Source organism: Ambystoma mexicanum, chromosome 4p (assembly GCF_040938575.1).
Source record: "Ambystoma mexicanum isolate Mex_15411 chromosome 4p, UKY_AmexF1_1, whole genome shotgun sequence".
Taxonomy (NCBI): Eukaryota; Metazoa; Chordata; class Amphibia; order Caudata; family Ambystomatidae; genus Ambystoma; species Ambystoma mexicanum.
The window spans coordinates 94,081,767-94,225,945 of record NC_090927.1 but is presented as its reverse complement, the minus strand read 5'-3'; the positions used below and the strand labels follow the sequence as shown (position 1 = coordinate 94,225,945).

Sequence of the window (144,179 nt, the reverse complement as noted above, 5' to 3'; positions counted from 1 at the left end):
AACCCAGAACAGGTTGGCTCCATTAGATATATGGGATATTACCTCACGCACAGGAGCCCTCTCTCTGATTGGGAAGCTTCACTGAAAACAAAAACGCTGCCTTTGATAACCCTGCTAAACAAAATCAAACATCAGCTGTGTCGATCTTCACTCCTCCCTTTACTTCTCTATTATTTAGGTGAAGTGGAACCAACAATTTTATATGGTCTTGAAATGACAACTATGGACTACCTCAACACCCTCCAGGGAGTGATATCAAAAGAAACCCTTGGTCTGTCAAAATCTATTCTTAATGCCATTATACTAGAGATCCTCAGAGACACATAATAAACAATTACCACAGGTAGTTCAAAAAGTAGCACGCACCGGGCAAAAACTAATGCTGTTTATTACAGCTGGGTGAGCACAAATCAAACAGAAAAGTGGACCAGAACTTATTGATGAGAGCTGACAAACTGACACACAGCGAATGTCATTTGTATACACGTAATACAATGTTTATAATGTTAGAAACGTTTGCACTTCAAGCTTCGTGTTTGTGCAGTTCTCACAAACACTACTGGTTAAGATACGTCATTCCCTTATTGCCAAACTTGCGTCGGTCAATTATGATTGGAGCAAAGAGATCTGACTTCACTTAGTTCATTACCTCCCCTTGTGGCGCCACACTGCTTTTCCACTCCTACCGCAAACAGTTTGCAATTAGAAAAAACATTTGTGCTGACCTCCGGTTCTTAATTAGCCTGCCATTGGTCAGCACCACAGCGAATGGAAGACGACACACCCTGAACTAGTGGGAAGGGAGACATTCACAAGGCACCTGAAAGATAGCGACCTTCATAAACAATGAAACGTATTCTGCAAGGTCTAGTTACTTCCCAGAGGCATCGGAACTTACGGTCGGATTGATTTTCAGAGGCTTGCAGCTCCAGTCCACATCCTTGTTCCCATGCCCGATAGCTAATGAACAATTAAGACAGTCATGGTGTTGTGTGTGTGAATTGGGCCAACTTCCCCAGCTCCTGTTAGCAACCATGACACTGGTTCGCCAACCTAGATCACGTCACCCAGTGCTGTCTCAGCGACTGGTCCGTTGTAGACAAGCAGCTTGGGTCCAGCTTCCCGTCTCCTTTGGCTGCAGTGCACAGGACATGTGTATGATGCAGGTCTTCAGGACAATACCCAATGTGGAGTTCTCCGTGGTGTGTGTTTACCTGTGGTTTCCCATCCCTCATGTGGGTACCTACGAGTGCCCTCATTGCATTGTTATAAACAATGGATCCCTCTCCAAGAGAGAGTGAGAGAGAGAGAGACAACTATGAGGTGCGTCTTCCTGCCCCATTTATTCCCTCAGTTGGTAGGTGTGCCCCCCCTGTCTGGCGCTGAATCAGCACCTTCATTACACCATCACCAGACATGAACTAGGGTGTATTTCCCTGCAATTCAGGAACTACAGGAGACAATTAGCTAATTTTGCAAAGATTCTATCCCTCCCCCCCCAACAAACTCATTGTGTACTGATTTAGGGGAAATGCTAATCTCACAATCGCTGGACTCATTTTATGCCTTTAAGACAAACATGATCAATTTATTAAATGACATCCAATCAACTGAGGAGGAGCTTTTTCAGAGACCAGCTAGAACAAAGCATGAACTGTTTACTAAGGACTGGTCTGACACAATTCATCATTTAGCTTTGTGCCAGACTTATAAGGAATATGCTACATTTCCGAGGAAGAGAGAAAACCCAGCGAAATAAATCCATCTCTTTCCTTATAATTGGGCTCGGAATGTATACCTGCGTTTTCGATAAAAAACACCTGGCAACCCTAGCAGGTATTGGTGCAAGGTCTTCACAAGTAGAGCGCCCCCTGTACTGCAGATTGTGTGGGTGCAGGTTTTTTCCCAGAATCAACACCTAATCCTCTGATGTTCTAAACTTAATTAGGCTAGAATTCAATACTTCAATGTACTAGCTTCAGAAGTAATTACAGGTTTGGGTCAATCTTTTTGGGGTCAACAGAGGCAGGGATACAGTGGGCCTCATTACGAGGTCGGCGGAAACCTGCTGGTTCTACCAGCGGGTTGCTGCCAACCCTGTAGCACCCTTACCGCCGCCTGATATCCCGGTGCCACCCGGATATCACAAGCGGCGGCTGTAAGGGTAAGTCACCATTTCCATGGCGTCTAAGAGGACTCCATGGAATTGGGTTCACTGGAGCACCGGTACCGTTGCTAACGCTGCTGGTTCTTCAGTGAGAGACATGCCAGTAGAGGCCTGAAAATGAGGCAGGTCAGGCCTGCCGGAGGATCTGTGGCCCCTACCAGCATTCTCTTAGTGTGTCGGTCCAGAAACGGTACCGGTACGTTGCTACCGGGACCTTCATTTCCAGAACGCCACATTTGGCCCTAAACAGATGAATGACTCAGGGATTTATGGTTATGATTGTTTTTTTTTCTCCTTTTACAAATGTAATTTTATATTTTTTTTAATGTCATGTTTGTGAAAGGTTTAATTTTATAAATCAAAAAGAATAAAAAGCATTGCCAGTTTCCCTGACAACCACATTGTCTATTTATAAACACCCTTCCCTTCTCTACTACCTGTAGTAATGGTTTGGGTCTCATGGTGGTGTAGGGGTTTCTACTATATACAGCTCAGGGCGAAAATGGCCATCACCCCCTTGTTCGGGGCCTACAGGGCCAGTAATAGCTGAGTCTGTAGGTGGGTGTGTTAGCTATAATGTAACAGGTAAACCTGCAAGTCATCTTGTGGCCGGATAACAGATGCTCATTGTTAATCACCTCAATTTGGCTACTTGGGAAAGATGGCGGACTGTCAGCCCTGCCAGGATGTGAAACTATGACCATGAGATGAAAGGCAGATCCTTGTAGTGGATGCATTATTCCACTGATCCACAGATCTCTGGGAACGAGGCCTAAAATACATTATTCATCCATTTCTATCTGGGCCTGGCAGGTTTCCATAGGGTGTAGGACCACCCACGGTTCCTTTGACATATACATCAGCAGGATATGTATCTTTTTCTGGAATAGACTCTTAGAGAAGATTGGCAAGCAACTGACATGACATTGAGGGCAGGTTGCAAACCATAGCAGAGAATCAGGAGCGCGGGAACTGGAGGAGGACACAAGGAATGTTCAGTAGCACAATTGATTGAGTTTAGACACTATGGGCCTCATTACGACCCAGGCGGTAAGTTACCGCCTGGGCCGTGACTTTACCACCATGGCGTAAACTATGTTTACGCCATGGTGGTTGGCGGACTTACCGCCCCATTCCGAGTTTGGCGGGGCGGTAAGTCCCCAATCCCCATTTACCCTTCCCCATTCCCATTTTTGCCCCATAGGGCATAATGGGAGTGGGGAAGGCGTTAATTACGCCACCGTAAATTACGGTGGCGTAATTAACTCCATGGTCCCTTAGCGCCATGGATTTTAACACCTGCTAAAAGCAGGTGTTAAATCCGCCATGGCGCTAAGGGACCTCGTACTCAGGCGGTAAGGGTCGGCGCTGTTTACGGCGCCGTAAACCCCTTACCGCCTGAGTTGTAATGAGGCCCAATGTATGGGTTGGGTCTATGGGCCTCATTACGAGGTGGGCGCAAAGGGATACCGGGCACCGTTAAGGACATCGGTGCCGGTAATCCTTTTGCGCCCTATTCCGAGGTCCCTTAGCGGGTCCCTTCCTTAACGCCTGGTTTTACCAGGCGTTATGGAGGGGGTCCGTTAAGGGACTTTAGAGCTAATAAAGGTACGGCAATTTGCGGTACCGTTATTAGCGCCTTCCCCCTTCCCATTGAGCCGTATGGGGGCTGAAATGGGAATGGGGAATGGCTTTTCTTCAATGGGGATTTACTGGTCCCTCAAAGGTCGGAATAGACCAGTAAGTCCCCACGGAACGAGGGCGGACTCAGTACCGGTATTGGAGGTAGTCATGGCGCTAGTAGCGCCATGACTACCTCCAACCTCGGAATGAGGCCCTATGTCTTCCTCCTGGCTGGTTGAATTCCTGGCCCGCCAACCTCGCTGTCGAATCCTTTCTGCAGAACTTCCTCCTGGCCTTGGTGCTCACCGATTCAGTCAGACCAGATCGGCCGTTCCCAACACTTTTTATGCCCCCACTCCTCTGTCGTTCCACCCTCCTGCCTGATCCTCCACACCATTTTCACCTACTCCCCATGACCTGCATGTCTCTCCAAACTACTGCTCTGATCCATCCTCTTTCGCCTTTCTTCCCTGGAACCAGCCCTGTGACAAGCAAAGAAAGGGGACTGATGCATGCTACCATACTCCAAACGTCTCTGGTGTCAGAGGCTCCAGATCGACTTGTGCGGATGCTATGAGTCGATATTTCAATAAGGTAAGAAAACCCGTATTGGATGTATGTATAGGGTTTATAGCGTGCACACCTAGCTGAGGTGCAATGCGGTGGAACAAATCAAGAGCAAGACTCAAAAATGCAAACCCAACCCAGAAGCACTGTGGGGGGATAATGCCATGTGATGGAACAAAACTGCGAGAATCAAAATGCAAACACAACCTAGAGGCACTGTGGGAAGATAATGCAACAAGTTGAACAAAACACCAGCCCTTAAGGTGCTAGGTCCCTCACAGCAATTAAACCTTCTTGAAGGCGCCTTCACTGATGAAATGCATGCAAGGCAGATAGTGGTTATGGTAGGAGATGTATGGGTACTTATGGAAGCTTGGGTGCGAGTTGTTGCATTAATCTATTCTTGCAGCACTCTGGCTCTAGTCACGCCCACCTTATGGTGCATGGTAAGGAACGGCAGCATGTGCCTTAACACCTGCAGGAGAAAGTAACAGGTTCTTGAAATCTCTATGATCTGCTCAGGGTGTTCTTATTCTCGGCTTCAGTAGCAGGCATTATGCAAGAGCACATTGGGGCCAGCCAGTCAAAGGGGTGAGAACTGGGAATGCCTGGGTCCCAGAAGATCAGTCAGAGGTGATTATCAACCATACATCCTTGCAACATGACCAGACAAGAGGAAATGCAATGAGGTGACTCAGCTAGGTTACCCTGTTTATTCTTCAAAATGTATTTTATTAGTATTTGGCTTACAAAATAAACCTTTTGCCATTAGCGTTCTTTAGATGTATCAAGCAGAAAACATCGCCATAGCAAAACAGCAATTAGCAAAACCATTTGCATAGCAAAGCAATCAACAGAACAATTATGTGAATTGCCCAGGTACCTGCTCATTCTGTCACCCTCCCGCACTGCCTCCGGGCCACCCCTTGCAATGTGGTCTGTATCTGTACCCATACAGACCCCCCTTTTTCTTCCTGCACTTATCGGACCTACCCTGTCTGCTGCCTTAAACCTAGCACTTGCAAATTGCTGGCTGCACTACCACTGTTTGTTGCCTTTATTATTTATCTGTTTCTCCTCTGCTTCGCACTTTCCACCTCTCCCCCCCTTCCATGCACTTTTCCCCTCCCCCCTCTCCCATGCACTTGCGCGTTCTCAATGTCACTGGGCCTAGTAAGATCGCTGTTTTGTTCTCCCCTGTTCCCCTCCCTTGCCTTGTCGCGCTCTGAAACACTTGTGTACGAGCGCGATAGAAATAAAATATCAATCAATCAATCAATCAATATTCAGCATCTCAGTCTCTTGATTGTTTACTTAATTTACAATCTTACCTAACGCACATTCGAAAATGCAGTTTTATATTTCATCTTAAACTAATCTCCATTAGTATAAAAACCTCCTTTAAAAACTTAATAAGTACTAAAATTACAGACACTCGTTCCCCATGCATGAGCATAATCCACCATTGATCAGGAGATACAGAGGTTTGGTCATTAAAGAATTTTCGTCCTAAGCTCAGTCAACGCAGAACAGAACAGTACCAGGTGCTGCAGAGATATGATATGATATGATATGGCATTTATAACACGCCTTTACACAAGTGTGTCAAGGCGTGAAGAGGCAACGGATGGGGGAACAAAGGGAGGACAGACAACGATCCTACTGGGCCAGGTGTCATTCAAGTCGTGCAAGTGCAAGGGAGGGGGAGGGAGGAGGGGGGAGAAGTGCAGGGGGGACAGTGCAGTACATGGGAATAGAATAACAATATGTATAGGTAACGGCCAGCAGGTGGGAAGTGCAAAGGTGAGTGCAGACATCAGGCGGCAAGTGCTAATGGTGGGACTGTAAGAATACAGAAACAGTCCCCAAGTGCGGGGGTTGCCTAGCCAGGCAGTGCAGATGTGTGTGACCTGCGGGGGAGGGACCTGGGCCCGGGATTCGTGGGTGGCCAGGCAACCGGTGCAGGATCAGAAGCAGCCCGGAGGTCAGCAGAGGAGAGGAGGACAAAAGGCAGAAGCAAAGAGAAAGGTTTTGAGGTGCTTCCGGAACCGGAGATGGTTCTCCTCAAGTTTCAGGGGGCCCGGGGGGCTGTTCCAGAGGGAGGCCCCGGTCGAGGAAAGAGATCTACCACCCACTTGTTGCTTGGAAAAACGACTGACTCTGATAGAGTTGGAGGCGGATGAGCGAAGAGCTTGAGAAGGAAGCTATTTAGGAAGCGAGAGTTGAAGGTAATGAGGCCCCAGAAGGCCTTGTGGACAATGCAGAGGGTTTTGAACTTGATCCTCGTAGCCACTGGGAGCCAGTGAAGAGATTTCAGTCCTGGAGAGATACGATCCCTGGGCTTGAGGCCAAGGACAAGTCTTGCAGTCCTGTTCTGGATGAGTTGCAGAAGGCGGAGAGTAGAGGCAGGCAGATTTAGAAAGAGGCTGTTGCAGTAGTCCAACCTAGAGAGAACCAGAGCTCTGGAGACAGTGAGCTTCGGGGGGAAGGAGAGGAAAGGAAGAATACCTCTGAGGAGGTGCAGCTGGTAGCATGACTTCTTAGCGATGTCAGATTCTACTGATTCTCCACATGTTATGTCTGTCTTCGCCTTTCTTGTTTTTAACCCCAATATCTCCCCTGTGGGGTAGAGGTTTAGGCGAAACCACATAAACAGCGACAGATAGTATCTATTTGGAAATCTCACCAAGTACTTAGGTAAAGTATTGTATCTTTGAGCTTCCGGAAATGCCTGTGCTTATAGTCAATATGACAGTCTCTGTTGTGGTTTCTCTATCCAGTTTATGGCCCATAATTTATTTATAACCAGCAAAGGATTTGTCACTAGAGTGTCATCTGATATTTCTAAATGTGCTAGAATAGCATGGCAAATTATCTTCCATTCCCTCAACATCTGTTTATTATCTCTCTCGCTCCTTGTAGTATTTTAAAACCTCTTGTAGGATTTGGCAATATGCATTTGCGATATAACGAAAAGCTATTCCATACTACCATCGCGTACATTGAGATCAAACCAAGTTCCATCCTTATCACTTGGATCGGTACGCCTTTTGATAAATCTAGTACCCTTTTCCGTAATAAACCTTCAAGGGTTGGCCAAACTAGTGAAGGCAATGTGAAGAAAGCCCCAGCTCCATGAGTTAAGATAGGCATCGCCTTCATCCTGTAGAATGAAATAACTGGTAAGATAGAAAAACCACAATACCTCCTTAATATTATTCTTCCTTGAGCTGCCAAGTTCCTGGTGGCTTTCCTTCGATGGATCACTTCTATTGGAGCATCTCTCAGGCTTGTGTTCAGGCACACACCTAGGTACATGAAGGAATCTACCTTAATTCATTTCTCTGTATTCAAAAACCAAGAATATTTACATCGTTGCTTCTTTCTTTTAGATTCCATTACCAAATCTCTACATTTGTTTGCGTTGATTTTCAGCCCATTTTCCAAGACATACGTCTGTAATGCATTTAGCTGTCTTTGTAGCCAAATCAGTGTTTGGTCTATTAATACCAAATCATGCGCATATCGTAGTCTATCAAGAGACACTCCATCTATACTAGGTGAGAAGCTCCTCGCTGTCTGAAGTGACTCATGTAAATCCAAATTAAACAAGTTAAAGAGAGCTGACGCTAGTGGGCAGTCTTTTTCTGTTATTATCTGGTCCAAAGTGTACCCCTCATGTCCATTCTCACTCTCAACGATGTCCCCTGAGTACAGATCTTTAATTGGTTCTGCAATATCCCTTGGGCAACCCTAAGATTTCGCTTTGCCCAAAGCCTATTGCGATCCACAATATCAAAGGCCTGAGCCAGGACTATGAATGCTAAATAGATCTTATTGTGTTTCTTTCCCATCGTACGTGCATTTAGGTTTTTAATAAAAAATACATTCAAAGCTGTGCCCCCTCCTTTTACAAAACTCGATGGCATGAGGTTGAGCTTTCCCGTTGTCAAGCTCCAATTTGAAATGGCCGTTAGTACCAATGATGCAAAGATCGTTCCTGTAACATCTATGAGGGTCATTGATCTATAGTTTTTAGGGTCTGACCTATCGGCCTTCTTGAAAATTGGAACCACCGCAAAGGTTATCCACAACAAGGGTACTCATCTGGTTTTCTTCACATATTCAAATAATTACCATAGAAAACGCCGCCCATAGTGCTGGGTCTTTTTTCAGCATTGCGCTTGTCATCCCGTCAGGCCCCGGGGACCGTGGGTTGCTTAATTTCTTGATCAATTCCGTAGTATCTTCTTTATCCACAGGGAGTATCCATCGCTCAAATTGCGGATCCACTTCGTCCCTCTCAGCTGATCAAGCTGTTGCAAATAACGAGGTAAAGTGTCCGACCTAAGCTACTGCCGGTACGACATTGATGATCAACGTCTCCTGTTGTGCATTTAATGAGTTAATCAGCTGCCAGATTTCGGCCAAATTTTTGCCAGCAATATTTTTCGGCATATGTTCTGCATCTCGCAGCACCATTATCTGTTTTCTTAACCTCTTCCAGTTATGGTGATGTTGCTTTCATTTTTTAATCGAGAGTACTGCATCTTCCGTCATGCTGTGTCTAAGGTTTCTCAATTTTGACTTCAAGTTCCTCTTTGCATTTGCCAGTTCTTCTTCATATGTATGCAAATGCCCACATTTATTTTTAAGCCCACATTTCTTGAACTCCACAAAATCCATCACGATTCTCAGATGATACAACGACCTGCACACCTTGCTCTCCAGTCGCCAATTCAGACTGTGCCCCAAATCTCTTTATTAACTGCACAATTCCTGTTGGATATATAATCAGCCTATTTCTCCCAGGTGTCACACCCACCATCAATGGGTATTTCTGCAATATACCAGGACTCATGGATTTACAAATAATTAAGTTTAAGATGTTGTGATCACTACGCTTTGTCTGTACAATTTCAAGGGTCTTAGTTTGCAGTAACGTATTGCGTGACACAAAAATAAAATCCAAAGTCTTTCTTTCCTCTCCCCTTTCCCATGTTGCTTTTACTAGAATATCACCCTTAACTTGTCCATTTAGCAGGTAGATGTTCCTTGAATTCAGATCTTTTCGCCATCCGTACCCTCTTTCTTCTGCTAAAGCTGAGGAAGAATGGATATTTTCTATTAAAGCATTAACGTGAGCACCACACACCGTGGGTTATAATAAGGAGCGCTCCGATCGCCGAGGGTTCGTAGTGCTATAAAAATACTAACACACAAATAAATGTGGGCAAATTCATGTCCCCACACATTATTGTCAAAGGATCTATCCATTTTTCAAGAGAGCTGTCTAAGAGATCCATGATGGTAGATGGGAAATGTAGAGCTTCAGTCAAAGACATACTTTTGGTTCTTTGAGTTTGTCTCCCTCAATTTGCATTGTTAGAACTTGGATGTAAGTATTAGGATTCAGGATTGTCATTGCCTTCATTATAATGTTGTGTTTTACAGCTATTAATAGACCGGACAGAGGCCTACCCTTCAGATGCCTCTCTTAGCTAGGTCTCTTAATTGCAACTAATATAAAAAAAAATCATAATCCAAATCTCCCCTTCCAAACAAATGCATAAACCCTCTTGTGTCACAGCTTGCCAGCGTAAAGTCTTTTGGTACATCATTCTGGCTCAGTTAGGTTTCACTTTTCTTCATAGTCAGCGCCTCTGCCAACCAGTTCCAACTGTCTTCCTCGTTGTTGTTCTCTATTTCCTGTTTTATTAATGATCTTTCGTTAGTCGCAAAGTTTGCTTCCACTATAATAGTCATTGGGGCTTCTCGTTTCTTTAATTCCCAGTTCCCCACAGCCCCCTTTGGATATTACTTTGACATCTGCCTAGATGTTGCACCAATCTCCTCCTCTTCCCTCCAGTCCTCAAACTTTCTGGTTGTCACTTTTTGCAATGTCTTGGGGTCATCTCTTCCAATAATGAGTGTTTTGAGGTCCGCCAAATCATATCCCAATGGTAGCAATTGTATTGCCTCATCTAGCAAAAGCTGTTTCACTAGTTTAGAGGTTAGGTGAATGACAACCTTGTGAAACCTCTCTTCCTCTGGAAATTCAATTATTGGAATTGAATTGAGTCCTTAGATGCTACTCGACGTAATTTTGGGCCATGGTGTAATAGCCTTAGAACATTTGCTCAGTTCAATATCAGCATGTCATCAATATGTAGGAGCCGTTCTAATAGGCAGATTTCATCCACTGGACATTCCCTGGGGTTATTTTGTTTAGTTGGTTCCACTCTGCCACATTCTCGATGTTTATATTCAGTTTCAGCTCTATTTTTGAACTGCCATCTTGATAATAAATCCTGACGTTATTGTTCTAAGGTCTTAGTCTGACTAGTTTACTAAATGTATTAGAAGTGGAAACGGAGGTCACCATACCTCTTCTCTTTCCTTCTATTTTTTCATCCACCAGATAGAGGTTGTCAAGCCCACTATGCAGCTCTTTATTTGCCTCCAAAGGTCTCAGAAACCTTTTTCTATCCTGGGCGCCATCTCAGTATTGAGTGTAGGGTTCCACGGGTGTCTTCCCAATTTTTCATGTCCAATTTTATTGCTTTTATTCAATGCTTGCTGAGGTCAAATCAGTAAACTTCACTTGAAAATTACTTGATTTCTTTTGAGAGTTTAGGGGACAAACCTGGCGCAGCAATCGCTTTGGTCTGTCGACCAACTACTCCTTGTCATCATTAGTTATCTCAACCATTCTTCCCTCCAGTAACTTGTTTTTCTTAGTTCCCACGTCTCCCCTTCTCCCCTTTATCAAAGCATCCTCAACAGATATTCTGGATCTATCATCTTTCCATTGGACCTTAGTTTCTCACCTCAACTTATAATGTTTCTGTTGCAGTCCCTATCGCTTTTCTTACAATGTTCAAAATGGCGATACTGGAGGGATGTGATGAACTTGTGCACTAGGACCCCAACCGGCCCATAAAGCTGCGGGTTGCCCAATAGCACTTTAAGATGAGGAAGCAGCACCCGTGAGATGGATGGGGATGCAGGTTAATACTCTAGCATCAAATCAATAATCACAACTCAACGGTTTGGCAAAGGGAGTCTGTTTAATCATAAGTACAAAAAACGGGGAGTTCATGAATATCAGCAATCGCTCTATTTTCCTTCTCGCTTCAACAACTCCAACGAACTTCATAAAAAACACATCATTTATACTAAAAACTCGTCATCACTGATGTGTAACGCTTAAAATGTTGCATGCAATTCTATTGGTTCTAGGAAGGTAACTTTAATATAGGTACTATATCTTTATATGGTAACGCAGTGAGGGGATTGGACAAACACTGTCAGGTGGGGCATCTAAGCCCTACCTTCAAAATGGCTACTGTAGACGTCACCAAAAGTACGACGTCTCATTGATTTTACTAACTATAGGACCCTAGATTACTTGGTCCACTAAGATTGGGTTGGCAACAACCTCACTCATACTTTTACACTCATACTTTTCCACTTGCCTGGCGCGTGCAGAATAGCCAGCCAGGTGCTGGGAGCTCATCTGCACCCCCAGCTTCTCTCCATTTATTGCTACAATCAATCATCACTTTAGTGGTCATGTGTCAATTATTTCTTTGTGGTTGGCCTCGAGACTGCTTCTTGGTCTGGACAAGTTACGCTATCTGTGCATGGCACAAGGCCACCTATCATCCCTTCTCGCTTGGCTGGTCACGTGATTCAGACACTGTGAAATCGTCTTATTCTTCATGCAATTTGTGTATTTGATTTAATTTTGCTAGCCACCTGCCTTCTATGGCTTATCTTGACCTTTCTGAAACAGGATACTCGGTTCTTCGTTCATAAATTGTATCCACTATTGGGCTATCTCAGCCGGTGCGACCTTGGATTCCTGGCACGATTTCCCTATTTCTGGGTTTCTCTCTGTCTTTAATTCACGTTTTGCTTGTTTGCAAAGCTCTCCTCTTGAGACTTTATTAACCTTTGGTAGATTCTGCTTTTGTGCATAGTGGAAGTATACTTGTATAAAGTGCTTCTATTGAGGTAGATATTTATAGTTGGTGCTTGCCGCAATCTATTTTACTACTAAGCATAAGCAAGCCTCATGATATCTGTGCTTCTTGTGGTTCCAAGCCTATGTGCATGTGTAAACTAACTGAATATCTTCATTGTGCTCATGGCACAAGATTCTGACATTTGACATCGTTATTTCCCTTTAGGTTCATGATGTCCCTTATCCATGGTGTTTCGTCTCTTTTCATCAGTCGCAGGTCGTCATATGTTCTATATGTGAGTCAGTCCGGGTTCTTGTGACGTCACCATTCGTCTTTCTTCAGTATCTTTTTAGCTTCTTCAGGGACTGCGTTCTGACAATTTTCATTCTGTTTCATTTGTCGATATGGCTTTCTCAATGGGTACCTTACTGTCCAGGTTTTCTTAGCTGTCGGTACTTCAATAGGTGCTGTTCTTCTGATACGTACTGGACAGAGCCCCACTGCGGCTCTCTGTTGGTTTATTTGCTCATCATACATCACATATTTCGGCATGAACGTTCCTGGTACTTCAAAATGGACGGCTGGAGGGTGGGTCGTGCTTGGGACCTCCTCTACACTCCCACCTCTGGGTGATTCATCAACCACTTTAACTTCTTCCTTAGTATCCACTTTTACTTCATCCTCTGGATCCACTTTTACATCCTCCTCTGGATCCACATATAGAGGTTTGAAGAAATACATCTTTGGGGTCCATATCTTTACGACTCCCTTCAGGCTTCCTGCTGTTCTCACATGTTCATCTTTGTTCCATGTCATTAATTGACAATGTCCACTTGGACTACAATAGATCACTTTTCCCACATAATTTCTATGTTTCCTGGGATATCGAAACTTTGTTCCTTCTGTTGCATAAATGCTGGCTTTTACAATGTCCCTTATTTCTTCATCAGTCTGGTCCTTGGGTTTCTATCCTGGTTCGACATTAATCTGATCTTCATCCCTATGGCCTTTTCGCAGTTTTCTGGCACTGAGAGATTATTATCCTGATTACACAGACTCAAAGCAATATCTTCACTAGCAGGGTTCCTAGGAATTTCAATGCATCTTCCATCCATTGTGGAACCCATGAAAATAGTGATCCAAACCAGCTGTCGTTGTCCACTGCGTCAGTTTCATCAATCATCAGATTTTGTAGTTTCGTCAGCATACCTATGGTCTCTATTAAAGTTCAATTTTCTTCATCATGAGATGGTATAAATGTGCAACATGATTCTCTGATTTTTGCACAAACACCTCCATCCATAGCTGTAATCATGTCAAGGACATATCTGTTCTGGAGAGTCATTAGTCGGATTGCCCTTAACTCTTCCTTGATTGCATTGAATTATTTTATGGTCATGTTAATGGCCCGCAGCAACTCCCATCTGGTTATCTGCAACCATTTAGCATTTGCTCCAACCTGAACTCTTGGCATAAAAATTGTCATGAACACTGATGAGGTTAGGCTGAACAGTCTGTGTTCATACAGGATTGCATGAAAAGCTTCTTCTGATTTAGCAGAAAAGTAATTCTCTCTCTTCATTCGATTCACCAGTTCTACAGATCTCTTCTTCCTCAGGTGAGCAACTGCTTTCAGGAAACTGTCAATATTCAGATCACTTTTTGGAATTGCCAACGCTGGAACATGGACATTCACTATTGTGCATATACCTCACCAGTTTCTCGGCAGCCTGATATATGCTTTGGCTCCACATGCCCAATAATGATCCATGATCACTGCAGTACCATGTACCATTCCTGGGGTGTCAAAAACTCATCCACAGTTTTGATTCTCCCCCATTTTCCTTGTGCCATTATTCCTGAAGCAGAATTTTGGGCTCTCCAATGGCACTATCTGTAAGGGTCCTCCTCTGTCCTCGACCCATGTCAATAGTCTAGGAAGCTTTGACCATAGTGGCTTGCATCCATTTTGTACTATGTCAGTGGTGCCCTGGTATCGACCGATGACCATCCATTCTCTGCAAATCACTACTCCTTTTTCCCATCCGTCTGGTGAAAGCACTGTTCCTCAGATTTGCATTTGGGCTCTGTTCTTCAACTCTGAGCTTCTTCTGGAGTTTTTCCTTGAATGTTCAGTTTTTTTATTAGCTTCTCTTCTGATCTCTGCTTCTTTCACTCCAGGTTTCTCGTATCTGATCACAATATGCTTTGTTTTTCCGTGGTTTCTGGTCTTTTTGTCCTTGCCATAATCGCCTTCATTTGGATCAGTTGCCCATTTCAGTGAGACATCACTTCCCATGAACTGGCCTCTGGTCTTGCACATTGCTACGTGTGATAGACAGTGTGCCGTCTGCACATCTATTTCAACAGCTACAAAGATCTTTGATTTCCCCAAGATGTAAGGTAGGAGTGCACAAACAAAGCATTCCTCCTCTGAATTTCGTCGTCCAACTTCTTTCATATGTTGGTACCAGATGTTATTTCCCAAGTGCGCTGTGCTGTCCAGGTAGTCATTTAGCTCATTATCATCTCCTTGTATACTTCTCTTGATTCTCAAAGTTTTCATGTCGTTTGCAATCATCACATCTTTAATAGCATCCACGTAACTTCTTCTCACTGGAGGATTCTCAGGTACTTCCATCCATGGTTCAGGTCTCTTCACCTGTACCATTTGGGTAGAAGACAGTCTGGCAATTCTTCCCTGGTCCTCTTGTCTTTTCCTCTCTCTGGCTATTAACAGCCATAGTGATTATGCTATCATCTCTGCACGTGAGATTTTTGCTGGGCGTGCACTTGCTCCTTTCAGTGTTGGGTCAGGGGTGCTTATCCATGCTGTCTTTGTTGGTTTCTTCTCCAACCCCTTTTGTTTCTTTGGGAGTTCATCTGTTTCCATTTGTCTCGTCATTTCACTTGTAGTAGAGCTTCTCATCGTTGGTTGTCCAACCTTATTCCATTCTTTGGATTGTGGTTCTGCAGTTATTGACACTAGACCTGGTGTATGTGCACTCATCGTTTGCATGTGGTTGTCAGCAACCTTTTTTCATTCGTATTCTGCCAACCCTGTCTCCGGCTTTTCAACTTGCTTGTTAGTACATGTGTGTCATTGCGAATCACATCCATTTCAAGTTCACTCACTCCTTTGTCAGACCTTCTAGGGACTGTAATCACTATAAAGGATCTGGGTGCCTTCCTGGGTGTCATGCGTACATCATTAGGTGGGTGCACTGAAATCGGAACACTTTGTGTGCCAATTAAAAATGCAGTTCTAATCTTTAGTGACAGTAAAACAGCGATGAATACAATGCATAGATTCATTATTCCTCTATAGGTTAGTCTGCAACACTTAGTTCTGGAGAAATAAGATTGTCTCTCCTCCTGAGGGATGACAATGCTGCTGCTTTGGCTGCCAATCTTGATCAATTAAGGAAAGATAACTAACTTTTAATACATTTTAGGCAACAACATCTCTGGAATTCGGCTGCCTCTGCTTGTTGGTTGCAGGTACTGTAACAATTGTCCTCCTTTGCCTGGACAATGGATTGTCTACTGTCTCTGGATACAGTTCTCTTTTCTATATACAAAACATGTCAACTAAACCAATAAGTTCAGCAAGTCTTTTTTACTATACGTGTTCAAAATACACAAGCTTCCAATCGATTCCTCTTATCTGTTTCACTCCAGAAGACATGTCGTGTCCTTCTCAGTATAAACAAGAGTGAAGCCTCTTGGCAACACTTTCTCGATCTGTCCCTCGGCGGAAAGTTTACAGTCTTCTTCGGAAGTTCTGATGATGATTAGGAAGTTCAACTTGCATCACAATGCCGTGCAGGAGCATGCTCATCTGTGTAGAATTAGCTGGGTCTCTGCTGAAAGTAAGGACGTCAACACCGGCGGGCCTCCCCACAAGTTCTGGAAAGTCCTCAATCAGGTGAAAGAAGACATTGCTCGCCAATCTGCTATCTTCTGGTGACATTTATACACGTTAATCTTCTGGTGACAGGGACATTTGTCCTGTCCTTGCTGATTTCTGGAACTGCTCGGTACTCACTATGAGTAGCTTCTGTGATTTCGATGAGCGTGGAGAGCAACCTGAATTATGATTCAGTTCAGTATTATACTCAAACGTTCTGTGTTTGCTGGATCTCGCAATAATGTCAAGACGTCAGTGTGTCTCCCGACAAGATCTGGGCAGTCTTCAATTAAATAAAAGAACAGCACGCTGACAAACCTATTAGCTTCTTCTTCTGCTTGGGACATTTGTTTTTTCCTCTTTGTACTCAGGAAGCAGGAGGAACTGCTCCGCGATCACAGTGAGCAGCCTCCTTATTGTCTTTTCGTTTTCAGGGTCTTGAAGAAATTCAGTGATGTTAGTGAGCCTTCCCATTAATGATGGGTATGATCTCAATACTAGTTCAAAGTAAATTAAGACGTCTTTAGTGATGTCACTGCTGTGGGACACCATAAGTGAGCCCAAACAATGCTCCTGTTTGAAACGAGTCTGGATACTGTATTTTCTTCCAATGTGTGTGTCCTCGATCAAAATTTGGCATATGCTTTTCTTATCAAGACTTCAGTGTGCCTCAGTCCAAAGTTCAAAGTCAACAGACTATGTTGTGGCTTACGCGTGCAATTTTTCTTCTTCACCCTGCAAATAGGATGCACAGAGTGTCTGTTTTTATGTCCTTATCCCCTTTTTTGCTCAGAGGAAATGTCCAAAATTAAGCCACAACCTTGCACAAAAGTTCTTTATCTTTGCTTTGCTGGTCATGCATCCTTCTTCCTCGTCTTGGATCTCGTCTGCACGTGCTGCGGTTCTTCCCCGTCGTCTGTGGTCTCTACGCATTGGGGTGCGGGCAGGGGGCCTTCTCCGTTGTATGGCTTGATGTCACCCAGGAGGATCCAAGCTCTTCTTCCTTGTACCTTGACTGCAGAGGGAGTGATGTCTTCCACTCTTAAGCGTCCATTGAACCTGGGCTCGTCCCACTTTTTTTTCGTGTGGTTCCTCACCAGGACCGTGTCTCCAGGGAAAACTGGTGGTACACGTAAACTTTGAATCAGGTCTGTTGTAGTATCTCCTTCTGTGTTCTGTGCTGTGCTGCACCCTTTTTGTCGTCGCTGCAGCTGTCCTGAAATTACAGTAAGACAAGATGTCATGCAGTTCAAGTAATTTTGCATCTCTGATCCTAAAATTTCTCCTATTGGTTGAGCATCACATCCAGTTCTATCCCGGAGTGTCAATGGAGTTTGCATCTTTCTGCCTGATGCTATTTTCTGCGGTGTAAAATGATGGTCAGAACCAGGCTCTATTCTGAGTGTGTACAGTGCCAGTGGAAGGCAGTGTAGCCATCCCTTCTTTAGAGTAAGCTTCATCTTGGCTATCCTTTCCTTTAACAAGCCGTTGAGCTTCTCACATATCCCATTACCTTTCAGATGAAACGCCGACGAGAACTTGTGCTTTATACCAAGCAGCAAGCTAATCTGTTCAAAGACTGCATTAACAAAGTGAGAACCATTATCTGACCTCATGACCTCATATACTCCCCACCTGGGAAATACCTCTCTCGCCAGAAATGTGGCCACACAGGTAGAGTCTGGGTGTGTACATGGACCTGCTTCTATCCATCTAGAGAATGGACATACCATAACAATTAGATACCTGTACCCGTTACATACTTGAATCATATCGACATAATCGACATGCAAGTGCTGAAAAGGTCCATTGGGCCTTGGGATGGCTCCTCTAATTACTCTTAGTTTATGCCCAGCCGTGAACTGTTGGCAGATTATACAGTTCACCATAAAAAATGCAACGTGCTCTGTTAAGTTCGGTATAAACCAGTCTTCATTCTCTTTTGTCATGTGTGCTGGATAATGTAATTGTTCCAATGCTATTTTCAATAGGGCTATAGGCATCACCGGTTTACCAGTGCTGTATTTTTGCCACAAGCTTTCAGAGGGGTTTAAAGAACACCCTCGCTGCTTCCAGAGAGTCTTTCCCTCCTGTGGTGCCTCCCCTTGGAGTTCCATTAACTGGGTTTGCCCCATGTTACTATAACCCTCAGGTTCACGTCGTACATCAGTTATTTCCACATTCATTATTGCTTCGTCCTTGGATGCTATATACTTGGCTTCCATGTCTGCTGCTTGATTTCCGTGTGAGATAAAATCTGTCCCTTTCGTGTGGTGGCGCATTTCACGACTGCAATGCCCAATGGGATCTGTAGTGCCTTAATGGGCCTGTCCAAAATGTCTGTGTGCTGCACTGGCGTGCCGTCTGCTCGGAGGTAGCCCCTCCTTTTCCAGCACACTTGGCCTGCGTGCACTGTCGGCATCACATAGGCGGAGTCGCTGTACACTGTTACTTCCTGGTCTGCGTGATTCTCAATAGCAAGTATCAGCGCCAATAATTCTGCAGCTTGCGCGGAATAATGAGATGGTAATCGTGCACTAATGAGTACTCGAAACTCTGTATTTGCTGTGTGCTTCACCACAGCGGTGCCTGTATATCTTTGCCCATCATTTTGATCGATTATCAAGGAACTGTCGACGAAGACAATTTCTCCTTCTGCCAATGCATTCTCTTTCACTCTGGGAATCTCATCATAGAATTCTTCATAGTTGGCGCAATTATGGATTGGCTCTCCTTCAGTGACTGGCTCTGCTTAAACATAGGTGGGTTCACTATCTTACATCAAATTATCTTAATCGATGTGTTTGATATGATCACGTCACAGGCAGAAGCTCTCTGAGATGTCAATGTGCCTTTCGGTTTCTCTAGAATGGCAAATAATGCATGCTCTACGACAACATCATTGGGCACCCCATCACAATGGTTGTAGCTTTCTCTATGGCGAACGCTGCGGCAGCTAAACTTTGTCTGTACGGAAGTGACCCCCCCATCACTGGGTCTAGATTCCCACTGTAGGATGCCAGGGGCTTGTACCCCAACGATTTTCTCTGTGTGAGTACTGTTGTCATAACGCTGCCATTCGTGTGTAAAAAAAGGTAGAATTCCTCTGCATAATTGGGAATCCCTAAAACTGGTGCTGTGCAAATGGCTTTCTTGAGTTCACCAAAGCCTTCTTCCATGGTCTTAGTCCATTAAATTTTTATTTCGTCACCTGTGCTTTCTTTAGGGCCTGTAACAAGGGCTTGGTATATGAGCTGTAGGCGAAGACCCGTGCCCTGACATAATTGCATAGGCTAGAAAACTCTGCATCTGTTTTATCGTGTGTGGTTTGGCTGTGTTTAATATGGCTTCAGCCCTTTCAGGGGAGACCCTTTTTCCCTCATGTGAGATCAGCTGGCCTATGTACAGCACTTCTTGCTGACAATAATGTAACTTCTCTTTGACAACTTTCCTTTCTCAGCCAATAAAGTCAATATCTGCAAAGAATCGTAACTGCACCTTTCCTCTGTCGTACTGCAAATTAAGATGTCATCCACATATTGCAAAACAACACTCTCTACTGCAATATTGCTCAAGTCCATCTGCAGGATTCTCTTGAAACTCACAGGAGATTCACAGTACCCCAGGGGTAACCTTGTGCTTTTCAGACGCATCTGTTTGAACGTAAATGACGTAAAATCTTGTGAGTCTTTGTGCAATGGGATTGAGAAAAATGCATTTTTCAAGTCAATCACTGTGAAATATTTTGCCTCAACAGGTATATTACATAGGATCATGGACGGGTTAGGGACTAGAGGGAACTCGGCCTCTATAATATCATTTATCGGGCGTAAATCTTGAATTAGTCTCCACGACCCGCCCTTTGATTTTTTGATAGGGTACACTGCGGTGTTGCATGACGACTCTGACGTCACCAAAATGCCCTGCTTCATCATGGCAAAGATTGTCTTGAAAATCCCCTCATCTGCTTCCCTGGACATGGGATATTGTTGTGCCTTTGGTAAAACTGCTCCTGGTTTCAATCTAATCCTTACTTCTCTGACTCCTTTCAGTAAGCCTACGTCATAGGGGCCTGTGATCCACACCGAGACAGGCACCTGGGCCATGTCGTCATCAAAATATTCAGGACAGTTTTGTGCTAGCATCATTCTCTGGGGCACCTCTCTTTTGATCATTCTCACCCAGAAAATGAGATTCACCTCAACTGTTGTTTCCTCAACACCTGTTTGTTCATCAAACATGTCGTCATCAGTGAAGTCAGTTAATCTGTACCCTTCCTGAATGGCGATTACTGTGCACCATTGTCTGCCTTCATCATCACAACTATCTATCAAGGCTGCTTTTCCTTGTACTATAGCTGTGTGTATTGCCAAGGGAAATACTTGTCCCTTTTCCTCATGCATAGATATTCTTGGCCTGAATAGAAACTCATCGGGGGTCCTCATGGTTTTGTCTACAAGGCCTGGTAGCCCTGCCATTAATATTCATAATCCATACGCAAATATTTCTGGTTCCAATGGAACAGCCCTCATAGCTGCTTGTCCTGAGTATGCTCTGATCAGTTCGCATACGTTCAAATAATGCATTCCTGGAGTTGAACATACTATGCCCTTCTCCGTGAACGAGATTGTCATGTTTAACTTCGTCATTAGGTCACGCCCCAATATATTCAATGGGATTTGCCTTGAATATAGCAGTGGCACATTCATGTCACATTCTCCTATAGAGACTGGAAGTTCATTTGTAAAAGGAACACGACTTGTTACTCCTGTGAAGCCCTGAGTATTTATGGCATCGCCGGACAAGGAAAACTTGCCTTCGCGTATACACGAGCATGTTGCACCTGTGTCAACTAAGAAGGAATACTCTTTATCCCCTATAACGACATCTACCTTTGGTTCCTCATAAGGGTTTGGTGTCACTGATAGGATAGAACACATCAGGTTTCCCAGTGAGCTGTCCTAATCCATATATAACTTTGTCCCCTGCTGAGTGAATGGATTTCCTCCATCACCAGTCTTATTTCTCTTTCCAGAATTCAGTACCTTTCCTGCACTTGTTGTCTGTGACAGATGCATAGGCGACTGTTGAGACTGTCCTTGTGGAAAATGTGTCATACTCTGAGGTTGCAAGTTTTGCTGTGCTCCCGGCGCTTGCTGCTGCACTGTGTGATTTTGTGCAACTCCATTTCCACCCTGCTTTACAAACGCAGATGGATTCACCATTCCTACTCTTGTTCCTTGCTCATTTTGCATCATGCCTTGACTTCTGCATGTGCGCGCTAGATGCCCTGTCATCCCACACGTCCAACATATTGGCGACGGTCTGATTATTTGCCCATTTGACATATACTGATTGCCATTTTGCATGTTTTGAAAACCTCCCTGATTACTATGGAAACTTCCCTGATTACTCTGCCATTCTCTTCCTCGAAAGCTTCTCCCCCTTGGGTAGAATCCATTATTTCCCTGATTAACCTGTTGTTGGTTATTGACCTACTGTGTTTTGGATCCGTTCTGCACTAATTTTGCCTCTTCAGCTTTTCGTGCAGCCTCTTTTTGGCAATTTTGTCTCTTGCAGCAATCTGCAATAGTAAGCTATGGTCAACTGTATTTCAGAACACGGTTTGGCCCAGATTCCTACCAATTTCTTGAGCTGCTTCTGCACCTGATCTGGCAGCCCTTGGCGTAATGTATGGTAAAACACGGGTATAGATTTCCCCCAAGATTCCTGGGTTTCCAATACCCATGCATCTTGGAAATTCTGAATGTAAAGCAAAGGATCCTCTGACTCTTTCATTTTACGTGTCATTATAGCTCCCATTTCAGATGTATCCGGGTATAGCAATCGTAATGCTTTCCATACCGCAGCTCTGCAATTGTTAAATGGTGCTCCGTCATGCGCAGTGTTAACTGTAGTCACGCCAGGGTAACCTGCCCGTGTGCACACATCATCAGCTCTATCGCCAAGTATGGCGATTAAAAGACCCTTAATATCCCTGATAGTTAATGTGTTTCCTCCCGTCATTTTTTCTAACCCATGTACCTATTTTCCGGCTCCCAATGTTAACATTGCAAGCTTATTTTCAGATTTTCTCGATCCCTGTGTGGCCAAGGTATATACTGTGGCCTTGTTCCTCCTTTTTCGAGCAACGGGAATTGTAACACATTGCACTCCTTCTCTTCTCTTGTCATTTTCCCATCCACTGCAGGGGTAATATTCCTGCATCGCCGTCTACCTGGCAATGTCCGCAGTCGGCTCACATAGGGTGGTGGAGACACCCCCCTCTGGCCGTAAGATACTCCTTCACTTCAATCTGATTGTGTGGCTGACTCTGATACCCTACGTGCAGACTCGCTAGAATCTGACCATCTTATTCCTTTTCCTCCAGAGAAGCGTTTTTCGCGTCTTCTCTCATCTCCTCTTTCCTCACATTCCTGTCTTTCTGCATCTGATATTGTCTGTGCCCAACTCATGCAACTCCTCTCATCTTCCTCGTTCCTATTCAGCGTCTACCTATCTAGGGACAGCTCTCTATTTCTGCTACTTCAGGAGGCCTCCTCAGTGTCACACAGCTGAGTGCTCTCCAGACGCTCGTCATCTCTTTTCACTTGGGTTACTTGTTCTAACCCCATTTCATCGTATATTCTATCAATCGTCTCTCCGATGCTTCTGGTGTCAAAGTCATCTTCCATATTTGCCCTAGACGTGCCTGGTACTGCGTCGTACTCAGGAGAAAATTCTTCTATGTTTTCCCAGTCTACTACTGGATCGGGTTTTTTAACCTCTCTCTCCAGATATTCAAGATTGTGTACTCTCTGTCTTCACTTACGTTCTATGTCGTCATCAAATTCTCTGCGCTTCCTTGCTTCCTCTCTGACCCTATCTTCTTCCTGTTTCTTCGCATCTCTACATTCATTTGCCCTTCATATTTCCTCATCCCTTCATCTCTTTATTCTCTTTTCCCGTATTTTCTGTTCTTCTTCTCTTCTTCGTTGTACCTGCCTGTCCTGATCATTAGCTGCTCTCTGCTTATGATCGCGTTTCCTTTCTTGCTCCTCATGATACAACTGCTCTCGTCTCTGTCTATCTTTTTTCCTGATTCTTTCGTCTCTCAATCCTTTTTCTTTTTCCTTCTCTTTTCTTTTTGAATCATCTAGTTCTCACTTTTGTCTCACATCCTCAATGCCTTTTCCATTGAGTTTCAATTGAATCTGACCTCTCATCCATTCGTTCTGTGTAATGCTATCTCATCAGTTCTGTCCTCATCTCCTTTCCATCTCTTTCCCTCTCTTCCCGTATCTAGAGATGTACTTGCTTGTGTTTGGTCTCCTTTTTCCTTTTCACGTTTCTCCTTGTCCCTTGGGACGTTGGAGGTGATATCTCTGTCCTTGTCTGGGTTTTCGTCACTACTTTGCATATGACTCATATGCCAGGTTGCTATATCCTGTGGCTGCTTTAGGCTCCCTCAACGGGTATAATCCTTCGTCTTTACTGGCTTCACTTTTTGTTTCAGACGGGGCGGGTGGCGTGGAAGGCTTCTCACCCCCTTCTGTGCATACGTTAAGTATCCAATCTAACGGCGGCTCTTCCACCTTCTTCTCTTGGTACATCTTCCAAAGTTCTAAACTCGCTAGGCATTTGTCCAACTTTTTGCCAGTGTATGTGGCATGCAAATATCTCGTCATGTGGTGCAGGACCGTTTTAGAGAGCGATCCGCCCTAGGGCCATGGCATAAATATTTTGTTTGCGGTTCCTTTAACCCATTCTGCACTGTACTTCTTCAGCTTAAGTGCATGATTTGGCAACTGTTTGCACAAGTGTATTAACAGTGTAACGTCTTCCATGCTTAAATTTGTTTACCATCCCCTCATACAACACTTTGTTATGCTTTTATGTTTCTTAAACAAAACCAACAATATGAGCGAGCACCAATCGTCGCAAGCTCCATTCCAGTTTTATCACCAAAAAATATTTTTACTTTTCCACACAACAACCATCAATTCATATCATACAACATCTTAGCTATACAATTGCGCAATTTTCATGTTCATTCCTCCAAAAAAGTCTTACTTTTATGATGTCAGAGGAGAGAAAAAAAACACAAGACAGACGACTAGACAGACTCCGGCCGGTTACATGATTCTCCTGTCCTCTATAGTTATTCCGACATGGAATGTAAGCCCATCCCTTTCAGATCGCCTCTTTCATCGATTCTGGTTTCCTACTGCACCCTATCTTTTCAGGACTTTGAATGCAAGCTTCTTCTAGTGCTATATTGAAGCGCAGGTATCTGGACGTATCCTCTCTCTTAGCTCAGGTATCCTCCTGGTATCTCTCTACTCGGGTGTCCTTTCCCGGTATCCTCTGTTGCTCCGGTACCCTTCCCAGTATTCTCTCTTTAGCTCTGCCCCCTTTGAATAAATCTTTCTTTCCCCTTACATATATATATATATTCTACTCTACCTCTGACATTATTTTTGTCCCACCTCCCTCCGTTACCTTCGCTAAGGCATGCTTTTTTTGTCAAAGCATTTAGTCTTTTTCACTCACCATTCTCATTTTTTCCTCTCTGGATGCTCGGGATCCCCGCCTTCGTTACCGCCTCTCCTGCTTTTTGCTCGATCGGCTGCTCGTAGAAGTGGGAAGGGGTTTGTGGTAGAAAGCACAGGTTCCTTCAGATCTCAACCTGCAGGTTTTACACTTTAGTCTAACCACTATCTATGGGGAGCTTCTCGGTCTACTTACCTGGATGGCAAAAGACTTGTGATAGTCCTGAGGACTCAGAATTACTTATGTAGACGGCCAATGGGTGTATTAACTAATCGATAGTCGATAAACCATCCTCTGCAACCAAGCATGCACTAGGACCCCAACCGGCCCATAAAGCTGCGGGTTGCCCAATAGCACTTTAAGATGAGGAAGCAGCACCCGTGAGATGGATGGGGATGCAGATTAATACTCTAGCATCAAATCAATAATCACAACTCAACGGTTTGGCAAAGGGAGTCTGTTTAATCATAAGTACAACAAACGGGGAGTTCATGAATATCAGCAATCGCTCGATTTTCCTTCTCGCTTCAACAACTCCAACGAACTTCATAAAAAACACATAATTTATACTAAAAACTCGTCATCACTGATGTGTAACGCTTAAAATGTTGCATGCAATTCTATTGGTTCTTGGAAGGTAACTTTAATATAGGTACTATATCTGTATATGGGAACGGAGTGAGGGGTTTTAGACAAACACTGTCAGGTGGGGCATCTAAGCCCTACCTTCAAAATGGCTACTGTAGGCGTCACTAAAAGTACAACGTCTCATTGGTTTTACTAACTATAGGACCCTAGATTACTTGGTCCACTATGATTGGGTTGGCAACAACCCCACTCATACTTTTCCGCTTGCCTAGCAGCGTGCAGAATAGCCGGCCAGGTGCAGGGAGCTTGTCTGCACCCCCAGCTTCTCTCCAATTATTGCTACAATCAATCATCACTTTAGTGGTCATGTGTCAATAATTTCTTTGTGGTTGGCCTCGAGACTGCTTCTTGGTGTGGAAAAGTCACGATATATGTGCATGGCACAAGGCCACACGTAGGTGTGAACGTTTCATCCCTTCTCGCTTGGCTGGTCACGTGATTCAGACACCGTAAAATCGTCTTATTCTTCATGCAATTTGTGTATTTGATTTAATTCTGCAGCCACCTGCCTTCTATGGCTTATCTTGACTTTTCTCAACAGGATACTTGGTTCTTCTTTCATAAATTGTATCCACTGTTGGGCTATCTCAGTCGATACGACCTTGGATTCCTTGCACGATTTGCGTACGTCTGGGTTTCTCTCTGTCTTTAATTCACGTTTTGCTTGTTTGCAAAGCTCTCCTCTTGAGACTTTATTAACCTTTGGTAGATTCTGCTTTTGTGCATAGTGGAAGTATATCTATATAAAGTGCTTTTATTGAGGTAGATATGTATAGTTGGCGCTTGCCGCAATCTATTTTACTACCAAGCATAAGCAAGCCTCACGATTTCTGTGCTTCTTGCGGTTCCATGCATCTGTACACGTGTAAACTAACTGAATATCTTCATCGTGCTCATGGCATAAGATTCTGACATTTGACATCGTCATTTCCCTTTAGGCCCGTGAAGTCACTTATCCATGGTGTTTCATCTCTTTTCATCATTCGCAGGTCGTCATATCATCTATATGTGAGTCAGTCCGGGTTCTTGTGACGTCACCATTCGTCTTCTTTCAGTATCTTTTTAGCTTCTTCAGGGACTTCAGGGACTGCGTTCTGACAATTTTCATTCTGTTTCATTTGTCGATATGGCTTTCTCAATGGGTACTTTACTCTCAGGTGTCGGTACTTCAACAGGTGCTGTTCTTCTGATAGGTACTGGACAGAGCCCCACTGCGGCTCTCTGTTGGTTTATTTGCTCATCATATGTTACATATTTCAGAGTGAATGTACTTGGTACTTCAAAATGGACGGCTGGAGTGCAGGTCATGCTTGGGACCTCCTCTACAAACTCTATTCTTATTAATACACAAGACAGGCAACTGGACCTGCAACTGCACACACCTCAACTCCCTTTTAGTTCATCTTTGTTGCCTTTATTAGCGTCCTCTTCAATCTCTACCAGTACTTCATTTGTATCCCTCAACATATCTTCCTCATTCTCAACACTAGTTCGCGAAGACGTCCGCTGACCCTGCTGTTGTTGATCGTCATCCCAGGTTTTAGACCCATTTACATCATTTGATTTTTACATTTATTTAGCATTTTATGTATATTTTGTGTTGTTTGCATCTTGGTTGGTTGTTTAGATTGTATTGCTTACTCGGGTGCTGGCATTTGTGTTGTTTTCCTTTCCGCGTATATTGTGTATTCTTTCACCAATTGCAAATCACCAACCTTCAATGTTTCCAGCCCAATTTCATTAGTCAAGTGTTTCTCTTTTTCTTTGATGCTGTCCAGTGCCTCCTCTCCGCTAGTCACAATGCTATAATAACCTAGTCGGCACTCTCAGCTAGGTGTATGACAGGTTCTTTATCACCTCTATTTTCCCGTGGAGGTTGTGTAGGTTTTTGTGTGGCCCGTAGGATGATTTGGAGATTTTGTCTCCATGATTGTCTGATTATGTAGGCTCTCAGCCCCTCCATTTCTGTAAAGGCTGATCTCTTGCGTAGTCACATACTTGGGGGCACTGAATTAACAGTATACAGGAAAATGCCCTAACTGGTAACGGTTTTATCACAAAAAGAGGGTATAACACAACCGTGTGTAATTTTTCTGCAGCACAGGAGTTATTTCACAGACAGCAAGTGGCTTATTGAGGGCAGGGTTGTTAAAGAAGACAGAAGGATAGATCGATTTTCTTACTGCACCTGCTTAGTCCTGATCTAATGCTGGGATGCGCTAATGGGCCCCTTATCTAATAGGGACAGGAAAAGAAGGTAAAGAGAATATGTATTTGTTAATAAGTATTCACAATCTTGAAGATTGTTTCAGCCCTGTCTGTCCTTAGCCACACACATCCATGTATGTGGATCCATGATAAGAAGTGTTAGAAAAGGAACACCTATGGCATAGCTTCAGCAGTCTGGTCTGGGTACATAACAATTTAATATCCCGTAGACTAACTGAGTTGTATTAGGGTAACTTAGGTTAAAAGCAAAAGAACCCAGACATGAAAAGTGTGCCAAAGAGAGCGGCAATGCCTGTTCGGAGTGACAAGAAATGAAGACAAAACACAAATCCACTTTCTTTCCTTAGGAACTTGATATAAGACAGAGCATGGGAAGGGTAAAAAGGTTGCTCAAAGTGTAGGTAGGTTTAGTTTAGCCTCCACAGTGAACAACCACTGTCTACCGGTTTCAGTGGTACAGGTATTGATTTGACCACTTTCTTCAGGACAGTCTTCGACGGTTTCTGGTACAGTCAATCATTCAGTGACCAGAATTGGTGTGCTGGGATGGCGTGAACAACCTCAACTCGCTCCCTGTTTCAAAGAGAATAACCCAAACTCTTACTTATGAACCTACAAGACCGCTAAGATGATCACTCAGGTACAAAAGACTTCATAGTGGAAGGAGATGCTTTGTAGCATTTGGCCTCCCCATAGCCCTAAACACAATACCTAAAGAGGGTGAATATATGGCTCAATTAGCAGAGCTTCTAAATCATATGTGCTCTACACATTAACCAAATAATCGTCCCTGCATGACCAGCTTAACTTGGCGTGTTCCTGTTGCAAAGCCCATGAGCACATTCATATTATGAGAGAAGGGGTGCACAATCACATACAAAATGCCATTATGGGGGACCTCATCGGAAGCACGCAGAGTTAACCTGGTCGTGACTTCCCACATCTTCTGAATTTCAAGGGTTTTGTTGCGTTAAATCTGCATAACTTAACTGCACCTTAACTAAGGGTTTGTCAGTGAATATATAGATATATATGCATTCTCTTTTCTATTGCAGTTTGATTTGTAATGCTTTTATTAGTTATCTGTGTTTAATTAAAGGGTATAATGGTATTTATTTTATGTAACCTTGCCTGGACTTTCCTCTATGGCATACTGCTGGTGTTTGGAGGCTTCTGCTGCTGGCTCAAAATCACAGAAGAGCATAGACTGCCCTGGGCCCCTTGGTAGCAATGTAGACTCGTAGGAGCAATACATGTCACTTTCCATCTGTTTTACCTTTATCCTGGAAACACCACTGTGGCCTAGTTGTTGCACAAGTTCTGGCAGGTCACAGAGAATCTTCCACTTCTTCTGGCCACTATCGGATCTTAGCACAACAGCTTTCGTATTGGGCCCCTGAAGGCAGTAAGGGTTATAAACATTTAAATCTGTGGCCAAACCCCACATCCGGTTTTACTTGGGAGCATTAGTTTGCATTGCAGGCGATTACGTAGCATTATTGCGTGGGCGTGGCTTGGCGCTGACAGAAATGGCTGCCTAGATGTTGGGGCAGAGGATGTGTCCCAGCGTGCTGTTCTTTTGGAAGAATCAGTAAAGGTCCTTATAATGAAAAACTGGAAAATAACGGTTGTAGAAACAACCTTTGTATAATTGGTATGCCAGAGAATTGTGAAGGTGATGACCCTGTTCTGTTTTTGAAAAAAACATTACCAAATATCCTTGAGCCCCAATCATCAACAGTGTTTAATATCCAAAGAGCGCATCGAATCGGTGTCAATGAGTCCTCAAATCATAGCAGGTTCATCCGTCGTATGCTAATTTTCCTTTTGCTTGAATACACACAACTGCCAATTATCAATAAAAAGTCAGAATAACTGGGCCAACTCTCGTGGAATGGGCACAGAATCTTTATCTCACAAGATGTCTCAAATAAGAGAAATAATTTTTAACATACCGTCCAGCACTGAAGCAACTTAATTCAACATACAGTCTCGTCCATCCGTGCACCTTCAAGGTGACTATATAAGGTATTACCTCAGTCTTTGATGATCCAGCTGGCCTCAAATCCTTCATACGATCACTAAAAATGGTGATATGGATACTTAGCTTCCTGGTTCTTCTCAACAACATATTACATCCAAAGTGGCTGCATGAAAGTTACATTAGTCAATACTAATTTCGTTTAATGGTAGGGGTGATCTAATTATTATAAAAAATGGGTGAGCAGGGCGCCTACTTCTGTTTTTTGGTGTTCTTTCTTCTAGGTGCCTCTACACCCTATGATCTTTGCTGCACTCCTGGCAATTCTGTGTATGTATGAGATCCATATGATGGCTCTTTTTCTCCTCACAATCTATATGATTCTTCATATGCCCTCCTTTAACATGATGTTTCAATTCAACTTGTTTTCAGTTGTCAAGTGTTGCAGTACTGTTTGTTCATTTCCCGTCCTTATGTTTTACTCATAGTATCTGTCTCCTCGTATGAGTATTGGCTTTTTATTCGCAGCAGTTTTAAGTCATATCTTATCAGATCATTTTATGTTTCCTTATATGCACTGGCTACATCCCGTTAAGTCTTCAGAAAACGGTAAGTGTACGTTTCCTCTGATTTTTGCTAATGGTTTTTAAATGCATTTCCTGGAATGTGAAGGGGACTAACAATCCAATTAAATGGCAAAAGGTACTTACGTATCTCAAGAAATGTAATCCTTCAGTGGCATGTATTCAAGAAACACTCTTTTCGGCACAAGAATCGATTAAATAAAAAAAAACTGGATGAAGTTATTCCAAGTCAAGCCGAAGGTAAACGAAATGGTTTTGCAATCATTATTATTATTTTTTTATTTTTTTTAGTTGGTTTTAACAAACTCAACAACATCATATACAAATCCGTAATCGTTACATTCTAGATGTCCCCATCCCTACCCCAACATTTCCACCCATTCCCTCCCACCCCACAAACTTGCCTGCATCCCACTTATACTAAAAAGCACTCCCTCCAAACAGTTAGGAGCCCTTTGTGCACCCTTGTCCAGGTCAATCCGCCTCTGCTTCCTCTGTGGTAACCTCAGTGAACAAAGATCGTAGCAAGAGTTCCCATTCCGTGATTCCCACTGTGGCTTCCTCGAGACCCCTCCCTGCCACCCGCTTCCATGCCACAGGTTCCGCCACTCCCCATCTGTACAGCTCTCTCCACCAGCCCTCTATCCCAGGCCCTTTGGTCAATTTCCATGCCATGGCAATTCTACGTTTGGCTAGGATACACGCGAGACCCTTCATTTTGCTAGCATGTTTCAGGACTTTTGGGCGTGAGAAACAACCCAGCAAGCATTCTCCCGGGAAAGCGCATCCAATTCCACCTCACCTCTTTGTTGATTATTCGCCACCTCCAGCCAAGATAGCCTCACCACTGGACAGGCCCAGAACATATGTAGCATCCCTGCCTCTGTTGCATTGCACCTGGGACATCCTTATGCTGCCGCCCCTGGAAACCTCCAGATCCATTGAGGTGTCATATATGCCCTGCGCATCACTAGTAGTTGTATGAGCTGTAATCGCGCATTATGTGACAACTTCTTATGATATCCTATTCTCCCCTCCCATTGTGCTTCTGTGAAACATGGACATGGATTGGGCAAGTTACACCCCAACCATAAATCTCCACTTTAATTAGCAGCATGCAGGGTGGACACCTAGGTGCCTAGTGTCCCAAGATTCACCCTGCCTCCCTTCCATCAATCAGTGGTTTTAGGGCGATGTGTCAATTAGTTGGCTAAGGAAAGCCTCGAAACTGTAGTCTCTTATCAGGAAAAGTTATGGCACCCCTCGGATCTGGGTGACATCAGACGGTGGTACATCTTCGCGCCTGGCTGGTCACGTGTTGGTTCACCGTGAATCTGCTTCAGTTTCCAGCTTTTCGTGTATTTTATTCGCCATGTAGCTCCACCACCTGCCCGGGCCGCCTTATCTTGACCTTCACAGGGCAGGCTGATATGCTCTGAAGTTTTGATTCTCCTTAGCTGAAGCTCGTCTCCCTCTCTTGGGTTGATCTCGATTTCCCAGGCCTGAACCATCCTTTGTTGAGTTTCGATTCCGCTCTTTCCCCTGGCTTGGGCTTGGATATGAAACCCGACCAGTTAGGCCTTGGCCGCCTGGGCGTACTTCTGCTTTTACAAAGTGGAGTCGCATGTGTACATTGTGCCTTCTTGAGATAGATATATGGTTGGCGCTTGCCGCTCTATCGTTTACTAAGCATTGCAAGCAGTATCGATTTCTTAGCATCTTGCGTTTCAAGCCTATTTACACACGTTTAACAGGTTCGATTCTTTCATCTTGGTTCTTTTGCTATGACGTTTCTTACGTTTTCACATTGTGTTGTCCTTCGTGTCTCTTGCACCTGTTTTCGTGGATACACGCGTTCGCGTGTCGCCTTTTCTCATGCGTTCGTCTGTCCAGGCCCTCTTCTCATCATTGTTTGCCTTCCATCAGGGCTCTTTGTGTCTCCTCATGGACAGTCTGTAAATACTCATCGTTTCGTATCAGTGGCTGTATGGTTGTCTGATTGGGTACTGTGCTGCCCAGGGTTGTCTGCTTATTGGCATTTCAACAGGTACTGATCTTCTAATGTACACAAGGCAGAGGCCCAATGCGGCTCTCTGTTGATTCAGTTGCTCCTCATACGTCACATACCTTGGTGAGTATTTTACTGGCAACTCGCAATGGGGGGCAGGGGTGCAGGCCATATCTGGGACCTCCTCTACAGCGGTAATTTAGCCCAGAACTTCATGGAGCCCTTCATGTGTCTGTGTTCTTCCGCTGGGTCGTGGTACACTTTAACTCCCAAATATCTGAACGTGCGCTCTTTCCATTGCAGGGCAAGCACAGGCAGTGCTCTTGGCTCTATCCTGTGTAGTCCCGCTATTGGGAATAATGCCAATGTATCCATGCTGATGGTGATCCCTGACAGCTTTGCAAAAAGCGCCAAGGCCTCCAGTAGCAGCTCCAGATCATCCTCCGGCTCCTGAATGTATAATAGTGTGGCATCTGTGTATAAGGGTATCAGGTGCCTGACCCCATCTATTTCAATACCTGCATCCCTTTATTCCGTCCTGAGGTACTGGGCAATCGGTTCCATGGTGAGGACATACAGCAACGGTGACAATGGACAGCCTTGCCTTGTACCTTTTTCTAATTCCCATGCCCCCAATATGCACTTGCCCGTTTTAACCCGTGCCATTTGTCTAGTGTACCAATTGTACCCACTTGATGTATGTCTGCCCAAAGACAAATCTGTGCAGTGTGGCATATAGCCAGTCCCATCTCACTGAATCAAATGCTGTCACCGCATCCAGCGTAGCTATGGCACACATTGTGTCCCAGGATGCTGTCCTATCTATCACATGGTGCAATATCCTCCGGTGCCAGGCCATACTTCGGCCTGGAACATATCCTGTCTGATGCAGCTGCACTAACTTGTGCATCACCTTTTTCATTCTAGTTGCCAATATGGATGTCAAGATCTTATTATCCTGGTTAAGCATTGAGAGCAGCCTGTAAGAATTACATTCCGTCAAAGTTTTAGGGGGCTTGAGGAGATGTATAATTATGGACTCTCTCAGGCTAAGTTGAAGAGCTCCCGCTTCGTAAGAGTCATGGAAGGTACTAAGCAAGTGGAGGGCCAATACATGTGCATATTCTATATTAAATTTGCTTGGTAGCCCGTTCAAGCCTGCCGTCTTCCCTGTCGGCAAACCAACAATTGTATTGTGTATGTCTTCCACTGTAATGGGTGCTTCTAGACTAACCCTTTCCTCCTAGGTCAGTCCCGGGAGTTCAATTTCATCTAACACATTCACTAGGTGGGTGCTTGGTGCCGGGGGTCCCTCCTTGTACAGCTGTTGGTAAAATTCACAGAATGCATCATTAACCCCGTTTTGGGTATGGCATAATTCCCCTTGTCCAGTGTCTATTGAGTGTATGGGGCTTTGTTACCCCTCCTTCTTGTACAACCATGCTAGTAATTGGCTGGGCTTGCCCCATTCTATGTGCTGCTCTTCTGTGTATTTGGCAAATCTATTTTTGCCCAGTCTCTGCCAGCAGGCCATGCATTTTCATCTTAGTTCCTTAACCTTCTCATGTCTGTCTGGATTTTGCTCTCGGGACTGCTCTAATTTCCTCAATCGATCCTCGGCTGAGGCCAATTCTCTGTTGATATTTGCTTGGACACTGCTGGACCCCGCTATAGCAGCCCCTTTTACCACCACCTTCAATGCCTCCCAAAAGGTTCCAGCACTGGGTAAACTGCCCAGATTGTGGAAAACATATTCAGAGAGGCAGTATTTTATACCATCACGAAACGGGGGATCCCTGAGTGATTCGCTTCTAAGCCTCCACGTGGGTATCAGGGCACTGGTAGGCACATATTGCCACTGTAAGCTTAGTGGGGCATGATTCGACAAGACCCTACCTTTATACTGGGCATGTGTAATGTGATGCACCAGTTCCTTTCCCACAAAAAAGTAATCTAGCCTTGTATATACTGCGTGAGGTGCTGAAAAGTGTGAATAGTGTCTGGATGGAGCACTCTCCAGGCATCTTCCAAAGCAAAGGAATCAAGGAGCCTCTGTAATGTCCTGGCAGGCGGAGCTAGTTTAGTATATTTAGTGTGTGACCTATCTAGGATTGACTTCAGTGTATAATTAAAGTCTCCCCCATACCGTATTACTATCCCTATAGGGGCCTAACCATGAATATAAAGTTTGGAAGAACTTAGCGGCGCTATGATTGGGGGCCTAAGTGTTTACCAGGCATGTGTCTACTTGCTCAAGGAGGCCTTGCACAAGAACCATCCTGCCCTCATTATATGTATTTATGCGAGTAATCTTGAATTGTACTGAGGGCGCAATCCATATTAAGACCCTGCGAGCGTAAGCGGAATACAGGGAACCAAATAACTACCCTCTTCATTTATTGCAATCCTTATTAATAAGAGGCTATTTTATACAATTTCACATCAAAATGTACAAGTGAGCTTTAGTCAAACTACAAACTAATAAGCAAACTATCTATATTTAACATTTAGGGTCCAAAACTTTCTTATCCTGATTTATGGATTCCTAATTTGATAGTTTGTGTGGACTTCAATGTAATTATTGACCCTTTTATGGATAGAAGGTAGAAATCAGTCTTTAAACGTTGCAAAACACATAAAGAATTACTTAAAATGGGCCTATTGGACTCTTGGCGGATTGGCCATCCCACTGAGTTTGACTTTTCTTTCGACTCCATTCCACACAATACATTATCCCATACTATATCTGTATGTCCAAGTCTCTAGTAGGAACCGTTCTCGACTCCAAGCTAGAGAGCATTGTCATTTTAGACCATTCTCTGGTTGTTACTACTTTTGGGAGGCTGTGCAACTGGCATCGTAACTTCTGCACAGAGGTAGGAGTCAGAACAGCAAATCTACAGCAACATCCTCTTTTTCATTTTGTTAAAAAGAGGAAAAAAACAAAGCATTTCAAAATGTATTCCAAAACCATCTTTTTATTTCTTCTGTGCTCGCGCACTGTCCGCATTGCCTTGTGTGCCAAAATACCTCCTCATGCCCTGAGGCTAACTGTCCTCTACTTTGTGTGCTTCTCCATTCCCGCCTCACTGGAATTCCAAGATGGCCACCACCTTTTAACACCATGTGTGCCCTGCCTGAGTGCTCATCCATTGGGTATTTCTTCATTCAAAGCATCCTATTTTGGACCGGCAGGCTTTTGCCGGCCCCCTCACCAATGGCCCATTTCCTAAGGCCCCTGTCTGCTCCCTGTCCGCTGCCGGTTCGTGGCGTGAGCCCTTCCTCCACCTCTTACAAGCACATTGATGATGGCACTCCATCACTCTTCAGTGAAGCATAAACTCTCATGAAACTCTCACTTCGTCGACCATGGTTGAGTGGCTTCTACCTAGACATACTCCTACCCCTCTGACTTTCCAACCCTCTTTTCCAATTCTCCTGGACTCCCACTCATATTGCATGTGGCTGTACTGTGTCTTCACCATCTGTTCATATTCTGCATCTAGCTGTGTTTTCACCATCTGCTAATATTTTGCATCTAGCTGTGTTTTCACCATTTGCTAATATTTTTGCATCTAGATGTGTTTTCACCATTTGCTAATATTTTACATCTAGCTGTGTTTTCAGCATTTGCTAATATTTTTGCATCTAGCTGTCTTTTCACCATCTGCTAATATTTTGCATCTTGCTGTGTCCTGTGCCTGTACTGTATTTTAAACTTGCCTGTGCCCAGTGACTACATTGTGCTACCCTGTCCTGCTGCTCCTGTCTCCCCCCCCGAATGGCACCCCCACCCCTCTCTCTCTTTTTCCCCCTCCTCTAATTCACCTAGGGTGCTCTTTGTTTCTTACATATTCTCTAACGCTTCTCCATTGACTATCCTACCCTTCTCACTAAGTCTGGTAGAAAGAAGTTCAAAAAGGATATCCTGGTCTCTAACCCTGGTCCCCCTATTGCTGACACCTACACCAGCATTTCCTCCAGACAGATTCTCCCCGACATCCTCTTTGTCGTTCCTTCGCCGGACCTTTGGACTCTTCATATGGTCTCTGTGCTATCTCCCTTCTCTTCTTCACCCATTAATGGTGGTACCCGGTGGGAAGCTCTCTTGGACCCCTTTCACTCTTCTAAGGTAATCATTAATGTCTACCGAAATGGCACTGTCCAGGTCCAAGGCCCTCAGGCCAATCTTCTCCTCTTTGATAGACGCTTCCCGCACCTCATCATCTTCCTTTCTGCTCCTGCTGTACCCTCTCTCTCCTCTCTGGCTTCCTTGCCCCCACCTCTGCCTCCTCCTCGGCTACCTTGCCCTCTTCTCCTTCCTCTGCCACCCCCCCTCGGGCTCCTTCTACACCACTGGAAGGCGTACCTCTGATTTTTACCCCTCCCCAGAAGTATTGCCACTCTCAACTCCCACTCGGCTGTCAAACAATCATCAGAAATCTGCCGCCTCCTGGAAGAACTCAACCTCGATGTTCTCGGTCTCACTGAGACATGGTTCACAGCCAGCTCTGTCATGAGCTTTGACACTCGCCTCACTGAATCTGTTGGTTGTATCCATGACCATCAGTCTGGCTTCAGAGCAGCCAGAAGCACAGAAACTACTCTCCTGAACATCCGTGAAGACCTGCTCTCTAACCTCGATTCTAATCTCCCCTCCGTCTTCATCTTGCTCGATCTCTCTTCTGCCTTTCATACGTTCAACCATGCCATCCTGCTCAATCGTCTCTGTGATAACCTGGGTGTCCCTGATCAAGCCCTGACCTGGCTGATCTCTTTTCTCTCTGACCGACCCTCTCAGGTCCAAATTGGGTCCTTACTTTCCTCTATCCCACTCTCTCTAACTTTGGGGCTCCCAAGGGGTCTAAACTGTCTCCCTGTCTCTTCGACCAATACCTGGCACCTCTTGCCTACTGCATTGCCACTCTCTTCTCCAACGTTCAGTGGTATGCAGATGACACTCAGCTCGTTTTCAGGCTCCCCTCTGCCACCTCTTCTCCTTCTCTCATCTCTGACTGTCTTTCTGCTATCCAGGAGAGGTTTGCCGCCAACGATCTCTGCCTTAATGCCAGTGAGACAGATATTCTCCTCATTGGCACACCTGCACCCTCCTTTTCTGTCACTCTCTGGCCGCCTTCCTTGGCCCTCTTCCTGCTCCCACCTGTGAGTCTAATCTTGGAATCCACACTCTCCTTTTCTCCCCCCATCTCTGACATCTCTAAGAATTCAAACTACCAAATTTACCTCCCCAGATGTATTCTTCCTTTCCGGTCCTTCCCCCAGAAGCTCACTGTCTCCAGAGTTCTGGTTCTCTCTAGGCTGAACTACTGCAACAGCCTCTTTCTAAATCTGATTGCTTCTACTCCCCGCCCTCTTCAACTCATCCAGAGCAGGACTGCAAGACTTGTCTTTGGCCTCAAGCCCAGAGATCGTATCTCTCCAGCACTAAAATCTCTGCATTGTCCACAAGGCCTTCTGGGGTATGGAGCACTCAATACCTGCAACTCTCTCTTCATAAATACCTTCCTGCTCAAGCTCCTCCACCTCCAACTCCCTCAGGGTCAGCCGCTTCTACAAGCAACAAGTTGGCGGTAGATCTCTTTCTTCGGCTGGGGCCTCTCTCAGGAACAGCCTCCCTGCCTCTCTGAAACTTGAAGAGAACCATCTCCGGTTACGGAAGCACCTCAAGACGTTCCTCTTTGTTTCTGCCTTCTCTCTTCCTCTACCCTGCTGATCTTTGACTGTGTTCCTGCATTGGGCATCTGGCTACCCTCTTATTTTGGGCCCTAATCCCTTGCCCCCCCTGCAAATTAATCGCACTGCCTCTGGCAACCCTTGCACTTGGGTCTATATCTGCAACCCTACAGTCCCTCACCTGCACTTATTTGACACCCGTTGTCTGTGCTTAGGTCATACACTTGTCACCCGATGGCTGCACTACCTTTTTGTTTTTTTGATCCTGTGTTTTGCACTTTCCACTCCTCCCCTGCCCCTTTCACTTTCCCCTTCCCTCTCCCTTGCACTTGCGTGTTCTGAATGTCACTGGGCCGAGTAAGATCGTTGTTTTTGTCCTCTCTTGTACCACCTCCCTTCCCTTGAAACACTTGTGGATGGGCGCGATATAAATAAAATATCATATAATTGTTGAAAAGGAATTAGTGCACCGTTCACTCTAAACAACTACATTTACATTTTATGCCAGTCATCTGATAGACTCTTTAAATCAATTTTGTTTATGGTCTCTGTGGGATTTTGTATTTATCTCGGGGAACAAGCCATGTAATCTACTATCTATCTTCCTTAGGTGTAACAAAAATATTACTATTAATAGCTGTTCCTGGTATAACATATGCTGCTGTAGCATATGTTAAAGGTCAATATCCGTCCGTAATTCATAGGGTCACTTCTGTCCCCCTTCTAAAATATCGGAATTACCACTGATCGCTTCCAGGAAGGGGGCCTAGGTCCCTTTGACTTATTAATGGTCATTGGAAAGGTTAAACTTATAGGAAACTGTCTTCTTTTGAATATGAAAATCATATTTTTATCCGATGGAGTGAGAGGTATGCACGGTTTAAGAACAGTACCTAAGTTTAATCCATTTATTACACAGGCCTCTATGATGTATCTTTGTAGACGCGGAATTGTCAACCTTGTTCTATTGCAGAGTCCCCGCGATGGCATAATTACGGCACCTACTTTCAGTTTTAGCTCTTGACAAGGCATTTGTCCTACAGCGTTTTGCTCTTTAGAGACTGAAACATTGAGCCGTAAATTAACAGTTTATTGACACTGGAACCGCCGTGCACTGTGTGGAGAGATGTGGGGGTGGAAAGAAGTAACTTGAAATTATTCCAAATGTTTGCGACAGTGGAAGGTGAAGGTGACCGCGTAGAACCGTGATCATTCTGTTTGTTAAAATGATATCTATTGTTGAAGATGGTAGTGCAGACAGAGGTGCACTTTTCCATTTGGACAGCAGACGGCAAGCTAACACTGATAAAATGCATCCGCTGAATAGAGGAACATATCTAAGGCCCTGATTCATGGAATTATTTGCGTGTAAAACAGGGATTTGCGTGCCATTCTGCCCGCAAATCCCCATTCGTCAAACATGGATTTGCACGCAGAATGGCCTACAAATCCCTGTTTTACACGCAAATAATTCCATGAATCAGGGTCTAAGCGTTTGATATATATACAGATAGCAGATCCAACTTCTGGAAAATGTGGTTCATTAAAGGCATTACGTTTGTTAGTCAAGTCTTGTCTGATGCAAACATATGAATTGATGAATATTTTGATGAATTTAATATTAAATTTTCTTTTACAAATTCAGATTTTATTAATTATAATAAATGACTAAATGCAGTTATAGATATTCTAAACTCCTTTCCCAGCAATAAACTAAATGCAGACCAATCTCGACTCCAAATTATTATTTCCATTATACCATTCAAGGCAGGGTATTTATACAAAATGACTTCAGCTAATAGAGAAGTGACTACTAAATGGTCTTCTGAATTGCAATGGGAACAAGACTATGGAGAAGTTTTTGATGCACATACTTGGTCTTTAATTTAGAGAAAGGGGAAATTGGTCTCGAACTCAGCGAATATATCTCAAAACCTTTTTTTTTTCACCCACAGAGCATTTATTACACCAATGAAATTGTTAAGCTTTAATTTACTAAGTGAGGAAATTGCTGGTCTTATAAATCCTTTTGTGGTTCATACAAACATATGTTCTTCGACTATGTGAATGCTTTCTAGATAGAAGGTTGGAGATATCTTAAAAATAAAATTTATTGGGAAGCCTTGCATTTAATACTAGAATATTCAACTATTTCTATAATATTTATGATATGAGTATTGTTATTACTATTAGAATTATTACAGCCAATTGGAAACAATTTCACAAACTATCTGCAAAAGGTTGGGGGAATAATATTTGTGATATTCAAATTGGATGGGTTTGCAAATTTTAAAATGTTCCATAAAAAAATCAGTAAACAAAGTCTCATTATTGCCCACACCCGTGGGTCCTAAGTGCAAATTACCAGATGTACCATTGGTACCAAACATTACAAATTACGGACAAGTTATTTTAACAGTTCTTTTAGTGTTTTTGGTTTTTGCGCATTTTGGTGTCACAGATATCAAAATATCGCCAACACCATTGCTCCAGGGAAGAGATACAGAGTAAAAAGGGGCCAGAAAGTCCACTTTGTGGTTGGCATGACAGCTGGAAAGGCTATGGCAGATCCAATGCAGTAAATGATATTTCTAGTTTCCTTACGCCAATGTAATCCAATAATGGCTTGCGTAACTTATTTTCTCCCAATAAGGAGTACTGTAACATGTCGTGTGTGTGTCAATTTCAAAGCTGGGGCCTTGCAGCGATCTTTCTTTTAGGAGTTACAGGGAGTTGGTCTATACTTGGGGTACTTTCCTGGCTCATTGGGCTACAGATAGGTGTCCCTTTCTGGGTACTGCTACAATACAAGCATTTTTTTTGTAGAGATGCAGTACCAATGACAACATGCACAGGTCCTCCTAAGAAATTTGAAAAGCTCTCTGTATATTGTCAGTGGAACTGTACCTCAGGGTTTTCATAAATGCCTTACATTTTCACTGTTGGAAAAATGCTTGTGCTTTAAGTGTGTTGTGTACTTCGTTCAAGCATTTCTACCTCGGTTGGAGGGATAGAAATTGAAAATAGCATCACATGGTTATGAAGGACCTGCATATGCATTGTGCATTCCCTTCTCCCGATCAAAACATGATTTATGCGCATTTCAGAGCACATCCCATTTCTGAATTTGGGATGCACTTTGAAATGGGTAGAAATGCACTTTGTTCTACTGCTTTGTGCAATGGCATAAACAGTGTGGAAAAGGGTTTCAGAATGTCTTTATCTAGGACTATGAACAAATGTCAGATTTCTTTTGAGGACACCTGTACCGGACCGGAAATGAGCACCATTGAGAGCAAAACTACAATACAGGGCAACTACGACAAGGCTGCAATTATACATACAACCAACAGTTGCACTCCCCACTTGCACGCTTGTTTTTTTCCCTGCTTGTGCTGTCCCAACTCCTACCTTGTGCGTCCATCTTCCCCCTTTGCACTTTCCCTCCTTCCCTGTGCGCTCTCCATCCTTCCCCTTTGTGCTGTCCCTCCTCCCGCACTTACGTTGGCCCTTCTCACCCCTTGCACTGTTGCTCTGTTGCTTTCTGCCCTGCCACTTCATCTCTTTTGTGCTGTCGCTCCTTCGCCTGTGCGCTGCTGCTCCTTCCCCTTGCACTGCTGCTCGTTCCCCCTTGCACTGCTGCTCCTTTCTCCCTTGCGCTGCCCCTCCTTCCCCTTATGCTGTTGTTCCTTCCCCCTTGCGCTGCCACTCCTTCCCCCTTGCGCTGCCGCTCCTTCCACCTTGCGCTGCCACTCCTTCCCCCCTTGCACTGTTGCTCCTTCCCCCTTGCACGGTTGCTCCTTTTTTCCCCCTGCGCTGCTGTGTCTCCCCCCTTGCGCTGTTGCTCCTTCCCCCTTGCGCTGCCGCTCCTTCCCCCTTGTGCTGCCACTCCTTCCCCCTTGTGCTGCCGCTCCTTCCACCTTGCGCTGTTGCTCCTTCCCACCTTGCGCTGTCGCTCTGTTTACCCCCTTGTGGTGTCGCTCCTTCCCCCCATTTTTCGCTGTAACTCTTTCCACCCCCATTTGTACTGCCACTCCTTCCTTCAAATGTTGTACAATGCTCCTGTGTAGTGCTGCTGGCCTCGCTTTCATTCGCCCCAATATTGCCATTTATTTCTTATTCCTCCTGCCACAGTGCTTCCCTCACCACCCAGCACTGTGCTTCATTCCCTCCCATGCTGTAGTTTTTTCCTCCCTGTGCAGTCATTACTCATTCCTTCCCTACATGCTAAATATCAAATGCAACAAACAACTACAAACGTAAAATCTACTGGCATTGCCAATGCTGGTTCTTAATGATGTAAGAGTTGTGATAAAGGAAACAAGATAACATATTAGATGACATTTTATTTTATTTTATGTTATTTTAAAAGGGAAGAAACACAAGATTTTTTCTGTATAAGTGTAATGCAACAAATACAATGCATGTATGTATTATGTTAGTTATAGGTGTGTTACACTGTAAGGCCCTCAGCCTCTTCTTCCAGACTGATACAGCCATGAGCAAGAGACAGCTCAAAGATACCCAGGGCTAGGCAACAGAGGGGGCAAGAGAGATACCCCAGGGCTAGACAACAGAGGGGGCAAGAGAGGCAAGAGAGATATAACAGGGCTAGACAACCGAGGGGGGCAAGAGAGATAAACTATGGCTAGGCAACAGAGGGGGCAAGAGAGATACACCAGGGCTAGGCAACAGAGGGGGCAAGAGAGATACCCCAGGGCTAGGCAACAGAGGGGGCAAGAATGATACCCCAGGGCTAGGCATCAGAGGTGGCAAGAGAGATACCCCAGGCCTAGACAACAGAGGGGGCAAGAGAGATACACCAGGGCTAGACAACAGAGGGGGCAAGAGAGGCAAGAGAGATACACCAGGTAAAGAGAATATATTTTTTTAATAAGTATTCTAGACAACCGAGGGGGGCAAGAGAGATACACTATGGCTAGGCAACAGAGGGGGCAAGAGAGATACGCCGGGGCTAGGCAATAGAGGGGGAAAGAAGAGAGATACCCCAGGGCTAGGGAACAAATGGGGCAAGAGAGATACCCCAGGGCTAGGCAACAGATGGGAAACGATAGATACCGCAGGGCTAGGCATCAGAGGGGGCAAGAGAGATACCCCAGGGCTAGGCAACAGAGGGGGCAAGAATGATACCCCAGGGCTAGGCAACAGAGGGGGCAAGAGAGTTACCCCAGGCCTAGGCAACAGAGGGGGCAAGAGAGATACCCCAGGGCTAGGCATCAGAGGTGGCAAGAGAGATACCCCAGGGCTAGACAACAGAGGGGGCAAGAGAGATACCCCAGGGCAAGGCAACAGAGGGGGAAAGAGAGATACCCCAGGGATAGGCAACAAAGGGGGCAAGAGAGATACCCCAGGGCTAGGCAACAGAGGGGGCAAGAGAGATGCTGGTGCCGGGCACTAACACTTCAAGGGGGTAGGCTTTAGGGCTCATCTTCCCAATGCCGTTTCAGGTTCGGGTTTGCAGCTCACAAAGGCCCAGACGCTGCCTCATTGCCCTCTGAACACCTGCCACCCGCCCTAATGTGTGACACTATTTTATCCCACTGCTTGCACAACTCTAGCTGCTTGCGGAAGCTCTCTATAAACCCTGCTACACGCATGCGCGTGTGGATGCTACCCTATAGCCAACCGCATGATCATCCATGATGAATTCTGATGATTTAATGCATTGACGACACAAGGAAAAAAAAATCAGAGTATTCCAAGATTGCCCTCTGTGATAGGCCCCCAGGGTTGCAGCGGAGAGTGGGGGGAGGGGCGTGTGATGGCCTGCTGTGATAGGCCTCCAGGGTTGCAGCGGAGAGTGGGGGAGGGGATCGTGCTGGCCTGCTGGGATAGGCCCACAGGGTTGCAGCGGAGAGTGGGGGAGGGGATCGTGCTGGCCTGCTGGGATAGGCCTCCAGGGTTGCAGTGGAGAGTGGGGGAGGGGATCGTGCTGGCCTGCTGGGATAGGCCCCCAGGGTTGCAGCGGAGAGTGGGGGAGGGGATCGTGCTGGCCTGCTGGGATAGGCCTCCAGGGTTGCAGAGGAGAGTTGGGGAGGGGATCCTGCTGGCTTGCTGCGATACGCCTCCAGGGATGCTGTGTAGAGTGGGGGAGGGGATTGCGATCTGTCTGGCCCCAAGGCTCCACTTTTGCTTCAGTCTGTGACAAAATGAATAGAGAACGTTTCAAATTAGTTAATGCGTGCAGATAACACTTATTAATGACCTAAATATAACACTGTACAGAGATAGCAGACCGATTGCCCACCAGACTCCATAACAGGGCTTTATACATCAAGAGGGTAACAAGGGTCAAATACATACACAATATAAACCTAGTAGAGGGAAAACATATGTTCTAAGTATTCACAAAGTTGCCTTATAAAGCTGAGACAAATTTGATCTCATGCTGGATTTTCCTAACCTAGCTATTCATTAACAAGCATTGGCAAAGCCACACGTTTTGGCTTTCCTGTAGGCATGGGACAGGCATTTTTGCAGGCGCTGCCATAATGGCACTACCTCGAAATAACACAGCAACATCTGAGAAAATGGTGGGATTAGCTGGGCATATGGTAACAGTGCCTGGCAAATGCTTATCTAATACCTATACACAGGCAAAAAACGATTGGCTTTGTCAATGCCTGTTTTTAACAGGACTTCAGTACAAGGAAACAACATAAATGAAATGGCTGAAGGCACACTTGGTTACAACAATGTTACACCTGTAGCATATTTAAAATTGCAATTAGGCATTTAGCTCTCATCAGCCTTCTCACAAATAACACTGGCAGGCTAAGGGTTGATGTTACTGCTTGCTGGAGCTAAATCAGCGAGATTGTAGATGGATGTGTTGGAGGGTGGATTGGCTGTTAGCTGGTGGGAATTGCCATGGGGATCACCATTGCCATGAGCAGTGAGTGGTCAAATTACCAAACTACACCCACAAGCTGTATGTTCCTCCTTCTATCTCTACCTCCAGTGCAATGGTTTGGGCTTATAGGTGGTTTATTTCTACGCTTTTCCAGTGTTGACTGATGAAGCAGAGATACTTCTTAGCATGCAATGGATTTTCCTGACGTATGATGGAGGCGCCTGATCTTCCCCATTATGACTCTTATACTCCATCACGCGCACCTTTTGCTCGCCAAGATGGTCCAGTGAATATCCACAGCATATCTGCTCGCTTTTCATTTACTCACAGTTGCACTAACAGTGGATAATACTCACAATTCTGCTCAAGGGATAGAAGCAAAGAAGTCCTGCTAAAAGCATGTCCTTGCCAACTGCCTGCTTTCACAGGTGTGCAGGAAGGGAAACAGGCAAGCGATGTGGTTTCAAGGTGGCCTGGGGAAGCCCAAATACATGAAGGACGCGAGATTCAGCGGCTTCAGGAAAAGCAAAGGAAAAGTAGGAAAAACTCATATCCCAAACAACTCAATGGGCCTCATTACGACCCTGACCTTCATTCTGTCAGGGCTGATTACGAGGTTCCCTTTGCGGGACACGGATCAGACGTCTGGTAAAACCAGACATCTTTTCTGGGTCCCACGAGGGGAAGAGGGAGGTAACAACGGGACACTTGTAATGTGCCCGTTGTTACCTCCCTCCCCATTCCCATTGAGCCCTATGGGGGCTCAAATGGGAATGGGAAATGGTTCCTGCAAGGAGGACTTACCAGGTCTTCCTATGTCGGAATGACCCGGTAAGTCCCCATTGCAGGAACCCGGTAATGGAGCCCGGTTTGGAGGCAGCCATGGAGCTAACAGCTCCATGGCTGCCTCCAAACTGGTAATGAGGCCCTACCTTCACCATCTCATTCCAGCTTCTACCACCCATCTCGGATGTATAGCCGCCTGCCTTCAAGGATGGTGGTATTGCTACTACCACTGCATCCTAGTGCCGTTCATTGTTATTGGTTACTGAGATTGCTCGCCATCCTACTGCGACCAGTGACCTCCCTCCCATCAGCCTAGTGCCATTCATTGTTATTGCTTACTGAGATTGCTCGCCATCCTACTGGGTCCAGAGACCTCCCTCCCATCAGCCTAGTGCCGTTCACCGTTATTGCTTGCAGAGGTCGCTCACCATCCTACTGGGACCAGTGACCTCCCCCATCAGCCTAGTGCCAGTCAATGTTATTGCTGAGGTTGCTCACCATCCTACTGGGACCAGCGACATCCCCCATCAGCCTAGTACCGTTCATTGTTATTGCTTACTGAGGTTGCTCACCATACTACTGGGACCAGTGACCTCCCCCCATCAGCTTAGTGCCGTTCATTGTTATTGCTTACAGAGGTTGCTCACCACCCTACTGGGACCAGCGACCTCCGCCCCAGCAGCCTAGTGCATTCATTGTTATTGCGTACTGAGGTTGCTCACCACCCTACTGGGACCAGCGACCTCCATTCATTGTTATTGCTTACTGAGGTTGCTCACCATCCTACTGGGACCAGCGACCTCCCCCATCAGCATAGTCCCTTAATTGTTATTGCTTACTGAGGTTGCTCACCATCCTACTGGGACCAGTGACCCCCACCATCAGCCTAGTGCCATTCATTGTTATTGCGTACTGAGGTTGCTCACCACCCTACTGGGACCAGCGACCTCCATTCATTGTTATTGCTTACTGAGGTTGCTCACCATCCTACTGGGACCAGCGACCTCCCCCATCAGCATAGTCCCTTAATTGTTATTGCTTACAGAGGTTGCTTACCATCTTACTGGGACCAGTGACCTCCCTCATCAGCCTAGTGCTGTTCATTGTTGTTGCTTACTGAGGTTGCTCACCATCCTACTGGGACCAGTGACCTCCCCCCATCATCCTAGTGCCGGTCAATGTTATTGCTTACTGAGGTTCCTCACCATCCTACTGGGACCAGCGTCCTCCATTCATTGTTATTGCTGACTGAGGTTGCTCACCAGCCTACTGGGACCAGCGACCTCAACCCCCCCCCCCGCCCAACCAGCCTAGTGCCGTTCATTGTTACTGCTTACTGAGGTTTCTCACCTCCCTACTGGGACCAACGACCTCCCCACTCCATCAATCTAGTACCGTTCATTGTTATTTTTTACTGAGGTTGCTCACCATCCTACTAGGCCCAGAGACCTCCCTCATCAGCCTAGTGCTGTTCATTGTTGTTGCTTACTGAGGTTGCTCACCATCCTACTGGGACCAGAGACCTCCACCATCAGCCTAGTCCCGTTCATTGTTATTGTTTACTGAGGTTGCTCACCACCCTACTGGGACCAGCGACCTCCGCCCCAGCAGCCTAGTGCCATTCATTGTTATTGCTTACTGATGTTGCTCACTACCCTACTGGGACCAGAGACCTCCATTCATTGCTATTGCTTACTGAGGTTGCTCGCCACCCTACTGGGACCAGCAACCTCCCCCCATCAGCCTAGTACCATTAAATGTTATTACTTCCTGAGATTGGTGGCCATCCTACTGGGACCAGTGACCTCTCCCCCCATCAGCCTAGTGCCATTCATTGTTATTGCTTACTGAAGTTGTTCACCATCCTACTGGGACCAGTGACCTCCCCCATCATCCTAGTGCCGGTCAATGTTATTGCTTACTGAGGTTCCTCACCATCCTACTGGGACCAGCGTCGTCCATTCATTGTTATTGCTGACTGAGGTTGCTCACCACCCTACTGGGACCAGCGACCTCACCCCCCCCCCCAACCAGCCTAGTGCTGTTCATTGTTGTTGCTTACTGAGGTTGCTCACCATCCTACTGGGACCAGCGACCTCCACCATCAGCCTAGTCCCGTTCATTGTTATGGTTTACTGAGGTTGCTCACCACCCTACTGGGACCAGCGACCTCCGCCCCAGCAGCCTAGTGCCATTCATTGTTATTGCTTACTGAGGTTCCTCACCATCCTACTGGGACCAGCGTCGTCCATTCATTGTTATTGCTGACTGAGGTTGCTCACCACCCTACTGGGACCAGCGACCTCACCCCCCCCCAACCAGCCTAGTGCTGTTCATTGTTGTTGCTTACTGAGGTTGCTCACCATCCTACTGGGACCAGCGACCTCCACCATCAGCCTAGTCCCGTTCATTGTTATGGTTTACTGAGGTTGCTCACCACCCTACTGGGACCAGCGACCTCCGCCCCAGCAGCTTAGTGCCATTCATTGTTATTGCTTACTGATGTTGCTCGCCACCCTACTGGGACCAGCAACCTCCCCCCATCAGCCTAGTACCATTAAATGTTATTACTTCCTGAAGTTGTTCACCACCCTACTTCGACCAGCAACTTCCATTCATTGTTTCTGCTTACTGAGGTTGCTCGCCATCTTACTGGGACCAGTGACCGCCCCCATCAGCCTGGTGCCATTAATTCTTATTGCTTACTGAGGTTGCTCACCACCCTACTGGGACCAGCGACCTTCGCCCCAGCAGCCTAGTGCCATTCATTGTTATTGCTTACTGAGGTTGCTCACCACCCTACTGGGACCATAGACCTCCATTCATTGTTATTGCTTACTGATGTTGCTCACAACCCTACTGGGACCAGAACCGCCATTCATTGTTATTGTTTACTAAGATTGCTCGCCATCCTACTGGGACCAGTGACCTCTCCCCCCATCAGCCTAGTGGCATTCATTGTTATTGCTCACTGAGGTTGCTCACCATCCTTCTAGGACCAGTGTCCTTCTCCCATCAGCCTAGTGCCATTCATTGTTATTGCTTACAGAGGTTGCTCACCATCCTACTGGGACCAGTGACATCCCCCATCAGCCTAGTGCCATTCATTGTTATTGCTTACTGAGGTTGCTCACCACCCTACTGGGACCAGTGACATCCCCCATCAGCCTAGTGCCGTTCATTGTTATTGCTTACTGAGGTTGCTCACCATCCTACTGGGACCAGTGACCTCCCCATCAGCCTAGTGCCTTTCATTGTTATTGCTTACTGAGATTGCTCGCCATCCTACTGGGACCAGTGACCTCCCTCCCATCAGCCTAGTGCCGTTCATTGTTATTGCTTACTGAGGTTGCTCACCATCCTACTGGGACCAGTGACCTCCCCCCCCATCAGCCTAGTGCTGTTCATTGTTATTGCTTACTGAGGTTGTGTCATAATCTGTGCTGGGCTGGATTATGGCTATGTGTGTTTTATGATGGGTGGTGATGTCAATGACATTCCATATGAAGTGTTGGTGTAGTGATGTCATTGACATCCTTGTGGAGTGTTGATAGTTGTTTGGAGTGCTGGGTTCCACTGGTGTCAGTTGGACTTAATATGCTGGGCTGGATGGGTGTGCCAGAGCTTTCTCTACTTATGAACAAAGAGAATAAACTTACATGTAAACTATTTACCTTCTGGTGTTCCATGATTGAGAAGGAGTCGTAGTTTATATCACTGGCGACGAGGATGGTTCCTGTGCTGCTGGGAAGGGGCAGCTGGAGATAAGTGCTGCCTTCCAGGGTGACATCCATCAAGCAGGAATAAGCTGCAGGCCGGGCGGTGCAGTGGGGTCCAATCCAGTGGTCCAGGTCGGGGACCCGGAAGGTCCAGAGTCCAGGCGGCGCCAGGGCTGAGGTGGCGCAGTGCCTGGAAGGTCCAAAATCCAGGTGGCGTCGGGGCTGAGGTGGCCCAGTGCCTGGAAGGTCCAGATTCCAGGCGGCGAGGTCCAGGGTAGGGCCCAGGAAGGGGATCCTGCAAGTCCAGATGCCAGGTGCCAAAGGGGTGGCTGCGCAGCAGAAGTTGTCTGAGCAGCCCATCGTTGTCCTGTTTTGCTTTGGCTATTATGGATTAGCCTGAGGGGGCTGGCGTTGGAGCAGCGGTGGCAGGAGCCCCATGTTGGAAGGACCGGAGGTGGCGGCTGTTTAATCCTGCATGCCGGGCGGGTGCAGGAGAAGCAGAGGCGGCCGTGATTAACCTCCAGGTGCCTGGCATTGCAGGAGCGGCGGAGGGGCCCATCAGGGAGGGCTCCGTGGAAGTTGGAGGAGGAATAATCCAATCTCCGTGTGTGCTGGGCGCTTTGATTGATGCGCACGTTACGTATGGAGCCAGTCTCTTTGAGCAAGGTTTCGGGCAGTCCGGTTGGTGTGCAGTACAGGGCCGTGCAGCGCGAGTGGAGCGGCGGCCTGAGAGACACCAATCATGTTGGGGTACTGGCCAGAGGTGTTTCTTCTGTGGAGCCGGCTGCCGAAATGGTGATGTCGGTTGGAGGTAGGACGGCGTTGGTGGGCGGAGGACAGGCGTTTCAGCGGGCCCAGCTGGAACGCAATGCCCAGTTGGAACGCAACGTTCATATGGAACGCAGCGTTCATAAGGTACACAACGTTATCTTACGATGCCACGTGATTATGGAACACAACGTTGTCACCGATGTAAGCGTTCAGCCAGGACGTGACCCTGGCTCAGTTAGCAAAGTCCCGCAAGTTTTTCTGTTGCCCACTGGTAAGCGGTGTACTTTTGTCCGGGTGAGCACCGCGGACAAGGTAAGCGGCTCCCGGAAGTCTGTAGACAGTCAAAAAAGGTCTGTGGCATTTTCGGGGTTACAATGGTCTGGAGTGGAGTCCAGTACTGCACGTGGCAGTCATGGTGTAATGGATTTGTCGGCACAGATGGTGAGCGCGGAGGATTTGTTTGAAAAAAAAAGACGTTTATTATTGGAGCTGCTGGCATGTGCGATGGCTGGTTTTGGAAGTCTGGGCATCTACAGAGGGTGTGCTGAAAGACAGTGGAAGCTACAAATAGAGGATCAGACAAGGAGATGGGCAAGGTGGCGAACGCTCGATCCTGATGCTTGGGGATACATACAGGATGAAGCGTGCATAGAAGGGGAGGACTAAATAGAGGTAGGTGTATGGTGAGGCCTGTTTTAATGTTTGATGCTGTTTGTGTTCATGTTGTGGCCTCTGGGTTTAGCAGATATTTGGGTTTGGTCCTGGGTCAATGTTAGCGGTGTAAGGCCTGTCAATTTTTTTACTGCCGTTGTGTTTATGTGGTGGCCTGGTGTTAGGACATGTCCTTGGGTTTTCAGCATGGATTCGTGGGTGTGGGGTCTATGGGACATTGTAATGTTTGTTTATGCAATGTTTGCTTTGCAGGTTGGCTGAATTGGACATGTGGGTGGGGGTATGGCGCAGGGACGTTAGTGCCATGTCACTTGCATCCATTTTGCATTTACTATTACTTGCCGTGCATTTTGTGGTTTTGCATTTCAGGGACATGTTGGGGTTTGGCGCAGGGACTTTAGCGCCAAGATCTTGATCTCCTTATTGCTTAAGGTGGGGTTTTAAATGTTGTCCTGCAGTGTTTGTCTGTCGTGTTCGTTGGGGCATTTCCCCTGGGTATGTGTGGACTATGACAGTATTTTTAGGGGCAGTGTGTGCTGTCCAGCGGGCAGTGAAGTGCAGTCTGGGTCATATTGTGGGTAATTTTTCGCAGGGGCATTTCCCCTGGTTATGTGTGGACGATGACAGTATTTTTAGGGGTAGTGTGTGCTGTCCAGCAGGCAGTGAGTTGCTCTCTGGGTCATTTTTGGGGGCAGTGTGGTGCTGTCCAGTGGGCAGTGAGGTGCTGTCTGGGTCATTTTAAGGGGCAGCAAGGTGATATCTGGTATGTTAAGGGGCAGTGAGGTACTGTCTAGGGTTTTAAAAAGGTAGAGATATGCCACCTGGTGGTTTCACGGGGCTGTGATGTTGCTGCTCATGTTTTGGTTTAAGGGGCAGCTGTGCTTTCTATATATCTTGGGTTCAGGGGCAGCGTGTGCTGTCTATTTTGTAGTTTTATGGGGTAGTGAGGTGCTTCATGCTTCGTGGTTGTTAGGTTTCAGGAGGTGCAGTGAGGTGATGCAGTTGTAAGGGCAGTCAGGTGTGAAATGGGCACAGTTGGTGCCGTCGATGATGTTGGGGGGAAGTGAGGTGCTCTCTATGTTTGTTTTAGGTGACAGTGAGGTGCTGTTAGGTGACAGTGAGGTGCTGTTTAGGATATTGGCATGGTTGGTGCCGTTGTCGATGTTCGGGGCAGTGAGGTGCTGTCTATGTTTGGTTTAGGTGACAGTGAGGTGCTGTTAGGTGACTGAGGTGCTGTTTAGGATATTGGCATGGTTTGTGCCATAGGTGATGTTTGGGGCAGTGAGGTGCTGTCTATGTTTGGGTTAGGTGACTGAGGTGCTGTTTAGGATATTGGCATGGTTTGTGCCATAGGTGATATTAGGGGCAGTGAGGTGCTGTCTATGTTGGTTTAGGTGACTGTTAGGTGGTATGGAGGTGCTGTCTATTTTTGGTTAGGTGACTGTGAGGTGCTGTTTAGGATTTGGCATGGTTGGTGGCATTGCTGATGTTTGGGGCAGTGAGGTGCTGTCCATGTTTTGGTTAAGGGCAGTGTGGTGCTGTCTATGTTGGTCAGGTGATTGTGAGGTGCTGTTAGGTGACAGTGAGGTGCTGTTTAGGATATTGGCATGGTTGGTTCCGTAGGTGATGTTAGGGGCAGTGAGGTGCTGTCTATTTTTGGTTAGGTGACTGATGTGCTGTTTAGAAAATGGACACCGTTGGTGCCGTCGCCGATGTTCGGGGCAGTGAGGTGCTGTCTATGTTTGGTTTAGGTGACAGTGAGGTGCTTTTAGGTGACAGTGAGGTGCTGTTTAGGATATTGGCATGGCTGGTGCCATAGGTGAGGGTAGGGGCAGTGAGGTGCTGTCTATGTTTGGGTTAGGTGACTGTGAGGTGCTGTTTAGGACATTGTCATGGTTGGTGCCATAGGTGATGTCAGGGGCAGTGAAGTGCTGTCTATGTTTTGGTTAAGGGGCAGTTAGGTGCTCTCTGGTCATTTTGAGACGTGCTCTAATTTTTGGTTAAGGGGCAGTTAGAGTTGGCTGGTCAATTTAAGGGGCAGTGTGGTGCCGCCTGTGTTTTGGTTAAAGGGCAGCTGAGTGCTGTCTGGTCATAGGCAAGTCATGGGGATAGTGTGTTGATGTAAGGTCTGGTGATAGGATCAGAGTTTTGTCAATGTTCTTGAGCGGGCTATGGTAGGATCAGAGTTCTGTGATAATGTTCTGTAAGGTCTGGTGAGAGGAGCAGAGTTTTGTCAATGTTCTTGAGCAGTCTGTGGTAGGATCTGAGTTCGGATAATGTTCTTGAGCGGGACACAGTTATGGTGTTTCAGCGGGTTGATAGCTGAGTGGGTGTTTAGGCTTTGGGAAGGGCCTGTGGTGTGGCTTTTAGTTTGGTGCTTTAAATGAAGATTTGGCTACATTTGGGAAGCAGCACATGGGCTCAGTTGGGGGTTGTTTCTGAGCTGGCCTTAGCTATTTAGTTCTGCGTGATATTGATGTGTTCATCCATTTTGTGTTTGTGGGTGTTATGGGTGTTGTGGTGTGTTAGTGTAAGGGAAGGAGATATGTCATAATCTGTGCTGGGCTGGATTATGTCTATGTGTGTGTTATGATGGGTTGTAATGTCAATGACATTTCATGTGGAGTGTTGGTGTAGTGATGTTATTGACATCCTTGTGGATTGTTGATGGTTGCTTGGAGTGCTGGGTTCCACTGGTGTCAGTTGGACCAGCGACCTCCCCCATCAGCATAGTCCCTTCATTGTTATTGCTTACAGAGGTTGCTCACCACCCTACTGGGACCAGCGACCTCCGCCCCAGCAGCCTAGTGCATTCATTGTTATTGCGTACTGAGGTTGCTCACCACCCTACTGGGACCAGCGACCTCCATTCATTGTTATTGCTTACTGAGGTTGCTCACCATCCTACTGGGACCAGCGACCTCCCCCATCAGCATAGTCCCTTAATTGTTATTGCTTACAGAGGCTGCTTACCATCTTACTGGGACCAGCGACCGCCCCCATCAGCCTAGTGCCATTCATTGTTATTGCGTACTGAGGTTGCTCGCCACCCTACTGGGACCAGCGACCTCCATTCATTGTTATTGCTTACTGAGGTTGCTCACCATCCTACTGGGACCAGCGACCTCCGCCCCAGCAGCCTAGTGCATTCATTGTTATTGCGTACTGAGGTTGCTCGCCACCCTACTGGGACCAGCGACCTCCATTCATTGTTATTGCTTACTGAGGTTGCTCACCATCCTACTGGGACCAGCGACCTCCCCCATCAGCATAGTCCCTTAATTGTTATTGCTTACAGAGGCTGCTTACCATCTTACTGGGACCAGTGACCCCCACCATCAACCTAGTGCCATTCATTGTTATTGCTTACTGAGGTTGCTCACCATCCTACTGGGACCAGTGACCTCCCTCCCATCAGCCTAGTGCCGTTCATTGTTATTGCTTACTGAGGTTGCTCACCATCCTACTGGGACCAGTGACCTCCCCCCATCAGCCTAGTGCCAGTCATTGTTATTGCTTACTGAGGTTGCTCACCATCCTACTGGGACCAGTGACCTCCCTCCCATCAGCCTAGTGCCGTTCATTGTTATTGCTTACTGAGGTTGCTCACCATCCTACTGGGACCAGTGACCTCCCCCCATCAGCCTAGTGCCAGTCAATGTTATTGCTGAGGTTGCTCACCATCCTACTGGGACCAGTGACCTCCCCCATCAGCCTAGTGCCAGTCAATGTTATTGCTGAGGTTGCTCACCATCCTACTGGGACCAGTGACCTCCCTCCCATCAGCCTAGTGCCGTTCATTGTTATTGCTTACTGAGGTTGCTCACCACCCTACTGGGACCAGCGACCTCCCCCATCAGCCTAGTGCCATTCATTGTTATTGCTTACTGAGGTTGCTCACCATCCTACTGGGACCAGTGACCTCCCTCCCATCAGCCTAGTGCCGTTCATTGTTATTGCTTACTGAGGTTGCTCACCATCCTACTGGGACCAGTGACCTCCCCCCATCAGCCTAGTGCCAGTCAATGTTATTGCTGAGGTTGCTCACCATCCTACTGGGACCAGTGACCTCCCCCATCAGCCTAGTGCCAGTCAATGTTATTGCTGAGGTTGCTCACCATCCTACTGGGACCAGTGACCTCCCCCATCAGCCTAGTGCCGTTCATTGTTATTGCTTACTGAGGTTGCTCACCACCCTACTGGGACCAGCGACCTCCCCCATCAGCCTAGTGCCATTCATTGTTATTGCTTACTGAGGTTGCTCACCATCCTACTGGGACCAGTGACCTCCCCATCAGCCTAGTGCCTTTCATTGTTATTGCTTACTGAGGTTGCTCACCATCCTACTGGGACCAGCGACCTCCCCCATCAGCCTAGTGCCATTCATTGTTATTGCTTACTGAGGTTGCTTACCATCCTACTGGGACCAGTGACCTCCCCATCAGCCTAGTGCCTTTCATTGTTATTGCTTACTGATGTTGCTCACCACCTGTTAGGGAGAATTCTCTGTTAAGGCTAATTTCCCAAACCTAGTGAGTCCCCCAGCAGCTTTGCTGGATTTTTGGGGTTTAATTTTTTCTCCTGCTAAGAGTGAGACTCTTTTTCTCCCACTCTTAGGCAGGATTTGAGAATGTCCTTTGACTTTGTAATGTGTTTTATGGGCTATGGGGTCTTTTACTCCATAGGGCTTCATGTGTTTTTGGTAAGTGTGTTACAGAGCACCCTCAGTGCAGTAATACAGGGGTGTCATAGTGGCCCCCAAACATAGACTCCATACCCTGGGACTCACTGCTGTCTCCCAGGGCATGTAAAGTCACCATTGACTTTACTATTCTTAAATTGTGAATAGAACCAGTACAAACCATCATATTGTGGAAGTGCTGGCAGGGGTAATTCGATTGCCCCTGGGTCTGATTTTCAAGGGGGCACTGTCCAGTCCCCCCTTGTCGAGTTTCTGGCTGGTGGCAGTGGTTACCATGCGAAATATTCCACCAGAATATTTCCTATGGGATTTTCCCATTCATTTTAAACGCACCACTTTTTTGGTGCAATGTTAAAGATACCGCTGGGTTATTTATTTAATATTTATTCCCCGGTTGGGTCTTTTTGCCAGGACTCGGTTTTAAAATGGCGTTTGTGTTCGCCTCTGTAACTCCAACCCAAGTCGAGCCCTTTCGTCCACTACTGGCTGGCTTCTGCACAGAAGGGGGGAATAGGCACCCTGGACTGAGTTGCCTCGGCAACTCAAGTCGCACTCTTGTGTGATTGGCCCAGTGGTGATCTGCTCGGCTCACCACTTAGCATGTTTGAGTGACAGCTAGGACTGATGAATGGGGGTTTTCTGCATAAAAGCAGGGCTTTGGGGACTGGAACTTCAGAAGTCGACACAGGACCTAAAGAATCCGAAGAGGGAGAAGCTGAGCCAACCTGCAACAACGACACCAACGGTGGAGCCCTGCTGTACCGAACTCACCACTTCCCAATGACAGAGAAGATCTTCTTCCCGGAGAGTCTTCTTCCTTTAAGCTGGTGGGGTTAACCAGTTCGCCTTTTCCGCCTTCCTGGATCGTCTCGTGGTCGAATCACCCATGCCAAGCACCCTGGCGGCCGGATAGCCACGCTTCACCACTACCGCGAATAAAAGGGTAGTACCTTTTAAACGGGAAACTCTGTGGCTGGTTTCTTCCCTGGCAGTGCAACGACCTCCAGTTTTCCTTCACGTCGAGATCTTCTCTTCCCCTGGACGAATCACTGACTTGTACCCGCTGCCAGGAACAACTGCCCCCGCTGGAGCTTTCTCGCCATTTCAGGTACTGTGTCCCGCCTGGTCTCCCTTGCAACAGACTGTTCAAGGTGTCCCGTAAATCCTTGACTCTCTATCCTGGGGTGACCTCAGACCAGTTAACATTACCTTTCTGAACTGATCCAATTCCTTTTTGAACTATCTGCAAAGACTTTTACAGTTTACTTCAACTGTGTGATCTTGGGCACATTCCGCCTTGCTCTCTCCAAGAGTGGGCCTGGCCTATGAACTTTTTGCTCTACAGTAGACCCTGCCTTTTCTAACTATCTGTGGGTACTTAAAAGTGTTGGTACTGTGTTATTTCCATACTCGGCCTTTTCTCTCCCTTTTTAAATTAATTATTGGAGTGCCATCTTGGTTAAGCGCTCACCTCTGTGTTGATAATAAGTGGTGTTCTTTTTCTAAGACTTGTCGAATAATTAATCCAGGAGGTGTATATACTTCTAATGACTGTGTTTGAACTTGCTTGATATATTATTGCCAGTGTATTTTTACAAGTGTGTTTTTAAATACATAATTATATACTTTTATACCAAAGCTCTGGTCAGTGTTTGCTTATGCTACTTTATTTTTGGCCCTATTGTGTATACTCTATATACTGCCTAACTATTCTTGAGAGAAGTCTGACTGCTCAACCACAGCTACCAGGTAAATCTGGGTGGTACAGACTACTACCAATTGGGTTTACTGCTAACACCTGTAGTCTTAAACATTTTGCAGTAGTCCCTAGGGGAACTGCACAGGTTTCTGCCTAACACCACCCTACTGGGATCAGAGAGCTCCATTCATTGTTATTGCTTACTGAGGTCGCTCGCCATCCTACTGGGGCCAGCGACTTCCCCCATCAGCCTAGTACCATTCATTGTAATTGCTTACTGAGGTTGCTCACCCTCCTACTGGAACCATTGACCGCCACCATCAGTCTAGTGCCGTTCATTTCTATTGCTTACTAAGGTTTCTCACCCGCTTACTGGGACCAGTGACTTCCCCCCATCAGCCTTGTGCTGTTCCTTGTTATTACTTACTGAGGTTCCTGGCCGTCCTATTAGGACCGGTGACCTCCCCCCATTCAACCTAGTGCCGTTCATTGTTATTGCTTAGTGAGGTTGCTCGCCCTCCTACTGGGACCACTGACCTCCCCCATCAGCCTAGTGATATCATTGAAATTGCTTACTGAGGTTGCTCCCCATCCTGCTGGGACCAGCGACCTCCCACATCAGCATAGTGCAGTGCATTGTTATTGCTTACTGAGGTTGCTCGCCATCCTACTGGGTCCAGAGACCTCCCCGATCAGCCTAGTGCTGTTCATTGCTATTGCTTACAGAGGTTGCTCACCATTCTACTGGGACCAGTGACCTCCCCCCATCAGCCTAGTGCCGTTCATTGTTATTGCTTACTGAGGTTGCTCACCATCCTACTGGGACCAGACACTTGCCCCATCTGCCTAGTGCCGTTCATTGTTATTGCTTACTGAGGTTGCTCACCATCCTACTGGGACCAGAGACTTGCCCCATCTGCCTAGTGCCATTCATTTTTATTGCGTATTGAGGTTGCTCACCATCACACTGGGACCAGTGTCCTTCTCCCATCAGCCTAGTTCTGTTCATTGTTATTTCAAACTGAAGTTGCTCACCATCCTACTGGGACCAGTGACTTCCCCCCTTCAGCCTAGTGCTGCTCATTGTTATTGCTTACTGAGGTTGCTCACCATCCTACTGGGACCAGTGACATCCCCCATCAGCCTAGTGCCGTTCATTTTTATTGCTTACTGAGATTGCTGCCATCGTACTGGGACCAGTGACCTCCCCCCATCAGCCTAGTGCTGTTCCTTGTTATTGCTTACTGAGGCTGCTTACCATCGTACTAGGACCAGTGACCCCACCATCAACCTAGTGCCATTCATTGTTATTGCTTATTGAGGTTGCTCACCACCCTACTCGGAACAGCGACCTCCACCCCAGCAGCCTAGTGCATTCATTGTTATTGCTTACTGAGGTTGCTCACCACCCTACTGGGACAAGCGACCTCCATTCATTGTTATTGCTTACTGAGGTTGCTCACCACCCTACTGGGACAAGCGACCTCCATTCATTGTTATTGCTTACTGAGGTTGCTCACCACCCTACTGGGACAAGCGACCTCCATTCATTGTTATTGCTTACTGAGGTTGCTCACCACCCTACTGGGACAAGCGACCTCCATTCATTGTTATTGCTTACTGAGGTTGCTCACCACCCTACTGGGACAAGCGACCTCCATTCATTGTTATTGCTTACTGAGGTTGCTCAACCACCCTACTGGGACAAGCGACCTCCATTCATTGTTATTGCTTACTGAGGTTGCTCACCACCCTACTGGGACAAGCGACCTCCATTTATTGTTATTGCTTACTGTGGTTGCTCCCCATCCTACTGGGACCAGTGACCACCCCATCAGCCTTGTGCCGTTCATTGTTATTACTTACTGAGCTTGCTCACCATCCTACTGGGACCAGAGGCAGCCCCCCCATCAGCCTAGTGCTGGTCATTGTTATTGCTTACTGAGATTGCTCACCACCCTACTGGGACCACCGACCTCCCCCATCAGCATAGTGCTGTTCATTGTTATTGCTTACTGAGGTTGCTCTAACCTCCTAATGGGCCCAGCGACCTCCCCAAATCAGCCTAGTGCCGTTCATTGCTATTGCTTACTGAAGTTGCTCACCATCCTACTGGGACCAGTGATCTCCCCCCACAAGCCGAGTGCTGTTCATTGTTATTGCTTACTGAGGTTGCTCACCACCCTACTGGGACCAGCGACCTCCATTCATTGTTATTGCTTACTGAGGTTGCTCACCATCCTACTGGGCCCAGCGACCTCCGCCATCAGACTAGTGCTGTTCATTGTTATTGCTTACTGAGGTTGCTCACCATCCTACTGGGCCCAGCGACCTCCGCCATCAGATTAGTGCTGTTCATTGTTATTGCTTACTGAGGTTGCTCACCATCCTACTGGGACCAGCGTCCTCCCCCCTCCATCAATCTAGTGCCGTTCATTGTTATTGTTTACTGAGGTTGCTCACCACCCTACTGGGACCAGCGACCTCCCCCATCAGCCTAGTGCCATTCATTGTTATTGCTTACTGAGGTTGCTCACCACCCTACTGGGACCAGCGACCTCCACCCCAGCAACCTAGTGCCATTCATTGTTATTGGTTACTGAGGTTGCTCACCACCCTACTGGGACCAGCAACCTCCCCCCATCAGCCTAGTACCATTAATTGTTATTAATTACTGAGATTGCTCGCCATCCTACTGGGACCAGGGACATCTCCCCCCATCAGCCCAGTGCTGTTCATTGTTATTGCTTACTGAAGTTGCTCCCCATCCTACTGGGACCAGTGACCCCCCCATCAGCCTAGTGCCGTTCATTGTTATTGCTTACTGAGGTTGCTTACCATCCTACTGGGACCATTGTCCTTCCAGGACCAGGCTGCTGACACCAGCTCAGTTTCCTCACTGTCCTAGTGCCTTCACTTATCAGGAATGGCAAGTGTGCCCCATCCTACTGACACCAGCTCAGTTTCCTCATCAGCTAGTGCCATCCTTTAGTGCGTACCCAAACCATACACCACCCAATAGTAGCCACCCCTCACCCCACACCAGTCCTGTTTCCTGACATCCACCTCTCCATGCCCTGCAGCAAAGTTACTGGGTCCTGACCAGCGTTGTGTCAACCTGTCCTGTTTTCTGGTCCCCCCTCCAGACCTGTTTGTAAAGTGCTGTATTATGTAAGATTCACCGCTCCTTTCTGAATTTGGCGCACAGCGGACTGTGTGTCTGTGGAGCACTGCACAGAAGAGCCGCATGCATGGAGATGTGACACGCTGGTAGCCTACCTCCTTGCTTCTTCTCACAGCTACTTGAGCAATCCTCTTTGTAGCAGCACTCGTAACCATATTGACAGCCTCCGTCAGGGCATCCTTTCTTATAATTGCCAGGGGGAGGACAGCGATCTGGACGCGATCTGCTGCAGCCACCTGCAAAAGAGGGGAGAAGATGAGCGACCAGCTGAAGCCAGGGGGTCCCTGGTTCTACATGAGGGGGGGTGAAGATCCTCCCACAGGTCCTAAGCAGCAGCCCCTGAGCAATGACCAACAGTGGCTGAAAATCAATGCATTCACATTCGTTTTAACTATTGTTGATTTATACAGTGCCAACCTGAATACAAAATTGCTTCTTGGCACCCATAATTCTCTATACAGTGCGAGCCATACTAAAAAAACACGGTCTGTTTCTGCCGTCTTTCTCTTCCTTCTCCACCTATTCGTGGGCCCAGCCAGTCCTAGCTCATACCTTTATCTGAAGATTCCCCCAGCTCTGGGGTGTCTTTTCCACTGTTCTCCACTGTCATTCTCTTTTTCTGCTTCTTTGGTCCGTTTTCCACCTCCTCTCTTCTAGCTGCAGGCCTTCTCTTCCTCATCACTGCTTCTCTTTATTGACCTCCTCCACCCTCCTGGTCTTTCACTGCTCTCACTCTGCTTGCTTTCTCTCTGCCTTTCTTCTCTCCTCCCTCTTCTTCTGTTTGCTCCTCTTCCCTATCTTCCACCTTCCACATTCTCTTTTCTCTGCATCATGTTGCTCTCCTGATCTTCTCTGATGCTTCCCTTTCCTCCTCTGTCCTATTTGCCCGCCCTTTCCCTAAGTCTCTTCTCTCTGTCTCCCTTTTCATGCCCTCGTTTCTCACTCCTCTCATACACAAGATGTCCCCTTTGAAATCTCTTAGCAGAGGGGGGTGGCCCAAATGCCCTGCTGTGCTTGCCACACCCAAACCACCATGCACAAGACCCACGCATCCACCCCACGCATAGAGAGGTGGTATAAACACAGACTATGAAATGCATGCAGAAAACCGCTAAGAACTTGGGAACCCCTGCCCACTGGTGGTCACACGGTGTAATAGTCAGTTGAACATAACCTTTTTAAAAAAAAATAAAACAGCGATTATAAAAGGAAAACACATTTTGGGCGATATTTCATGCACAAAATTTTCACTGCCTCCTGCCCATGTCCACTCCTACTAACCAATGAAAGTTCAACACACAGATCATAATATCAGCGCTGCGAGCAGCAGAGTTCCATTAAATGTCCTGCACATTAACCACGTTGGCAGAAAGTTAATGTTAAAGGCATTTGTATAGCGCACCGTCACCAACGGAGTTGGTCTCCAGGCGCTCAGGCGGATCTGTAACAAGAGGTCGGGGTGTGGGGGGTGGTTAGGTTTGTCAGGTGAAGAGGGGGAGGGAGAGTGAGAAGATTGCTCTGCTGTTGGCGGCTTCAGTTCGGTTTTCACCGTGCTCTGAGCTTTGGTGTAAGTGTCGGATCGGAGCGAGACCTCGAGTGATGTTGATGCAGTTTATGTGTTTGTTGTTGTTGCGGTGTGGTGAAGTCTGTGCGGTGTGTTGGGCGAGAGATGGTAGTGTGGTTTTCTGGGTCAGTTAAGTAAGCAGAGCTTTGAGGATGGGTTAGTAGGTTGTATGCCCTGGTTCTAGCCAATCTTGTTTAATTTAGGTGACGTACCTGTGGGTATTCTTAGTAGCTGGTTACGATTCTTTTCCATCTATCCGTTAGCTTTAGATGTCACGGTGCGTCGCAGTGTTCCTGGTTTCGTGTCGTCTGCATCTTGGGTTGGAGGGTTGGCTATGTCTACTCCTGCCCTTCAGGTGTTGGTGCTGTGGTTTGGCCAGCCCCTACATTCCCGCTGTCCATATTGGCGGTGGGCTGCTGGGTTTGGGACTGACTGGCAGGGTATTGTTGATAATCGTCTTTGGTCTTCCGTCATGGTTAGTTGTGTATTGTCATAGATTGTCTTGATTGGGTTCTGTATGTAGTTGGTCGATTGTTTGGGTCCACGGTCGCCATTTTCATTCGCGTTGTTATCTGGTGTGTGTGTGGGTGTGCGTGCCCATGTGGGCGTTTATCTAAGAATACGCTGTCTCAATGAGACAGGCCAGATAAGAGAGGCTGTACTACAATATTATACACAAAAGGGGTGCCTGATTAAAGTCCCTGGTCCTCCAGGCGTAATATAACAATAAATCTGATATTGGACCAACAGAACAGGGAATAGCAAATCACAACATTTATTTATTTATCAATATCAATAAATGTACCATTTGTTGATTTCTAAAAACCTTTATTCTCATATCAAAATTTCATAAAATATAAAATCAAACATTTTATCAAAAACAAATATCTGCATCACGCATTCATACTGATTCACTCCTACCACTCTTTCAACTTCCTACTTTGTTATCACAACACATAAGTCTTGTTGTCTCATGGCCCTCCTTCCTGGATGGCCTCCGGTTACTTGTTTACACAGTGATCAACAAATGTCCTCTATCAGATTCTGTGATGGTACTGCCTGCGTGTTCTTAATCACACAGACTTATTTCTACACGTGTTTCGGTTGTCTTTTCGGGACATCCCAATTCATGGCCCATTGGATCTTGCAACCTTCTTCAGGACAGAAAATTGGGAGTTGCCTTATTCCCGTAAACCTCAAGTAGGGTGAGTATCACCACCTAAAATACAATACAGAATATCAACATATCTAGCTAAAATATCAATTAATCAATTATCTATTCCAATTCTAATAGCTTGCTAATGAATTGGAATAGATGATTGATTAATTGATATTTTAGCTAGATATGTTGATATGTATCAATTCATCAATCATCTATTCCAATTCTAATAGCTTGCTAATGAATTGGAATAGATGATTGATTAATTGATATTTTAGCTAGATATGTTTATATCCTGTATTGTATTTTAGGTGGTGATACTCACCCTACTTGAGGTTTACGGGAATAAGGCAACTCCCGATTTTCTGTCCTGAAGAAGGTTGCAAGATCCAAGGGGCCATGAATGGGGATGTCCCGAAAAGACAACCGAAACACGTGTAGACATAAGTCTATGTGATTAAGAACACGCAGGCAGTACCATCACAGAATCTGATAGAGGACATTTGTTGATCACTGTGTAAACAAGTAACCGGAGGCCATCCAGGAAGGGGGGCCATGAGACAACAAGACTTATGTGTTGTGATAACAAAGTAGGAAGTTGAAAGAGTGGTAGGAGTGAATCAATATGAATGCGTGATGCTGATATTTGTTTTTGATAAAATGTTCGATTTTATATTTTATGAAATTTTGATATGAGAATAAAGGTTTTTAGAAATCAACAAATGGTACATTTATTGATATTGATAAATAAATACATGTTGTGATTAGCTATTCCCTGTTCTGTTGGTCCAATATCAGATTTATTGCAGATAAGAGAGGCTTAATACGAGCCACAAGGCTCTGTTTAATTCTTAATAGTCAGCACGAGGGATAACACAAGGGCACTAGTGAAAGCCAATTTGCTGCTGTGTGTGTCGCACCAGTGCTCGCACGGCATGAGTGTGGAGAGGGAGGGCACGTGACCAAAGAACTGCAATAGACCTGTCCATACGCCAATCCTATCTTCCCACCGCATCGCAATAGAATGTGACTATTTATTTGTATTTATTTGTATTTATTTAAGCAATATGACCGACTCAGGTAATGCCCTGGGGCCCATAGGTATATATTACCGAAGGCCCCGGGGCATTACCTGAGTCGGTAATGCCCCCGCCGCGAGGGTCATATTGCTATTAGTACCCCGGCCCGCATTATGTGCATGACCGGGGCACTAAAAGCATTTCTTTCTGTCCTGAAACGCTGCGGCTCCTCCGCTCCCTCCGCTCCCGAAAAAGGATCATATAGAAGGTAAGTGGGGTTGGGAGGGCAGGATTGGGACTGGGGGAGGAGGGAGAAAAAAAAACTTACCTGCGTCCCCGGCGGGGGAAGAGGGAAGCCCCCAGCCGTGTGGAGGCACATAGCGTGGATGGCCCTGCTCCGAGTCTCCACACGGCTGAGGCTTCCCTCATCCCCCGCCGGGGATGCAGGAACAAGAAGGTAAATTGGCGGGCAGGGGTGGGAGGTTTTGGAGGGGAATTAAAAAAACAAAACAAAAAAAGACTTACCCGAGTCGCCGGCGGGGGGCGAAGGCAGCCTCTCAGCCGCGGGGAGGCTCGGAGCGGGGATGGCCCGCTTCGAGCCTCCTCATTGGCTGAGGGGCTGCCACGCCCCATGCCGGGGACAAAGGCCGTGAAATCCCGACAGAGGGATTCCTGGCCTGGTAATGACTCAGCGAGGGCCAATCAGAATGGCTCTTTCATTCTGATTGCGCCCTCGCCGGGTGTTGTGTACGTAGTACACGAAGCGCGCATGCGCCGGCCCGGCGGGCCGGCGCATGCGCGCTGAGTCAATAAAGGCGGTGCCCGGGCAGTTTGCGCCGGAGCACCGGAACACACAGACGTCTCCGGCGTGCGTTCTTGCGCGCCCGCCCGCGCGTGCTGATACTCGGACCTGGGGGGACCCACACGCCATCACTGGGCTTACCCAGGTCCCAACACTGGCGACGAGGAGGTACGGATCACTTCCCTGCTCCGACAGCCTCGGAGAGACGGAAAGCTCTTCCGTATCACGGACCCGCGGAGTGCCGGCGGCCATTTTGTTTTCGCTCGCTCCTCTCTTCACACACAGCTGCAGTGGTTGCGGCCCGAGAGGGTGCTCGTGCGCCACCTGCCAGCTGTGTTTTGGGGAATACAACTTAATTTTTGGAGCTCCCACAGTCCTGCAGGCGCAGGGCTGTGGCATTAAAGAGGAAAGAAGTGGGTTTCTACACCCCAGCACTACTACAAGCCCGGGACAAGACGCCCATCATTCTAGGAATAGATAACTGTGAGTACGTGACGCAGAAATGGGCGATGAGACTGATGATGAAGGTGCCGTAGCCCCAATCCCGTGCAGATCTCGCAGCTCCCTGGCCCCCATGCCTGAATTCGATACTACTGGCCCCCCTTCCAAACTGGGCCCGAAGTGGCTGCTGTGGGTCAAGAGGCTAGATATGTTCTTCAGGGCATCTGGGGTGAACGATGATGACACCAAGATCGCGACTATGATCTACTCGGCAGGCGCGGAAGTCCACAAAATCTACGATTCCCTCGTCATCCCCGTGGTCACGTATGACGCAGTCAAACAGGCACTCAAAGACCATTTTCTCCCCATGGCAAATGTCGATTTTGATAGATTTGTCATGGGCGCCGAAAGGCAACTAGACGACGAACCCCTAGACAAATTCTGTGCCCGTCTGAGGCACCTGGCGACCTCTTGCAGATGGGTCGATGAGGAAGAAATGGTCCGCAACCAGCTATTGCAGGGGTGCAGCTCCGGCAAACTTAGAAGGCAAGTACTGAGAGAACCTGGTCTGACCCTCCAGCAAATTTTGGACCTGGGAAGAGCACATGAGCTGGCAGAAGCCAGAGGTGCGAAAATGGACGCTGCCACGCGATTGAAGAATGATGAAGACGCATTTGCTGTGGGACGTTCAGCAACGGGAATGTCGAAATGGGCGCCGAGAAGGCCTGATGCCCCGCCCACACTAGGCAACGCCTCATCTTGCTCCTACTGTGGATATGACCTTCCCCACGGAGGAGAATGCCCAGCTAAGTCGAGGACATGCGGCCGGTGTGGCACACCAGGGCACTATGCAAGGATGTGCCGGGCTGCCGCCCCTGTAGCGGCAGGAAGAGGACCGGAGAGAGTGGGACGTGGAGGCGCTCGCAGAGTGAGAGGCATCTCATCGATCAATCAGGGTCTGCAGGACCTGGACATCGCAGAAGAGGAGGAGGAGGAGGAGGAAGAGATCTTCTTCATTTCCAGCATTGTGAAAGGTCCTGGCACGAGACGCCAACCCACATGCACTGTTAACATCGATGACGTCCCCACCCCCATTCTCATAGATACCGGGGCTTCGGTCTGTGTGCTGGCCACCAAACATTATGAAGCCCTGCCAGGCCCACCGGAGCTGTCAGCATCCACGGCGCGAATATATGCCTTCGGAGGGGAAACACCCTTACCCATCCAAGGTGTGTTTGTAGCCCCGGTTTCTCATGGACAGAACACTATCAAAGCGAGGTTCTTTGTCACCAGCGTCAGCCCACATTCCCTGTTGAGCTGTGCGGCATCAGAAGCACTCGACATCGTCCACTTCTCATTCGGAGTATACCATGCTGATCTGAAAAGCATGCTACACAGATTTGAAACTCTCTTCAAGGGCATTGGAAAGCTGAAAGCAGAGCCCATACGCTTACATATCGACAAGTCCGTGAGGCCGACGGCCCTCAAACATCGCCGGATTCCTTTCCACTTGAGAGCCCAAGTGGAGGAGGAATTGCAGCAGCTGGTCGACCGGGACATCATTGAAAGAGTGGAAGGCCCCACCCCTTGGGTTTCGCCTATCGTAGTGGCCCCAAAGCCGAAGTAACCGGGGGCAGTACGCATTTGCGTGGACATGAGACTCCCAAATGCCGCCATCAAAAGGGAGCGTCACCTCACACCCACACTAGACGACATCGTCGGAGAACTCCAAGGTGCCAAAGTCTTCTCTAAACTGGACCTCAGGTCTGGGTATCACCAGCTAGAGTTACACCCCGAGTCGAGGTACATTACGACATTCACTACTCACGAGGGGCTGTACCAGTACAAGAGACTAAACTTCGGAATATCGTCCGCAGCGGAGGTCTTCCAAAACGCCATCAGAGGAGCCCTGTCCGGACTGAAAGGAGTCATAAACATGTCCAACGACATCTTAGTCTTTGCCAGGTCGGAAATTGAACATCTTAAACGGCTAGAGAACACTTTTGAGAGGCTACAGGCAGTGGGTTTAACCCTGCACCAAGAAAAGTGCGAATTCCTAAAAGACCGACTAGAATTCTTTAGTTTCACCTTCCATGCTGGGGGCATATTCCCAGACCCTGGGAAAGTGAAGGACATTAGAGATGCACCTCCACCCACATCACCGGCAGAAGTTCGGAGCTTCTTAGGGATGGTCAACTACTGCGGCCGTTTTATCAAGGACTTAGCCTCTCTGTCGGAACCTCAGAGGGCACTCACCAGGAACGACGTAGCCTGGCAGTGGACTGAGAATGAACAACGATCCTTCAAGGCCACCAAAGAAGCCCTGTCAGAGCAGGAAACAATGGCCTATTTCAATCCCAGCCGGGAATCGGAGATTGTGGTCGATGCCAGCCCGGTGGGACTGGGGGCAGTCCTCATGCAGGCAGACGAACTAGGGGTCATGAGGCCCATAGCATATGCCAGCAAAGCCCTCACCGACACGGAGAGGAGATATTCCCAGATAGAAAGGGAAGCCCTCGCCATCCTGTGGGGGTGCAAACACTTCAGAATCTACATCCTCGGCAAACCTGTCGTCGTGATAACGGACCATAAACCCCTGATTCCTATTTTGTCAGGAACATCTTCCATGCCGCCACCCCGCATCGAGAGATGGATGCTATCCCTCATGGAATATGGCGTCAAGCAAGTATACCGCCCAGGTACACACAACCCAGCAGACTATCTCGTCATCCAGGCACGAGGGATACCCAGAGTCCCGCGGAGATGACTGACACTGGGGACGCCGTACACCTCGTCATTGAATCGGCCCTGCCCGTGGCCTTATCGAGACAGGACATTGCGGACGACTCGAACTCCGACGAGGCGTTCCTGAGGGTGAAAAGGGCAGTGGCCACAGGAGAGTGGCGGGACGTCCTTTTGAACAACGCCAGGAGGAACCCGGAGGTGCAAAAGGACCTGCAGCTGCTGTGGAAAGCTCGACACGAGCTCTCTGTGTCCACGGACGGTCTGTTGCTGCGAGGGCACCAGATCGTGATACCCAGGTCATTGGTCATGAGAGTCCTCCAGTTGGCCCACACAGGGCACCAAGGCATGGCCAAGATGAAGGCACGCCTCAGGCTGAAGGTCTGGTTCCCCGATCTGGAGCACAGGGTGGCCGAGTTTGTGAGGACCTGCATTCCCTGCCAAGCCACGAGTCCTGTGGAAAGGGGCCCACCCATTCGGGCCATGGAGCGGAGTGACGTACCATGGGGAACGGTGCACGCAGACTTCGGCTCGACCGGAAGGGGCCTATATTTCCTGGTGGTCACGGACCAGTGGTCGAGGTATCCGGAGGTGGAGCTCGTGGAATCCACCGCCAGTGATCACACCATCCTGGCAATGGACAAAATTCTCGCCACCCATGGGTTCCCCTTTGAGATCTGCTCAGACAACGGAGCACCGTTCCAAGGGCAGCGGTTTGCTAGGTACTGCGAAGAACGAGGCATAAAGCACCGGAAGGTAACCCCGCTATGACCAAGGGCCAATGGAGAGGTTGAGCGATTCATGCGGACACTGAACAAGATTTTTCGAATTTCTGTCAATGGAGGGGAGGACCTACGACACAATCTATTTGACTTTCTTCGTGAATACCGGTCCACCCCACATCGATCCACCGGAATCGCACCCGCCGAGGCGCTGTTCAGGCGAATACCCAGAGGGCTGATACCCGAAGCGGGAGACAGACACCCAGGTGTGATCGATAGCGCACGGGTGACAGCAGAAAGAGCAGCGAGAAACGAGAACGAAACAACAAGGCGGAGGCTGCCAGAAAGAGAGATATCGGTAGGAGACAGCGTCCTAGTCCGGAACAGGAAACCGGAGGGAAAACTCTCGATGACTTACGAAACCCAACCAATGGGAGTCACTCATGTCAAAGGGTCAATGGTCACAGCTGCGAATGCGCGGGGTACAGTAACCAGAAACGTATCCTTCTTCAAGCGCATAGGACCTGTGGCAGCGGAAGAAGAAACAAATCCGGACCAAGGACAAGCAGCAGAGGCACCGCGTGGAGGCGGTGAACCGCCAGAGGACCCCGGGGGACCAGAGAACCCCGAGGGAGGTTCACCCAGGTACCCGCGCAGGGAAGGACGTCGCCCACCGCAAAGATTCCAGGATTTCATCATGGACTCAGCGGCATGAGTAACAAGTCCTGTTAAGTACAGTTTGATTTGAGCCACGTTGGCTCCCCTGTTTAATGTGTTTTTTGTTTGGGGGGAAAAGGAGGGATGTTGTGTACGTAGAAGTAGTAGTAGTAGTAGTAGTAGCCTGAGTTAATAAAGGCGGTGCCCGGGCAGTTAGCGCCGGAGCACCGGAACACACAGACGTCTCCGGCGTGCGTTCTAGCGCGCCCGCCCGCGCGCGCTGGTACTCGGACCTGGGGGGACCCACACGCCATCACTGGGCTTACCCAGGTCCCAACACCGGGTACTAATATTATTTATCTGTTCTCCTCTGCTCCGCACTTTCAACTCTCCCCCTTCCATGCACTTTCCCCCTTTCCTTTCCCATGCACTTGTACGTTCTCAATGTCATTGGGCCTAGTAAGATTGTTGTTGTGTTCTCCCCTTTTCCCCCTCCCTTGCATTGCCGCGCTCTGAAACACTTATGTACGGGCGCGATACACAAACTATCATATCATATCATACATAGCTTCCAGTGAAGCAGCGACTATAAAGTGATTTACAGATCCTTTTATCTATTACACTTGAAGAACAGCTTAGAATTTCACCTAAACTTACTTTATTATTGTACGGGAACCATCTCACTTTCCTCATCACTCTAGTGCAGGGTGATGCAAATTGTGGCATTCCAAATGGTTTGGAGTACAACTTCCATCAGCTCTAGCCATCATTGTCAATGCTGTAGGATCATGGGAGTCATAGTCCAATGCAACAGGAGAGCTGCAGGTTGCAGACCCTTTGATTAGTATCATCCCTTAGTACCTGCTCCAGATGCACAATGTCTAAATGGGAAAGCTGACTTCGCACATACACCTTATGCCAATCCTTATTACCTACTTCATATGTGCACCCTCTTATTGGAACCATCCCATTTGCTCTGGCCTCCTTCTCACACCCATGTTAACCTATCCTTCCCCTCTTCTGTCTGTGCTCCTAGCTCACCCTTGTTGACTATCCTTCCCCTCTTCTGTTCTGTTCTGTGCTCCTAGCTCACCCATGCTTACCTATCCTTTCACTCTTCTGTTCTGTGCTCCTAGCTCACCCATGTCGACCTAGCCTTCCCATCTTCTGTTCTGTGCTCCTAGCTCACCCAAGTCGACTTATCCTTCCCCTTCTATGTTCTCTGCTCCTAGCTCACCCTTGTTGACCTATCCTTCCCCTCTTGTGTTCTGTGCTCCTAGCTCACCCATGCTGACCTATCCTTTCACTCTTCTGTTCTGTGCTCCTAGCTCGCCCATGTCAAGCTACCCTTCCACTTTTTTGTGCTCCTAGCTCACCCATGTCGACCTAGCCTTCCCATCTTCTGTTCTGTGCTCCTAAATCACACATGTTGACGTATCCTTCCCCTTCTATGTTCTGTGTTTCTAGCTCACCCATGTCGGCCTAGACTTCCCATCTTCTGTTCTGTGCTCCTAGCTCACGATGTCGACATATCCTTCCCCTGTTCTGTTCTGTGTTCCTAGCTCACACATGTCAACTATTCTTTCCCTCTTCTGTTATGTGCTGCTTGTGCTAGCTCACCCATTTTGACCTATCCTTTCCCTCTTTTGTTCTGTGCTGCTAGTCCTAGCTCACTCAATTCAACCAATTCTTACCCTTTTCTGTTATGTGCACCTAGCTCACCCATGTCGACCTATCCTTCCCCTCTTCTTTTCTGCACTCCTAGATCACCCATGTCAACCTATCCTTCCCCTCTTCTGTTCTGTGTTCCTAGCTCACCCATCTTTCCCCTCTTCTGTCTATGTTCCTAGCTCACCCATGTTGACCTATCCTTCCCCTCTTCTGTGCTCCTAGCTCACCCATGTCAAGCTATTCGCTTCGCACCTTGAAACACTTGTGTATAGGCACGTTACAAATGCCATATCATATCATATCATATTCTTTCCCCTTCTTTTCTGTGCTGCTAGCTCACCAGTGTGGAGCTATACTTTTCTTCTTTTCTGTGCCCCTAGCTCATCCATATCGAGCTATCCTTTTCCTCTTCTGTCTGTGCTCCTAGCTCACCCATATCGACCTATCCTTCCCCTCTTCTGTTCTGTGCTCCTAGGTCACCCATATTGACCTATCCTTCCCCTCTTCTGTTCTGTGCTCCTAGGTCACCCATATTGACCTATCCTTCCCCTCTTCTGTCTGTGCGCCTAGCTCACCCATGTCAACGTATCCTTCCCCTCTTCTGTCTGTGCTGCTAGCTCCCCCATGTCGATCTATCCTCCCCTCACCTCTTCTGTTCTGTGATCCTAGCTCACCCATGTCAACCTATCCTTCCCTCTTCTTTTCTGTGCTCTTAGCTCACCCATGTTGACCTATACTTCCCCTCTTCTTTTCTGTGTTCCTAGATCACCCTTGTTGACTTATTCTACCCCTCTTCTGTTCTGTACTCCTAGCTCACCCATGTGGACCTATCCTTCCCCTCTTCTGTTTTGTGCTCCTAGCTCACCCATGTCAACCTATCCTTCCCCTCGCCTCTTCTGTTCTGTGCTCCTAGCTCACCCATGACGACCTATCCTTTCCTCTTCTGTTCTGTGCTCCTAGCTCACCCACGTCGAGCTATCCTTTCACTCTTTTGTGCTCCTAGCTCTCCCATGTCAACCTATCCTTCCCCTCTCCTCTTCTGTTCTGGGCTCTTAGCTCACCCATGTCGACCTATCCTTCCCTCTTCTTTTCTGTGCTCCTATCTCACCCATGACGACCTATCCTATCCCTCTTTTGTGCTGTGCTCCTAGCTCCCCCATGTTGACCTATCCTTCCCCTCCCATCCCCTCTTCTGTTCTGTGATCCTAGCTCACCCATGTCAACCTATCCTTCCCTTCTTCTGTTCTGTGCTCCTAGCTCATCCATGTCGACCTATCCTTCCCCTCTACTGTGCCCCTAGCTCACCCATGTCAAGATATCCTTTCCCCTTTCTTTTCTGTGCTGCTAGCTCACCAATGTTGAGATATCGTTTTCTTCTTTTCTGTGCTCCTAGCTTGCAATGTTGAACTATCCTTTCCCTCTTCTGTTCTGTGCTCCTAGCTCACCCATATCGACCTATCTTTCCCCTCTTCTGTCTGTGCTGCTAGCTCACACTTGTTGACGTATCCTTCCCCTCTTCTGTCTGCACTGCTAGCTCACCCATGTCGATCTATACTTCCCCACTTCTGTTCTATGCTTATAGCTCACCCATTTCAACCTATCCTTCTCCTCTTCTGTCTGTGCTCCTAGCTCATCCATGTCGACATATCCTTCCCCTCTTCTGTCTGTGCGCCTAGCTCACCCATGTCGACCTATCCTTCCCCTCTTCTGTTCTGTGTTCCTCGTTCACAGCTGTCGACCTATCCTTCCCCTCTCTGTCTGTGCTGGTAGCTCACCCATGTAGACCTATCCTTCCCCTCTTCTTTTCTGTGCTCCTGGCTCGCCCATGTCGACCTATCTTCCCCTCTTCTGTTCTGTGCTTCTAGCTCCCCATGTCGACCTATCCTACCCCTCTTCTCTTCTGAGCTCCTAGCTCCCCCATGTCGACCAATCTTTCTCCTCTTCTGTTCTGTGCTCCTAGCTCACCAATGTCGAGGTATCCTTTTCTTCTGTTCTGTGCTCCTAGCTCACCCATATCGACCTACCCTTCCCCTCTTCTGTCTGTGCTGATAGCTCACCCATGTCGATCTACCCCTCCCCACTTCTGTTCTGTGCTCCTAACTCACCCATATCGACCTATCCTTCCCCTCTTCTGTGCTCCTAGCTCACACATGTCGAGCTATCATGTCCCTCTTCTTTTCTGTGCTCCTAGCTCACAAATGTCTAGCTATCCCTTTCTTCTGTTCTGTGCTCCTAGATCACCAATATCGACATATCCTTCCCGTGTTCTGTCTGTGCTGCTAGCTCACCCATTTCGATCTATCCTTCACCACTTCTGTTCTGTGCTCCTCGCTCACCCATGTCGACCTATCCTATACACCTCCTGTTCTGTGCTCCTAGCTCACCCACGTCGAGCTATCCTTTCCCTCTTCTGTGTCCCTAGCTCTCCCATGTCAACCTATCCTTCCCCTCCCCTCTTCTGTTCTGTGCTCCTAGCTCACCCATGTCAACCTATCCTTCCCTCTTCTTTCTGTGCTCCTAGCTCACCCATGACGACCTATCCTATCCCTCATCTGTTCTGTTCTCCTAGCTCCTCCATGTCGACCTATCCTTCCCCTCCCCTCTTCTGTTCTGTGATGCTAGCTCACCCATGTCGACCTATCCTTCCCTCTTCTTTTCTGTGCTCCTAGCTCACCCATGATGACCTATCCTTTCCCTCTTCTTTTCTGTGCTCCTAGCTCACCCATGATGACCTATCCTTTCCCTCTTCTTTTCTGTATTCCTAGCTCACCAATGTTGACTTATCCTACCCCTCTTCTGTTCTGTACTCCTAGCTCACCCATGTCGACCTATCCTTCCCCCTCTTCTGTTTTGCGCTTCTAGCTCACCCATGTCGACCTATCCTTCCCTCTTCTTTTCTGTGCCCCTAGCTCACCCATGTCGACCTATCCTTTCCTTCTTCTCTTCAGGTGTTCCTAGCTCACCCATGTCGACCTATCAGTCCCCTCTTCTGTTCTGTTCTCCTAACTCACCCATGTCGACCTATCCTTCCCCCTCTTCTGTTTTGCGCTCCTAGCTCACCCATGTCGACCTATCCTTCCCCTCTTCTTTTCTGTGCACCTAGCTCACCGATGTCGACCTATCCTTCCCTTCTTCTTTTCAGGTGTTCCTAGCTCACCCATGTCGACCTATCATTCCCCTCTTCTGTTCTGTGCTCCTAACTCACCCATGTTGACCAATCCTTCCCCTCTGCTGTTCTGTGCTTCTAGGTCAACCATGTTGACCTATCCTTCCCCTCTTCTGTGCTCCTAGCTCACCCATGTCGAGCTATCATTTCCCCCTTCTTTTCGGTGCTCCTAGCTCACCAATGTCGAGCTATCCTTTTCTTCTGTTCTGTGCTCCTAGCTCACCCATATCAACCTACCCTTCCCCTTTTCTGTCCGTGCTCCTAGCTCATCCATGCCAACCTATCCTACCCCTCTTCTCTTCTGAGCTCCTAGCTCCCCCATGTCAAACAATCCTTCTGCTCCTCTTCTGTTCTGTGCTCCTAGCTCAACCATTTTGACCTATCCTTCCCCTCTTCTGTGCTCCTAGCTCACCCATGTCGAGATATTATTTCCCCCTTCTTTTCTGTGCTCCTAGCTCACCAATGTCGAGCTATCCTTTTCTTCTGTTCTGTGCTCCTAGCTCACCCCTATCGACCTACCCTCCCCCTCTTCTGTCTGTGCTGCTAGCTCACCCATGTCGAAATATCCTTCCCCTCTTCTGTCTGTGCTCCTAGCTCACCCATGTCAAGCTATTCCATTCGCACCTTGAAACACTTGTGTATAGGCACGTTACAAATGCCATATCATATCATTTCATATTCTTTCCCCTTCTTTTCTGTGCTGCTAGCTCACCAATGTCGAGCTATACTTTTCTTTTTTTCTGTGCTCCTAGCTCATCCATATTGAGCTATCCTTTTCCTCTTATGTCTGTGCTTCTAGCTCACCCATATCGACCTATCCTTCCCCTCTTCTGTTCTGTGCTCCTAGGTCACCCATATTTACCTATCCTTCCCCTCTTCTGTCTGTGCGGCTAGCTCCCCCATGTCGATCTATCCGTCCCCTCACCTCTTCTGTTCTGTGATCCTAGCTCACCCATGTCAACCTATCCTTCCCTCTTCCTTTCTGTGCTCCTAGCTCACCCATGACAACCTATCCTTTCCCTCTTCTTTTCTGTGCTTCTAGCTCACCCATGTTGACCTATACATCCCCTCTTCTTTTCTGTGTTCTAAGCTCACCCTTGTTGACTTATCCTACCCCTCTTCTGTTCTGTACTCCTAGCTCACCCATGTGGACCTAACCTTTCTCTCTTCTGTTTTGTGCTCCTAGCTCACCCATGTCAACCTATCCTTCCCCTCCCCTCTTCTGTTCTGTGCTCCTAGCTCACCCATGTCGACCTATCCTTTCCTCTTCTTTTCTGTGCTCCTAGCTCGCCCATGAAGAACTATCCTATTCTCCTTCTGTTCTGTGCTCCTAGCTCCCCCATGTCGACCTATCCTTTCCCTCTCCTCTTCTGTTCTGTGCTCCTAGCTCACCCATTTCGACGTATCCTTCCCTCTTCTTTTCTGTGCTCCTAGCTCACCCATGACGACCTATCCTTTCCCTCTTCTTTTCTGTGCTCCTAGCTCACCCATGTCGGCATATCCTTCCCCTCTTCTGTGCTCCTAGCTCACCCATGTCAACCTATCCTACCCGTCTTCTTTTCTGTGTTCCTAGCTCACCCATGTCGACTTATCCTTCCCCTCTTCTGTTCTGTGCTCCTAGCTCACTCATGTCGACCAATCCTTCCCCTCTTCTGTTCTGTGCTCCTAGATCACTCATGCCGACCAATCCTTCCCCTCTTCTGTTCTTTGCTCCTAGCTCAAGCATGTTGAACTATCCTTCCCCTCTTCTGTGCTCCTAGCTCACCCATGTTGAGCTATCATTTCTCCCTTCTTTTCTGTGCTCCTAGATCACCAATGTCGAGCTATCCTTTTCTTCTGTTCTGTGCTCCTAGCTCACCCATATCGACCTATCCTTCCTCTCTTCTGTCTGTGCTGCTAGCTCTCCCATGTCGACGTATCCTTCCACTCTTCTGTCTGTGGTGCTAGCTCACCCATGTCGATCTATCTTTCCCCACTTCTGCTCTGTGCTCCTACCTCACCCATATCGACCTATCCTTCTCCTCTTCTGTCTGTGCTCCTAGCTCACCCATGTCAACCTATCCTTCCCCTCTTTTGTCTGTGCGCCTAGCTCACCCATGTTGACCTATCCTTCCCTTCTTCTGTTCTGTGTTCCTCGCTCACAGATGTCGACCTATCCTTCCCCTCTCTGTCTGTGCTGGTAGCTCACCCATGTAGACCTATCCTTCCCCTCTTCTTTTCTGTGCTCCTGGCTCACCCATGTCGACCTATCTTCCCCTCCTCTGTTCTGTGCTTCTAGCTCCCCATGTCGACCTATCCTTCCCTTCTTACGTGCTCCTAGCTCATCCATGCCAACCTATCCTACCCCTCTTCTCTTCTGAGCTCCTAGCTCCCCCATGTCGACCACTCCTTCTCCTCTTCTGTTCTGTGCTCCTAGCTCACCCATGTTGACCTATCCTTCCCCTATTCTGTGCTCCTAGCTCACCAATGTCGAGCTATCCTTTTCTTCTGTTCTGTGCTCCTAGCTCACCCATATCTACCTACCCTTCCCCTATTATGTCTGGGCTCCTAGCTCACCCATGTCATCCTATCCTATCCCTCTTTTGTTCTGTGCTCCTAGCTCACCCACGTCCAGCTATCCTTTCCCTCTTCTGTGCTCCTATCTCTCCCATGTCAACCTATCCTTCCCCTCCCCTCTTCTTTTCTGTGCTCCTAGCTCACCCATGTCGACCTATCCTAACCCTCTTCTGTGCTGTGCTCCTAGCTCCCCCATGTTGACCTATGCTTCCCCTCCCCTCTTCTTTTCTGTGACCCTAGCTCACCCATGTCAACCTATCCTTCCCTTCTTCTTTTCTGTGTTCCTAGCTCACCCATGTCGACCTATACTTCCACTCTTCTGTTCTGTGCTCCTAGCTCACCCATGTCAACCAATCCTTCCCCTCTTCTGTTCTGTGCTCCTAGCTCAACCATGTCGACCTATCCGTCCCCTCTACTGTGCTCCTAGCTCACCCATGCCGAGCTATCCTTTCCCCCTTCTTTTCTGTGCTGCTAGCTCACCAATGCCGAGCTATCATTTTCTTCTTTTCTGTGCTCCTTGCTCGCAATGTTGAACTATCCTTTCCCTCTTCTGTTCTGTGCTCCTAGCTCACCCATATTGACCTATCCTTCCCCTCTTCTGTCTGTGCTGCTAGCTCACCCATGTCGATCTATCCTTCCCCACTTCTGTTCTATGCTTCTAGCTCACCCATATCAACCTATCCTTCTCCTCTTCTGTCTGTGCTCCTAGCTCACCCATGTCAACCTATCCTTCCCCTCTTCTGTCTGTGCACCTAGCTCACCCATGTTGACCTATCCTTCCCTTCTTCTGTTCTGTGTTCCTCGCTCACAGATGTCGACCTATCCTTCCCCTCTCTGTCTGTACTGGTAGCTCACCCATGTAGACCTATCCTTCCCCTCTTCTTTTCTGTGCTCCTGGCTCACCCATGTCGATCTATCTTCCCTTCCTCTGTTCTGTGCTTCTAGCTCCCCATGTCGACCTATCCTTCCCTTCTTCCGTGCTCCTAGCTCATCCATGCCAACCTATCCTACCCCTCTTCTCTTCTGAGCTCCTAGCTCCCCATGTCGACCAATCCTTCTCCTCTTCTGTTCTGTGCTCCTAGCTCAACCATGTTGACCTATCCTTCCCCTATCCTGTGCTCCTAGCTCAGCCATATCGAGCTATTATTTCCCCCTTCTTTTCTGTGCTCCTAGCTCACCAATGTCGAGCTATCCTTTTCTTCTGTTCTGTGCTCCTAGCTCACCCATATCGACCTACCCTTCCCCTCTTCTGTATGTGCTGCTAGCTCACCCATGTCGACATATCCTTCCCCTCTTCTGTCTATTCTGCTAGCTCACCCATGTCGATCTACCCTTCCCCACTTCTGTTCTGTGCTCCTAACTCACCCATATCGACCTATCCTTCCCCTCTTCTGTCCTCCTAGCTCACCCATGTCGAGCTAACATTTCCCCCTTCTTTTCTGTGCTCCTAGCTCACAAATGTCTAGCTATCCTTTTCTTCTGTTCTGTGCTCCTAGATCACCCATATCGACCTAACCTTCCCCTCTTCTGTCAGTGCTGCTAGCTCACCCATGTCGACATATCCTTCCCCTGTTCTGTCTGTGCTGCTAGCTCACCCATGTCGATCTATCCTTCCCCACTTCTGTTCTGTGCTCCTAGCTCACCCATTTCGACCTATCCTATCCACCTCCTGTTCTGTGCTCCTACCTCACCCACGTCGAGCTATCCTTTCCCTCTTCTGTGTTCCTAGCTCTCCCATGTCAACCTATACTTCCCACCCCTCTTCTGTTCTGTGCTCCTAGCTCACCCACGTCGACCTATCCTTCCCTCTTCTTTCTGTGCTCCTAGCTCACCCATGACGACCTATCCTATCCCTTCTCTGTTCTGTTCTCCTAGCTCCCCCATGTCGACCTATCCTTCCCGTCCCCTCTTCTGTTCTGTGATCCTAGCTCACTCATGTCGACCTATCCTTCCCTCTTCTTTTCTGTGCTCCTACCTCACCCATGATGACCTATCCTTTCCAACTTCTTTTCTGTGCTCCTAGCTCACCCACATCGACCTATCCTTCCCCTCTTCTTTTCTGTATTCCTAGCTCACCCATGTTGACTTATCCTACCCCTCTTCTGTTCTGTACTCCTAGCTCACCCATGTCGACCTATCCTTCCCCCTCTTCTGTTTTGCGCTCCTAGCTCACCCATGTCGACCTATCCTTCCCTGTTCTGTGCTCCTTGCTCACCCATGTCAACCTATCCTTCCCCTCTTCTTTTCTGTGCTCCTAGCTCACCCATGTCGAACTATCCTTCCCTTCTTCCTTTCAGGTGTTCCTAGCTCACCCATGTCGACCTATCATTCCCCTCTTCTGTTCTGTGCTCCTAGCTCACCCATGTTGACCAATCCTTCCCTGTTCTGTGCTTCTAGCTCAACCATGTCGACCTATTCTTCCCCTCTTCTGTGCTCCTAGCTCACCCATGTCGAGCTATCATTTCCCCCTTCTTTTCTGTGCTTCTAGCTCACCAATGTCGAGCTATCCTTTTCTTCTGTTCTGTGCTCCTAGCTCACCCTTATCGACCTACCCTTCCCCTCTTCTGTCCGTGCTCCTAGCTCATCCATGCCAACCTATCCTACCCCTCTTCTCTTCTGAGCTCCTAGCTCCCCCACGTAAACCAATCCTTCCCCTCTTCTGTTCTGTGCTCCTAGATCACTCATGCCGACCAATCCTTCTCCTCTTCTGTTCTGTGCTCCTAGCAGAACCATGTTGACCTATCCTTCCCCTCTTCTGTGCTCCTATCTCACCCATGTCGAGCTATTATTTCCCCCTTCTTTTCTGTGCTCCTAGCTCACCAATGTCGAGCTATCCTTTTCTTCTGTTCTGTGCTCCTAGCTCACCCATATCGACCTACCCTCCCCCTCTTCTGTCTGTGCTGCTAGCTCACCCATGTCGATCTATCCTTCCCCACTTCTATTCTGTGCTCCTAACTCACCCATATCGACCTATCCTTCCCCTCTTCTGTGCTCCTAGCTCACCCATGTCGAGCTATCATTTCCCCTTTCTTTTCTGTGCTCCTAGCTCACAAATGTCGAGCTATCCTTTTCTTCTGTTCTGTGCTTCTAGCTCCCCCATGTCGACCGATCCTTCCCCTCCCCTCTTCTGTGATCCTAGCTCACCCATGTCGACCTATCCTTCCCCTCTTCTTTTCTGTATTTCTAGCTCACCCATGTTGACCTATCCTTCCCTTCTTCTTTTCAGGTGTTCCTAGCTCACCCATGTCGACCTATCATTCCCCTCTTCTGTGCTCCTAGCTCACCCATGTTGACCAATCCTCCCCCTCTTCTGTTCTGTCCTCCCCTCAACCATGTCAACCTATCCTTCCCCTCTTCTCTGCTCCTAGCTCACCCATGTCGAGCTATTATTTCCCCCTTCTTTGTGTGCTCCTAGCTGTTACTCACCGGTATGGGGACTGCGTAAAAACAGACCGGTCCTCTTGTGCTGGGTATTTGCTTGAAGAGCTCGGGTTGGAGCCTCCACCCGAGCATCCTCTCTTTGAGGGAATGAACTCTTTAAACTGATATGACCACCTGCTGAACTGTACAGACAAGTGGACCGATCAATCAAAAGAGCGGGGAGAACACACCGCCACAGACCCAGCTGTAAAGTAAAGACAAGAGATGAATATTCTAGCGGAATCAACCCTGGCTTTCCCCAAAACTATTACCCTTAATAGAATACCTGAGTGAGTTCCCCTTATGCCACAAAAAGGACCTGGAGCAACCTATAAGGCAGAAGAGAATTTAGGTACTAGCTAAATGTGAAAACTGCCCAATGATGGTAATCAAGGAATAATACTTTACCACTGGTGGAGGTAAAAATAGTGCAAAGAATCCTGGGCAACAACGAAAGTATAAAACAAAAAAAAGGAAGGTTAGTAGGGTAGCTATCCCCGGACGGAACGAGGGTCGCACTGGTTTCGGGATGGTGCACCACAGCAAAGCGTTCCAAAATGCACTTTAGAAATGAAGCAATGTTATCCAAAGATGAGGTAACAGTTCGATGAAAAAACAGGATTCCAAAATGAAGAATTGGCCTTACCAGTGTTATTCTCCAGGAGAAAGCAAACATTGTGAGGAATGGGCTCAAGAGTCCGTGGACAAGTGAGAGATGGTATTCATACAGGAAGTAGCAGTAGCAAAGTCTTAAACCAGGGATCCAGGAGCAGGCAAACGGTCTGGTACATGAGCGGACAGCAAACAAAACCAAATCACAACCCAGGAGTCCAGGAGCAGGCAGAGGGTCTGGTACACGAGCGGACAGCAAACAAAACCAAGGCAGGATCAAGAACTAGAAGTCTGTGTGCAGGCAAGGTCAGTATACGGTGGACAGCAAACAATACCAAGTCAGAATCAAGATTTAGGAGTCCGTGTGCAGGCAAGGTCGGTACACGGAGAAAACGGGAGACTTCCGGAATTAAGGCACAGAAAGTAGTACTTCAGAAAATGCCGGCTGCAACTATAAACAGAAGCGGTGTTCTGAAAAACCGCCGTAGGTTAAATACAACAAGGAGGCGGAACATAATCGAAAACGAGGCTCCCGTATTAATGCCGGAAACTACAACCCATGTCAGGTTTTCTGGGAAATGTAGTTTATTGCAGCTATTCTCCATAGCAGCTGCCACCGTGAGAAAAAAGGTGCATGACAGCACCGTAGCCCCTTATGAAGAGCAACCACTTTCTTGTTCCTCTTTCTGGCTTTACATAGAGCTCCCCAATTGTCCTTGTTAACGCGGGAGACTGAAGAGGCACGGGGCCGACACCGGGGATTGTGATGAGGCGAATGTTGGGGTGTAACACTAGCTCACCCATGATGACCTCTCCTATCCCTCTTCTGTTCTGTGCTCCTAGCTCCCCATGTCGACCTCTCCTTCCACTCCCCTCTTCTGTTCCGTGATCCTAGCTCACCCATGTCGACCTATACTTCCCTCTTCCTTTCTGTGCTCCTAGCGCACCCATGATGAGCTATCCGTTCCCTCTTCTTTTCTGTGCTCCTAGCTCACCCACATCGACCTATCCTTCCCCTCTTCTTTTCTGTATTACTAGCTCACCCATGTTGACTTATCCTACCCCTCCTCTTTTCTGTACTCCTAGCTCACCAATGTCGACCTATCCTTCCCCGTCTTCTGTTTTGTGCTCCTAGCTCACGCATGTTGACCTATCCTCCCCCTCTTCTGTGCTCCTAGCTCACCCATGTCGACCTATCCTTCCCCTCTTCTTTTCTGTGCTCCTATCTAACCCATGTCGACCAATTCTTCCCCTCTTCTGTTCTGTGCTCCTAGCTCAACCATGTCAACCTATCCGTCCCCTCATCTGTGCTTCTAGCTCACCCATGTCGAGCTATCATTTCCCCCCTTCTTTTCTGTGCTCCTAGCTCACCAATGTCGAGCTATCCTTTTCTTCTTTTCTGTGCTCCTAGCTCACCATTTCAAGCTATCCTTTCCCTCTTCTGTTCTGTGGTCCTAGCGCACCCATATCGACCTAACCTTCCCCTCTTCTGTCTGTGCTGCTAGCTCACCCCTGTCGACGTATCCTTCCCCTCTTCTGTCTGTGCTGCTAGCCCGCCCATGTCGATCTATCCTTCCCAACTTCTGTTCTGTGCTTCTAGCTCACCTATGTCGACCTATGCTTCCCCTCTTCTGTCTGTGCGCCTAGCTCACCCATGTCGACCTATCCTTCCCCTCATCTGTTCTGTCCTCCTAGCTCACAGATGTCGACCTATCCTTCCCCGCTTCTGTCTGTGCAGGTAGCTCACCCATGCTGACCTATCCTTCCCCTCTTCTGTTCTGAGCTCCTAGCTCCCCCATGTCGACCAATCCTTCCCCTCTTCTGTTCTGTGCTTCTATCTCCCCCGTGTCGACCTATCCTTCCCCTCTTCTGTTCTGTGCTCTTAGCTCACACATATCAAAGTATACTTTCCCTCTGCTGTGCTCCTCGCTCCCCCATGTTGACCTATCCTTCCCCTCTTCTGTGCTCCTGGCTCACCCACATCGACCTATCCTCCCCCTCTTCTGTTCTGTGCTCCTCACTCCCCCTTGTCGACCTACCCTACCCTCTTCTGTGCTCCTGGTTCACCCATGTTGACCTATGATCCCCCTCTTCTGTTCTGTGCTCCTAGCTCACCCATGTCGACCTATCCTTCTCTCTTCTTTTTGTGCTCCTAGCTCACCCATGATGACCTGTCCTATCCCTCCTCTGTTCTGTGCTCCTAGCTCCCTCATGTCGACCTATCCTTCTCCTCCCCTCTTCTTTTCTGTACTCCTAGCTCACCCATGATGACTTATCCGTTCCCTCTTCTTTTCTATGCTCCTAGGTCATCCACGTCGACCTATCCTTCCCCTCTTCTTTTCTGTATTCCTAGCTCACCCATGTTCACTTATCCTACCCCTCTTCTTTTCTGTACTCCTAGCTCACCCATGTCGACCTTTACTTCCCCTCTTCTGTTTTGTGCTCCTAGTTCACCCATGCCGACCTATCCTCCCCTCTTCTTTGCTCCTAGCTCACCCGTGTCGACCTATCCTTCCCCTCTTCTTTTCTGTGCTCCTAGCTCACCCATGTCGACCTATCATTCCCTTCTTCTGTTCTGTGCCCAAATCTCACTCATGTCGACCAATCCTTCCCCTCTTCTGTTCTGTGCTCCTAGCTCAACCATGTCAACCTATCCTTCCCCTCTTCTGTGCTCCTAGCTCACTCATGTCGAGTTATCATTTCCCCCCTTCTTTTCTGTGCTCCTAGCTCACCAATGTCGAGCTATCATTTTCTTCTTTTCTGTGCTCCTAGCTCACCATGTGGAGCTATCATTTCCCTCTTCTGTTCTGTGCTCCTAGCTCACCCATATCGACCTATCCTTCCCCTCTTCTGTCTGTGCTGCTAGCTCACCCACGTCGACGTATCCTTCCCCTCTTCTGTCTGTGCTGCTAGCTCACCCATGTCGATCTATCCTTCCCCACTTCTATTCTGTGCTTCTACCTCACCCATATCGACCTATCCTTCCCCTCTTCTGTCTGTGCTCCTAGCTCACCCATGTCGACCTATCCTTCCCCTCTTCTGTCTGTGCGCCTAGCTCACCCATGTCGATCTATCCTTCCCCTCATCTGTTCTGTGCTCCTAGCTCACAGATGTCGACCTATCCTTCCCCGCTTCTGTCTGTGTAGGTAGCTCACCCATGTAGACCTATCCTTCCCCTCTTCTTTTCCGTGCTTCTAGCTCCCCCATGCTGACCTATCCTTCCCCTCTTCTGTTCTGAGCTCCTAGCTCCCCCATGTTGACCAATCCTTTCCCTCTTCTGTTCTGTGCTGCTAGTGCTAGCTCACCCATGTCGACCTATCCATCCCCTCTTCTGTTCTGTGCTCCTAGCTCCCCCACGTCGACCTACCCTTACGGTCTTCTGTTCTGTGCTCCTGGCTCACCCACGTCGACCTATCCTCCCCTCTTCTGTTCTGTGCTCCTCACTCACCCTTGTTGACCTACCCTTCCCTCTTCTGTTCTGTGCTCCTGGCTCCCCCATGTTGACCTATCCTTCCCCTCTTCTGTGCTCCTGGCTCACCCACATCGACCTATCCTCCCCCTCTTCTGTTCTGTGCTCCTCACTCCCCCTTTTCGACCTACCCTACCCTCTTCTGTGCTCCTGGTTCACCCATGTTGACCTATGATCCCCCTCTTCTGTTCTGTGCTCCTAGCTCACCCATGTCGACCTATCCTTCTCTCTTCTTTTTGTGCTCCTAGCTCACCCATGATGACCTGTCCTATCCCTCCTCTGTTCTGTGCTCCTAGCTCCCTCATGTCGACCTATCCTTCTCCTCCCCTCTTCTTTTCTGTACTCCTAGCTCACCCATGATGACTTATCCGTTCCCTCTTCTTTTCTATGCTCCTAGGTCATCCACGTCGACCTATTCTTCCCCTCTTCTTTTCTGTATTCCTAGCTCACCCATGTTCACTTATCCTACCCCTCTTCTTTTCTGTACTCCTAGCTCACCCATGTCGACCTTTACTTCCCCTCTTCTGTTTTGTGCTCCTAGTTCACCCATGCCGACCTATCCTCCCCTCTTCTTTGCTCCTAGCTCACCCGTGTCGACCTATCCTTCCCCTCTTCTTTTCTGTGCTCCTAGCTCACCCATGTCGACCTATCATTCCCTTCTTCTGTTCTGTGCCCAAATCTCACTCATGTCGACCAATCCTTCCCCTCTTCTGTTCTGTGCTCCTAGCTCAACCATGTCAACCTATCCTTCCCCTCTTCTGTGCTCCTAGCTCACTCATGTCGAGTTATCATTTCCCCCCTTCTTTTCTGTGCTCCTAGCTCACCAATGTCGAGCTATCATTTTCTTCTTTTCTGTGCTCCTAGCTCACCATGTGGAGCTATCATTTCCCTCTTCTGTTCTGTGCTCCTAGCTCACCCATATCGACCTATCCTTCCCCTCTTCTGTCTGTGCTGCTAGCTCACCCACGTCGACGTATCCTTCCCCTCTTCTGTCTGTGCTGCTAGCTCACCCATGTCGATCTATCCTTCCCCACTTCTATTCTGTGCTTCTACCTCACCCATATCGACCTATCCTTCCCCTCTTCTGTCTGTGCTCCTAGCTCACCCATGTCGACCTATCCTTCCCCTCTTCTGTCTGTGCGCCTAGCTCACCCATGTCGATCTATCCTTCCCCTCATCTGTTCTGTGCTCCTAGCTCACAGATGTCGACCTATCCTTCCCCGCTTCTGTCTGTGTAGGTAGCTCACCCATGTAGACCTATCCTTCCCCTCTTCTTTTCCGTGCTTCTAGCTCCCCCATGCTGACCTATCCTTCCCCTCTTCTGTTCTGAGCTCCTAGCTCCCCCATGTTGACCAATCCTTTCCCTCTTCTGTTCTGTGCTGCTAGTGCTAGCTCACCCATGTCGACCTATCCATCTCCTCTTCTGTTCTGTGCTCCTAGCTCCCCCACGTCGACCTACCCTTACGGTCTTCTGTTCTGTGCTCCTGGCTCACCCACGTCGACCTATCCTCCCCTCTTCTGTTCTGTGCTCCTCACTCACCCTTGTTGACCTACCCTTCCCTCTTCTGTTCTGTGCTCCTGGCTCCCCCATGTTGACCTATCCTTCCCCTCTTCTGTGCTCCTGGCTCACCCACATCGACCTATCCTCCCCCTCTTCTGTTCTGTGCTCCTCACTCCCCCTTGTCGACCTACCCTACCCTCTTCTGTGCTCCTGGTTCACCCATGTTGACCTATGATCCCCCTCTTCTGTTCTGTGCTCCTAGCTCACCCATGTCGACCTATCCTTCTCTCTTCTTTTTGTGCTCCTAGCTCACCCATGATGACCTGTCCTATCCCTCCTCTGTTCTGTGCTCCTAGCTCCCTCATGTCGACCTATCCTTCTCCTCCCCTCTTCTTTTCTGTACTCCTAGCTCACCCATGATGACTTATCCGTTCCCTCTTCTTTTCTATGCTCCTAGGTCATCCACGTCGACCTATCCTTCCCCTCTTCTTTTCTGTATTCCTAGCTCACCCATGTTCACTTATCCTACCCCTCTTCTTTTCTGTACTCCTAGCTCACCCATGTCGACCTTTACTTCCCCTCTTCTGTTTTGTGCTCCTAGTTCACCCATGCCGACCTATCCTCCCCTCTTCTTTGCTCCTAGCTCACCCGTGTCGACCTATCCTTCCCCTCTTCTTTTCTGTGCTCCTAGCTCACCCATGTCGACCTATCATTCCCTTCTTCTGTTCTGTGCCCAAATCTCACTCATGTCGACCAATCCTTCCCCTCTTCTGTTCTGTGCTCCTAGCTCAACCATGTCAACCTATCCTTCCCCTCTTCTGTGCTCCTAGCTCACTCATGTCGAGTTATCATTTCCCCCCTTCTTTTCTGTGCTCCTAGCTCACCAATGTCGAGCTATCATTTTCTTCTTTTCTGTGCTCCTAGCTCACCATGTGGAGCTATCATTTCCCTCTTCTGTTCTGTGCTCCTAGCTCACCCATATCGACCTATCCTTCCCCTCTTCTGTCTGTGCTGCTAGCTCACCCACGTCGACGTATCCTTCCCCTCTTCTGTCTGTGCTGCTAGCTCACCCATGTCGATCTATCCTTCCCCACTTCTATTCTGTGCTTCTACCTCACCCATATCGACCTATCCTTCCCCTCTTCTGTCTGTGCTCCTAGCTCACCCATGTCGACCTATCCTTCCCCTCTTCTGTCTGTGCGCCTAGCTCACCCATGTCGATCTATCCTTCCCCTCATCTGTTCTGTGCTCCTAGCTCACAGATGTCGACCTATCCTTCCCCGCTTCTGTCTGTGTAGGTAGCTCACCCATGTAGACCTATCCTTCCCCTCTTCTTTTCCGTGCTTCTAGCTCCCCCATGCTGACCTATCCTTCCCCTCTTCTGTTCTGAGCTCCTAGCTCCCCCATGTTGACCAATCCTTTCCCTCTTCTGTTCTGTGCTGCTAGTGCTAGCTCACCCATGTCGACCTATCCATCCCCTCTTCTGTTCTGTGCTCCTAGCTCCCCCACGTCGACCTACCCTTACGGTCTTCTGTTCTGTGCTCCTGGCTCACCCACGTCGACCTATCCTCCCCTCTTCTGTTCTGTGCTCCTCACTCACCCTTGTTGACCTACCCTTCCCTCTTCTGTTCTGTGCTCCTGGCTCACCCATGTTGACCTATCCTTCCCCTCTTCTGTGCTCCTATCTCACCCATGTCGACCTATCCTCCGCCTCTTTTAATAATAATATTTTTATTTGTGTTTGATTCCATTACAGAGTAACAAAATCTTTACAAAATAGATGTGATAAATATTCCTTACGATATAATTCATGCAGACATTTTTTAAGATCATCTTTCAATAAAAAGTAGAAAATTACATGATTAAAACATTGCATATACAGTTAATCAGGCATGAGCATTGGCATAGTTATCTAATTCCTTTTCTATTACTTTACAGAATCTTATTAAAGCATATATTAAGGGTTTATAGTTGCTCTGCATCATTCTAGCCCAAAGAAATAATAAACAATCAGTATAGTTAATATTTACAAACTCCATCAGTAAAACAGTTCTTTGATGTTTAAAATAGGGACAATATAAAATCAGATGCTTTAAGGTTTCGGTAGTTTCAGTGCACATGGGGAATCTACAATTCTTTTTTCCAGCATACATATTATATCCAACCCAGTTCGAAATTCTTTGTTTGGTGAGCAGCAAATTGAATTTGAACCGTAAGAATACTTTACGGATATGGTTACAAGGGAACAATATAATATAGTCGTATCTAGGTATGCGCTTTTTTGTAAACAGGTAGTATTCCTTGTAAAGTTTGTAAGACCCTATTTGATCAATAGTCCTGCACCAATCACATGCAAACAGCTTTTTTTTGGCATAAGCGGGTTTAGTATGGATGTCATCACTGTGATATTGACTTTGTTTAAAATGTCATATATTCTAGTCAAATATTGGGCCATTGCGGCCGTTGGCTTTGAATCAATTGTTTGCTTTATTTCATCGTATAGGGAATTCACCTTAGGATAAATGATTTTTGCATAATTAGTGAGCAGCCGCCATTTCCAACGAGTAGATAACGCTACTAGGCCTAGCTCGTGTCTTAGGACTGCATTAGGTAGTGACATTGGAAGGGATATAGCACGTTTCAAGGATGTCCCCTGCAATTGATCCAAGATTGCACCCATTTCGCCCAGACATACATCAAGCGAGTAGAGAAGGACAGTTTCAATTTTTAGCGTAAAAAACTCGATGAGAGGGGTTAGTGAAAATTTGCAATATTTGGCATATATTATTCTTAACTGCGATGTGAGTGGTCTGATCTTGTTGTTTAGTAGATCAGTCCACATTTTGATGGAATTCTTTTTTGATAAGTGATACCCTAAGTAGATCATTTCTACTATAGAGGGGATGGGAATTTGCATTATATGCCATTGGAACTTTCCAGTTCTCTTGTGAACGCCAAATTTCATAACTGCTGTTTTGGCAGGATTAGGCGATAAGTTGTGTGCTGTTGCAAAATCTTCAAATAATCGTAATTTGAATTGGAGCCCTGCCGGAGTGGGGTCAAATATTATAATATCGTCCACAAAAGCAAGCCACTTTAGTTGAATAAGGCCAATTTTTACAGAAAACAAGTTTTTCGCATCCCAGCCTTTATCAAGATCTGCAAGATACAGGTTGAAAAAAGTGGCGGCTAGGTTGCAACCTTGCTTTAGGCCTATTTCAGTGCTAATGGGTTTGGTTGTTCGACCTTCCGAGGTAAATTTGATTTTATAAGATGTATTAGTGTGGAGGGCTATGAACCAATATATTAGCACCGATGGAACTCCCATGTTAGTTAACTTAGCCCATAGAAGGTTCCGTATCCCGGTATCGAAAGCCGATGACATGTCAATGAGGGCGATATATACTGGGTTTGCCGATGTTTTTTTTGCTCCTGCAATGGCTAAGGCCATTAACATGGCATTGAGCGAAGTGCTCAATCCTTTCCTAAATCCCGTTTGATATTTAGAGTATAGTTTGTGTGTTTCGATGTATTTTTCAGGGTCATAAAGAAGGAGGATTGCGAATAGTTTTGCCACAGTATCAATTAAGGCAATAGGCCGGTGGTTCTGTGGTAAGGCAGCATCCCCCTTTTTAAATATCGGTATGATGCTGGCCGAAAGCCAAGAAGCCGGGACGATCCCCGATTTGAGGATGGCCTGGAATTTGATGTTTATGATCGTTGCCCATAAATCCGGATCTGCTTTGTACAGGCAAGGAGGAAAGCCATCTGGGCCAGCTGATTTAGAATAAGTAAGTTTGGTTATAGCCCACTTGATATCAGCAATGGACCAGTTTAATCGTGGGAGATCCTGATAAGGTAACAAAGGTGTGCGGATGTTCAGAAATTGATCTGGAGTCTGAAATTTGCTTGTGATATAAGTATGCCAAGTGGATTCAGGTATGGCATTAGACGGTGAAGGCGACACTTGAGCATTAGTGTTTTTGATTGTTCGCCAGATAGTTCGTGTGTCATGGGGCGTTATAGCTCGAATAAGATTGCAGTTAAGTTCGTTATGTCTTGATAACCTTATGTGTTTTAAATTTTGCTTATATGCAGCCATAATACGGTTTCTCTGTGTTTGTAACATTTCACGAGATAATTCATTGTTTTTTTTCAGAGCTCGTAGGGCCTTATTTTTTTCCTTTTTCTGTATTTTGCATAAAGGATCAAATGGATGACAATTTTTAATGGCAATACTTTTTTTTTTTTTTACTAAAATGTAATAGTGCAGCATGGATTATTTCGGCATAAAGTTGTTCCGTGGCATCCATAGAGGTTCCTTCAGTGATGCGGGAATTGTCAATGGCTGATGTTACATATTGGGTAAATTGCTTGCATAGAGCTTGAGTCCATCTAAGGGAGACCAGTGGGCGATCTATTTCACACAACGTTGTCGAAGGGTCAACTACTGAAACAGAAAGCTTAAGGTTCAGAGTACCTAGTATTTGTGCGTGGTCTCCATACGGCATGTGAGTAATTACTAGCGGTAAAGATATTAAGAGTAAATTGTAGGTGACAAATATAAAGTCAATTGTTGAGGTTTTTACATCTCTTGACCATGTAGACCAGTTGGATTTTTGGTCCGGTATAATAATGTCTAAGTCCAAATCTTTTAGGAAAGTCCTCCATATTGCACCCCTGCGTTTCGATAGTGCATTGTTTGAGGAGCCTCTAAGTTCATTATTAGTCCTACAATCACAGTTGAAGTCCCCACCTAATATTATTTCGATGTTTCCATATTCATGGGTCACAAATTCTAGGCAATTCTCAACAATGTCAATCATCTCATTTATCAGGGTGTGCGCCGGGTTCCAATAAATTGTGATAACAATTAGATGGGGATAGCTGTGGATGTTTGTCTCTACTAGTATCGCAAGCAAATTAGTGGCCGTCCAAACAATTTTAGAGGTGACCGTTAGAGCATTATCCACTGCTATCACGATACCTCCAGAGGGGCGACCAATGGAGGAACGTATAGCTGGAATACAATACGTTGTATAGTCAGGTAATAAGAAGGCGGTAGTTTTCATAGTTTCCTGAATCATTAATATTGATGGGCGATTGAGGCAATCAATCATTGAGTGCCATTTCATGAGGTTGAGATATCCACATGAATTCCAAGATTGGAAAGTTAAGGCAGTTTTTACAGGCAGCTATGATGTGGAGGGTAGATCTTTAGATTTGAGTAGAGAGTTAAGCATAGGGGCAAGCCACGGAAGGTCGTTAGAAATGCCCGCTTTGGTCAGAAATTCATTAATAGCTCCGTTTCCATTCACATTAGAATTAGATGGTGAGATAGATTGTAGTTCAAGATTGGGAGCCTGAGGACATTTATATTGAATGAATTTCATTGCTTCTTGTTCATTTTCTATTGAACTTAGAACAAGGCCTTCTTCTTTTATGCCTTCTCTGTTAAACCATAAGTATTTCTTAACAGTTTCAGAAGATAGATAACACACAGCACGGAAATTATTTTGTATAGATAAAGATACTCTCCGAACATCATCTGATTCAAACATCCGTAATTGAGGGATTCGGCTGAAAAGTGACAGAAGGAAGGCTCGGTTAATACGATTTGTCCCAAGTATGTCACATTTTCCTTCAAAGCCTATGAGATGATGTTTTTCCGTTATGGTGTATTCGGTTTTGTCAGGAGAGCGATCAAACGATTTTATATGAGGATCAGAAGTATTTTCAGAGGGAGGAGCATGGACAGTCAAAATAGTCGGGTTTACTCTTGGTGGTTCGCTCTCAAGATTGACTTTCAGGGATCGCTCATAAAGTTCCTTCCTCAGAATGTCCAAAATGTCGTGATGGGTTAACGTTGTGGAGGTTTGGGATTCAGAGATAGATCTATGCAATGGAGGGCCATGCACCAGTGTGCAATTCTGCCTAGGAGGTGGCAATGTGGTGTGCATGTCCCATTTATTCGTGTGCAAGAAAGGTGGATCCATTGCATGTTGTGAGCAAAGTTACTTTTCCTAATCCATTTCCTACTTTTTTGGGTCGCACTAGGCTAGATAAATCTATTTTATCAGCCATGATGGAAGAGCCTTTGGGACCCGTAGGAGCCACGGGAGGAGTAGATGTTAACACCTTAGTGCTGGTCGAATTTGAATTACTCAGATGTAAAGAGGTAGAGGTAATGGAGGTGGATCTTTTTGTCGTCCATTAACCGTAGCCGTAGGGTCAATGGTGTTAGAAGGGTTAATAATTCCAGTAGAGTTTGAAGTGTTCGTACAAGCTTCACTGTAAGTTTTGGTCATTGCAGTGATTAAGGGATCCAAAGGCAAAATATCATTGTGGCGAGTAGTGCGAGTTCTGCCACATATTGGAAAATAGTTGGCCAGATTTGATTTGATTCCTGTCAATTGCTGTGAGGCTTGCCCATTAGGAGACTCTGAGGGCACAGATAGATTTTTTGATGTCACATTATTAGTTTTTCTTATCGTTTTTATTTTTCCTTTTGGATGTTGTTGGCACATCATTGCTCTCCTTAAGATCTATCACTAGTTCTTTGTGATTCAGATTATCTGAATTGATTACTTTAGGAGAGTTAATTTCGATGGACAAAGTGGATATTTTTGAGGTATTTATTACTTCATTGGTGGATTCGGAACTGGGTTTTGTAGATAAGATTAGGGCTTCCTGACTCTCTTTGGAAAGTTGTTGGAGATCTATATGGTCTTCATCAATTAATGTCTCAGTAGTGGTAGGTAAAGGTTGATTAAGCACGGCACATTCATAATTAGAGCTTTTGGTTAAAGCATCGTTCCTTCTTTTGGCATGTCTTTTGACAGCCCTCTGATGGAGTTTTTTGGCTCTCCGAGACATGAAACCAGCAGTCCTCTCTGTTGGAGAATATTGTTGAGGACCGGGCTTCATTTGTTCGAGTGCTTTAAGCAAAGGAGTTGGACTGTCAGAGCCGTCTTTTGATGGGATGGATATTGGGGTGTATAGTGCTATAATAGTATTCATTTTTTCTATGGCTATTGATAGCTCACTAGGATTGTTCTTACAGTTGGATGTAGTAAGATTTGTCGGTGCTTCCACTGAAGTTGATAAAGATGTGGAAGTTTGTTCAAAACAGCTCTGACTGGTTTTATTTTCCTGAGTGAACTTAGTCACGGTTGATTGATTTACAATTGGTTCTGGTTGGATGTTTTTTAGTGTTTCAGCTGCCATGATGAATCCTTCAATACGATCCATTTTTGAAGACATAAGTAGGAGCATCGATTTAATATCCTTCAATTCCAGATGGGTCAAGTCATGACCTTTATCAAGTAAATCTAAGATTCGGATAATCACCGGAAAAGAAACAGGAGAGTGTTGGATTTGACTCTCATCTGGAGATGGTGATGGAGGAGGACATTTATTGTAGGTTAGCACTAGTTCGGGGGAAAAAGTAAGTTGTTCGTTGTTTATGTCATCGGCAGGTTCGGTGCTCATGTCCAACAGGCATTTGGAGTGGGTTGGGAGGTGCGAATGAAAAGACATGCATTTTTTTACCGAGTTAAATACAATTGGTGTCAAAGTGCCAATGGAACGGCAAACAGCCTTATCTAATGCCTCCATTTTCTCCATTGTTAGGTTGAATTGTCTTTTGTCAGTCTCATAGACAAGTGCCGATTCGGAGCAGCTTTTAAAGTCGTCAATGGCCTTACGTACCTCAGGGCTGATGGAAAGGGAAATGGGACAGAGCACAAGGGGTACGTGAGTCTGTGTAGAAGTCGGGATTAAGGAAGTTCCCTGTGCGTGTATTTAGGCGATATGAGCAGTAGGACAGGACGTGGGCAGCTCTTCTTTATTAGGCGTAGCAATATGAGCTTCTGGGACAGCTGGTTCCATGTATGCGGTTTTCCCATGACATACAAGCGAGTCTATGTTACTGGATAAGAGTGGATAAGGAGTAATTAATTTGCCTTTAACACTTCTTAGTCCGCCAGCCATGTTTACATACACAGGAAAACAGCGTTTTCAAAGTGGGAGTAGCAGTATTCGGTAACTTTTTAAGTTAAAGCTTGTAAACGCACTAACATTAATATCCTACGGCAGAGGGTATGTTAAGTAATATGGGAACTCATGGATAGATAACCAAGTCAACAAACAAGTAGCTGAGTAAGTATATGAACGGACAAGCAGTAAGGCGCAGTGTAGTCGTTCCCTTTCTCAATTCACAGGTTCAAATAAGCATCATTACCTTACTTATGCATCAATTGCATTGCTCGCCTGAAACGCTCTACTCATCAGGTGCAGCGGCAAACAACAGCCGACAATATTATTCGACTTCTAAAAATAAATCACCAATAAAAGCATCATTGGCTCGCTTGTGCACTAGTTGTATTGCTCGCCTGAAACGCTCTCCTCATCAGGTACAACAGCAAACAACAACAGACAGTATTATTCCTCGTCTAAAACTATATCACCAATAACAGCCTCAATAACTCGTTATTGCCCTAGTTGCATTGCTCGCCTGAAACGCTCTCCTCATCAGGTGCAGCAGCAAACAGCATCAAACAATATTATTTCACTTCTAAAAGTAAATCACCAATAAAAGCATCATTGGCTCGCTTGTGCACTAGTTGCATTCAGGGACGTCATTTCACCAAAATGCCAGGGGTAGCGGAAGTGACATCACCCGACCCTTGACCCCCTGATGACATCACAGGAAGTGATGTCATTAGACCCCGCCCCAAAGTGATATAGCGGGTAGCGATGGAACACGACATTTCACCCGTTGACAAAACAGGAAGTGGCATCACATAGCATTGTACACTATGAAAAATATAGTTATGATATCACTATATGATGTACATTCATACAAGAATGGATCGCCATATGTATCATTAAGTTCGTGTTTATTGGCCCGTATTACCAAATGACTGTGTATGCAAGCAGACGTCCATGACCAAATGATAAGCGTAAGTGCTATATAATAACACATCATTAAGCGCTTTATATAGAAAAAATATACACCCAATATCACCCAACCTGTGTTGGTACTCATTTATCGACCTCAGAAGGATGAACGGCTTAGGCTTAGTGAGGCGTTTAAGAACAGACTAAATCAGTGACTCACCCCCTGAAGTGTGCCTGAAATAAACATTTAATGAGGCCAGCAATTACTGTATAGAATTCCAGAAAGACACATTATTTGGTATTCCTATTCTTTCTTATTTAGGGTCAGTGCTGAAAGTGTTGGAAGAAAAATAAGAACAGGAGTGCCTCAAGTCTTTTTTTTTAAGGGGCCTGAACAAGAAAGCCAGCCACCCCAGAAGTAAAGAGCCACAGCCCAGAAGCTTGCATAACTTTAAAAAAAAAAAAAAAAAAAAAAAAATGTATTTTTTTTTTTAGTAGAGGTCGCAAGGGACACCACAGAGGTCGCAAGGGACACCACAGAGGTCGCAGTTGCGACCCCTGGCGACCCCCAAATGACGTCCCTGGTTGCATTGCTCGCCTGAGACACTTTCCTCATCAAGTGCAGCAGCAAAAAGCGACAAACAGAATTAGTTCTCTCCTAATAGTGCATCACTAATAAAAGCATCATTGACTCATCTGTGCACTGAGAGCGTTGTTCAATTGTAACGCTCCCCTCATCAACTGTAACAGCAAACAGTATTAATACTTTCCTAGAAATATATCACAATATAGACATCATGATCTCACTAATGCACTGATTGCATTTTCTGCCTAAAACGCTCTCTTCTTCGTGTACAACAGCAGATGGCAGCAGGTAGTTTTATTTTATTCCTGAAAATATGCCCCAGTGGCCGGCTCTGAATAAAAGTCAGAGCTGGCCGTCTTACTGTGCGGTAGATTTGCAATCTCTCTTACCGGAGTGATAGAGCGAACACAGCTCACAATGAACCCGCGACCGCTCGGGAGATTGTAGAGTGGTCAGTAATCGGTTCTGTGCAAAAGGCCAGAGCTGGCCGTCTCACCATGCGGGAAACGTGTAAACTCACTTGCCAGAGTAAGGCGGATGCATCTCGCAGCAAAAGCGGGTACCGCTCGCGAAGTTTTAAGGTGACTCAGTAACTTCGCAAATATTTAAGGGGCGAGTGGGTCTAACCGGCTGCACTGCTGCGCTGCGAGCAGCGGACAGCAGACAGCCACTTTCAGACCACTTCCTTGGAGGGCGCGCGCAAGAGCGCACGCTCAGGTGGTTTTAAGGATTTTTTCAAAAAGTGGGCGTGGGCTAAACAAAACAAAAAATGAATATAAATATATAATTAGTCTATAATTGTAGTAGAGACTCGTAAATTATGTTATATATGGATACTGATTGCAGAAGTATCCTCGTACTTGAAACAAAGTCAATGTGAAGTCCTTTGAAGTGTAGGTTTCTCAGGCAGCGTTCCGCAGCAGTAACAGCAGACAGCCACTTTCAGAACACTTCCTTGGAGCGTGCGCGCAGAAGCGCGCGCTCAGGTGGTTTTAAGGATTTTTTCAAAAAGTGGGCATGGCCTAAAAAAATAAAATAAAAAATGAATATAAATATATAATTAGAGTCTATAATTGTAGTAGAGACTCGTAAATTATATTATATATGGATACTGATTGCAGACGTATCCTCGTACTTGAAACAAAGTCAATGTGAAGTCCTTTGAAGTGTAGGTTTCTCAGGCAGCGTTCTGCAGCAGTAACAGCAGGCAGCCACTTTCAGACCACTTCCTTGGAGCGCGCGCGCAGGAGAGCGCGCTGAGGTGGTTTTAAGGATTTTTTTAAAAAGTGGACGTGGCCTAAAAAAAAAAAAAAAATGAATATAAATATATAATTAGAGTCTATAATTGTAGTAGAGACTCGTAAATTATATTATATATGGATACTGAATGCAGAAGTATCCTCGTACTTGAAACAAAGTCAATGTGAAGTCCTTTGAAGTGTAGGTTTCTCAGGCAGCGTTCCGCAGCAGTAACAGCAGACAGCCACTTTCAGACCACTTGCGCAAGTGCGCGCGCTCAGGTGGTTTTAAGGATTTTTTCAAAAAGTGGGCGTGGCTTGAAACAAAGTCAATGTGAAGTCCTTTGAAGTGTAGGTTTCTCAGGCAGCGTTCCGCAGCAGTAACAGCAGACAGCCACTTTCAGACCACTTCCTTGGAGCGCGCGCGCAGGAGCACGCGCTCAGGTGGTTTTAAGGATTTTTTCAAAAAGTGGGCGTGGCTTGAAACAAAGTCAATGTGAAGTCCTTTGAAGTGTAGGTTTCTCAGGCAGCGTTCCGCAGCAGTAACAGCAGACAGCCACTTTCAGACCACTTCCTCCGCCTCTTCTGTTCTCTGCTCCTTGCTCACTCATGTAGACCTATCATTCCCCTCTTCTGTTCTGTGCTCCTAGCTCCCCATGTCGACCTATCCTTCCCCTCCCCTCTTCTGTTCTGTGCTCCTATCTCACCCATGTCGACCTATCCTTCCCCTCCTCTTTTCACACCCCTCTTCTATGTGATGTATTGATGATTTAGCCTCTGGCGAGCACTGTGCGATAAAGTAATATTTAAACTCAAATGTCTGCACGCGTGAATGCATGATTGAAAGTTGGCGACATACCTGTTAGCTCTTCTACAGTCCTCACACATGACGATCCCAAGCACCTAAAAGATTTTCAACTAGCCAGTCCAAGTGCCCCTCACGCAAATCTGCGGACCCGCTCCGGGTCCACAATTGCGAGATAGCCAATCAGGGCCCTCAGAAAACAGGCTGTGGTCCTGCAAGGAGGGTCCATGAACCAAAATAGCTGTACCAGGATTTTGGCCTTTTTATGGAAAAACACTGGGCAGGTTTTTAAAAGAATGACTAATGGTTGCACGTGAGACCCGGCCTAAGCTTCTCACAAGCATTTGGTGTAAATCCTTGCACTGAAAGAATGGATTTATGACCGTTTCCACTGGAAATGCAAGCTCTGAGACACCAGCACTTTCCCCTGATCTGCTGGACCTGCACGAAACCCAAGAGAATTGGAACAGGCGATATATTGCCATCGTTACGGTCCCTGAATATTGGTCAAACGGCTCAAAACTCATCAGCTTCTTAAAAATTCCTATTATAGATAACCAACTTGACCATAAGTACAGGGTGGCTATTGCTGACACAAGGCAGACCTCTATGCATGCATTAATAGTTATATATTTATCAAATACACATGGTGAAACCTAATTCTCAAAGAAGTCAACATTTTTAACTTAACTTTGCACCTTTTTGCAAGTTGTAAAGGTTTAATCTTCATCGCTGTGAAGTTGGGAGCTTTGCAGGACTCCACAGGTATCATTTAAACCTTCACACTCCCAGTATTGTCTCTTCAGCCAATCTCTTCCTGGTCCCCTAATCCCAGGGATGGAAGTCTCAGCCTGCCAGTGGATCAAGGGGGAAGGGTGGGTGTCTCACTCCTTACCTAAGATCCTCCAGCAGCGCAAGCTGGCATGTTACCCCCGGGGTGAAACCCCATGGTTGTCCAGAGAGGCAAGCGCCCCACTGTCGGATCTCTCCCCAGCCTCTTCATCCCACCTGGCAGCAAGCAAGCAGCAGTGTGTACTTCCTCAGCCATCCATCCACTATGGCATTGCTCAACCGGTCATTAAGTTGCCCTAGAGGCACTCTCGCCGCCCCACCAATCACACTCCACCATCCACCCCTCTTCCAGAGAGCTCGGCTTCCTGTCATGCTTAGATGATGTGCCAGAGTTCCCAAAGAAATGCCTAAACCCTTAGCCCCTAAGGACCCAGGAAGCAGGGAAACACCCTAACTCTTAGAAAAGACTAGAAGCTCCTGCACCAACCACAGCCATAATACTGACACACTTATCACAGCCATAATACTGACACACTCACCACAGCCATAATACTGACACACTCACCAAAGCCATAATACTGACACACTCATCACAGCCATAATACTGACACACTCATCACAGCCATAATACCGACACACTCACCAAAGCCATAATTTTGACACACTCATCACAGCCATAATACTGACACACTCATCACAGCCATAATACTGACACCCTCACCACAGCCATACTACTGACATACTCATCACAGCCATAATACTGACACACTCATCACAGCCATAATACTGACACACTCATCACACTCAGTTCTGCACTGTTTTTCCGGTGCAAGTTCTAATGTGTAAGCCCAACTCACGGAAGTACTTGACTCATGTTATCATATATCAGACAGCCCACCAGAGACGTAGACAGGATTGACTAACCAGTGGGGCCTGAAGCTAATCCGCAGTGACATTAGCACCTGTAAATGCCCACACACGCTGCTGAGTGGGCATTTACAGATATTGGGTGGATCTTGCACGCTCAGGCCCTACCCTGTCTATGCCACTGCATCCCAACCACAATTTTTAAAATGTATTTATTTGCATTTATAAAGCACACAGCAGCCCTTGGGCATCATGGTGCTGTTACAGAAGGCTCCCTGATTACGTATGCCAAACGTACATTATTCACTTGACACCAGCTCAGTTTCCATATCACCACAGCACCTCCCTTGGTGCCTGTGCCAAATGTACACAGTGTTAAGGAGAATTCTCAAAAATGTGCTAATTCCCTCCACCTTAGTGACCCCCAGCAACTTTGCTGGACTTCGAGGACTTGACTTTTTTAACCTGGAGAGAGTGTGACCCTTATTCCCGCTCTCTCATTTGTTTTAATGTTATTTTGTACACTTTGTTTTCTTTGGTTATGGAGTCTGACAAACTCCATAGGCATCATCTTTTACATTGTGTCATACAGCACCTTCAGTGCAGTGACACAGGGAAGCCTTTCAGGCTTTCCAAAGGTTTAACTATCTTCTCTGGGATAAACTACTGTACTCAGAGCAGTAAAGTGAAATTGACTTTACTTACCTTTGCAAATTCCTAGACCCAGCACTTCCTGTCTTACAATATAGTGCTGGAGGGGTTACTTAGTATCCCCTGTGTCTAGCTACTCATGTAACATTTTTATGTTACTGTTTCCTCACAGAATGGCTGGTAGCAGTGGTTTCAGTCGAACTACCATGGTTTGCATTTACAGTGAACCGCGTACACGGCTCCCGTAAAGCAACCGCAGGAGCCATCTTTGATAAAATGGTGCCCAGTCTTCTTTTTTTGCCATTTCTTTGTGGAAATGTCCTTCTTGAGATTTTCTCTGCGCGTCTGACCAGGTTTGGTCTCTTTGTTCTTTTCGCCTTTGGCGGGCTTTAGGAGTGAAACCCACCTCTGGCTTCAGAGTGTTTGGGGTAGGCAGGAAGTGAGGGATGTGACCAAAACTCCCTGTACTTAGTCTCCTAGGAGACCCAAATGCACTCTGTAGTGATTGGCTGGCTGACTGTCAGGTAAGGACAGCCACTCTGCTGGGCGAGTGACAACTAGGCTGGAATGAATGGGAGAGAACTGAATAAAAGGCGAGTCTTTTTCTTTTGGTCGACCACTGGACGAATGAACTGAAGAAGAGCTTGAAGAGGACGCCTGCTGCAACTCCTGGACCTTTGGTTTGCCCAGGGTAGCCCTGCTGCAGTGCCGAAATGCCAAGTTTGCATCGACAGAGAAGCCCCTGCAAGGACGACTTCTCCCTTTCAGTTGGTGGGACAAATCAACTCCAAAGTAAGCCACCTGGACACCCATCTTTGAGCTGGTTGAACTTTCAAATAGTGTGGGACCCCAGAAGCAAGGGTAGTCCACCTTGACAGCCAGGAATCACGTTGTTACTATCTGCGGTAGATCCGAGTAGCTGAAACGCGAAACAGCCCCTGAAAGCCACTGAAAGTGAAGTTTTCCGGTTGCATGTTTTGACCGTCCCAGTGCATTGCAGGAGTCCCCCGACGTCCTCCCTCTTGTCCCCACGACTGAGGCCCAGGAACAGCGAGACCTGCAGAGCTGCACAGGAACAGGTGTCATCTGCTCCATCTTTTCTTCATCTTTAAAGGTACTGTAAAAAGTCTGAGAGTACTTATCTCTTGCTGTAGAGTTGCTTGAACCATCTACAACTCACAAGTCTAATCAGCTTGTGGCCCTACATTTGATTCTTCTTTTCATCAAAGACTCCTAAGACTTTTCCATTTACTCACCAGAAGTGCTTCATCCCATATAAGACTTTTTGCCTATAGAGTTTGGTTTAGCCTATTGAACTGAATGACTCTTCTGGGGGAATCTGAAAGTATTTGCCTGCTTAAGAATATATGTGGTCTATTGTTCTAATAACCTTTTAATTTTAACAACTTCTAAAAGTATTCTAAATGCCAACAGTAAGATATTAATCTCCCCAGTACCCTTGTTACTGAAGTCACCTGTGGGTGTAGGTTGTGTCTGTGGGCCATCCCCAAAGGGTCTTGTCTGATTCAGAAACTCAGAGTGTACAGTATTGAAGTATATTTGTGTGTTACTATTCTATTGCTCCCTTCTCAAGAAAGCTTTATAACTGACTGATAAATACATTAATAATTATTTATGCAAGAAACCTTGAGTATAAGAGTTTGTTTGAATAGCTGTAACTCTGAATCTTTGTGTAACTATTACTGCTCATATTTCCCCTCTTGAGATAAGCCTGGCTGCTCAACACTCCACCAAAACTGCGTTGTACAAGCTTATACCAAAGATTGATTGCCTATACCTTTAGTCATAGTTGTGTGTAGTGTTCCCAGAGGGTACTGCATACAAACTTTGTCTAACAGTGGTGGCAGGCGGTGAGCATACATTGTAGAGTTGTTACATTGAGAGTTTGCTTTACTTTTGTTCAACTAAAAACCTTCACAAGGCTAAGCTCCACTAGAAAAGCAAGTGTAACATGCCAGATATGGATAACTTCAGGCAGGAAGCCCTGATCATTTTAACAGTAGAGCAACTGAAAGAAATGTGTAAAGTCAGGAATCTCCCTGTTAAAGGAAAGAAAAATGAACTAATTGCAAGATTGATGAATAATCAAAGTCTGGGTTGTAGGCCTGTCACACCTACTAACCCAGGAAATGTGGAAAATGATAATGAGGATGACAATACAGAGTCAAGCTCTAATATTGTTGGAGAGTCAGAACAGTTAGAGGAGTCTCAGGAAGAGAGCCCCTCTTTACCTCAACAGACCATTATGCCTCAACCTTTAGCCACAGGGACTCTACCAGGTCCAGTACTGAGTCCATAATTTGTCTCTCTTGAAAAAAATAGACTTGAGTTACAGTTCAGAAAATTGCAACTCTATACTGATAACAAACATCAAGACATCAAACAAAGGGTAATGGAAATGCAACATGCTTTTGAAATGAAGAAATTGTCTTTTGAAAATGTTTCTATCCCAGAGTCTTCTAGGTCTTCCCGTCCAAAGAGACCGTGCATGCCTAAAGAAGCAGTGAGTATGTATGATGTGTAACTTGATATTTTGGATTGATTGGGTGCTTTTGAATATAACTATGGGATTCAGGATTTCACAGGGAATCAGTTGATTCCTTGGCTTTTGTCTAGGCTCCCTCAGGTTGCAAATGATGCTATAATGGAGGTGGGGAACTTGAAAGATTGGAGTATGAAAATGTGAAGCCAGCTTTGATAGCTAGATTTGGGAAAACTCCTTCCCAGTACCTTAAGAGGTGTAGCACCCTCAAAAAGACTGATGGTACTCCTCGGGCTACCTGAGTGTGTGAATGTTTGAAAAACTTAGATGGTTTGGTTAAGGGTTACAGAGTGAATTCTTGTGAAGGAATGAGAAATATGTTTTTGTTGGAATCTATTTTTGATGACTGCTCTCCTGAACTGAGACAGCACTTGGCTGAATCTAAAGAGATTGATCCCAAGAAGCTAGCAAAAGCTGCTGACTTGTGGGTTGCCAACAGAGCCACTCACAAGGATTCTGGGGCCACTCATAAAAAGGATGAGGGGAAACAGCACAAGAAAGATGACAAAAAGAATATTAAAACCTCCCATCCAAAAGAGGGCCACAGACATAAGAAGGGTAAGCCATTTGGGAAACCGGGTCAGTCTAGTGATTCCTCTGGTGTCAAACCAGAGGGAGGTCAGCAGAAACCCCCATTTGTCGAAACATTTGGAAAATGTCATGCTTGTGTGTTTACTGACCATGTGAAAGGGGATCCCAGATGCAAGGGTTACCCGTCAGGGGTCCACACTGCCTCCTTAGCCTTCATCCCTGAGGGAGAAGTCCATATGGCAAGTGGAAACTTTCAACTATTGGCTGAAGACCCCATTGGAGTATCTGCCAGTGTTTCTTTAGTGTGCCTGGGTCTGTGGGAACAGAAGAACGTAGATGTGTATAACTTTATAACAGACAACACAAAAGAATACTACAAGGACAGTGTACTTGTAAATGGTCAGGAGACCCCTGCCTTTAGAGACACTGGGGCCAGCATCACAGTGGTGGATGAAACCTTTTTCAAATGCGAGGAGGTTGCTAAGGCACACAAAGGCCCCACTAAGCTTGCTGGAGGACCTATCCAGATGGTTCCAATAGTACCAGCTCTCATCTAGTGCAACAATATGACTGTAAGAATACCTGTCCGTGTACAAAGTGTACAAAATGAGGTGCCTGGGAGAGTCCTGCTGGGGATAGACTTCAACACTCTTGGAGTTGTATCAAGCAACCCCAGGCCTCCCAGTAAAAGGAAGCAGGAGCAGACTAGGAAGGCCAGAGAGCTCACTTTCAATGACTTTCAGTGGGTTGTTACAGAAGAAACTATAACATCCTGTCCACAGGAAGAGTCAACTTCTATTTCCAGGAAGAAGGAGACAAAGGGGAAACCCAAGGTCTCAGGAAACAAGATAGATAGCACTCCTGTGGATCAAACAAGGACATCCCCGAGAGGACAGTCCAAAGTCACACCTGTGACTACTCCACCAACTGAGGCTGAGTGTGAGATCCAACCAGAAGAGGTTGAGTCAGCTACTGATGACACAGAGCCGGAAGAAGAACTTCCCCCTGTTGGAGATCTGGATCCTAAAGACCATCCTGAGCTGCAGTCTTTACTGGCAGAAGGTGGCCCTTGCAGGGTAGACTTCAGCAGAGGTCAAAGAGAGTGTCCTACTCTTGAAGGACTTCACCAACAGGCAGCTTCCCAGCTGGAAGGGCTAGAGCTAGGGAAGCACAGGTTAAACTGGGAGGATGGCCTCCTCTACAGTGAGCCTACTGAGTCTACCACAGGAGACTACAGAAGACTTGTAGTGCCCATGGAAGTGTGACATCAGTTTCTACAGTTAGCCCATGACATTAGCCGGTCCGGTAGCACAGCGAGTAGAGTGCTCGCTTTGAAATCTGTGCAGAGCCCGCTGCTGCAGGTTCGAATCCCGGTAAGGCCAAACTCAACCTTTTATCCTTCTGAGGTTGATAAATGAGCACCACACACTGTGGGTAATAATAAGCAGCGCTCAGATACCTGAGGGTTCGTAGTGCTATATAAATGCTAAATTATTATTTATTTATTCCTTTGGCTGGTCACTTAAGTTTTAAGAAGACCAAGGAATGGATTTCTCTATATTTCTACTGGCCTAAGTTGGGGTCTGATGTAGATAAATTCTGTAGAAGCTGTCACACTTGTCAGACATCTGGCATGAGTGGAGTCAAGAATGTGGCACCTTTGGTGTCTCTCCCAGTGGTGGGATGTTCCTTTTGAGAGGGTAGGAATTGACATTGTTGGTCCCTTAGACCCTCCAACATCTTCAGGCAACTGATTTATATTGGTTATGGTAGACCATGCTACCAGGTATCCTGGAACTATACCTATGAGCACTGTCAAAGTTCAGGCACTGCCTAAGGCCCTACTTGGTATTTTTACTAGGGTAGGTTTTCCTAAGGGAGTCATCTCTGAGAGTCACTGACGATGTGTTAGGTCTCCGAAGGAGAATGACACACATGATGAGAGAAGCTTCAGATAACTTAAAAGCAGGTCAGGCTCTGGTGAAGCATTGGCATGACCAGAAGGCCAACATGGTTGAGTACACTCAAGACCAGCTAGTTCTAGTTATGGTACCTACAAGACAGAGGGCCTTACAGGACAAATGGATTCGACCCTTCAAGGTTTTAGGAAAACTTGGAGAAGTAAATTATTTGGTGGACTTGGGAAATCCTAAGGAGGCCCCCAGGGTCTTTCACACCAACCATCTAAAAGCCTATGTCTCAAGAACAGAACTGGGAGCTTTGCCTCTAGCCTCTGATCAGGAGGAGGAGGAGAGTGAGCCTCTACCTGACCTCCTCAGGGGACAACCTATAGATGGAAAGATAGATGGAGTTAATCTCTCTTCTGATCTGACACGGGAACAACAGGAGGAGTGCAACGCTCAGTTAAATCAGTTTGCCCCTTTGCTTTCACTCTCACCAGGCTTGACCCCTTGGGGCCAGCATGAGATTCTCACTGGGGACTGTTTACCTGTTAAAAGCAGAGGTTACAGAATGTCAGACAATGTAAGAACCCACATAAAGGAATAGGTCAACACGATGCTTGATATCAGGGTAATAGAGCCATCTACAAGTCCATGGTCTAGTCCAGTTGTGCTAGTACCAAAGGCAGGATCCAAGGGGTTGCGATTCTGTGTGGATTATAGAGCCCTTAATGCAGTCACCACGACTGATGCCCATCCTTTACCTAGGACAGATGAACTGTTGGACAAACTTGGTTCAGCCAAGTACCTCAGTACATTTGACCTAACCTCAGGCTATTGGCAACTAGCTCTGACACCATGCCAAGGAGAAAACTGCATTTTCACCCCTGGAGGCCTCTATCAGTTTAAGGTTATGCCTTTTGGACTAAAGAATGCACCTACTACATTCCAAAGGAGGGGGAATCATGCTCTGAATGGGATGGAGGACTTCTGCATGGCATACTTGGATGACATTGCAGTGTTCAGCCCTACTTGAAAAGAACATGTTGGCCACCTAGGATATGTATTGCAGGCTCTTGAGCAGGCCCATCTGACCATTTTATTTATTTATTTATTTTTGCATTTGTAGAGCACACTACAGCCCACAGGCATTGAGGCGCTATGAGAAGACGTAAGAAAACTTGATTATGGGTTACAGAGATGCGGCACAACAGAATATTGCTTAGTACAGAATGTTTCGTTACAAGATGCTTTTGGTACAGTGTAACTTAGATGCAAACAAAGAGATACACAGATATGGGCAGGCAGCCTAGACAAAGAGCCTTGTTTTGACGGCTTTGCGGAATGCTGAATGAGAGTCAATGGCTCTGATCTGGTGCGGGAGCATGTTCCAGAAAGTGGCGGCCATGGTGAAGCTGGTGCCTCCCGAACACACTCTTCGAGTTAGGGGAACAGTGATTTGGTTCGAGCAAGCCATTCTAGAAGGTGTAGATGGTGTGTGTCTGTCAATCCTTTGGGCCAGGTAAGGGGGGGCACGGCCATGGAGACATTTGTGTTTCAGGACGAGGGTTTTGAAGACAATTCTTTCCTTGACGGGAAGCCAGTGAAGGTGCCTTCTGACCCCATAGATGTGGTCCCTCCGTGAGATGCCCATTGCTGCCCTAAGGGCATTGTTCTGAGTCAGTTGAAGCTTGGCAAGGTTCTTGTGTGATGTGCCAACAAAAAGGGCATTACAATAGTCAAGCCTTGAGTCAATTATTTCCCTAGCGATGGTGAGGCAGTTCTCCTGGGATAGGAACGGTCTGGCTGCATTGAGCAGTTTGGAATGGTAGGCTGCGGAGGATGCAATAGCATTGACCTGTCTGTCCATGGTCAGGTTGGGTTCAAAGTAGACGCCCAAGGTCTTCATGTATTGCGAGACGTGATGGGGATGTTATCAATGGTGAAAGAGTAGTATTGCTTGCCCAATTTGCCCAGGGTGGAGGGGGAACCAATCAGAAGAAATTCGGTTTTCTCACTGTTGAGACATAACCAGTTTTCAGCCATCCAGGATTGGATCGTGGAGTAGATGGAGTTGAGGGTGTTCATATCTGCTGAATAGTCTCCCGAAAGGGGGATGAGAAGCTGAGTGTCATCTGCATAGTTTTTGATTGATTGATTGATATTTTATTTCTATCGCGCTCATACACAAGTGTTTCAGAGCGCTGCAAGGCAAGGGAGGGGAACAGGGGAGAACAAAACAGCGATCATACTAGGCCCAGTGACATTGAGAACGCGCAAGTGCATGCGAGAGGGGGGAGGGGAAAAGTGCATGGAAGGGGGGAGAGGTGGAAAGTGCGAAGCAGAGGAGAAACAGATAAATAACAATAAATAAATAATAAAGGCAACAAACAGTGGTAGTGCAGCCAGCAATTTGCAAGTGCTAGGTTTAAGGCAGCAGACAGGGTAGGTCTAATAAGTGCAGGAAGAAAAAGGGGGGGCTGTATGGGTACAGATACAGACCCCAGTGCAAGGGGTGGCCCGGAGGCAGTGCGGGAGGGTGACAGGATGAGCAGGTACCTGGGCCCAAAAGACAGAGGGTGGCCAGGTGCACAGTGCCAAGAGAGAACTGAGATGCCCAGGGCGTCCAGTATTCTGAACAGCGGCCTCGTGAAGAGGTTGTAGAGGGTGGGAGCTATGCAAGAACCCTGTGGGACCCCACATTTAATGAGACTAGGGTTGGCATTAGAGGTTTCACAGAAAACCTTCATCACTCTTTCCTGTAGGAATGAAGTTATCCATGCACAGGCCCTCGGGGAGAAGTTGGCTGCAGATGAGAGGCGATGGCAGAGGGTTTTGTGATCCACCAGATCGAAGGCAGAGGAGAGGTCTAAAAGAAGGAGGAGCGCAGGTTTGCCTGCGTCTCTCAGGTCATCCATTAGATTTTTTAGGTCAAGTAATGCCGTTTCGGTGCCATGTCGAGGTCGGAACCAGACTGGCGAAGACCAAGAAGGTGGTTGTCGTCAATGAATTTTTGGACTTGCAGGTAGGCTGCTTTGTCCAGAATTCTAAGCATGAAGGGGACAGTGGTAATGGGCCTGAAGTTCCCTGGGACCGATGGGTCGAGGGAGGGTTTTTTTTAGGAGCGGACGGACCAACGCTTCCTTGAGTCCAGTTGGAACATGTCCGGCCTGGAAGGAGGAGTTAATGAAGGCGGTTATTAATTGGGCAAGGGAGGAGGCGGAGTCTTTAATGGGCTGAGCCGGGCAGGTATCACCTTTACAATTTGAGGGCTTGATGGATTTGAGGGGAGCAATGACTTCAGGTTCACTCATGTCTGTGAATTCAAACATTGTGGTCTGCTTGAGAGTGAAGACTGGGGCAGGACTATCAGGACTGTCAGCAAAGAGATTACACAACACTTTTGATGGGCTAGAATTTTGGCATGCAGTTTGTCTAGCATGGCTGCTTGAATTTTGTTGCACCACGTTGTGTCAGTCAGGAAAGTAGGAGGCGGGGCTGAGGGCGTCTCCAATTCTCTAAAGATGGCAAAGATTTCCTTTGTCCCTGATTTGGCATTTTCGATCCTGGAGTTGAAAGAGTCGGCTTTTACCTGAATGATCGCCAATTTATAGTCCTTAGATATAGACTTAAAGGCCACTTTGGTGGCATTAGGGTTGTGTTTCCAGGTAGCAAGCGCGGCCCTTTTTCTGGAGCAGAATTCCATGAGCTCCTTGGTGACCATGAGTTGGAGTATTTTGCTTTCCTGGCTTTTTTGAGAGAGAGCGGAGCAATGGCATCTACTGCTTGGGAGATGACCATAATAAATGCAGTTGCCAGTAGCTCGGGGTCATAAGGGAAGGGGGGCAGAAGGGCCTGTACCAAGAGGAAGGCGGATAGCGCCTCTTTGGTGATCTTCCATGAGCTTCTTGAGTATGTAGCTAGTAAGGGGATGTTAGACTTAGCTGACTCTTTGGGTGTTGTGATGTCAAGCTTAATGCAAAAGTGGTCGGACCAAGGGATGGGAGAAATTTCAGAACAGTTGTGGGTCGGCTTAGAGATGGCTTGAGCAAATCCTAAGGTGGTTATGGCCTTTAGCAGAGTGGAGGCATTGACATCCTTCGGGTCATTGACCCTTAAATTAAGGTCACCCATGAGAAGGACTTTGGATGATTTTTTGCGGTTGTCAGACAATGCATGGATGAGGGCGTCGTGGAAATCAGTGGAAGGGCCTGGTGGGCGGTAAACCAGATGAAGGGCAATTGTACAGTTGGGAGAGATCTTGATTTTGAGGAAGAGGTAGTCAGCGTTCTGTCCCAGTTCCCCAGGTACCCTTCTGATATTGAGTGCGTTTTTAGCAAAAACAGTTACCCCTCCAACCCCCGAGTCCGGTCTTGTCTAAATATGGTGTACCCAGTTGGGACTGCAAGGGAGAGGGCAGGGCCAGAGGTCTCGCTTAACCAGGTCTCATAAAGAAGGAGTAGGTCAAGGTTGTTATTGATGATGAGATCGTGCACATCAAGAGAGTGTGTCGGTACAGAACGGGAGTTGACAAGTGCACATTTCAATGTGACATCCAAAATGGCGGAGGGGAGGGCAGTAAGAGGGGGCCCAGTGTGTGTGAGTTCAGGGGATGTAGGGATGATGTTAGGGGGGCAGGAGGGGAGAGCAGCAGGTGTACATAGGTGACTAGTAGCATAACTAACGTCACATGACAATAGAGGCAAATGGGCTGCAGGCACAGCGGCAGGGCTAGTCACAACACATGGCAGTTTTGGCGAATGGGCTGCAGGCACAGCTGAAGGGCTTGTCACAACACATGACAGTTTAGGCATATGAGATGCAGGCACAGCAACAGGGCTAGTCACAACACATGGCAGTTTAGGCAAATGGGCTGAAGGCATAGCGACAGGGCTAGTCACAACACATGGCAGTTTATGCAAATGGACTGCAGGCACAGCGGCAGGGCTAGTCACAACACATGGCAGTTTAGGCAAATGGGTTGCAGGTGCAGCGGCAGGGCTAGTCACAACACATGGCAGTTTGGGCAAATGGGCTGCAGGCATAGCGGCAGGGCTGGTCACAACACATGGCAGTTTATGCAAATGGGCTGCAGGCACAACGGCAGGGCTAGTCACAACACATGGCAGTTTAAGCAAATGGGTTGCAGGCACAGTGGCAGGGCTAGTCACAACACATGACAGTTTAGGCAAATGGGCTACAGGCACAGCGACAGGGCTAATAGCAGTACAGCACATTATTGGCAGGTGAGCTCCCAATATAGCTTCAAGGCTGGTCGCTTCACCATGTGTACATAGTAGTAGCTGGATGTTGAGAAGGGATGTGGTATTAGCTCTTATATCTGATGATGAGGCTATTGAGGGAGGCATATAAAAGGCAGTAAGATTGGCATTGAATTGGTGCTTACCCAAGGTTAGGAGGTTTGGACTAGGTGCTGTGCTGAATGCAGAGAGCAGATGCGGGCATGTGACCCTATCGTCAGTCATTGTTATTGTTTCTGGTAGGCTGATGTCCTGAGCGCACGCGCCCATCTGCTGCGACTTAACGGCGCTGGGTGCTGCAAAAGTGGCTGGATGCAGCATGTTTCCAGGTGATGCCGGCGCTCGTGCGTCTCCCGGGTCAGGATACTGACCCGGGCAGTGGCGTATGCGGCACAGTACTGATTGTTGGTGCAAACGCGGCTGTCTGCATACATAGCAGTGGCCCATGCGGGCGGCCGGAGGTACGGTGAGCGGCTGTGCAGGTGAGCACGGGGGGAAACGGGCATAAGGGATGGTCATTTTGAAGCAAGGTAGGTGGTATTTAGATGAGGCGCACTCTGCATGCGTAGGCATGCGTTCCTGCGGGTTAGTGTTGGGTTGACTACCACATGGCGCCCGACAGGAAAGCGTGATCGGAGGTGTTGGTTCCTAAGGGCTAGCAAATTACCGTTCATGGTTATTGCAAGGGGGGTGCTAAGGAGACCCTTTCCTTCTGCAGGACAAGAGGAAGCAGCAACTCGCAGCTCTGAGCAGCGGAGAGCTGCAGAGAGGCATAAAGGCAAGTAAATGTCAAATTGGTCAGAGTAAAGTGGTCTACCTTGGACATGAGGTAGAAGGAGGTGATATAAGGCCATTGCCTAGCAAAGTACAAGCTCTACAAGAATGGGCCACCCCTACTACTCAAACCCAAGTAAGAGCCTCAGTAGGCCTCAATGGTTATTATAGGAACTTCATAGAGAACTATGGATCTATAGCTTCTCCCCTGAATGTGATCTCCTCACCCAAATTCCCCAAGAAGGTCAGGTGGAATGAGGAGTGCACTAAGACATTTGAAGGACTTAAGCAAGCCCTTTGTCAAGCTCTAGTCTTAAGAGCTCCTGACTACAGCCAATCCTTTATTGTACAGACAGGTGCTTCCAATACAGGTATAGGCGCAGTTCTGAGTCAGCTGGATGAGAAAGGTAGGGAACACCCAATATGCTTCATCAGGAGAAAACTGAAGGAACCTGAGACAAGGCGGGCAACCATAGAAAGAGAATGTTTTGCCATTGTGTGGTCTTTGAAGAAGTTTAGGCCATACTTGTATGGATCTACTTTTGTGATTCAGACAGACCACCAACCCTTGAGATGGTTAATGCAGATGGAGGGGGAGAATCCTAAATTGTTAAGCTGGTCAATCAGCCTACATGGATTTGATTTTACCATTGAATACAGGTCAGGGTGTAATCACCAAAATGCTGATGGTCTCTCCAGAAATGATGACCGACTGGAGTAAGGAGATTCATCCAGGGGTGGATTAAATCCTCCTGTCCCTTAGTCTGGGGGGGACGAGTGTTAGGGAGAATTCTCAAATATGTGCTAATTCCCTCCAACTTTGCTGGATTTCGAGGACTTGATTTTTTAACCTGGAGAGAGTGTGACCCTTATTCCCGCTCTCTCATGTGTTTTAATGTGATTTTGTACACTGTGTTTTCTTTGGTTATGGAGTCTGACAAACTACATAGGCATCATCTTTTACATTGTGTCACACAGCACCTTCAGTGCAGTGACACAGGAAAGCCTTTCAGGCTTTCCAAAGGTTTAACTACCTTCTCTGGGATAAACTAATGTTTCCCAGAGCAGTAGAGTGAAATTGACTTTACTTACCCTTGTAAATGTCTAGACCCAGCACACCCGATTTTACAATAGAGTGCTGGAGGGGTTACTTAGTATCCCCTGTGTCTAGCTACTCTTGTAACATTTGTATGTTACCGTTTCCTCACTGAATGGCTGGTGGCAGTGGTTTCTTTCGAACTACCATGGTTTGCATTTACCGTGAACCGCGTACACGGCTCCCGTAAAGCAACCGCAGGAGCCATCTTTGATAAAATGTTGCCCAGTCTTCTTTTTTCGCCATTTCTTTGTGGAAATGTCCTTCTTGAGATTTTCTCTGCGCCTGACCAGGTTTGGTCTCTTTGTTCATTTCGCCTTTGGCGGGCTTTAGGAGTGAAACCCACCTCTGGCTTCAGAGTGTTTGGGGTAGGCAGGAAGTGAGGGATGTGACCGAAACTCCCTGTACTTAGTCTCCTAGGAGACCCAAATGCACTCTGTAGTGATTGGCTGGCTGATTGTCCGGCAAGGACAGCCACCCTGCTGGGTGAGTGACAGCTAGGCTGGAATGAATGGGAGAGAACTGAATAAAAGGCAATTCTTTTGGCTTGGAAGGCAGAGTCGACCACTGGACGAAAAACCGAAGAAGAACTTGAAGAGGACGCCTGCTGCAACTCCTGGACCTTTGGTTTGCCTGGGGTAACCCTGCTGCAGTGCCGAAACGGCAAGTTTGCATCGACAGAGAAGCCCCTGCAAGGACGACTTCTCCCTTTGAGTTGGTGAGACCAATCAACTCCAAAGTAAGCCACCTGGACACCCATCTCGGAGCTGGTCGAACTTCCACAGAGTTGCTACTGGAACCTTATAGCCAGGGAGAAGGACACCAGATTGTGTGCATTACTTTTAAGCTGGCCTAAAGCTTTTGGAAGATCCACCGGACTCCCACTAAGTAGGACGGACCAAGCCTGAGCCCCCTCAGCCGAGTGCGGGACCCCAGAAGGAAGGGACGTCCACCTTGACAGCCAGGAATCAAGCTGTTGCTATCTGCGGTAGATTCGAGTAGCTGAAACGCGAAACAGCCACTGAAAGTGAAGTTTGCCGGTTGCAGTTTTTGACCATCCCACTGCATTGCAGGAGCGCCCCGACGTCCTCCCTGTTGTCCCCATGACTGAGGCCCAGGAACAGCGAGATCTGCAGAGCTGCACAGGAACAGAAGTCATCAGCTGCATCTTTTTCTTCTTTGCTAAGGCACAGTAAAAAGTCTAAGAGTACCTGAACCAGGATACAGACCCTACTAACCCAACCCTCATTCTTCTGCATACTTAAACCCACACAAAACCACACAACCATCTCTCTCCTGGCAATCCGCACGCACTTTACCACACTGCATCAACAACACATAAACTTCACCCACAGCACTCGAGGCCTTCATCCGATCCGATACTAGCACCAAAGCCCAGCACTCAGTGTATACCGAGCTGAAGCTGCCAACAGCACACCACTTCTCCCACTCTCCTTCTCCCCTCCTCCCGACTAACCCTACCCCACCCTTCCTGTTTACAGATCCGCCAGAGCGGCTGGGGACCAATTCCGTTGGTGACGGTGCGCTATACAAGTACCGCTAACATAACAACATAACATAACAGAATTTACCTCTTACTGTAGAGGTGCTTTGAAACTTCTACAACTCACAAGTCTAATCAGCTTGTGGCCCTAAATTTGATTCTTCTTTTTTATCAAAGACTCCTAAGAACCTGTGTCAAGACTTTTCTATTTACTCACCAGAAGTGCTTCATCCAATACAAGACTTTTTGCCTATTGACTTTGGCTTGGCCTTTTGCATTCTATGACGCTGCTTGGGGGATCTGAGATGATTTGCCTCTTATGAATATTTGTGGTCCCTTGTTCTAATAACTTTTTCCTTTTACCAACTTCTAAAAGTATTCTAAATGCCAACAGTAAGATATTAATGTCTGCAGTACCCTTGTTACTGAAGTCACCTCTGGGTGTAGGTTGTGTCTGTGGGCCATCCCCAAAGGGTCTTGTCTGATTCAGAAACTCAGAGTGTACAGTATTGAAGTATATTTGTGTCTTACTATTCCATTGCTCCCTTCTGAAGAAGGCTTTATAACTGACTGATAAATAAATTAATAATTATTTATGCAAGAAACCTTGAGTATAAGAGTTTGTTTGAATACCTGTAACTCTGGATCTTTGTGTAACTCCCCTACAGCTCACACTGACCCCTCTTGAGATAAGCCTGGCTGCTCAAACGTGACCAGAGCTGTGTAGTACAAGCTTATACCAAAGGTTGGGTTGCCTATACCTGTAGTCATAGTTGCTTGTAGTGTTCCCAGAGGGTACTGCATACAAACAGTGCCTAACACAGAGTACACCTGAAACCATCTCAGTTTCCAAATCCATCTAATGCCCCCTCTTACAATTTACGACAAGCTACTGAAACCAGCTTGGTTTGCACATTGGCATTATGCCACAAATTAGTACATTTATAACGTGCACAATTTGCTACTGAAACCAACTAATTTCCATATCTGACTAGTGTGATCCCTTAGTACGTACTCCAAATGCATTTCATACTATGCCGGTTCTTAGTGTGTACTCAAATATACACCAGCCTACTACACCATCTCTTAGTACTTACATCAGATGTTCACCATGTTCCTGAGACCAGCTCAGTTTCTGCAACCACTAATACCATCTTAGTACATACTCCAGGGGTACACCATGTTACTGAGACCAGCTCAGTTTCTGAAACCACCTAATACCATCTTTTAGTACATACTCCAGGTGTACACCATGTTACCGAGACCAGCTCAGTTCCTGCACCCACTAATTCCATCTCTTAGTACATACTCCAAGTGTACTCCATGTTACCGAGACCAGCTCAGTTTCTGCAACCACTAATACCATCTCTTAGTACATACTCCAAGTGTACACCCTGTTACTGAGACCAGCTCAGTTTCTGCAACCACTAATACCATCTCTTAGTACATACTCCAAGTGTACACCATGTTACTGAGACCAGCTCAGTTTCTGCAACCACTAATACCATCTCTTAGTACATACTCCAAGTGTACACCCTGTTACTGAGACCAGCTCAGTTTCTGCAACCACTAATACCATCTCTTAGTGCATACTCCAAGTGTACACCATGTTACTGAGACCAGCTCAGTTTCTGCAACCACTAATACCATCTCTTAGTACATACTCCAAGTGTACACCATGTTACAGAGACCAGCTCAGTTTCTGCAACCACTAATACCATCTCATGGTACATACCCGAAGTGTGCACCATGTTACCGAGACCGGCTCAGTTTCTGCAACCACTAATACCATCTCTTAGTACATACTCCAAGTGTACACCATGTTACCGAGACCGGCTCAGTTTCTGCAACAACATCATACCATTTCTTAGTACAGACTCCAAGTGTACATCATGTTACTCAGACCAGCTCAGTTTCTGCAACCAGCTAATACCATCTCTTAGTACATACTCCAAGTGTACACCATGTTACTGAGACCAGCTCAGTTTCTGCAACCACTAATACCATCTCTTAGTGCATACTCCAAGTGTTCACCATGTTACTGAGACCAGCTCAGTTTCTGCAACCACTAATACCATCTCTTAGTACATACTCCAAGTGTACACCATGTTACTGAGACCAGCTCAGTTTCTGCAACCACTAATACCATCTCTTAGTACATACTCCAAGTGTACACCATGTTACAGAGACCAGCTCAGTTTCTGCAACCACTAATACCATCTCATGGTACATACCCGAAGTGTGCACCATGTTACCGAGACCGGCTCAGTTTCTGCAACCACTAATACCATCTCTTAGTACATACTCCAAGTGTACACCATGTTACCGAGACCGGCTCAGTTTCTGCAACAACATCATACCATTTCTTAGTATATACTCCAAGTGTACACCATGTTACTGAGACCAGCTCAGTTTCCTCACTGTCCTAGTGCCATCACTTATCGGGAATAACACGTGTGAACTGTCCTGGTGACCTGCTCAGTTTCCTCACTGCCCTAGTGCCATCACTTATTAGGAATGGCAAGTGTGCACTGTCCTATTGAAACCAGCTCAGTTCCCTCACTGTCCTAGTGCTATCACTTATCAGGAATAACAAGTGTGTACCAGGCTTCTGAAACCAGCTCAGTTTCCTCACTGTCCTAGTGCCATCACTTATCAGGAATAACAAGTGTGTACCTTCCTATTCAAACCAGCTCAGTTTCCTCACTGTCCTAGTGCCATCGCTTATCGGGAATGGCAAGTGAGCACCAGGCAGCTGACACCAGCTCATGTTCCTCACTGTCCTAGTGCCATCGCTTATCAGGAATGGCAAGTGTGCACCAGGCTGCTGACACCAGCTCAGGTTCCTCACTGTCCTAGTGCCATCGCTTATCGGGAATGGCAAGTGTGCACCAGGCTGCTGACACCAGCTCAGGTTCCTCACTGTCCTAGTGCTTTCACTTATCGGGAATAACAAGTGTGCACCAGGCTGCTGACACCAGCTCAGGTTCCTCACTGTCCTAGTGCCTTCACTTATCAGGAATAACAAGTGTGCACCAGGCTGCTGACACCAGCTCGGGTTCCTCACTGTCCTAGTGCCATCGCTTATCAGGAATGGCAAGTGTGCACCAGGCTGCTGCCACCAGCTCGGGTTCCTCACTGTCCTAGTGCCATCGCTTATCAGGAATGGCAAGTGTGCACCAGGCTGCTGACACCAGCTCGGGTTCCTCATTGTCCTAGTGCCTTCACTTATCAGGAATGGCAAGTGTGCACCAGGCTGCTGACACCAGCTCGGGTTCCTCACTGTCCTAGTGCCTTCACCTATTAGGAATGGCAAGTGTGCACCAGGCTGCTGACACCAGCTCAGGTTCCTCACTGTCCTAGTGCCATCGCTTATCGGGAATGGCAAGTGTGCACCAGGCTGCTGATACCAGCTCAGTTTCCTCACTGTCCTAGTGCCTTCACTTAGAGGGAATGGCAAGTGTGCACCAGGCTGCTGACACCAGCTCAGTTTCCTCACTGTCCTAGTGCCATCGCTTATCAGGAATGGCAAGTGTGCACCAGGCTGTTGACACCAGCTCGGGTTCCTCACTGTCCTAGTGCCATCGCTTATCAGGAATGGCAAGTGTGCAACAGGCTGCTGACACCAGCTCAGTTTCCTCATCAGCTAGTGCCATTCTTTAGTGCGTACCCAAACCATACACCACCCAATAGTAGCCACCCCTCACCCCACACCAGTCCTGTTTCCTGACATCCACCTCTCCATGCCCTGCAGCAAAGTTACTGGGTCCTGACCAGCGTTGTGTCATCCTGTCCTGTTTTCTGGTCCCCCCTCCAGGCCTGTTTGTAAAGTGCTGTATTATGTAAGATTCACCGCTCCTTTCTGAATTTGGCGCACAGCGGACTGTGTGTCTGTGGAGCACTGCACAGAAGAGCCGCATGCATGGAGATGTGACACGCTGGTAGCCTACCTCCTTGCTTCTTCTCACAGCTGCTTGAGCAATCCTCTTTGTAGCAGCACTCGTAACCATATTGACAGCCTCCGTCAGGGCATCCTTTCTTATAATTGCCAGGGGGAGGACAGCGATCTGGACGCGATCTGCTGCAGCCACCTGCAAAAGAGGGGAGAAGATGAGCGACCAGATGAAGCCAGGGGGTCCCTGGTTCTACATGAGGGGTGGTGAAGATCCTCCCACAGGTCCTAAGCAGCAGCCCCTGAGCAATGACCAACAGTGGCTGGAAATCAACGCATTCCCATTCGCTTTAACTATTGTTGATATGTACAGCGCCAACCAGAATACAAAATTGCTTCTTGGCGCCCAAAATTCTATATACAGGGCGAGCAATGCTAAAAAAAAACACGGGCTGTTTCTGCCCTCTTTCTCTTCCTTCACCTATTCGTGGGCCCAACCAGTCCTAGTTCATACCTTTATCTGAAGATTCCCCCAGCTCTGGGGTGTCTTTTCCACTGTTCTCCACTGTCTTTCTCTTTGTTTGCTTCTTTGCACCGTTTGCCACCTCCCCTCTTCTAGCTGCAGGCCTTCTCTTCCTCATCTCTGCTTCTCTTTATTGGCCTCCTCTACCCTCCTGGCCTTTCACTGCTCTCACTCTGCTTGCTTTCTCTCTGTCTTTCTTCTCTCCTCCCTCTTCTTCTGTTTGCTCCTCATCCCTTTCTTCCACCTTCCACATTCTCTTCTCTCTGCATCATGTTGCTCTCCTGATCTTCTCTGATGCTTCCCTTTCCTCCTCTGTCCTATTTGCCCGCCCTTTCCCTAAGTCTCTTCTCTCTGTCTCTCTTTCCATGCCCTCGTTTCTCACTCCTCTCATACACAATATTCTCTTTGTAATCTCTTAGCAGAGGGGGGAGGCCCAAATGCCCTGCTGTGCTTCCTACACCCAAACCACCATGCACGAGACACACACATCTAGAAGAATTTGGCATAACTTTCACCAATTATGCTAATGATACACAGATTCTTCTCCCATTATCTGGTGACAACGAGCAAGACCTAGAAACTTTACAAAACACATATGCTATCATCCAGGCCTGGATGGCAGCCAATGGCCTCTGTTTCAATGGGGATAAGACAGAGATCTTACTAGTGGGCAAACCAGAGGGGGCTCTGGGAGTCTCTCTACCAGCACGAACACAGCCATTGACCTGTTCTTGGGTGGATGGACCCTGGGAGAGTCTCGACCATGTTTTTAGCCCGCTGTTCTTTTCACAGAGAAGACATTTCCCCGCATATCAGTCTTTGTCCTGGCCAGGGGCAGTCCAGCACCGAAATGCTAGGCAATTCTCCTCCGAACAAGAGTACGACATCAACCCCATACACGTGTTTTAGCCTAGTTGTGCATCATCAGTGAGGTGAAGCTGTGCCTCTCTAACAGCAGTGAGCAAACGGTCCACGTCTGGATTCCCCTGGTAATTTAGGGTATGACCCAAAGTTACTTGGTATGCAAACCAGAGGGGGGTCTGGGAAACTCTCTACCAGCACAAACTCAGCCCATTAACTTGTTCTTGGGTGGATGGCCCCTGGGAGAGTCTTGGCCATGTCTTTAGCTCACTGTTCTTTTCACAGAGAAGACATTTCCCCGCATATCAGTCTTTGTCCTGGCCAGGGGCAGTCCAGCACCGAAATGCTAGGCAATTCTCCTCCGAACAAGAGTACGACATCAACCCCATACACGTGTTTCAGCCTAGTTGGGCATCATCAGTGAGGTGAAGCTGTGCCTCTCTGTGAGCAGTGAGCAAGGGGTCCACATCTGGATTCCCCTGGTAACTTAGGGTGTGACCCAAAGTTACTTGGCATGCAAACCAGAGGGGGGGTCTGGGAAACTCTCTACCAGCACGAACACAGCCCATTGACTTTCACACAAGGGCACTAGTGAAAGCCAATGGCGATTGCTGCTTCATGTGCCGCACCAGTGCTCATGTGGCACGAGGAAAAACACAAGGGCACTAGTGAAAGCCAATGGCAATTGCTGCTGCGTGTGCTGCACCAGTGCTCGTGTGGCGTGAGTGTGGAGAAGGAGGGCATGTGACCAAAGGACTGCAGAGACGTGCCCATCCTGTGATCCCATCTTTTCGCCTCATTGTGATAGAATGTGTCCACCTGGCTGTCACGGAAGCCGCGACTAGAAAGTGATTTGCAGGTCCTTTGGTCGATTGCACTTGGGGAACAGCTGCCCTTTGACGCTACAATGTAGTTACTTAGTATTAGACCACACATACTCTTCTTTATCACTTTAGTGCCGAATGATGCAAATTGTGGCATTCCAGATGTTTTGGACTACAACTTTCATCAGATTTAGCCATCAGTGTCAATAGTGAAGGATCATGGGAGTCATAGTCTAAAGCAATAGGAGAGCCGCAGGTTGCAGACCCTTTCATTAGTGTCATCCCTTAATACCTGCTCTTGATGCACAAGGTCTAAATGGCAAAAGCTGACTTCCCACATAAGCCTTATGCCAATCCTTATTCCCTACTTCATATGTGCACCCTCTTAGTGGAACCAGCCCACTGTCTATAGCCTCCTTCTCACACCCATGTTGATCAATCCTTTCCCTCTTCTGTTCTGTGCTCCTAGCTCAACCATGCAGACCTATCCTTTCCCTCTTCTGTTCTCTGCTCCTTGCTCAACCATGTCGCCCTATCCCTCCCCTCTTCTGTGATCCTAACTCATCCATGTCAACCTATCACCTGTTCTTCTGTTCTGTGCTCGTAGCTCACACATGTTGACCTATCCCTCCCCGCTTCTGTTCTGTGCTCCTAGCTCACCCATGTCGACCTTTCCTATCCAACTCCTGTTCTGTGCTCCTAGCTCACCCACGTCGAGCTATCCTTTCCCTCTTCTGTTTTCCTAGCTCTCCCATGTCAACCTATCCTTCCCCTCCCTTCTTCTGTTCTGTGCTCCTAGCTCACCCACGTCGACCTATCCTTCCCTCTTCTTTCTGTGCTCCTAGCTCACCCATGATGACCTATCCTATCCCTCCTCTGTTCTGTGCTCCTGGCTCCCCCATGTCGACCTATCCTTCCCCTCCGCTCTTCTGTTCTGTGATCCTAGCTCACCCATGTCGACCTATCCTTCCCACTTCTTTTCTGTGCTCCTAGCTCACCCATGATGATCTATCCTTTCCCTCTTCTTTTCTGTGCTCCTAGCTCACCCACATCGACCTCCTTCCCCTCTTCTTTTCTGTATTCCTAGCTCCCCCATGTTGACTTATCCTAACCCTCTTCTGTTCTGTACTCCGAGCTCACCCATGTCGACCTATCCTTCCCCCTCTTCCGTTTTGCTCCTAGCTCACCCATATCGACCTATCCTTCCATCTTCTGTGCTCCTAGCTCACCCATGTCGACCTATCCTTCCCCTCTTCTTTTCTGTGCTCCTATCTCACCCATGTCGACCTATCCTTCCCTTCTTCTTTTCAGGTGCTCCTAGCTCACCCATGTTGACCAAACCTTCCCCTCTTCTGTGCTCCTAGCTCACCCATGTCGAGCTATTATTTCCCCCTTCTTTTCTGTGCTCCTAGCTCACCAATGTCGAGCTATCCTTTTCTTCTGTTCTGTGCTCCTAGCTCACCCATATCGACCTACCCTCCCCCTCTTCTGTCTGTGCTGCTAGCTCACCCATGTCGACATAGCCTTCCCCTCTTCTGTCTGTGCTGCTAGCTCACCCATGTCGATCTATCCTTCCCCACTTCTGTTCTGTGCTCCTAACTTACCCATATCAACCTATCCTTCCCCTCTTCTGTGCTCCTAGCTCACCCACATCGAGCTATCATTTCCCCTTCTTTTCTGTGCTCCTAGCTCACAAATGTCGAGCTATCCTTTTCTTCTGTTCTATGCTCCTATCTCACCCATATCGACCTACCTCCCCTCTTCTGTCTGTGCTGCTAGCTCACCCAATCGATCTATCCTTCCCCACTTCTGTTCTGTGCTCCTAACTCACCCATATCAACCTATCCTTCCCCTCTTCCTTGCTCCTATCTCACCCATGTTGAGCTATCATTTCCCCTTTCTTTTCTGTGCTCCTAGATCAAAAATATCGAGCTATCCTTTTCTTCTGTTCTGTGCTCCTAGCTCCCCCATGTCGACCGATCCTTCCCCTCCCCTCTTCTGTTCTGTGATCCTAGCTCACCCATGTCGACCTATCCTCCCTTCTTCTTTTCTGTGCTCCTAGCTCACCCACATCGACCTATCCTTCCCCGCTTCTTTTCTGTATTTCTAGCTCACCCATGTTGACTTATCCTACCCCTCTTCTGTTCTGTACTCCAAGCTCACCCATGACGACCTATCCTTCCCCTCTTCTGTGCTCCTAGCTCACCCAGGCCGACCTATCCCTCCCCTCTTCTTTTCTGTGCTCCTAGCTCACCCATGTTGACCTGTCCTTCCCTTCTTTTTTTCAGGTGTTCCTAGCTCACCCATGTCGACCAATCCTCCCCCTCTTCTGTTCTGCGCTCCTAGCTCAACCATGTCGACCTATCCTTCCCCTCCTCTCTGCTCCTAGCTCACCCATGTCGAGCTATCATTTCCCCTTCTTTGTGTGCTCCTAGCTCACGCATGATGACCTCTACTATCCCTCTTCTGTTCTGTGCTCCTAGCTCCCCCATGTCGACCTATCCTTCCCCTCCCCTCTTTTGTCCGTGATCCTAGCTCACCCATGTCGACCTATACTTCCCTCTTCTTTTCTGTGCTCCTAGCTCACCCATGATGACCTATCCTTCCCCTCTTCTTTTCTGTACTCCTAGCTCACCCATGTCGACCTAACCTTCCCCCTCTTCTGTTTTGTGCTCCTAGCTCACCCATGTTGACCTATCCTCCCCCTTTTCTGTGCTCCTAGCTCACCCATGTCGACCTATCATTCTCCTCTTCTGTTCTGTGCTCCTATCTAACCCATGTCGACCAATCCGTCCCCTCTTCTGTTCTGTGCTTCTATCTCCCCCGTGTCGACCTATCATTCCTCTCTTCTGTTCTGTGCTCTTAGCTCACACGTATCAAAGTATACTTCCCCTCTTCTGTGCTCCTCGCTCCCCCATGTTGACCTATCCTGTCCCTCTTCTGTGCTCCTGGCTCACCCATGTCGACCTATCCTCCACCTCTTCTGTTCTGTGCTCCTCACTCACCCTTGTCAACCTACCCTACCCTCTTATGTTCTGTGCTCCTAGCTCACCCATGTCGACCTTTCCTTCCCTCTTCTTTTTGTGCTCCTGACTCACCCATGATGACCTATCCTATCCCTCCTCTGTTCTGTGCTCCTAGCTCACCCATGTCGACCTATCCTTCCCTCTTCTTTTTGTGCTCCTGACTCACGCATGTTGACTTATCCTACCCCTCTTCTTTTCTGTACTCCTAGCTCACCCATGTCGACCTATCCTTCCCCCTCTTCTGTTTTGTGCTCCTAGCTCACCTATGTCGACTTATCCTCCCCCTCTTCTTTGCTCCAAGCTCACCCATGTCGACCTATCCATCCCCTCTTCTTTTCTGTGCTCCTAGCTCACCCATGTCGGCCTATCCTTCCCCTCTTCTGTTCTGTGCTCAAATCTCCCCCATGTCGACCAATCCTTCCCCTCTTCTGTTCTGTGCTCCTAGCTCAACATTTCGACCTATCCTTCCCCTCTTCTGTGCTCTTAGCTCACCCATGTCGAGTTATCATTCCCCCCTTCTTTTCTGTGCTCCTAGCTCACCAATGTCGAGCTATCCTTTTCTTCTTTTCTGTGCTCCTAGCTCACCATGTCGAGCTATCCTTTCCCTCTTCTGTTCTGTGCTCCTAGCTCACCCATATCGACCTATCCTTCCCCTTTTCTGTCTGTGCTGCTAGCTCACCCATGTCGACGTATCCTTCCCCTCTTCTGTCTGTGGTTCTATCTCACCCATATCGACCTATCCTTCCCCTCTTCTGTCTGTGCTCCTAGCTCACCCATGTCGACCTATCCTTCCCTTCTTCTGTCTGTGCACCTAGTTCACCCATGTCGACCTATCCTTCCCCTCCTCTGTTCTGTGCTCCTAGCTCACAGATGTCGACCTATCCTTCCCCGCTTCTGTCTGTGTAGGTAGCTCCCCCATGCTGACCTATCCTTCCCCTCTTCTGTTCTGAGCTTCTAGCTCCCCCGTGTCGACCTATCCTTCCCCTCTTCTGTTCTGAGCTCCTAGCTCCCCCATGTTGACCAATCCTTTCCCTCTTCTGTTCTGTGCTGCTAGTGCTAGCTCACCCATGTCGACATATCCTTCCCCTCTTCTGTTCTGTGCTTCTATCTCCCCCGAAGTCAACATTTTTAACTTAACTTTGCACCTTTTTGCAAGTTGTAAAGGTTCTATCTTCATCGCTGTGAAGTTGGGAGCTTTGCAGGACTCCACAGGTATCATTTAAACCTTCACACTCCCAGTATTGTCTCTTCAGCCAATCTCTTTCTGGTCCCCTAATCCCAGGGATGGAAGTTTTAGTCTGCCAGTGGATCAAGGGTGGGCGTCTCACTCCTTACCTTACCTAACTCTTGGAAAGATCCTCCAGCGGTGCAAGCTGGCATGTTACCCCCGGTGGCATACTCCATAGAGTCCAGAGAGGCAAGCTCCCCACTGTCGGATCTCTCCCCAGCCTCTTTCATCCCACCTGGCAGCAAGCAAGTAGCAGTATTTACTCCCTGAGCGATCCATCCACTATGGCATTGCGCAACCGGTCATTAAGTTGCCCTAGAGGCACTCTCGCCGCCCCACCAATCACACTCCACCATCCACCCCTCTTCCAGCGAGCTAGGCTTCCTGTCATGCTTAGATGATGTGCCAGAGATCCCAAAGAAACGCCTAAACCCTTAGCCCCTAAGGACCAGGAAGCAGGGAAACACCCTAACTCTTAGAAAAGACTAGAAGCTCCTGCACCAACGACAGCCATAATACTGACACACTCATCACAGCCATAATACTGACACCCTCACCAAAGCCATATTACTGACACACTCATCACAGCCATAATACTGACACACTCACCAAAGCCATAATACTGACACACTCATCACAGCCATAATACCAACACACTCACCAAAGCCATAATTCTGACACACTCACCACAGCCATACTACTGACACACTCATCACAGCCATAATACTGACACACTCATCACAGCTATAATACTGACACACTCATCACAGCCATAATACTGACACACTCACCATAGCCATAATACTGACACACTCATCATAGCCATAATACTGACACACTCATCACACTTAGTCGTGCACTGTTCTTCCGGTGCAAGTTCTAATGTGTAAGCCCAACTCACGGAAGTACTTGACTCATGTTATCATATCTCAGACAGCCCACCAGAGACGCAGCCAGGATTGACTAACCAGTGGGGCCTGAAGCTAATCCGCAGTGACATTAACACCTGTAAATGCCAACACAGCGCTGCTGAGTGGGCATTTACAGATATTGGGTGGATCTTGCACGCTCAAGCCCTACCCTGTCTACGCCACTGCATCCCAACCACAATTTTTAAAATGTATTTATTTGCATTTATAAAGCACACAGCAGCCCTTGGGCATCATGGTGCTGTTACAGAAGGCTCCCTGATTACGTATGCCAAACGTACATTATTCACTTGACACCAGCTCAGTTTCCATATCACCACAGCGCTTCCTTTGGTGCCTGTGCCAAATGTACACAGTGTTAGGGACAATTCTCAAAAATGTGCTAATTCCCTCTACCTTAGTGACCCCCAGCAACTTTGCTGGACTTCGAGGACTTGACTTTTTTAACCTGGAGAGAGTGTGACCATTATTCCCGCTCTCTCATGTGTTTTAATGTGATTTTGTACACTTTGTTTTCTTTGGTTATGGAGTCTGACAAACTCCATAGGCATCATCTTTTACATTGTGTCACACAGCACCTTCAGTGCAGTGACACAGGGAAGCCTTTCCAAAGGTTTAACTACCTTCTCTGGGATAAACTTCTGTTTCCCAGAGCAGTAAAGTGAAATTGACTTTACTTACCTTTGCAAATTCCTAGACCCAGTACTCCCTGTCTTACAAAATAGTGCTGGAGGGGTTACTTAGTATCCCCTGTGTCTAGCTACTCATGTAACATTTTTATGTTACTGTTTCCTCACTGAATGGCTGGTGGCAGTGGTTTCATTCGAACTACCATGGTTTGCATTTACCGTGAACCGCGTACACGGCTCCCGTAAAGCAACCGCAGGAGCCAACTTTGATAAAATGTTGCCCAGTCTTCTTTTTTCGCCATTTCTTTGTGGAAATGTCCTTCTTGAGATTTTCTCTGCGCCTGACCAGGTTTGGTCTCTTTGTTCATTTCGCCTTTGGCGGGCTTTAGGAGTGAAACCCGCCTCTGGCTTCAGAGTGTTTGGGGTAAACAGGAAGTGAGGGATGTGACCGAAACTCCCTGTACTTAGTCTCACTCTGTAGTGATTGGCTGGCTGACTGTCAGGTAAGGACAGCCACTCTGCTGGGTGAGTGACAACTAGGCTGGAATGAATGGGAGAGAACTGAATAAAAGGCGAGTCTTTTTCTTTTGGCTTGGAAGGCAGAGTCGACCACTGGACGAATGAACCGAAGAAGAGCTTGAAGAGGATGCCTGCTGCAACTTCTGGACCGTTGGTTTGCTCAGGGTAGCCCTGCTGCAGTGCCGAAACGCCAAGTTTGCATCGACAGAGAAGCCCCTGCACGGATTACTTCTCCCTTTCAGTTGGTGGGACAAATCAACTCCAAAGTAAGCCACCTGGACACCCATCTTGGAGCTGGTTGAACTTCCACAAAGTGTGGGACCCCAGAAGCAAAGGTAGTCCACCTTGACAGCCAGGAATCACGTTGTTGCTATCTGCGGTAGATCCGAGTAGCGGAAACGCGAAACAGCCCCTGAAAGCCACTGAAAGTGAAGTTTTCCGGTTGTATGTTTTGACCGTCCCAGTGCATTGCAGGAGTCCCCCGACATCCTCCCTCTTGTCCCCACGACTGAGGCCCAGGAACAGCGAGACCTGCAGAGCTGCACAGGAACAGGAGTCATCTGCTGCATATTTTCTTCATCTTTAAAGGTACTGTGAAAGGTCTGAGAGTACTTACCTCTTGCTGTAGAGTTGCTTGAACCATCTACAACTCACAAGTCTAATCCGCTTGTGACTCTACATTTGATTCTTCTTTTCATCAAAGACTCCTAAGAACTTGTGCCAAGACTTTTCCATTTACTCACCAGAAGTGCTTCATCCCATAGTAGACTTTTTGCCTATAGAGTTTGGTTTAGCCTATTGAACTGAATGACTCTTCTGGGGGGATCTGAAAGTATTTGCCTGCTTAAGAATATATGTGGACTATTGTTGTTCTAATAACCTTTTAATTTTAACAACTTCTAAAAGTATTCTAAATGCCAACAGTAAGATATTAATGTCCGCAGTACCCTTGTTACTGAAGTCACCTCTGGGTGTAGGTTGTGTCTGTGGGCCATCCCCAGAAGGTCTTGTCTGATTCAGAAACTCAGAGTGTACAGTATTGAAGTATATTTGTGTCTTACTATTCCATTGCTCCCTTCTCAAGAAGGCTTTATAACTGACTGATACATAAATAATAATTATTTATGCAAGAAACCTTGAGTATAAGAGTTTGTTTGAATACCTGTAACTCTGAATCTTTGTGTAACTCCCCTACAGCTCACACTGACCCCTCTTGAGATAAGCCTGGCTGCTCAAACGTGACCAGAGCTGTGTAGTACAAGCTTATACCAAAGGTTGGGTTGCCTATACCTGTAGTCATAGTTGCTTGTAGTGTTCCCAGAGGGTACTGCATACAAACGTTGCCTAACACAGAGTACACCTGAAACCATCTCAGTTTCCAAATCCATCTAATGCCCCCTCTTACAATTTACGACAAGCTACTGAAACCAGCTTGGTTTGCACATTGGCATTATGCCACAAATTAGTACATTTATCACGTGCACAATTTGCTACTGTAACCAACTCATTTCCATATCTGACTAGTGTGATCCCTTAGTACGTACTCCAAATGCATTTCATACTATGCCGGTTCTTAGTGTGTACTCAAATATACACCAGCCTACTACACCATCTCTTAGTACTTACATCAGATGTTCACCATGTTCCTGAGACCAGCTCAGTTTCTGCAACCACTAATACCATCTTAGTACATACTCCAAGTGTACACCATGTTACTGAGACCAGCTCAGTTTCTGCAACCACCTAATACCATCTCTTAGTACATACTCCAGGTGTACACCATGTTACCGAAACCAGCTCAGTTTCTGCACCCACTAATTCCATCTCTTAGTACATACTCCAAGTGTACTCCATGTTACCGAGACCAGCTCAGTTTCTGCAACCACTAATACCATCTCTTAGTACATGCTCCAAGTGTACACCCTGTTACTGAGACCAGCTCAGTTTCTGCAACCACTAATACCATCTCTTAGTGCATACTCCAAGTGTTCACCATGTTACTGAGACCAGCTCAGTTTCTGCAACCACTAATACCATCTCTTAGTGCATACTCCAAGTGTACACCATGTTACAGAGACCAGCTCAGTTTCTGCAACCACCTAATACCATCTCTTAGTACATACTCCAAGTGTACACCATGTTCCTGAGACCAGCTCAGTTTCTGCAACCACTAATACCATCTTTTAGTACATACTCCAAGTGTACACCATGTTACTGAGACCAGCTCTGTTTCTGCAACCACTAATACCATCTCTTAGTACATACTCCAAGTGTCCTCCATGTTACCGAGACCAGCTCAGTTTCTGCAACCACTAATACCATCTCTTAGTACATACTCCAAGTGTGCACCATGTTACCGAGACCAGCTCAGTTTCTGCAACCACTAATACCATCTCATGGTACATACCTGAAGTATGCACCATGTTACCGAGACCAGCTCAGTTTCTGCAACCACTAATACCATCTCTTAGTACATATCCCAAGTGTGCACAATGTTACAGAGACCAGCTCAGTTTCTGCAACCACCTAATACCATCTCATAGTACATACTCCAAGTGTACACCAGGTTACCGAGACCAGCTCAGTTTCTGCAACCACTAATACCATCTCTTAGTACATACTCCAAGTGTACACCATGTTACCGAGACCGGCTCAGTTTCTGCAACGACATAATACCATTTCTTAGTACAGACTCCAAGTGTACATCATGTTACTCAGACCAGCTCAGTTTCTGCAACCAGTTAATACCATCTCTTAGTACATACTCCAAGTGTACACCATGTTACTGAGACCAGCTCAGTTTCCTCACTGTCCTAGTGCCATCACTTATCGGGAATAACAGGTGCAAACTGTCCTGATGACCTGCTCAGTTTCCTCACTGCCCTAGTGCCATCAGTTATTAGGAATGGCAAGTGTGCATTGTTCTATTGAAACCAGCTCAGTTCCCTCACTGTCCTAGTGCTATCACTTATCAGGAATAACAAGTGTGTACCAGGCTTCTGAAACCAGCTCAGTTTCCTCACTGTCCTAGTGCCATCACTTATCAGGAATAACAAGTGTGTACCTTCCTATTCAAACCAGCTCAGTTTCCTCACTGTCCTAGTGCCATCGATTATCGGGAATGGCAAGTGAGCACCAGGCTGCTGACAGCAGCTCAGGTTCCTCACTGTCCTAGTCCCATCGCTTATCAGGAATGGCAAGTGTGCACCAGGCTGCTGACACCAGCTCAGTTTCCTCACTGTCCTAGTGCCATCGCTTATCCGGAATGGCAAGTGTGCACCAGGCTGCTGACACCAGCTCAGTTTCCTCACTGTCCTAGTGCCTTCACTTATCAGGAATAACAAGTGTGCACCAGGCTGCTGACACCAGCTCAGGTTCCTCACTGTCCTAGTGCCATCGCTTATCAGGAATGGCAAGTGTGCACCAGGCTGCTGACACCAGCTCAGTTTCCTCACTGTCCTAGTGCCATCGCTTATCCGGAATGGCAAGTGTGCACCAGGCTGCTGACACCAGCTCAGTTTCCTCACTGTCCTAGTGCCTTCACTTATCAGGAATAACAAGTGTGCACCAGGCTGCTGACACCAGCTCAGGTTCCTCACTGTCCTAGTGCCATCACTTATCAGGAATGGCAAGTGTGCACCAGGCTGCTGACACCAGCTCAGTTTCCTCATCAGCTAGTGCCATTCTTTAGTGCGTACCCAAACCATACACCACCCAATAGTAGCCACCCCTCCCCCCACACCACTCCTGTTTCCTGACTTCCACCTCTCCATGCCCTGCAGCAAAGTTACTGGGTCCTGACCAGCGTTGTGTCATCCTGTCCTGTTTTCTGGTCCCCCCTCCAGGCCTGTTTGTAAAGTGCTGTATTATGTAAGATTCACCGCTCCTTTCTGAATTTGGCACACAGTGGACTGTGTGTCTGTGGAGCACTGCACAGAAGAGCCGCATGCATGGAGATGTGACACGCTGGTAGCCTACCTCCTTGCTTCTTCTCACAGCTGCTTGAGCAATCCTCCTTGTAGCAGCACTCGTAACCATATTGACAGCCTCCGTCAGGGCATCCTTTCTTATAATTGCCAGGGGGAGGACAGCGGTCTGGACGTGATCTGCTGCAGCCACCTGCAAAAAAGGGGAGAAGATGAGCGACCAGCTGAAGCCAGGGGGTCCCTGGTTCTACATGAGGGGGGGTGAAGATCCTCCCACAGGTCCTAAGCAGCAGCCCCTGAGCAATGACCAACAGTGGCTGGAAATCAAAGCATTCCCATTCGCTTTAACTATTGTTGATATGTACAGCGCCAACCAGAATACTAAATTGCTTCTTGGCGCCCCAAATTCTATATACAGGGCGAGCAATGCTAAAAAAAAACACGGTCTGTTTCTGCCCTCTTTCTCTTCCTTCACCTATTCGTGGGCCCAGCCAGTCCTAGCTCATACCTTTATCTGAAGATTCCCCCAGCTCTGGGGTGTCTTTTCCACTGTTCTCCACTGTCTTTCTCTTTGTTTGCTTCTTTGCACCGTTTGCCACCTCCCCTCTTCTAGCTGCAGGCCTTCTCTTCCTCATCTCTGCTTCTCTTTATTGGCCTCCTCTACCCTCCTGGCCTTTCACTGCTCTCACTCTGCTTGCTTTCTCTCTGTCTTTCTTCTCTCCTCCCTCTTCTTCTGTTTGCTCCTCATCCCTTTCTTCCACCTTCCACATTCTCTTCTCTCTGCATCATGTTGCTCTCCTGATCTTCTCTGATGCTTCCCTTTCCTCCTCTGTCCTATTTGCCCGCCCTTTCCCTAAGTCTCTTCTCTCTGTCTCTCTTTCCATGCCCTCGTTTCTCACTCCTCTCATACACAATATTCTCTTTGTAATCTCTTAGCAGAGGGGGGAGGCCCAAATGCCCTGCTGTGCTTCCTACACCCAAACCACCATGCATGAGACACACACATCTAGAAGAATGTGGCATAACTTTCACCAATTATGCTAATGATACACAGATTCTTCTCCCATTATCTGGTGACAACGAGCAAGACCTAGAAACTTTACAAAACACATATGCTATCATCCAGGCCTGGATGGCAGCCAATGGCCTCTGTTTCAATGGGGATAAGACAGAGATCTTACTAGTGGGCAAACCAGAGGGGGCTCTGGGAGTCTCTCTACCAGCACGAACACAGCCATTGACCTGTTCTTGGGTGGATGGACCCTGGGAGAGTCTTGGCCATGTTTTTAGCTCACTGTTCTTTTCACAGAGAAGACATTTCCCCGCATATCAGTCTTTGTCCTGGCCAGGGGCAGTCCAGCACCGAAATGCTAGGCAATTCTCCTCCGAACAAGAGTACGACATCAACCCCATACTCGTGTTTTAGCCTAGTTGGGCATCATCAGTGAGGTGAAGCTGTGCCTCTCTAAGAGCAGTGAGCAAGGGGTCCACATCTGGATTCCCCTGGTAACTTAGGGTGTGACCCAAAGTTACTTGGCATGCAAACCAGAGGGGGGGTCTGGGAAACTCTCTACCAGCACGAACACAGCCATTGACCTGTTCTTGGGTGGATGGACCTTGGGAGAGTCTCGACCATGTTTTTAGCTCACTGTTCTTTTCACAGAGAAGACATTTCCCCGCATATCAGTCTTTGTCCTGGCCAGGGGCAGTCCAGCACCGAAATGCTAGGCAATTCTCCTCCGAACAAGAGTACGACATCAACCCCATACTCGTGTTTCAGCCTAGTTGGGCATCATCAGTGAGGTGAAGCTGTGCCTCTCTGTGAGCAGTGAGCAAGGGGTCCACATCTGGATTCCCCTGGTAACTTAGGGTGTGACCCAAAGTTACTTGGCATGCAAACCAGAGGGGGGGTCTGGGAAACTCTCTACCAGCACAAACACAGCCCATTGACTTTCACACAAGGGCACTAGTGAAAGCCAATGGCGATTGCTGCTTCATGTGCCGCACCAGTGCTCACGTGGCACAAGGAAAAACACAAGGGCACTAGTGAAAGCCAATAGCGATTGCTGCTGCGTGTGCTGCACCAGTGCTCGTGTGGCGTGAGTGTGGAGAAGGAGGGCATGTGACCAAAGGACTGCAGAGACGTGCCCATCCTGTGATCCCATCTTTTCGCCTCATTGTGATAGAATGTGGCCACCTGGCTGTCACGGAAGCCGCGACTAGAAAGTGATTTGCAGGTCCTTTGGTCGATTGCACTTGGGGAACAGCTGCCCTTTGATGCTACAATGTAGTTACTTAGTATTAGACCACACATACTCTTCTTTATCACTTTAGTGCCGAATGATGCAAATTGTGGCATTCCAGATGTTTTGGACTACAACTTTCATCAGATTTAGCCATCAGTGTCAATAGTGAAGGATCATGGGAGTCATAGTCTAAAGCAATAGGAGAGCCGCAGGTTGCAGACCCTTTCATTAGTGTCATCCCTTAATACCTACTCTTGATGCACAAGGTCTAAATGGCAAAAGCTGACTTCCCACATAAGCCTTATGCCAATCCTTATTCCCTACTTCATATGTGCACCCTCTTAGTGGAACCAGCCCACTGTCTATAGCCTCCTTCTCACACCCATGTTGATCAATCCTTTCCCTCTTCTGTTCTGTGCTCCTAGCTCAACCATGCAGACCTATCCTTTCCCTCTTCTGTTCTCTGCTCCTTGCTCAACCATGTCGCCCTATCCCTCCCCTCTTCTGTGATCCTAACTCATCCATGTCAACCTACCACCTGTTCTTCTGTTCTGTGCTCGTAGCTCACACATGTTGACCTATCCCTCCCCGCTTCTGTTCTGTGCTCCTAGCTCACCCATGTCGACCTTTCCTATCCACCTCCTGTTCTGTGCTCCTAGCTCACCCACGTCGAGCTATCCTTTCCCTCTTCTGTTTTCCTAGCTCTCCCATGTCAACCTATCCTTCCCCTCCCTTCTTCTGTTCTGTGCTCCTAGCTCACCCACGTCGACCTATCCTTCCCTCTTCTTTCTGTGCTCCTAGCTCACCCATGATGACCTATCCTATCCCTCCTCTGTTCTGTGCTCCTAGCTCCCCCATGTCGACCTATCCTTCCCCTCCGCTCTTCTGTTCTGTGATCCTAGCTCACCCATGTCGACCTATCCTTCCCGCTTCTTTTCTGTGCTCCTAGCTCACCCACATCGACCTATCCTTCCCCTCTTCTTTTCTGTATTCCTAGCTCACCCATGTTGACTTATCCTAACCCTCTTCTGTTCTGTACTCCGAGCTCACCCATGTCGACCTATCCTTCCCCCTCTTCTGTTTTGCTCCTAGCTCACCCATATCGACCTATCCTTCCCTCTTCTGTGCTCCTAGCTCACCCATGTCGACCTATCCTTCCCCTCTTCTTTTCTGTGCTCCTATCTCACCCATGTCGACCTATCCTTCCCTTCTTCTTTTCAGGTGCTCCTAGCTCACCCATGTTGACCAAACCTTCCCCTCTTCTGTGCTCCTAGCTCACCCATGTCGAGCTATCATTTCCCCCTTATTTTCTGTGCTCCTAGCTCACCAATGTCGAGCTTTCCTTTGCTTCTGTTCTGTGCTCCTAGCTCACCCATATCGACCTACCCTTCCCCTCTTCTGTCCATGCTCCTAGCTCATCCATGCCAACCTATCCTACCCCTCTTCTCTTCTGAGCTCCTAGCTCCCCCATGTCGACCAATACTTCTCCTCTTCTGTGCTCTTAGCTCAACCATGTTGACCTATCCTTCCCCTCTTCTGTGCTCCTAGCTCACCCACATCGAGCTATCATTTCCCCTTCTTTTCTGTGCTCCTAGCTCACAAATGTCGAGCTATCCTTTTCTTCTGTTCTATGCTCCTATCTCACCCATATCGACCTACCCACCCTCTTCTGTCTGTGCTGCTAGCTCACCCATGTCAAAATATCCTTCCCCTCTTCTGTCTGTGCTGCTAGCTCACCCAATCGATCTATCCTTCCCCACTTCTGTTCTGTGCTCCTAACTCACCCATATCGACCTATCCTTCCCCTCTTCTGTGCTCCTAGCTCACCCATGTCGAGCTATCATTTCCCCTTTCTTTTCTGTGCTCCTAGCTCACAAATATCGAGCTATCCTTTTCTTCTGTTCTGCGCTCCTAGCTCCCCCATGTCGACCGATCCTTCCCCTCCCCTCTTCTGTTCTGTGATCCTAGCTCACCTATGTCGACCTATCCTCCCTTCTTCTTTTCTGTGATCCTAGCTCACCCACATCGACCTATCCTTCCCCTCTTCTTTTCTGTATTTCTAGCTCACCCATGTTGACTTATCCTACCCCTCTTCTGTTCTGTACTCCTAGCTCACCCATGACGACCTATCCTTCCCCTCTTCTGTGCTCCTAGCTCACCCATGTCGACCATCCCTCCCCTCTTCTTTTCTGTGCTCCTAGCTCACCCATGTTGACCTATCCTTCCCTTCTTTTGTTCAGGTGTTCCTAGCTCACCCATGTCGACCAATCCTCCCCCTCTTCTGTTCTGCGCTCCTAGCTCAACCATGTCGACCTATCCTTCCCCTCTTCTCTGCTCCTAACTCACCCATGTCGAGCTATCATTTCCCCCTTCTTTGTGTGCTCCTAGCTCACGCATGATGACCTCTACTATCCCTCTTCTGTTCTGTGCTCCTAGCTCCCACATGTGGACCTATCGTTCCCCTCCCCCCTTCTGTTCCGTGATCCTAGCTCACCCATGACGACCTATACTTCCCTCTTCTTTTCTGTGCTCCTAGCTCACCCATGATGACCTATCCTTCCCCTCTTCTTTTCTGTATTCCTAGATCACCCATGTTGACTTATCCTACCCCTCTTCTTTTCTGTACTCCTAGCTCACCCATGTCGACCTAACCTTCCCCCTCTTCTGTTTTGTGCTCCTAGCTCACCCATGTTGACCTATCCTCCTCCTTTTCTGTGCTCCTAGCTCACCCATGTCGACCTATCATTCTCCTCTTCTGTTCTGTGCTCCTATCTAACCCATGTCAACCAATCCTTCCCCTCTTCTGTTCTGTGCTCCTAGCTCACCCATGTCGACGTATCCTTCCCCTCTTCTGTCTGTGCTGCTAGCTCACCCATGTCTATCTATCCTCCCCCACTTCTGTTCTGTGCTTCTTGCCCCACCCATGTCGACCTATGCTTCCCCTCTTCTGTCTGTGCGCCTAGCTCACACATGTCGACCTATCCTTCCCCTCATCTGTTCTGTCCTCCTAGCTCGCAGATGTCGACCTATCCTTCCCCACTTCTGTCTGTGCAGGTAGCTCACCCATGCTGACCTATCCTTCCCTCTTCTTTTCTGTGCTCCTAGCTCCCCCATATTGACCTATCCTTCCCCTCCCCTCTTCTGTTCTGTGATCCTAGCTAACCCATGTCAACCTATCCTTCCCTTCTTCTTTTCTGTGTTCCTAGCTCACCCATGTCGACCTATACTTCCGCTCTTCTGTTCTGTGCTCCTAGCTCACCCATGTCGACCAATCCTTCCCCTCTTCTGATATGTGCTCCTAGCTCACCCATGTCGACCAATCCTTCCCCTCTTCTATTCTGTGCTCCTAGCTCAACCATGTCGACCTATCCTTCCCCTCTACTGTGCTCCTAGCTCACCCATGTCGAGCTATCCTTTCCCCCTTCTTTTCTGTGCTGCTAGCTCACCAATGTCGAGCTATCGTTTTCTTCTTTTCTGTGCTCCTAGCTCGCAATGTTGAACTATCCTTTCCCTCTTCTGTTCTGTGCTCCTAGCTCACCCATATCGACCTATCCTTCCCCTCTTCTGTCTGTGCTGCTAGCTCACACTTGTTGACGTATCCTTCCCCTCTTCTGTCTGTACCGCTAGCTCACCCATGTCGATCTATCCTTCCCCACCTCTGTTCTATGCTTCCAGCTCACCCATATCAACCTATCCTTCTCCTCTTCTGTCTGTGCTCCTAGCTCACCCATGTCGACCTATCCTTCCCCTCTTCTGTTCTGTGTTCCTCTCTCACAGATGTCGACCTATCCTTCTCCTCTTCTGTTCTGTGCTCCTAGCTCAACCATGTTGACCTATCCTTCCCCTCTCCTGTGCTCCTAGCTCACCCATGTCAAGCTATTATTTCCCCCTTCTTTTCTGTGCTCCTAGCTCACCAATGTCGAGCTATCCTTTTCTTCTGTTCTGTGCTGCTAGCTCACCCATGTCGATCTACCCTTCCCCACTTCTGTTCTGTGCTCCTAACTCACCCATATCGACCTATCCTTCCCCTCTTCTGTGCTCCTAGCTCACCCATGTCGAGCTATCATTTCCCCCTTCTTTTCTGTGTTCCTAGCTCACAAATGTCGGCCTATCCTTTTCTTCTATTCTGTGCTCCTAGAGCACCCATATCGACCTAACCTTCCCCTCTTCTGTCTGTGCTGCTAGCTCACCCATGTCGACTTATCCTTCCCCTGTTCTGTCTGTGCTGCTAGCTCACCCATGTCGATCTATCCTTCCCCACTTCTGTTCTATGCTCCTAGCTCACCCATGTCAACCTATCCTATCCACCTCCTGTTCTGTGCTCCTAGCTCACCCACGTTGAGCTATCCTTTCCCTCTTCTGTTTTCCTAGCTCTCCCATGTCAACTGTTAGGCAGAAACCTGTGCAGCTCCCTCTGGGACCACTGCAAAAGATTTAGGACTAAAGGTGTTGCGATGAACCCACTTGGTAGCAGTCTGTACCACACAGATTCAATTGGTAGCTGTGGCTGAGCAGTCAGACTTCTCTCAAGAAAAGTTGGTCAGTATAGGGAGTATACAAGATAGGGTAATTCTTCGCAGCAAAACGAGTAAACACGCAACCAGGCTTTAGTATAAAGATAGTAAGTTATTTATTAATAACAGAACGTCTACGAAAAATACTAAAGCGAAACACGGCAAACAAATCAAAATACAATTACTCTGCAGAATGGAATAAAGCTCAATCCCCCGAAACACAATATCGACAACTCTAGGTTCTACGGCACCACTTATTTTCAGACAGAGGTGTATACCTCAACCCAGATGACACTCGAATATTTAGTGAGGAAGGGAGAGAAGAGATAGGCAGGTAATGAAGTCAACACGGTTCGTACTGAAGCGGGTAAAAATGCAAGGCAGGAAGGCATTAATCACACTAGATCATACAGTTCGGCGGCCAGGCCCACTCGGTGAGAGGCAAGGCACGATGTCCTGGAAAGTCTCTACGGATGATGCGTTCAAGTCTTAGTTAGCAAATTTGGTTAGCGACAGGTTGAACCAGTTGAGAACAAAGAGTGAATAAAGCTTGGAGGCAACCCAACGGAACGGAGAGGAATCAGATACCTCACACGAACCGATCGAAAAGGGAAGCCAGGCGGTTACGGTACCTTGTGGTGGAAGACAGCTCCGGCGGGGGCAGTTGTTCCTGGTGGTGGATGCACGACGGGTCTTGGCCAAGAGAAGAGATGCTCTCGTCGTCGAAGAGAAGATGTCCGGTGCACCACCAGGGAAGAAACCAGCCGCGGAGTGCTTCGTCACAAGGCACCACCTTTCGATCACGATGCAGGAGTAGTGGCTATCCGGTTGCCGGGTGCTCTGCACGGGCAATTCGACCACTGCGTCCGGGGCGATCAAAAAGCACAAAGAAGAAGACTGGTTGTTCCCACCAGCCAGGGAAAGAGCCTCTCCGGCAGGGAGATCTCTTCTGTCGTCGGGAGATTGTGAGACGGTTCCGCAGGGCTCCACCGGAGGCGTCGTCGTGCAGGTCGGCTCAGCGTTACCCTCGTTGGATTCTTTAGGTCCAGTGGCGACTTTCTGAAGATCCAGTCCCAAAAGCCCTGCTTTTATGCAGACGTCCCCCATTCATTCAGCCTAGCTTGTCAATCAACACATGCTAAGTGGTGAGCGGGAAGGCTCACCACCTGGGCCAATCACTCCAGAGTGCGACCTGAGTTGGCAAGGCAACTCGGTCCAGGGTGTCTAAACCCCCTCCCACACCGCTGAGGTCACCCAGACAGAATGGCGCCACTTTGGAGGGTCTCTGTCCAGAGGCCCGCCAAAAGTGGAACAAAGGGCTCAACCTTTGGTTTAGGAGTCACAGAGAAAAACACAGACGCCATTTTACAACCCGAGTTCTGGCAGAAAATACCACTCGATAGACTTATTTAAGATAAGTAGATCAGTGGTACGTTGGAGATTAACGAAAAACAGTATCAATCTTCAACAATGGGACGGATCCCATAGGGTTATGCTCGGGGTCGAACATAACAAGTAGTTTCCACTGCCACCAGCCAAAACTCGACGAGGAGGGACGGGACAGTGCCCCCTCGAGTAACAGATCCAGGAGTAATCGAATTACCCCTACTAGCACGTCCACAATAAGATGGTTGGTACTAGTTCTGTTAGCAAATTTAGGTCTAGTAAAGCCAATGGTGACTTTACATGCCCGGGGAGACGGTAGTCAGTCCCCGGGTATGGAGTCTATGGTGGGGGGACCTGCTAGGGCGCCCCCGTGTCACGACACGTAGGGTGCGGAGTGACACACATAGAAAAACTTATGAGACCCTATGGAGTAAAAGACCCCATAGCCCATCGAACACATTGACATTTCAAAGGAATTACACACATTCATGTCCAAGAGTGAGAGGAAAAGGGTCACACTCTTGGCAGGATGGAAAAAACAAACTCCAGAAATCCAGCAAAGCTGCTGGGGGACTCACTAGGTTAGGAAATTCAGCCTAAACAGAGAATTCTCCCTAACACTCGCCCCCCCCAGACTAAGGGACAGGAGGATTTAATCCACTCCTGGATGAATCTCATACCTCTAGTCGATGATATACATCCTAGAGAGACCATCAGCATTTTGGTGGTGACACCCTGACCTGTGCTCAATAGTGAAATCGAACCCTTGCAGGCAGATCGACCATCTCAGTAGTTTTGGGTTTTCCCCTTTCATTTGCATTAACCATCTCAAGGGTTGGTGGTCAGTCTGAATAACAAAAGTAGAACCATACAAGTACGGCCTAAACTTCTTCAGTGCCCACACGATAGCAAAGCATTCTCTTTCGATTGTTGCCCACCTTGTTTCAGGATCCTTCAGCTTGCGGCTGATGTAGCAAACGGGGTGCTCCCTACCTTTCCCATCCAGTTGACTGAGTACGGCACCTATCCCTACATTGGAAGCGTCTGTCTGCACAATGAAGTGTTGGCGGTAATCAGGAGCTCTGAGTACTGGGGCTTGGCAAAGAGCCTTTTTCAGGTTTTCAAAAGCCTGATTGCACTCCTCGTTCCATTTAACCTTTTTAGGGAATTTGGGCGAGGAGATGACATTCAGTGGAGAAGCTATGGTCCCATAGTTCTCTATGAAATTCCTGTAATACCCGGTGAGGCCTAGGAAGGCTCTCACCTGAGTCTGAGTAGTCGGTGTTGTCCAATTTTGCACAGCTTCAATCTTACTGAGCAAAGGCCTTATTTCTCCACCGCCTACCTCATGCCCAAGGTAGACTACCTTACTCTGTCCAATTTGGCATTTACTCGCCTTTATGGTCAGATTGGCTCGTCCAAGAGCCTGCAAAACATCTCTCAGGTGGGTTACATGTTCGTCCCAGGAATTGCTGAACACTGCTATGTCATCCAAGTATGCCATGCAGAAGTCCTCCATCCCGGTTAGAACCTGGTTTACCATCCGTTGAAACGTAGCCGGTGCATTTTTTAGTCCGAAAGGCATTACCGTAAACTGGTATAAACCAACGGGGGTAGAAAATGCAGTTTTCTCCTTGGCATGGTCGGTCAGGGCTATTTGCCAATAGCCTGACGTCAAGTCAAATGTGCTGAGGAACTTGGCGGCGCCAAGTTTATCCACCAACTCATCTGTTCTTGGCAAAGGGTGGGCATCAGTCGTGGTGACTGCGTTAAGAGCTCTATAATCCACGCAGAATCTAAGTTCTTTAGATCCGGCCTTTGGTACTAACACAACTGGGCTAGACCATGGACTAGTAGAGGGCTCTATTACCCCGAGATCAAGCATCTTGCTGACCTCACCTTTGATGTGGGTTCTTAAGTTTTCTGACATGCGATATCCTCTGCTTTTGACAGGCAGACAGTCACCAGTGAGTATCTCGTGCTGGCCCCAAGGGGTCAAGCCTGGTGAGAGCGAGAACAGAGAGGCAAACTGATTCAACATAGACTTGCACTCTTCTTGTTGCTCGGGTGTCAGATTGGAGGAGAGATTTACTCCTTCAATATTTTCATCTAAAGGTAAGCCTCTGAGGAGATCCGGAAGAGCTTCACTCTCTTCTTCTTCCTCGGCCGACGCTAGAAGCAACGCTCCTACATCAGGTCGTGAGACATACGCTTTAAGTCGGTTGGTGTGAAAGACTGTCGGAGCCTCCTTGGGGTTGCCCAAGTCCACCAGATAGTTAACCTCGCCGAGCTTACCCACTACTCGGTAGGGTCCCATCCATTTATCTTGCAAGGCCCTCTGCCTTGTGGGGATCATAACAAGAACCAGCTGGTTTTGAGCGAACTCAACCATGTTAGCCTTTTGATCGTGCCAGTGCTTGACCAATGCTTGTCCAGCTTTCAAGTTATCGCTTGCTTCTGTCATCAGGTGCGACATTCTCCTCCGGAGACCTATCACGTAGTCAGTCACTCTGACTGGCTTGGGGGAAGGAGCACTCTCCAACCCCTCCTTAATCAGGGCCAATGGACCTCTGATGGGATGACCATAGAGCAGTTCGAAGGGAGAGTAGCCTACTCCCTCCTGAGGGACTTCTCTATAAGCAAAAAGAAGGCATGGCAATAGAAGGTCCCACTTACGCTTAAGGGGTTCTTCTAGAGCACCTATCATGCTCTTCATGGTTCGGTTGAACCGTTCTACCAACCCATTGGTTTGTGGGTGGTAAGCCGTTGAGAACTTGTAAGTTACCCCGCAGGTTTTCCACATGGCTTTCATGTAGTGGGACATAAAATTTGACCCCCTGTCGGAGATAACTTCCTTAGGAAATCCGACCCTAGTAAAAATACCAAGGAGGGCCTTAGCCACAGCCGGAGCTATAACAGTCCTCATAGGAATTGCCTCTGGATACCTAGTAGCATGGTCTACTACAACAATTATAAACCTGTTGCCTGAGGAGGTTGGAGGATCAAGGGGACCAACGATATCAATCCCTACTCTCTCAAATGGGACTCCCACAACGGGAAGAGGCACTAACGGTGCCACATTCTTGGACCCAACCTTACCAGAGATTTGGCAGGTATGGCAGCTTCTGCAGTGTTTTTCTACTTCGGCCCCCATCTTTGGCCAATAGAAGTAGAGCGAGAGCCTTTCCTTAGTCTTCTTGAAACTCAAGTGACCAGCCAAAGGAATCTCGTGGGCTAACTGCAAGAACTGTGGTCTGTTCTCTTGGGGTACTACAAGGCGTTTGTAGTCTCCAGGTGCAGACTCAGTCGGTTCACTATAGAAGAGGCCATCTTCCCAGTGCAACCTATGTTTCCCAGGCTCTTGCCCTTCAGCCTGAGTTTCTGCCTGACGGCGAAGACCTTCGAGAGTTGGACATTCTCTCTGTCCCTTACTGAAGTCTGCCCTGCTGGGTCCACCTTCTGCCAGTAACGACTGCAGCTCAGGATGGTCAACAGGATCCAGATCTCCAATGAGTTCCTGGCCTTCCATTAGCTCTTCTTCAGAGTCTAATTCTACCATACAGGGTTGTACTTCCCCCTCAGCCTCAGCTGGAGGTGGAGTTACGGGTGTGATGTTGGACAACCGCGGGGAAGTCCGTGTCGGCTGCATCGGAATGCGGGCTGTTGGTTTCGGTTTAGAAGTTTTAGGTTTCCCTTTTACTTCTGTGTTCCTAGAGACAGCGGCCGCCATTTCCAATGGAGCAGGAGTGATTTCTTTCTTCATCATCTCCCCGAGAGTACCGCGCAGGGTCCTCTCTCTTGCAGGTCTGGTTAGCTCCTGTAACCGTTTACTAGGAGGTCTGGGAGTATGCGATACAACTCCGAGAGTTTTCAAATCGTTACCCAACAGTACGCGTCCTTGTACCTCACTCTGTATGCTGACAGGTATCTTTACAGTCATGTCGTTACACTGGATGAGAACTGGTAATTGGGGAAGCATCTGCACAGGCCCTCCAGCTAACTTGGTGAGGCGTTTGGGTGCCTTAGCAACATCCTCAGCCTGAAAAAACGATTTATCCACCACAGTTATGCTGGCCCCAGTGTCCCTAATGGCAGGCGTCTCCTGACCATTCACCTGGACACTGTCCTTATAATACTCTTTAGTATTATCGGGGATAGAATTATAGACATCTAAATTCTGTTGTTCCCACAACCCCAGAGATACTAAAGAAACGCTGGCTGAGGCTCCAATGGGTTCATCAGCCAGCAGTAGAAAGTTTCCACTTGCCATTTGGACTTCCTCCTCTGGAGCGAAGGCTAAGGAGACAAGCTGGACCCCTGAAGGTTTACCCTTACATCTGGGATCTCCTTTCACGTGATCAGTCAAGCCACAAACAAAGCATTTCCCGAATGCTTTCTGGAATGGTGGCTTGTTCTGACCTCCTTCCGGTTTGGCACCAGAAGACACACTATTCTGCTGTGGTTTTCCCGGTGGCTTACCCTTCTGGTTTTGTTTGGGGCCCTCTTTGGAATGTGAGTTATTCGAATTCTCCTTTGAGTCTTTTTTAGGCTGTTTTCCCTCGTCCTTTTTCTGAGTTGCCCCAGAATCCTTGTGAGTAGCCCTGTTGGCAACCCACAAGTCAGCAGCCTTAGCTAGAGCCCTGGAATCTAATTCCTTCGAATCAGCCAAGTGCTGTCTGAGCTCAGGAGAACAGGCATCATAAATCGACTCCAACATAAAAAGATTTCGCATACCCTCGTAAGTGTTAACTTTGTAACCCTTAATCCATCCCTCTAAGTTTTTCAACCCTTCACTCACCCAGGTAGCCCAAGGGGTACCATCATGCTTTTTGAGGGTTCTAAACCTCTTAAGATACTGGGAAGGGGTCTTCCCGAATCTAGCTATCAAAGCTAGTTTCACACTTTCGTAATCCGTCTTATCCACCTCCCCCAATTCCATTACCACATCAGTCGCAACAGGAGGAAGCCTAGAGAACAACCAGGGAAGCAACGCGTTCCCGGTGATGTCCTGGAGCCCATGATTGTATTCAAACAGTTTCAACCAATCCAACACATCCAATCTCGGTTCGTACATACCCACTAATTCCTTCGGCATCCGGGGTCTTTTGGGACTGGAGCTCCTAGAGGAACCAGAGGAGAGAGAATCATTTTCCATAGACAACTTTTTCATTTGTAACTCATGATTAAGCTCTATTTCTCTGAGTCTTAACTCAGCTTGTTTCTGCTCAGCCTGGGCATTCATTCGTCTGAACTCGAGCTCTTGGTTTCGTTCAGATTGAGCCAAGAACCGTTTATATTCTAATTCGAGCTTCATTTTTTCAAGTTCAAAATAAGCAGGATTACTTGTGGGACCTGGTATGGGCCCCGTAGACACAGTTGGTAAGGCAGGTAGAGGAACGGGGGAGACAGTTTCGTTAGCCTCGCCGTCCTCGTCAGCCTCTTCATCGCTATCATCAGAATTACGATTCAGATCAACACCATTACTGTTATCTACAGTTGCTGGAGAGTTTGGTTCCTCTGAACCAGTACCCAGACTTTGGTTCGCCAGCAATCTCTCTATCAGTTCTAACTTCTTGCCTTTTACAGGAAGATTCTCTTGTCTACAGAGAGCTCGCAGACTCTCAGTATTTGTATCCGACAAAGACTCTTGGCTGTAAATTTCCATCGTAGACATGTTTTTTGAAAGTTGCTTTTGTAAAGTTTTGTGGTTAGTCGTCCTACAGCGTCAAAAAACACTCTAAACTGTATACTCGATACTAATCCCACCGCTGTACACCAGTGTTAGGCGGAAACCTGTGCAGCTTCCTCTGGGACCACTGCAAAAGATTTAGGACTACAGGTGTTGCGATGAACCCACTTGGTAGCAGTCTGTACCACACAGATTCAATTGGTAGCTGTGGCTGAGCAGTCAGACTTCTCTCAAGAAAAGTTGGTCAGTATAGGGAGTATACAAGATAGGGTAATTCTTCGCAGCAAAACGAGTAAACACGCAACCAGGCTTTAGTAAAAAGATAGCAAGTTATTTATTAATAACAGAACGTCTACGAAAAATACTAAAGCGAAACACGGCAAACAAATCAAAATACAATTACTCTGCAGAATGGAATAAAGCTCAATCCCCCGAAACACAATATTGACAACTCTAGGTTCTACGGCACCACTTATTTTCAGACAGAGGTGTATACCTCAACCCAGATGACACTCGAATATTTAGTGAGGAAGGGAGAGAAGAGATAGGCAGGTAATGAAGTCAACACGGTTCGTACTGAAGCGGGTAAAAATGCAAGGCAGGAAGGCATTAATCACACTAGATCATACAGTTCGGCGGCCAGGCCCACTCGGTGAGAGGCAAGGCACGATGTCC

General features: G+C 47.3%; 1 long non-coding RNA gene across 1 annotated transcript; it reads right to left on the bottom strand.

The window, feature by feature from the left end:
• Positions 1-42,267: 42,267 nt before the first annotated feature.
• On the bottom strand, positions 42,268-129,850 carry LOC138452550 (uncharacterized). Its single transcript, XR_011260212.1, has 4 exons — positions 129,722-129,850; positions 117,263-117,403; positions 60,437-60,577; positions 42,268-44,094 (listed from the first exon to the last, which is right to left on the bottom strand). It is a non-coding gene; the product is annotated as an uncharacterized lncRNA (long non-coding RNA).
• Positions 129,851-144,179: the final 14,329 nt, after the last annotated feature.